Here is a 141266-nt window from a genome sequence, read left to right on the forward strand (position 1 = left end):
ATTTGACCAATTCAACGGGGGGCTGTAAACACATTACCGTTCACTAAATGTGCAAGCAAACACACACACACACACAGTTTCACAAAATGGCTGTAATACAACGCTTCCGCCCAGGAACAACTGCCTCACACACAAACACGTACAGTTCATGTGAACTCGCAGCCCTTCAGGGTTGTACAAACTGTTTACTGCCAGCTAGCCGCGCGCTGGAAGCTGTTGGCCGTTACCGGATTGGCCGGGCGCGGCCCGCTTGATTAATTAACGTGTCATCCGCATACAGAGGAGACTATTAGTGTTCATCTGCAAACATTTAGAAAGCTGGAGAGGGGAGAGATGAATGAAAGGGCAACGAAGGTCGATTTCGGGGATGAGCGGACAAATATACGAGTACGGCGACAGAGGAATGAAAGGGAAGAGGCGTGAACATTAGCAGAGAGGGGGAAAAAAAGTGAAAGAATCTTTTCAGAGTTTGCTCAGGTGATGATAGGATAGCTTCCCTCCCTCTGCAGACACAAAACAGTGGGAGAGGTCAAGAAGGGCGCGCCCGAGGGAGACAATAGGACAGGTTACTCTTTCTATAGTCCTGCGTAGGACTTTGTTGGAGCCACATGACAGACGGCGAGGATCTCGTTTCCATCCGTCACATGCAGGTTTGTGTGCATATGTAAGTGTGAGTGAATGCATGTGTTGTCTAAAGGTAGTACAAGGTGCTCCGCAGAGAGAAAGGGGTAACCAAATCTACGTAGGCTCAACAAAGACGTGGCTTTAAGGTCCCATGTGCAGGGCAGCAATGTGTCTCCAAGTCACATGTAGGACAGATACGATCTCGTAACAGTCGAGAGACGATGGAGGACACTTGTGCACGTCTCCGTGTCTGCGTGAGGACTTTGAAGTGTGGGACACTTGAGCCCCGGCCACTTCTGTATGCTAATGAGTGGGCCGACACACACACATCTGCACACACTCACACACACAATATGTTCCAGTACCACGACGCATGTTCATGTTCATGTTCATGTTCATGGGATCAATCAGTGGTCGGCTGGTGCTTGAGTCAAATGTCACTACAGTGTGCCGGCTGTACACTAACATGCCTACGAGTGAGGATGTGAAGGGAAAACTCACCAGGGAGTAATCCTCTCCCACACACACACACACACACACAAACACACACACACACACACTGGGACACAGCTGCAGCTCCACTGCCCCCTGCTGGTCACATGAATGCACTTTTTTCGCCTCCCCTGTGTTTTTTTCCTCACTTTTACCCCCTTCCTCTCTCCCAAAAACCTCCCCAACCTCTACAGGGACATCCATAATGCTTTAATAACGCGGTATGGAAACACTGACTGTTCCTCCGCAATTAAAACAATAAACACTTTCCAATCCGAGATCCCAGCACAGCAGCAACTCTGTCTTGGATTTTTTTTATTTTTTATTTTCCTCACATCGCACACTGTCTCGCTCATCTCACCTCTCCTCGCTGACATCATGGAATCACAACCACAGTCATCTGACCCAGTTTACTCCTGCTTCTTCTCTGTGCTGCTGCAGCGCTCTCAACAGCAAAATGTGCTCTGGGAGAAAAGTGGAATCCTCTCTGTCCTGTTGTGAGTCTCAAGACAGAGAACTGGACCCCCTGATAAAGATCTAATTTCAAGGAGGTGGAGAGCTCCAATTAAAGTACTTAGCTTTTTTTTAAGGACCACATCAAAAGCAGCTGTTAGTTTGTATCCACCTCTGCATGCTTGTACAGTAGATACCTGAGCAGACGTACACAGACACAAGACGAGCGTTTCCTCTTTAATCATAGCTTTTTTTTTAGCATTGCAAAGAACATAATTGCAGTATAGGAAGCAAACTGTTAGTAATCATGTCGAGGGTTTGGCTGCGGCGTCGGATAATTAGGTTTGGCTGCGCGCGCCTCGCTAATCACAGGGACATTTAATGGCAGCGTGGGGTGAAGGGACTAAAACAACTGCATTTAGTTTTAATAAATTCACTGATCACTCATTCAGCATGCACAATCCCTGTTGTCTCTCTGGCTCATTACCGAGTTTGAGGATATAGAGGATATCCTCCACGCTTTGCTGTGGATCGCTCCAGGATTCATTAGAACATATAAGCAGCATCCTTTGATGTGCATTTGTAACTCGTTGTTACTGTCCCCATATAAACTGCAGGAAACATTCATTTACTTCTCCGTTTACCTAAAAGGTATTTATTTATTTATTTCACGGCGGCCATTTTCCTCTGATGTCACACTCAGGGTGGGAGGGTCAATTTTTGGGGGGATGTTACGCTGTTGCTTCCAAATTGTTTAGCAATTGAAAAGATGATGGATAGAGAAAATCTGGAAGGGTGTATTTGATAGCCCATTAGCTTCAATAGCTAGCTAGCATTATCTTTCGCGTCCATCAAGGTATCCAAGTTGTGCATTGATATTTTAACCTGTTACGGATTACCGTTCCAACATAGGAACACCCTTCACTAAGAGGGGGCGCTCCAAAACTTCGTAAAAACTTTGCTAATAGTTTTAAGCATCAGATCTTAACAGTATATACTCATGCCGCACACTGTTTGATGTCTGCATTTTTGCTCTCTTTTATTCTTTGCACTATCTTGCACTGTTCTGTTTGTATTGCTAAGTTTTTCTACTTTCATAATATTTTTATAAAACATTTTTCAAGTTCACTTTGGCTTTTTCTTATCAAACTCCTGTAGGCGGAATGGTAAAAATGTTGTTTTCAATGGTTATGCCTCTGTCATTCTATCCCAGAATGAGCAGCATCAAATCAAGAAACAAGCAAGAAACCCCAGGGTCTTAGCTTTCATTTGAGACCAAGATTATGTTTCTAGGTAAAGAGGTTCTCAAGTTATAAGTCTTTGAATCTCAGTAGGCGCTCTTGGAAACCAAAAGGACCCAAGCAAAACGCACAGACATGCCTTTAGAAAAGAATTTGTGAAAAATCAATTTTTTAGTCTTTTGGCTTCAGATTTTGAGTGTAGCAAGCTGAGACCTGTGGCTATGTCCTAATTGTGTCTGCTGTGTCCATAGACATACCTGAGCCCTTATATCTTAGTCAGTTTATTGACATTTGAATTGGACGGAAACCAAAACCTGTTCCAACCTCTGTAACTCTGTGTCAGTATGTACAGATGTGTATAGAATCACACTTACACTTCTAGAAGAAACTTGAGGGTGTTACCTTTCCAATGGTACCAAGCACATCCCTGAGTCTCAAACTATGTGGGAGTTGTCATGCTTTTAATTTCGGTATGTCGTTTTGGAAAAAGAACCTTAAAATGGGGGCGTTCACTAACAGGTTAAAATAAATGTACACCTTTTTCTTCGTATTTTGTTTGTATACTATCAATTGGTGATGTTCGCTAGGAATTGGTTGACATAATCGTTGGTCTTAAAGAAGCTAATGGGTCGCTAAATATGTTGTTTTACCTTGAATTACGTCTCAGTGGCACTCCAGATTTTCACTGTCTTCCAGTCTTCAATAAAAGTGTCTTTTAGAATAAATGTGCACCTTTTTCTTTGTATTTTCTTCATATACTATCGATTAGTGATGTTAGCTAGCAATAGGTTGACGTTAGCTGCGGTCTTAAAGAAGCCTATGGGTCGCCAAATATGTTGTTTTACCTTAAATTACATCTCGATGGCACTCCAGATTTTCTCCGTCCGTTGACTTTGTGACAATAAAAATGATAACTAATTGTTACAATCCCTGTTTTGTTTTTTTTGCAACCTGTTACACAGCAGCGCCACATTTCCACCCTCAGCGTGATGTCAGAGAGAAATGTGAATACGGTCAGTTGCTTATATTTGTTGATTCCTGACCTGACAAACGGAAACAGACATTTTTGAAAAGCACTGACAACTTGCCGATACCCGTTTAGCCGCTATTAACAGCAGCTGTATGTGTGGCTGGTGAGATGTGACCTTTCCCTGTTAGTACCCTTGAAAATGACTCACACACACACACACACACACAGACACACACACTAAAGCAAGCTTTCCTCTCTACCCAATTCAAAATCTGCTTCTGGCAATGTCATCCACTTTAGCTATTAAAACCTCCCTGTGCGTGCTGCCAGCTTCATGATCTAATGGAAAGGAAAACATACGGTACGACGTGTATCGTGCATGAAGCCTGATTTCTTTTCCTTTCACTCCTCAACTTTTTATCATCTAAATCAATCATCTTCCTTGTATTAATTCCACAAATCTCTGTCCCATTTACTTGGCAGATACATACTAAAGAAACAGAGCCGTGTATAGAAGTCAGCATAAGGTGTAAACTCAGAAATGGATCTCCTCGCTTCACTTTAACGTGGGTGGTGGAGGAGTTACATCAGACGATATGAAAGGCCTCATTTGCAGATATCCAAGGTAATGTTCCTCGGGGACATTAAAGCTGTCTTGTAGTTGCTGAAAGGATAATAACGGCGAGATGCTTTCTCAGAGGGAGAGAAGAGATGAAGGCTGATTATGAGAGCCTCCGATGCCGCTCGGGGCTGCTCAGTATCTTGCCCAAGGACAGTTCGACATGCAGCCGGAGGGATCTGGGGATCGAGCCGCCAAACTTCCCATTAGTGGACGACCCTCTCTACCTCCTGAGCCACAGCCGGTGCACACACAGCCAGTGCATATGACGTGAATCCCGTGGTGTCAAAACTCAGGGCACAGTCTAAAGCGTTCCACCGAACCAGCTCTCATCAGAGCGACCAGAGATGTGATGATGTCCTCTGATGCGGGTGAGTGCACGGTCGTGGTGCTGCTGGATCTTAGTGCAGCTTTTGATACTGCTGATCAAAAGATCCAGCTAAGCTAGCGGAGGTTAGATGCCCCGGACTATGTGCTGAGACCCTATTTGTACTGTTGCTGAAGTTTGGTGCTGTTCTGAGCATTATTTGTGGCTTTTTGGTGGCGGTTTATATTTGGATCCATTTACTGCAGTGTATTGTTGTCGTGCGGTCGTTTCTGAGGTTGATAAAACTCCGTAAATTAGCGGTCTGCTAACTTGATCTCGCGAGAGGGAGTCTAACACAGTTTCACGGTGAGTTAGACCATGGATTAAATTTACACCGGAATATCCCTTTAAATGTCTCTGATTCACCAGCATCACCAGGAACAACTGTGGCTTTGCATCCCTGCATCAGCATCCAAACGTGACCAAACACATTTCTGCTGCTCATTATGTTTGCTATGTAGGCTGATTATGCTCAAGAAGAAAGTACCACCTACCACATTTTGATTCTTTCGTGCACTGAATGTAAGCTTATAATATTAGCCTTTATAAGCCTTTAGCTATCTAGCTTCGGCTATTAATTCATAGTGAAGATCTTTTCTTTATCCATCCGTGGATGAGTCAGACTACACGCTGCACTATCTCCGGCATAGTCATAAGGTTACAGTCAGTCCTTGGATGCGCTAAACGCGATAAAATTTAACATAAACAGACGTAAAGTTGAAGATAAAGAAACACTCAGTTTTAACTTATCTGTAAGGTACTTAGCAAACAGTTATCTTGGCGACTGGGCTGGCCAAGGCCTCATCACCTTTATGTTGCAGCAGCAGTAAAAGTTATGGGAGGAGGGAAGATTTACATGCCCTCCTCTACACCGCAAATGTTTCTATGCTCAATCTTCTCTGGCTTTAATAGCCTGCAGGTCAGGCTGCAGAGTTCAAGCGGGCCGCGGCTCTACAGAGAGCACTAAAACGCCATTAATCATCGGATAAACAGAGGCACCCTTTTATCAAATGACTGATGGCTTCTGGATGTCTGCTATTGTGCTGGCGAACGAAACAAAATGAGGATTTGTAGACGCCCTGACGGTCAGAGAGCGGAACATCATTTAAACACCTTTGTGTGCCAGAGAATATAGTAGAAACCTTTACTGTGTTTATGTCTTCACAACATGCGAGGGATCCCATTCAGAGTCCACAAATGAGCGGCTTAAATCACAAGAAGGTACAAAATATAAACTTAATGACTTCGCCTGGCATCAGTTAAGGTAAATGCATGATAGTTGTCACACGAGCAGCACCATGATGGCACAAAATGGCCTTTGCATGATGTGTTGGGAATCAGACTAGTTTTTCTTTGAACGATCCTCGAGCACCTGACAAAAACAGCGTCCTTGCTCCTTCAGGTGACGCGGTAAACAAGCTCCACTCCCGATAATAACCATTTGTAGGGAGGAATTTACGGAGCAGTTCAAAATTGAGAACCGCCCAAACCGCACAAACAGCAACACAAGCGTCACCTCGCTCCAAAGTCACACTGTAGGAACTTGCGGTGGCTTTTTTGTCTTTGTCTCAGCGGGGAGGGGGATGGAGTGCGGAGGGAGGGCCGAGGGTGGAGAACGGAGGCGGTGGGGATGAACACGGAGAGAGAGAGATGGATGGAGAATCGGGAGGAGGCGACAGACGTGGGCGATGCAGGGGTGGCTGAGGCTGTCGGGGACGAGCGACGGTGGCAGATGCATTACCAGCGACGTCTCCATCCCCGCTGACGCCGGACTCTCGCTCCGTCACGCACACACACGCACGCTTGCACGAACACACGCGTCTGAGTTGATTGAAGCCAGCGGTTTTGGCCCCACGCCGGGCACAGGGGGTAATGACTGTCACCCTTTTTTCTCCCCCCATCAGCCCCCCGCCTTAATCAGCGCACACACAAAGCCACACGTGTACACACAGATACATATACACATGTGCTATTTTCTCCCCTGCTCTCTGAAATGTCAGGTTGGCGAGGAGGGTGGGGGGGGGGTTGTGTGTGGGGTTCCTCCGGAGAGCAATAAAAGCTGATTGGAGTTAAAACAGTTGGTCAGGCCTCCCCGCCCCAGCATCTGTTGGATTACAGTCAGCCAACCTGTCATCTGTGAAATGAAGGCTAGTATGGGAGGAGAGGGGAAAGGCCACAGGAGGGGACGGACAGACAGGAGGAGACAGAGACGGATGCACGAGACAGGGAGTGGCACCGCAGATGGGTTTAGTAGAGGTTACCGCGTGAATTAAGAGGACGTGCTGCGAAAAAAAAACTGGTCGTTTGTGAGCATTTAGCTGCAGAAAACCACCAGCAGAGGAAGAGGAGATCAGAGAGGCGTTGGGAGCGAGAGGAAGGACGGACACACCTGACCTTTAGATGAATCATTTCATCTCTCCGTCCTCATGTATCACCGCCTCCGAGCACCCCGGGCCCGAGGAGCAATCCCTTTGACCCCCACCCATTCCCCTCGCCTTTACCTCACCATCTCATCCCTCGCTCTCTCCGTCACCCACCGCTGATCCCACCGACCTCCCGCCTCCACCTGCTACGTCTTCCCCCCCCCCCCCCCCCGAGGGAATCATTTTCACTCTAACAACTTCAATTAACCTTACCCCTTCATGCACGCAAACACGCACACACACCGCGGGCACAGCATGCCTGCACAGCCACATCATCCCCCCTCCCGTATCAATCACAGGTGTTAAGGTCACTGGACTGGGAGAAGGAAGCCTCCTCGCCGGCGACATGCAAAAGAATGTGCCGCAGCGTACAACACAGTGTATACACCGTCCTTAAACAAACACCAGCCACCGCTGTCATAAATCCTCTGAAATAATTAGAGCTGGGACGGCAAAAAAGGAAATTTATTTAATTTCATGCTCGAAGAAATGGTAAATGTCCGCCTCATTTTCCGGCTCCAGGATTAACTTTTGGAGGTCGTGGGGCTGAGTCACCTCAAGGTTGCAGCCGGAGAGGAGACGTACATGTTCAGTGACACTCCGGCAATAAGAAAATAAATAAATAAAAAAAAAGGAAGATCTGACAGCGTCTGGGAGTGTTTTCGGTGCCAATTTTCCCAGAATTACACTGTGCGCCTTTTTGACTCTGAAATTGCAAGAATTAATCGAGCTCCGCCGCGCTGTTCTCACGCCAACATGAAATAAGCAGAGCATAATTAGAGGTCCACTTTGATACGACAGTTGGATCATTGTTTCTGAAGCCGGTTTCGGGGGAGGGGGGGGACTAATCTGATGCACAGTTTGGCAGGTCCTCTGGTATAGAGCAAATCTGGAACTGAAAGATTGGTGGGCTTCCCAGTTGCACAGCAGTAAACAGCTTCCAGGGTCTTTGGTATACCATTAAAGAGTTGCCCCTGCTTGTTGGTTTCTATGTCCGTGCAAGCCTACACGCGTGTGCAGAAATGTGTTCTGTGTGTGTGTGTGCAAAAACTGGAAGGGGAGGGGGGGAGGTTAAATCCACACAGCTGTTCTTGAAATCAGACTTGGCTGGTGTGTGGATGCCCGCAGGCAGGAAACTCATATCTACCCTTCCACTCGTTTTCATCATCATTTAGCCGCTCTATAACAATGCCAGGCTGCTGTTCAGGCAGCAAAGTCCAAAAACTAACGAGAGAACCCACATTGTTAAGTGCTTTAATATGCTGTAATGAAGGGAGAAGTGGGATGTCTTCGACCGTACTGGTGCACTCGGAAGAGTAATGACACGGCATGTTGGCTCAAAACTTCCATTTGTTCGGCCGGTTTGCTGCACTCACGCTCACACTTTAAATCATAACTCGGAGACTGCAGCAGATGAGAGCAGAGCCTGCCTGATCATGGCTTCAATTAACACCTGATAAGAACCAGGGGAGCGGGACTGATTTCACATCTGATCATAATAATACGCCCTACGATGGGATTAGGACTGCAGGCACAAAACAAAGTACACTCAATTAAATATACTTGCGTAACGCGCGTATACGTATGCACAGACACACGACCTTTAATTCCGCACTAAAACACTCCACAACTGCTACATCCTTCCTCCTGCACCCAGCAGAGCTCTCCCTGGGCTTATCAGTGCATAATTGCTGTTGATTGGTGTATTATTGCTCTGGTTAATCTGCCCGTGGGTGGCTAATAAAGGAGCTCCATCAGGGATGTTATCAATCGTAGACAGAAGGTGTGCATGGAGCGAAAACTGGAAGCCAGGAAAAAAGGAAGGAGAGGGAAGGAGAGGGGAGGAGGGGGGGGGAGAGATATGAAGGAAAGGAAGGTGGGAAGTGACTGCGGGATGAAAGGGAAAGAGGTATAGGAGTGTTTGATTCATGTTGAAAGACAGAGAAGGACGTATTAGCGAAGGGGAGGAAAAAAAAGAAGGAACCCGACAGTGCCGTTGGGTTTAACGCGGACGTGGCTCGGGATGTGTCCGTTCGAGGTAAGGTAAGGTAACATCAGTGGGCTGGATGTTGTTCTGACAGAGTTGTGAGAGTGATCTCCCTCCCCGGAGAATCCGTTTTATGATTGATGTGGCCTTGTTCCTCAGCCTCAGTTCTATTTCTAAACAGAGGCTGGAGGAGGAGGAGGCTGTGGGGAGGTGATTAGATTTCTCTCTATTACGCGGCAGGCTGAGACAGGTGGGATATCACCCACAGCAGACACACCTCGGTTCCCAATGCCCTGTGCAATAACACAGTGTTGGCAACTGACCCTGGTGGTGTGAGAGGGCCGGCTAACATGACAAACTAGTGGTTCTTTATTCCACTGGGGGGGGGGAGGCGAGCGGTGATTGAATTGGCACACGCTCCAGAGACCACTGAGAGAGGCGCTGCTGGAGGAGGAGGATGGGAGACGGAGGCGATTGTCTCTGCGGCGAGGACAAGGAGAAGTTTTTTCGGGGGGGGGGAAAAAGAAGTTTGGAGCACATCGCCGCAGGCAAACCGAGGACATTAAACAACTGGAGATGAAGTATGATTTCACACACATCTAATGAAACTTCATGGGTCTCCAGCAGCGCTTTACACTGCCACACACACACACACACACACACACACACTGCAGCACCTAAACACATTTTAGGGAAGTCTTCATTATTTTTCACGTCAGGGTCCATGTGATAGATGTTGTTCAAACTGGAGAGCTGGGACTGCCATTTAAGGGAGAGGTGGCCTGGGGGATCTGAGTGGATAATTCTGCCGCCTTTGATTCAATACAAACATAAAGGATAGATTTTCTCAGTAAAACTTTAAAGTAAGCCGATTTTCTTCAGCTCTGATTCACTCGGAAAAAACCTGAAAGACTCCTGGGGAGCCAGTAAGCACCGCTGTGGACGAGGGGAGGTCAGGAGGTGAAGGTCTGAGTCTTACTTGTACATATATATTTAATTATATACTGAAGACATTAAAGTTTAAAACGTGATTAATATTCTATGAGCTCAAAAAAAAAAACACTTCCATTTAAATTGATCCTATAATCATGAATTACTATCTGAATCATTTCCTTTTGAGTCATGCTGGGTTTCGCCGAATGGGAAGATTTAGCGAGACAGATTCGTGTTTGAGGTGTGAGTGTGTGGCGTCGGGTGAGATATTCACTCTGCAGCAGGCTGATAACCTTCACCGTCAGGTAACCGAGGGGGAAACTGGAGCTCAGGTAAAATAATTAGAATTCAGGACCATGTGGAAGTGTTATCATGAGGCCTCAGGTTGTTCGACTGCCTGTGTGACAGCGCCCACTGCTGGTGAAACGCATGAAGTGAGCCAGCGGTTGATGATTAATAGAAATATAGAAGGAAATTCATAAAAACAAAGTGGCTTTTTAGGAAAACTGTAAATAAGAAATCAACACGGAAATGTTAGAAGAATGGAGGATGTGTGTTACGTCTCTGCATTAAAAATGTCTCAAATAAAATTCACCTTTGTTGCTTATTTTGTGCTGTTGTGTGCTTTTACGTTTTCCCAAATCTTTTCCAACAATATTGAAACCCAGGGAAATCTGTACATCTAAGAAACAGTGGATTACCTTTGTGATTAAAACTAATGTGAATAAAAATGTTATAGACTTCCTTGTCCGTGAACATAGACTTTTATCAGCAGTGGTGGTTGTTTACCAATAAGGACAGCAACTCCCATGATCCCCGCTGCAGAAATGACACACCTTCCGTTTAAAAAAATCAAACTAGGACAATATTTCCTTGAAATTGGAAAGTAAATATAACTATTAGTTCTACGTTTTGTTTGCTTTTATACCTACTTGCTAATTTGTTTAATAGTTAGCTGTGTGTAGTTGATTTTGTGAAGTTCAATCAACCTAAAAATGGCATCTGAAATTAAATTTTGGGCAGAAACGTATTCAAACTCACACTCTTCTATTTTTCAGACTGTTCTGTTTGTTTGTGGCAACATCCACCAGAATTCATTTATTTTGTAAACTATTCTTCTTATCATATTTTGTCTGAAGTCCTCTGCAGTGACCTTGTTTTCGAGTCCCACACCTGCACATTCTGGAGTTAATGTTTGGCATCTTGGCTCCGCGCTCGTCACTCCGTCAGGATACATCAAAGTCAGCACAGCAGGGATTAGGCAGCGGCAGCGAGTGTCAGCGCAGCAGCTTTCAGGTGACGTGGAGCAGGTGTGAAGGAGAAAAAGAGTTGTTGGAGCGCTGATCCCTTAAGCACACCGCCTGCCGCACCCCGAGGGCGGGATGGATATATCCTGTGACTGAGTGGCTGTGTGAGAGCAGTAATGGACTCTCACAAAGGCTCAGAACTGTAATGTAAAACTAGTTTATTATAATCTCAGTCGATCCATCTTCATCATAAAGACTTGCAGCAGCTCAGGAAGGCAAGAGGGCTCTTTTAATTTCATCTGGTCTGTTCAACATCAGCTCATTTACAGAAAGTCTTCGCTGTATTTTACCTTATTTTCTCGTCAATCGTGTTAGATTAAACCCTGAAGATTACTAGTATAATGCTCCAACAGGAGGCAGTTCAGACCACCACCACTGAACCTGGCCCCCCTCACCCAACAGCTCATCAGATGGACTATATTAGATTTGCTTATATTGCTAACACGAAAACAGGTCGTATGAAAGCAGACGACATCACGCGACGTGAGACGATCACATCATAATAAAACAGCGACGGCGGCCTGAGGGCTGAGAGCTAATAACATCATGACTGCAGACATCTTTGCCATTTTTGTACATCAGAGGAGCAGGCAGAGAAGAACGAGCTGTAACTGACGAGTGTTAGCTCACTCAAATATGTGATGCAGACATTGTTTTTGTATTTATTTGTTTATACATTTCGTTTTTTTAGATTAGCAATAGGAAACTGCACACTGCCAACTGATAATAGCCCAGGAAAGGTTTAATGTATTGGAATAGCATACATAATCTAGAGGACGTTGGTATAAACATCCATGTCAGGAGAGACTTGGCCTGCCGAAGTGTCCTTGAGCAAAGTGATGTTGTTCCAAAGCTGCAATCTGGCGTGTGTGAACATAACAAAAGAGATAAAATGTTGTTTTTTATGACAGTTACACCTGTTTAAAACCAAATGTTTCCACAGAAGTGTAAGTGGGAGTTATCTGTTGTGACTTGTTTTCAATTAAATGCAAAATAAATGATTTTGTCTCAGAGTCACGTCTGAAGGAGAGGCTGTTTTGTTCTCCACACCTCTGGTTCCCTTCTGACTGTGCACATCTAATTGCACGATGGAGCTGCTAATCTGCTCGAATCTCCTGCTCAAACAGCTCACAATCAAAAGCATCAGTAGTCAACACACAGCCAAGTGTTTCACTTTTGATTTCTGATTATTACAGCAGACTGGAATCTAATGCGATTTCACACTTCCCACCTGGAGTTTATCTTTGTGCCTCAGCCGGCGGCGGGCGGGGCCAGAGGCATCGTGCTCTCAGGTTGTCCGTCTGTCCGTACGTACGTACGTCCAGGCCATTCTTGTGCACGAGATATCTCAAGAACGCTTCAAGGAATGTTCTTCAAATTTTGCACAAACGTCGACTCTGACTGGAGGATGAACTGATGTGATTTTGGTGGTCGAAGGTCACTGCAACCTCGTGTTTTGTGAACGAAACGTCTGAATAATGCCTGAAGGGAATTACTTCAAAGTTGGTTCATGGGTCCACTTGGACTCAAGGATGAACTGATTACATTTTGAAGGTCGAGGGTCAAGGTCACCGTGGCGTTGCGTATTGTGAAAGCAGTATTTCAGGAACATCTTGAGGGAGTCTCTTCAAATTTGGCACATATGTCAACTTCGCCTCGATGATCATTGGATGTCAAACGTCAAGCTCAAAAACTCAAATCCTTGAGGACAATATTTCAAGAATGCACTGAGGGATTTTTGTCATATTTAGCACAAACCTACACTTGGACTCGAGGGTGAGCTGATTAGATTTTGGAGGTCAAAATCATATCATTTTGTACCATGTTGTAGCTTCTTAGGAGCTTTGCCTTCTTTAAAGCGGAGGCATATAACTATTGTGGGACGGCTTTAATTTGTTGTCCTTTTTTTGGATGCTATCTTGTAATTTATAGCAATGTATGAATTAAACTAACTCTCAGTACTTGATGTTGATGAAGGTTCTCAGTCCTCCAGGTCATGATGAATCTCGGTGCTGTCTCGTAGGCAACTGGACTGACGCGTGAAACAAGTCCAGTTGCCTAAAATATAGCATGGAGATTTTTTCAGTACTTGATGTTCCTCAGACACAAACAGTTCCAATCTGTAAAGAGTTTTTTCTTTTCCTCATGGTCAGTAACACAACAGGAACATTTTCACATAACCTCACGTAAGAAAAGTGGCCTTCAGCGTATCTGGAGACTGATAGTCTGACAGCATGAGTTCGATGACCAAAATCCAGAAAACAATGACACAAATGGAGAAGCTGTGTTGCAACTTATATGCAACTCCTGGTCTTTTGTCAGTCGACTCCGCTCTTACAGAATAAGGAAATTCCTCAGAGAGGTCACAAGAAGGCCTTGTTGCAACATTAAGTAACAGGGCTGGGTGTTGTAATGACTCCAAGCAGACAGGAGGGGGCAGTGATGTGCTGCTGCGAGTGACGACATAACAAGCAATGCTATCATCCCAGATACCTCCATCTCTCCTGGAGGGACCACGTGCTTCTAGTGTCCATCACATTATATTCTCCATAAAGCTGAAAACATAGAATGTGAGGGAGCGTTTTGTGGATGGCCGAGTCAGATTTGTATTTATTCAGCCCAGAATCACAATAACACTGTCTCACCGGGCGGTGAAAGGGATCTACTCGGTTACATCTTTCTCTCCTGTGGCTCCACTGTGTATTTCCTGTATTGTCGGATCTGTCTGTGTGTGTTTGAAAAGCATTATACAACTCCATATTAATGTTCCACTGAGCTAAATCACACTAAAGGGCACATTAGACACATTTTAACTCAGAGTTCTAGATGAGTCACAGGAAAACACCCATTAGGGTAATCATTACAGCCATCACACGACTACATCCTGTAATAACCTGAAGTATACAAAGTGTTAAATTATATCTTAAATTAAATATTTATCCATCATGTTGATAGTTGATGGTAAAACAGCCTCATTGGAACATCTTGTTCATTTCCTCCACCATCCTTCAGCTTCATCTTTGCTACGTCACACACAGTCCAGCCAATGAAGCTGTGGTTAACCCTCGCTGTCATTATTTTATTTTGTATAACGAAGCTGGCACGTGCGCTCTGATGACAGGATGATTGTCGGATGAAAGCGAAATTACATGTTTTTCGGTTCCGATCCCAGATCAGGTTGACTCCGGATGATTATTAAGAAGAAGCAGTGACACACACCGCTTACACACACTCTCCCACTGCCGCATCCTGCCCGGGACGTGACTGGAGACACGCGCGCCAGCCAACACACCGAACCCCAACGTCACGAACATGAAGCACGTCGCGTCTGCGCGCGGGGGCAGTCCTTAAATACCGGGCGGCTCCCCCTCCGCGGCACCACTTCTGCGGAAACGCTGCACTGAGGAGGAGCAGACACATTCCAGCTCGTAGTTCCTACATCTCGACTGAAACCTGAAAGGTAAGGCAACCCCGTCCGGCTTAAAAAGGGAACATCAGCGCGTTAGCACCCCCCCAAAACGTACCCGGAAGTCCTCGATCGGTTCGTGCGTAAAGAGTTTGGAGACAGTTCACCAACCTGATGCGCATTTTCAGGAGGATAGGCAGAGAGAGGCGTGTCCCGCTCAGTTCGATACTGGTGATTGGTTGTGATTGAGGCAGCTTCGGCTTCTGACTCTCACTGTACCCGTGGTCCATTAGTGCGATCAGGTTTTTATTTTTTATTATTGTGTGAAACAGAAGCAGAAGCAACAGGATGCGAGCGTGTAAGTGCGCTGCTCGTGTCTGCTCCCTGAATGAGTTTCAAATATGATGTTATCAATTATTCACGTGTACTTAATGCAAATTACTTACATCACAGAGCCCGCGCGATCAACAATATATAATAAGCTATAGGTCGTATCACACATCACCGGATGAAAAGGTCACCGTAGGCCTCTGTTACATCATGTGGATGCATTGGAGTAATATTACGCAGTGTTACACAAGCGCATGCCCCCTGCTGCCTGTGAGGAGCCATCGAACAGACCGGGCCACAGTGAACTTGGCACAGGAAATGAAGTGCGTTCACAGGCTGACCCATGGGAGGCAGATCCTAATGAGAGTGGAGCCGCAGCCATCACTGATGTCACCAGTGCAGGAAAATGTCACTTTTATGAGGCATTTGAAAGATGGATCGACCCTAAAAAAAACTTAGTGCAGCTTGCTTTTTCCCCCCTGATTGATTAAACTGATGCAGTTCTTGGCGCAGCAGTGGTGTGGATGAAGACTTGACTTGCATCATGTTGGCAGGTTCTGCCTGGATACACTCGGCTGACCAGTGCAGCGAAAACAAAATCTAGTTTTTCCTGCTGGTGAAACTTCATTCTCGGGAAAAAAAAAAAAAAAGCAAAGGAAACTGGGGGCAGGCTGAGCTTGTGGCTGATCGCATCGCCGGAAATAAGTGCGTGATGTATTCACACAGGTTGCCTGAAAAACTAGATTCTAAAAACTTTAGCCGTGGCACCTGAGACCCCATCAGGAGGAGCTCCGCAAAGCCTCTCTGAACCCACACGGATCATATCATGTAAATGTCATAATGTACTGGGAAATATGATTATGCATAAGTGTTAAACAGCTGCTTACTTTAAGTCCCAGGAGAGCTCGACACAAAACATCCATCTCCCTCTCTCCCTCTGACTATATCACATTAAGTTCTTTCAGCTGCTAATAATCCTTCTTGTAATCCTCATTCAGTCGTGCCTCAGTAGTTCTGTAGCTGATTTGTACAGCATATTTCCACAGTAAAGAAAAGGAACTCTGACCGGAATCAAACATCTACAGTAATCCTGTACCGTAAGGGGACAAAGGGCCCTCTTATAAAGCGCAAAAAACCCAGTTCAGGGTCAGCGCCTGGTGGGTAAGCCTTCAGCTCACCTCGGCTCGGAGTGAGAGATAATTGGATGAAGGGATATTAGGTATGACTGCCCCACTTATATGTACTGTTATTGTGTGCAAACTCGGCGTGGAGAGGGTCTTAAATATCCTCTCGAGGAAGGTATTACAGTGTATTAACGCTGAGGGGCCGATCCGCTACGTGCTCCTCTGCACATCAGCCGAGTCATGCTGGTGATGTAAAGCTGGAGCACTCAGACATGGCCGCCACAACCAGGAAACATAAATAGTAGTGTGTATGTGTGTGTGTGAGCGTGAGCGTGACGTCAGCCGGGGATGGTCTGTTCTGCACGGAGACAGCCTGCAGTGCTTTCCCAGGCAGTGGTTGCCACGGAGACGCAGAGAGGCGCTGTGAGTCGAGACTTTCTGTCGGTAAACCATTTAAGGGGGTAATGTGACAGCGAGTGTGAGAGTGTCTGCAAAAAAAATGGAACATGTGGTCGATGGCAGTCGTGTTTTTCAGGGTCAGAGGAAGGACACAGTTTCGATTCTGTAAACGAGGTGAAAAGGGAAACCCGAGTTTGAGGCAGTCATTGTCGGTTCAGAGCGAAGTCACGTACGCCTCCTGTGTTGATAGTAACCCATTCAAGCTGTCTCGTGCATTATGCAGCACTTCCCTCCTCTCTCTCTCTCTCTCTCTCTCTCCTGCTGACTTACTTTTTCCCAAAACCTCTTTCCCATCACATCCTCCAATTTTCCCCTCCGCTCCTCTCATCACACGACTTCTTCTTTCTTTCCGCAGATGTCCACCAAGGAGAAGCTGATCGGCCACGTGATGAAGGAGGAGCCTGTTGGCAGCAGGAACAAGGTGACGGTGGTGGGTGTCGGCATGGTGGGCATGGCCTCCGCCGTCAGCATCCTGCTCAAGGTGAGACTGTAAGAGGGAGAGGAGGTGTGAAGCGAAGTGAAGTGCGATAGAGTCTGCTGATGTGTGCGAGTGTGTGCATGAGGAAGTAGTGGTGAAACGAGGGTGAGGGTTAAAGGGGAAGTTACTTGGTATCTACAGTACAAGACACAAAAGTGTACACATGAGTGGGTGTAAGGGGCTTTATATGAACCCTTAAAAGCACAAAGTTACAAAACTTAAAGGTGCACTACGTGGTTTTAGTTGCAAACTTTTTATTGGAAGAGAAAGATCTTCACTGACTGATTTATCATCGCTTAACTCTCTTTATTTCACGACTGGATGAACAAACTGACCTTAGAGGACAACAGTTGGTAACTGTTCCTCTTTGTTTATATGTGGCGGACCCTGCCACCTTCCTACCTTCAAACAGTGTTATGAGGAACTTGTTTTCTTCCGAGAACTGCTTAGTCCATTCAGTCAGGGAAAAGATAAATGTTTCTGAGTTTGCATCGCGACCTGATTCGATTTGAATCTCAAGTATTTGAATCTCTTTCCCAAAACTACACAGCGCCAATTTACATGTACCTGAACGAATAAGCAAATCCACAACGTCACGAGTCCTGATATTATTGTAAAGACTTGCAAATTAGTCTCCGGGGCACGAGTGTGCTCTGAGTGAAAATCAGCTTCGGTGTAAAAACCCCACATGCGGCCTCGTTATCCAACACGTGAGAGGAAGTATTACGTTTCTTTTATATTGTCCTGCCCCCATTTCACAACAAGTTATCTGGATCTGTGCCAGCTCAGGAACAACAGAGAATAAAAACCAGAGAAACCAGGTCACAGGTCTCACAACCAACAATGCTGCTGAGTAGACAAGCCAGAGATGAACTGTGTTTTTCCTCCTTTTCATATCGGGGTTGTTTACTGAGATCAGACGCTTCGAGAGTGTCCCGCTGCAGCTTTATCCCCTCATTGTGTGTATGTTTATAACCAGGATTTGTGTGATGAGCTGGCCCTGGTTGATGTGATGGAGGACAAGCTGAAGGGTGAGGTCATGGACCTGCAGCACGGGTCCCTCTTCCTCAAGACACACAAGATTGTGGCCGACAAAGGTGAGAAGGCTCAAAGCTAACCGCAACCCGTGGCTGTTAGGAAGTTAGTTTTCAGTCCCTTGTTTTCATCTCAATCCAAACATTTCTCCTTTTTTCAGACTACAGTGTGACAGCCAATTCCAGAGTGGTGGTGGTGACCGCTGGTGCCCGCCAGCAGGAGGGCGAGAGCCGCCTGAACCTGGTGCAGCGCAACGTCAACATCTTCAAGTTCATCATCCCGAACATCGTCAAGTACAGCCCCCACTGCATCCTGATGGTGGTGTCTAACCCAGGTGAGACGGGCGGGGGAGGAGGTGTGGCGTGGCGTGGGGTAGTGTTGACGGGTGCTGGAGTAACGCCTGTAGGTCATCGTTTCTAAGAGTTGTCCCCTCGTCCTGTAACCCCCCTCCAGTGGACATCCTGACCTACGTGGCCTGGAAGCTGAGCGGCTTCCCGCGTCACCGCGTCATCGGCTCTGGCACCAACCTGGACTCCGCACGTTTCCGCCACCTCATGGGAGAGAAGCTCCACCTCCACCCTTCCAGCTGCCACGGCTGGATCGTCGGCGAGCACGGAGACTCCAGTGGTATGCAGCTCTGACTAAAAATAATATTTTTACCTGTTTGACGGTCCGTCGGAAATCTGTCAGTGCAGCTACACGGCTCAATGAAGCATCGGAGGAATGCTTTATCATTTAATTTATGGCTGTTACATGTCTGTTTCTTACAGTGCCCGTGTGGAGCGGTGTCAATGTTGCTGGAGTTTCTCTGCAGAGCCTCAACCCAAAGATGGGGGCTGAGGGCGACAGTGAGAACTGGAAGGAAGTTCATAAGCTGGTGGTTGACGGGTGAGAACAGATCATTTCACGACGAACCGCATCAGTTTAACCTGCATAACAAATAATTATCCACGTGCAGCACTGAGGTTAGAGCCTAAAGTCTTGAATTTTATCAGAACCCAGAGGAAAATTTTACTGCTCAAAGCTTGCTCCTTTATGGCCGTGGAGCCGTAAAGGAGCTCAATGAGAGTTCTCATTTCAGTCTCCGTGTCTTTTTTGGTCTCAAACATTTCTCATTTGTTTCTCCTAAAATTCCTTAGGAGCAACAGGTGAGACTTGAGACTTTACCGCCTAAACCTCGCTCCTTTCCAGCACTGGGGAGACATTCTGAAACTTCACTGAGAGCTTGATGAGATCTCCTTTTAAACTTACAGGGAGCCCAAGTTGAGATTTTCTGCACCCGTGTCTCAGGAGAAACAATTGAGAAACAGGAGAAATCCGCCACAGCCTCACTTTGGTCTCACATAGATCTCATAGTCGTCTAGGAGAAATGAATGAGACACTGCTGAGATCTCTTTTCCAATTTTCATTTCCTCTGGGAACAGATCTTTCAGGATTAATGCCTTCAGTCAGCATTTGATATTAACGTGAAGACTGAAAGTACCAACAGGCTCAATTCAATCCGGTGAAGCTGACTAACCCTGGAGAGGAATTTGACCTGGGCCCTGGTCCAAAAGGCAAGCCGAGGCAGATACACAGGAACACTACTGTGTCATGGGCTCACTCCTGCCTGGCAGGTGCCACATGTACTTTACTGTACAGTAGAGTCATGAATACACTTACACACCCAGGTCTGAATGAAGGAAATAGCCAGTTATATTACAACTAATAAGTCTACTGAAAAGACGGCTTCACCTGTCTATAAATAACTCGTCCATGTTGCCCAGTCAGTACTGCGCATTTGTTGGATTTTTTAGAATAATGAAGTTGTGTAATTTCTTTGGAAGTTAGATGATGCAACAGTTTTTTCCTGTAAACTTTGAGATTGCACCATTTCTTTCATTGTCAGACAGGCAACCTGACTTATCCTCAGCAAAGAGGGGTGTAAGAGGTCGACCACGTACGGAAGAATAGTTTTTATCATGTTTGCACAAGATTAGGTAGGAAATAAGATATTTCAAAAGTAGGACAAAGACGAGGGTTTTATGTACATAACGCATGTCGCAACAGGGAAAGAAATAAAAGAAAGAAAGAACATCAGCAAAGGTGCACTGTTCTTTATCTGCCCTGCCATCAGAGGAGAGGTCTTTATTTTAAAGGAGACATATTCTCTTGATCAAGTTTCTCTTTAGAGTAATTGAGGGTTAGGATTATTATTTAAAGGCATTCGTACAGTAGAAACTGTCGCGTATGTTTCCAGATTTAGTAACAGATGTGAGTTTATGCCACACTACCTTCATCACAGCTTTAGCTACCTTTAACAGACCAGATCTATTCTTTTTTTCTTTCTGTGTACATGCACGCATCAAGCTCAGCTCAGCAGCACATGCACATGCTAAACAAAGACACAGGCATCACTCAATCTAATGCTTCTCTCATGGTGACAAACAGCTGGATTCCCGGCTTGAGAACATCTGGCAAGAAGATTGATGAGGGATATTAGAGAGAAATGACAAAGTGGGAGCAAACGCAGTCTCGAATAACACAGCAGACGGACAGCTTGACTTTCTCTTCAGCCCATCAAGTCGACAAGCTGTTCTCACTTTCAATTTTTTGTTTCTTATCTTGTGTTTTCACTGCAGAGCCTACGAGGTTATCAAGCTGAAGGGCTACACCTCCTGGGCCATCGGTATGTCTGTGGCCGACCTGGTGGAAAGTATCACCAAGAACCTGCACAAAGTGCACCCTGTGTCCACACTGGTCAAGGTGAGGAGGGCCGTTCATTTCACAATTCAGCATGTCGATTCACTTAACCAACATATTTTACGTTCTTCAGATATTCTAAAATGACCGTCTCTGCGCTCCCTTTCGTCTCACAGGGCATGCACGGAGTGAAGGACGAGGTCTTCCTGAGCGTCCCTTGCGTCCTGGGCAACAGCGGTCTGACAGATGTGATCCACATGACCCTGAAGCCCGACGAGGAGAAGCAGCTGGTGAAGAGCGCCGAGACCCTGTGGGGAGTCCAGAAGGAGCTCACTCTGTGAGCCGCCCTCCTCTGAATCCTCACCCGAAACCACACCCAACACCTCGTGGTCGACCCCCTACTCCTGTGCTTCCTGTTGTCCAAACAGGCGAATGAAAACCTCCTGAATATCTAACAAGGCCAAGTGTTTGTAGCTAAACCAGTGGAGGCTAGATTTTACCCTCAGATGTTCACGCATGGGTGTCATTTTCCTTTTGCGGCCTCCCACCCGTCCTCCTTCCATCCTGACTGAATTCTCAGAAAACACAACTCGTACCTTTTGGCCTTTTGAGCTCAGCCTGTGTTGGTGAGAGGCGATATTATTTGTTGTCCCGTCTCCGCAAGAAAACAAGGCCACTGCAAGCAAAATTGAGCGTATACAACTCAACGTACTGTACGTTATTGTGCACTGTAGCTTCTGCTGTACACTCCTTGTCCGTAGTGTGTGTGTGTGTGTGTTTATTCAGTGTATTCTGTGATTGTTGCCAGTTGGGTTTTTATTTTCCCATTTGGCGATCTCTGTTGATTTTTTTATTTGGAGTATAATGGAGACATTCCATTCTCTATGAGGAGGGGCTTCCTGTCCACATACAGTCATAACAACACTGCTGCGAATATCACCGGGGCCATTATCCTGTGATACCAATGTACCTTATCATTTGAGAAAAAAAAAAAACAATGCTACATCTACCGGTTGGCATTGAAGCCTTTAAAACAAACCTAACCACAAGTGCACTGACAGAAAAAAACATTCAAGGTTAAGAGAAATGGCAAGAGGCGACAAAGACTTCACCCGAGATAATTAAAAAAGGCTTGCTAACGAGGTGACAAGCCGTAATTCTACTCAGCATAGAGATAACAGAGAGCCAATGGGAAAGACTCAGCTACAATCATGACGTAGGGTCAGGAAACGAATCCTCTCAGGAGGTTTCCATCCTGAAGGTGTTGTGTGTTGGCGCACCCTGAACACCCTCAAAGGGTTTTGTATTTATTTTACTCCACCTGACTCTGGAAAACAAAAAGGAACTCAAGAGAAACAATGATGGTATTATTTATAACTGTTAATACTGTTCAGATCTATTTATGTATTAGTGTTACAGCGTTAGATACGGTCTCTCAATCACCCGACTCAGTGAAGAACTGTACCTGCCACGGCAGCTGGTTTACTGATTTTTATTTGCCGTAACATCAAATAAATCTGCCAGGTTACTGATACGAGTGTGTCCTTTGTCCTTTCCTGTGTTTGTCATCCGACCGAGCAAAAAAGGCAGTTTGTGTGCTCAGAGCGCTGACTCAGCTGCCCTCAGTGTACGGCTGCGGGTCAGCAGAGTACAGGTTTTTATGCAGGAGATCCAAATGTGGTCATCAGCTGCTATATGTGGCTGTTACAAGGCGAGTATAGACACCAGATAACTAGTTTTTACAAAAAACTTTCATTATGTTTGTGAAGTACTTTCAGAGGTATGTGATATTGGAGTACAACTACTGGATTTTGCTTTTCTGTGCTTGGGAACCCAACACCTAAACCAGGGTTCCCACACCTGCTTAAACATTAAATTCAGAAGACGTTAAACTTTCAGTGACTTTCCAGGACCAGTTCCCTGAAATTTAACTACAGATCAATGCTAATTAACTAACAATAATCACAATTTTTATGTGAACTAGCAAGCTTTACAGTAGACCACAAACAATAATTAAAAAACATACATTTCTGTGTATTGATGACCCACATGTATTTTCAAAAACCAGAAAAAGCTTTTTTTTTTTTTTACAGTTAAACACAAACCTTTAGGGATTCCATTCAATTGTGGGAAACTTGTACAATAAAACCATAATACTGAAATGATCACATAAGAGATGAACATTTTTAAATCAGATTTCTTTTATTTGCACTGATTTACATAAATCTACAGATATAAAAGAACAGGTGGCCTATGGTTGAATTGGAAACAAGAGAACAAAAAAATAACAGTAGATATTCTATCATACAATTCAAAGTGCATTTAGTAAAAGGCTAATTTAAATGAGACCTGTCTGCAAACTTTACATAAGTTAACTTTTTTTTTTTTGATTAGTACAATAGTTCTTTCCTTTTTGTACCCCTGTACACTCAGGCTTCATTCACAACATCTTCCTTTGTGTTTACTGAAAAGCTAACGTCCTCAGGAGGACTGAGAATGAGTGTACAGCACAACGAAAAGCGAAGAAAAGAAATCACAGAACTTCCATTTGTAATACCTTAGAATAAAGTACGTCAAGACCGTCGCCCCACCTTAAACAGAGACGCTGTACAGAGTAAACCAACCAAAATGTACATGATTGACTGGTTAAATGCAGTCAGACTGGAGGGGAGGCCTGAGCTGCTGACATACAATGAATGAAACCTCACTCACACCAGTGGAAAGAGACACACACACACACACACACACACACACACACACACACACACAGACAGACAGAAAAGGGGGGGAAAACAAATAGTAGTGAGGACAGGTGGGCTCGAAATGAGGCTCGCTAATTAGACTCAAACAAGAAAACACAGTTCAGGCCCACATTCAGCATCACTTTGTCTCCACACTGAACACGACCCCATACCTCATACAGCATTTAATCCTGAGGCTGACCCCGGTCCTCCCTGAAAGGTTGCCCCGGGTATTTATATCAGAGCTTAACCTTTTCATTATGAACAGCGTGGATTCGTGGGGCTCGCTACAAAGCCCCTCTCTACTAGCCCCTAACAATTTGTGCTTACTCACCAAATGACTTTGTTTCTGGCGGAGAACCTGTGGGCCACCCTGCAGCGCAATACGTACAGGTCGACACGCTAACTCACTGTGTGCCCGATCCAGTTACGCCACACGCAGGGCCAACGCTCAGCAGACTCTCACCTCACTGTAATTTTTGCCTGGTTATCACAGAGGTCACAGTGATTTTTACTTACAATTAGGGGGGGGGGAAAGGTTAATGCTGTCATGTCTCGCAAATGTGTCGGGACCGTTAACACATGAGGACCTCAAAAGAGTATTTGGTCTGATCAAAATACGACGATGGCCACACAGTTGGAAACATCACTGTGCTAAACAAGAGAGGCCAGAATGTTTTGTGACTCACTGTTGCTGCCGCTCAGATTTCTGTCGCGCGAGAACAGATATTATAAAGATTAAAATGAAGGCAGCTGTCTATGAGAAGTTAAAAAAAGGGGATAAAAGAGAGGATGAAGAGAGTAAGAGGTGATGAAGATATGAATGATTTCCAGGTAGCTGGCGTCGGTCAGTAGAGGTCACTAAGGCCGGCAGTCTTGCGGGCTTTCTGCATGAGGGCACGGAGCTGGAACTGCTTCCTGGACAGAAGGCGTACATGCTGTAACAAAAGAGAGTACGAGTTAAAAAGGATGAAATCATCTACCGTATCTACACAGCAGCTGTCTCAAACACGTTTTTTCGCTCTAATCTGTTGTAACATCGCAGCGTAGGCATATTTTTACGCTTCAAGTCTACTGGAATCTGTGCCTGAACACATCCTGTGTAGACACAGGTGGAGGACTGAGTATGCAGGCTGTGTGGACATCATGTTGTGATTACTGGCAGCTGTGTTGACGTGTTCACCTTGAGAAAAACCTCCAGGTCTATGACGCCCCTGCGCAGGGCCTCTCCCAGGTAGAAGATGGTGTCCTCAATTGCATTTTCTTCAGCATAAAGGTTCAGGATCTGTTTGTACAGCGGAGCTGTAGGCACAATGACGTCGTCAATGTCATTGTTCTCTGATTGGTTCTCCATCTTCTCCAAGGCTTCGCTCAGCTCATCGTCCTTTCTCTTCAGCAGCTCGATATTTCTGTCGACCTCAGTCTAGTGGAAACACAATGATCACAACCACGTCATGTTTGGTATTCTGAAAAACAAAAACTGAAAACAGAAGAGGACAGAAATAGAATTGAAAAAGAGGAGAAACTCTCACCACTTCCTGGTCAAGCCTTGACACCATCTCCTCCAGTTTCTGATGTCCCTTCTTCAGATCCTCCTCCGTTCGCTTCAGGGCATCCAGCTCTGCCTGAGCTCTGTCCATCTCCTCCTTCATCCTCCAGCGAAGCTTGTCACTCACCGCTGAAATCAGAGATGCACGGATGGTGTCCTCGCCGATGGTGCCGTCTCTGCTCTGGCCTGAAGAGGAAGAAGTTTAGAAGAAATGTGAGACAGTGAACCGAAGAAACAGAGAACTCTTTTTGGTAGCTTTTTTTTTGTACTTTTTAAAACTTGGTGCCTACATTACCCACAATGCAGCTTAGACACTGAGTAACATCGTTTGAGGCAGTTAATCAGATTACATGCAGCTTCCTCTGGAGCCACACAAGGCTTTATCCTACATTTGTCATATATGCAGTAGTACTCATAAAGATCACTAAACACACTTTTATGTTTAAAATTGGTTTAAAAATTATATTCACTTACTGGAACAACTGTAACAATGCAGTCCAATACAATAACATGAGAATGACCATACTAATAAAATGTGATTTGACACATCAGTCAATAAAACAACATTACAAAGTAAAGCCTCAAAAAGTGGTTATTATGTAAGTGAGACAGAACTGATGGGTGTCTTCAGAGTCAAGACCAGTTCATGTACAGTCTGGAGTCAGCACCACAAATGTCAGAGTTGAGATTGCTAAATATAGGAGACAGCTAAAGCTTCTTCTGTATGCTGGTCCATGACCAGCATTTCCCTGGTGGTAACTGATGTTGGGGCAGCAGATGGATCCCCTGATCTTAGGTCCGTCTTTGTGAGGGGTTACTGTTCCCATCCTAAATATAGCGCTGCGTGCTTCTGAGGTGTAGGCTATAAGGGCTGAAGGGGGTACTGGTCCTTCCCCCTTCTAGTCCATCCCACTCTTTGGCCTTTCATGCTCCCTGTTTAAGTTACACTAATGACCTTTCACTGGCGGCTCAGCGCGCCATCGAAGTCACACAGTGGGTGAGAGAGTTTGAGTCAAAAGGTCACATGTATTAATTCAAGGTCAGCTAAAGACCAAGGAAAGGAGGGAATGGCTTTTTTTTTTTTTTAGGGGTGAATTTAAATAATGAGTTTTGGATCATTGTATTATAATATTAAGACACAAATGAGACGTGCAGCCAAAAATAATTACTAATAGTTCACATTCTTCTGTGTCTGTGCTCAATATTTGGGTAAAGGATTAAAAGGTACAGGTGGAAAAGAGAGAAAGGGGGAAGATAAACACATCCTGCATATCAGAGTAGGATACAGGATATAGTTCCTGGTGCGGAGGTGTCAAGCAACAAGCACCACCCATACGAATGAACTTTTGGTTTTAGGAAACCTTTTTTATTTTCATCTTGTGACTACATTTGAATGAGGAACGCAAGTAAAGAAGATAAAAGTCTTCATTCCTATTGCTGTATACATACTGTCATTACTACTTTGAACTATTCGATTAAACAGTAGTGTAATCAATAATAATGCGATCAGGGGCACCGTTTAGCTTTAAAACACAGCCAAGAGAAAGAAGGAATAAAGCACCTCAGATACTAAACGTGATACATACCCACTGTGGAAACTGGAGGCTGGGAGGGGTAGTGTGCCGGTCCAGCTGTGGCCGGATAAGAGTTGCCCCCTGGGTACTGATATGCTGGGTAGCCTCTGCAAATGGTTACATGATCAACAAAGAGCTAATTCTTGACATTTTCCATTTAAAAAAAAAGTTTTTTTTATTCTTAACTCTTAGCTATAAATGTACGTGAACCAGCTGAACTGTGTATCAAGAATAAATATGCTTCTATGTGATTTGCTGCTTCAGAATCTATGGAAACAAACAGGTCAGGACAGGTTTGTTTGGAAACACAGTGTATGTGTGTTTAGCTGGGTTGAGAAGCGCTCTGCAAACATCTTACCCTGGGTTGGGATTTGGGCCGTAGGATGATACTGCCGGCATGCCAGGCATGTAGGAAGCTGAGGGACAGAGAGGTGAGAGTGAAACAATCAGATCTGATGACATGCATGTGGAATTATTCTTTATCTCTTTGGTTCCCACATGGACATGGTCACTTTCATTTTTCTATGGTGTGCTGTAGTGGCATCTGAGCTCCATCTGGTGCTTGAGGGAATAAATGCATCCCTAACAGCACAATGAATAAATAAGGCCAGTGTACCAATATAAAACAGCAATAATGTTTAGTATTGCCAAAGCATAATTTGTAATTTTGTGACCGTTTAGCCAAAATTTGACAATACAATACAATAAAAAGTTAGTGAAGATATGACAACAAAACTGGAGAACATCACTTTGACAAAAAAAATCCTATCATCAGAAAAAGTTATCAATTTATTAGGATATACGACTCAGTTGCCAGTTTTTTTTAGGTACACTTGTCTAAAGCTAAAGAAAGTGAAGCCCTACAATTAATCCCACCTTTAATGAAAGTTGTAATTTTTCTGGATTTTAGACTTAGCCAGGAGAGCTACTGCACCATGTTGGAAGAGTACGGATGCTCCATCATTGAAAATGTGGATAAGGGAACTTTGGGACTGTACACAGTCTGTATCAGCCTGGAAAGACTAACTTACATTTCTATGGGCAAGTGGAAAGACTTTATTCAGCTCTGGGAAATATATATGAATGTCATAAAGGATGGATATGTAAGCTTTACCTAAAAAAGCTAATTGTAAACAATGCAAGGCAATATCTGGTTTTATTTGTAATCTATTTGATATTGGTGCAAGTTGAGTGTGTGTGTATGTGGGTGTGTATCTCTATGTAAAGTGCGTGTTTCTAGTCTCAAACTGTCGTATTGTTACTGTATGTTTCAGTGATGTAATGTTAGAAAACGAGAAAATTATAATAAACACATTGTTAAAAAAAGAAAGTTGTAATATGCATTTCAAACTATTTTTTAAAGTTTGTTTTTTTCATGGTTCTGTAAGCTGTATTCGTGGTGCTTATTTATTTATTTATTCATTCATTCATCATAGAGACGTATTTCTAGTATTTAGACTCATCACTGGTATAAATTGGCCTTTTAGACCTTTCGGTCTACTGTGTGTAAATACTTCTCTTAACACCACATCACCTTCTATGAAAATATTATGCAAATCATCATGTTTTTCTTACTCAACGACCAAATGGCCAGTGAGATTATCGTCTTATAACAAAAACGCATGTCACTCACGGTTAGGGGGTCCAGCTGCTTGGAAGGCCTGGTAGGGGGCTTGTGTGGTGGGGCGAGAAAACACAGGAGGCTCCTCTCCAAAGACCACAATCATCACCTGAATCAGACCGTACAGATCTGACTGAGGCTGTGAGACACACAGTGAAGGGCAAGATTTATTAACCAAGACATCAAATGCAACATGAAATTATAAATGATTAACAGGCAAGCCATCACTGAAATGTTATCTGACGCCACAGTTACATTTATTGCCTCAATGACTGCGCCATTTTGCGCTGACTGACAGGTACTCATGCCTTAAATATTTCATATGGCTACAGTTTAACTTCTATAGATTTCAAAAATGTCACTGCTGGAGTCAAATCTCAAATCTTCTATAACACAATACACAAAACTTTTAATTAATTGTCTTTTTAAATCTATGTTTGTATATATTTGACACATTCTACATATGTTCATGGCCCAAATAAACAAACAGTCTATAATTAAATGCATTGATTCATCATACTTACATGCTTCCACTCGTGCAGATAAGGCAGGTAGATCTTGCCGTTGGCGTCGATGTGCTTGCCAGTTTTGATCATCATGGCACTGGTAGGTTTGACAAAACATATGGGAGGGTTGTAGGGATACGTGTCCAGCAGCCACAGACACACCGGGATGTTGTAGATATTGCCTACAGGAAACATACACAGACGGCATGTTGTGAAATGATAACTCCACCGGTCATACTTGACAAACTTGGTTATTTTAAAAAAAGACATTTTATTGTTTGTATCCTGCTTTTAGGAGTACTGGGGACATCTACTTGAAGCATACCCCGATTTATGATATGCTGTACAGTAAATAAATACACATTTAACAGTCTAAAAATCTTGCCTCTTTTTGATTTCAAGCATGAAGTCAATATATGTTAGCAATCCAAATCCTTAAGATGAGAAACTCTGGGCTAGTGCAAGATGCAGCTTGTTTTGCAGGTAAAAGCTTGTTCTGAAACGGAGAGTGATTCTCTCTCTGGTTTGCCTCAGCTGGCACAAGAAGGACCATTTGCTGCTTGCTGTACTTGAACCAACAGATGACAAGTTTGAGAGTTTATCTTGCATTTTTTTTAAACCAAACTAGAATTAGGATACTACAGAGAAAGGGTGGCTGAGCAAATACGCAAAACTAAACAGAAACGTACTTCCTATGCCTCAGTCTTTCAGATTATATGAGAGAACAATACATTAATTTATAGACAAATTGCTTACCTCTGTAGCTCACTGGGACAGTGCCTGTCAAGCTCATCAGGTCTCTTGTGGAGCCATCGTTAAAAACTGAAATACAAGAAGCTCTCATGTCAAGCAAAACAAGTATACCATCATATAAGGATTAAAATAAATTGTGCAGACCAGACAGACAAACACAGGGGAACAGTTTCATTTGATTTACCATAAGCATCCATGAGTGGCTTCAAGTCCTTGTACTGGGAGATGACATTGGTTATCTCGCGAACAGTCAGATCTCTGTATTTGTATTGCTGGACAGAGGCAACAAAAGAAGAGAGGAGAAAAGGTCATTCATATTAATATACTGACAGTTGAGACACAATTGCCGACACTCAGAATGGAAACAAAAACCTCAGTTACTTGTTAAGGTAGTAACTTTTGCATAGCCCAAAGTTTATAGTTGTTTGCTAACTTTCTGCTAATATACAGCTGTGTTTCTTATCAGGTCCTTATTGCAGAGTTGGCAATTTGAATGTGAAAAACTGTAGGGAGGTAAGGACTGAAACCTATCGACCAAATCAGATTGGTTATTCTTAGTAAGCCTGTAGTTTGCATGATCTAAGATGTGGCTGAATGAACTCAAAAGAATTTTGCATTTTTGTATGAACGGGTGGCCTGTCTCTAACATGGGAAGCATACATAATTCGTATTTAATACAGTACAAACACTCAACAATTATGTATTTTCTTCTAAATATAGACAAGTAACATTCAAAAAGCTGTTCTATAGGCTGTGATACTTCTCATCGGCATGTGGCAGCACTGTTGTAAAAGCAAAATATGAAAAATGGTCTTATTCAATGCTAGAAAAGCTGGTTAAAAACATGTTTCTATGTAGCATATTGGTGATGTTAGCTAGCTAGGTGTCTGTGCTAGTAAGCAAAAACACGACACAAAGATCAATACGAGGGATCTTAACTATGAGCTTCATTCGTGATCATTCGAACGAAAACAAATGATTAACCTAGTTTAACTGAGGTGAAAACGGGCCGTTCATCAAGTATTACCTGAACCAGGAAATGCAAATGTGCCAACAGGCTAGTGGTATCATGTTTGCTAACGGTACATTTAGCTAACTAGCTACAGCTGGCTACAGCAACTGCCCCAACGGTTGAACATCGAGCTTACCTTCAACATTTTCTTCAGGGCTGGTTCGTTGACGACCGCCATGGCTTTCGAGTGTTTCAACCGCACCTATTAATTCGTTAATCGAGTGAACAGCTGACTTTTAAGACAGCTGGAGTGACAGCTAACGCTAGCTAGTCGGACTTCAGTGAATGCTAGGCTAAAGTTAGCCCAGCCTCGGGCCCGACTTAGACGGAGACACTGGTTCGTGTCTGTGTGAAACTCTCAAGTCCAACACGACCGAACTCTCTGTAGTCGACGCGCCAAGACTCAATGTGTTACATGAGAATGGAAAGTAGACAAGAAGAGCTATCCGGTAGTTCTAAAGAGAGGCCGAAAAACAAATAACCGACAGTCAACAAAAGGAATTTCCGGCATTCCACCTGACTGTTTCCGGTCCGCATGTGACGTCAGCAGGAGAGGAGTGGTTCCCAAGGTGTGGCCCGCGGGCCCGAGGTCCAGAACAAACCCAGAGCAAACCCAGAGGAAACTAAGTCATGATGATATAACATTTTGATTTTCACCCCAAAAAAGTCTGTCTGTTTGTTTCGTCTCTGTGTTGTTGGTCTATTTTTCCCTCTTTCCTAAAATGTACTAGCCTATATGTGATTTTTGTAGATGTTCTGGGATGTAGCCATTTGACCTTACATGATAAAATACCACAAAAGAAGGATACTAATAAAAAGAACAAGAACAAGAACAAGAACAAGAACAAGATGAACAAGAACAAGAACAAGAAGAGAAGAAAAAGAGAAAGAGAAAAAGAAGAAGATAATGTAGAAGAAGAAGAAAATGAAGGTAGAAGAAAAAAAAAAGAAGAATTAGAGGTAGAAGTAGTACATTTTGATTTTTTAATCTCTTAATGATTTATAGAAAGAAGGATACTACTACTACTACTAATAAGAAGAAGAAGAAAAAGAAGAGGAAGAAGGTGAACAGCAAGAAGACGAAAGAGAAAGAGAAGATGATAATGTAGAAGAAGAAAATGATGGTAGAGAAGAAGAAGAATTAGAAGTAGAAGTAGTACATTTTGATTTTTTAAAACAAATATCCTCATGATCTCTTCATAATTTATGCTGACATACTGCCCTATTTTAATGATTCTCCAGGTAAACTATAACTTTATATGATTCTTAATTATCATAGAAATCAAATAATAGCCGACATTAAAGGTGGATACAAAGTGCATACCACTTCTAGTACTGACAGCATATAAAAGTAGAAAAACAAAGAGAGTAGAGAAATTGTTTGAGGGAGCAATATTCATACAAAACACAATTTTTATTTCTTATTTTTTTGCAAGTCGACTGAAAATGGCACTTTATTTACAACAGCAGTCACTTTTTTTTTACAGGAGGTTGTATTATGATGGAAATTGACAGTCCTGTTTTCGTGAATCGTTTATGACTTTTCACTGTATCTCAACGACTTAACAAACAAGTCACAACAATTCGAAAACAATATCAAAACTTGCTAACTATTTTCAGTCAAAGTTTAATGAGGAGCACTCTTTCACAATAAACCGTTCTTTATTGAGCTCCACCTGGCTGTGTACGTGTTCTCCAATTTACTCACAGCTCACTTCACTGGTCCAAAAGTCCAAATTAAATGGTTTTGGGTTCAGGGACAGTTTAACGAGTCGCTTGTAAAACAATTCCAGTTTATCACCACACAGGCATTAAAATCCCAAAGAAGTTATGGTTCTCTTGACAAACATTAAAAACATCTTCATTCACGCCCAAGACTGTCAAGCGTTTTCATCAGATGCTGCTGGACTTTAATAGTCTTGATCAGTTTTAAAAAGTAGACTTACAGGATACATTATCAATCAAATTAAACATATGTAAACTATTCAATGGATACCATCGGACATCGTGCACAAAATAAAACACAGGCAACACACAAAAAGTCGTTTTTAAATTCAACCAAAGAAACTAACAGTTGGTTTCATTTTCTTGCAGGAAAGGTTGACCGTCCTCTCTGTTTAAGTACATGTACAAACTTTCATCTGTCATGGAAACCTCTGATTCTCTCTGGAACTGCAGCCAACCTAAGAAAAAAAATAGAACAGATATGTCTCATTCCAGAAGGTTGTTTATCTGTACAACAAAGTCATAAACATGTCGACAAGGGAACGATATATTCAGGTGTGGCCCAGATATGAATCCTGTATCTGTCTTATCAACACCAGCCTGTATCTAGGGCAAAGACGCCGCTTTGCAGCGTGTGAGTGTGTGTGTGTGTGTGTGTGTGTGTGTTGCTTACAGGAGGTCTGTTCTGTCGACTCTGGTTGAGGCTGCATGCACACAGGGGGGTAGTCTCCAAACATGGCAGCCATCACCTGCAGAAGGCTCACCAGATCACAATTGCCCTGATAGAAGGAAAAAAAACACGCTTTAAAACACACTATTCTGATGTCATTGTCTCTTTTTTTTTTTGCATCCAGTCTTGCCTAAGATTACAAGATAACGTCTCAATCCTCACATGTTTCCACTCCTCCAGGTAGGGCAGCATGACTTCACCGTTGCTGGAGATGTACTTTCCCCGGAGGACCATCATCTCACGTGTAGGCCTGACGTAGCAGATGGGGGCAGACTGGGGGTAGGTTTCTTCAAGCCACACGCACACTGGGATGTTGTAGGGGTTGTCTTGTGTAAACAACAGAAGGGGAAAAAGTGTTATGTCTCATACATTCTGAGCTTTATCTAGTCTTATTTTGGATAGCTTCAAGTGATGATTTAGCAATCAGAGGCGCACACAGCATAAAAAATGCAAAGTCATTCTTACCATCATACAGGACAGGGATGGTTCCAGTCAGACTCATCAGGTTCTTTTTGGTTCCATCATTGTAAACTGTAAATACAAAAATAAAAAAAGATGAAGAAAATACTGTTTCATTAACATCCACAAGTTCAGGAACAGATTGTGAGCTCTTTGTTTTGTTCCTACCATATAAATCCATCACAGGCTCAAGCTTTTTGAAGTGAGTCAACGCAGTGTATATTTCATGGGCCACATGGTTGCGAAGATATACCTTTAAAAAGACACAGATGATTAAAAAAAAGACTGTTACACATCCTCACATACAAGTTGTTGTTTTTTTTATGTTTGATGAAGACAGATTGATTATTTAGATTCTTACCTTAGGAAGCATTTTCTTAATCCTCTCTCCAGAGAACGACATGATCACAGTTTATCCAGAAGGAAGAAAGTCTCACGTTTTTCTGTCTATCTTTTCCGATCACCAACACTCAACAGTCCCTGCCTTCCCGTCTGTATGGAGGTTTATGGATAACCTGATGTCTTTTATGACCCCCTGACAGCCAGTCACAGACCGACCTTGAAAATTATGCAAATCATTTGCCCTGAAAAATCAGCGACTAGGATAAAGTTCTTAGACAAACAAGACAGGAACTGAACGTGACCTGAAAAAACAAGATACATATCTAGCCTATATTGGTATTATTGATAATGATAATTTATGACTGGTAGAGGAGCCTTACTTTGAGATGGTAAAACTGTCTGATCTCTTGGATTGAGATCATTTGTTTGTTTTCCCCCCTGCAAGTATATTGACTCACTCTCTTTTACATCTATTCAGCACGTGTAATCATATTTTCATGTCATATTTGATGCTGAATCATTGATTCCAGTGGTAGGATATGGGTGAGTGTACATAGTTCAGTCCAAATGCTGTGTTTTGATTTTTACCGACTGTACTTTAACACATCAGTAGAGATTTGTGTGCTCACCAATGTCTTTATTGCCTTAATCACAGTCAAATAGATTTGATCATGGATTTAGAATGTATTTGTATTACATTAGAGAATATAATAAACCACATTAGTTGGTAATATTCTCTTGCCATGCCTTGTTGAGCTGCTTCCCCTTACTCAGTATTTCCTGCATACTTCCTCCTTGCTTTTCAGATTTTCTGGAAGTGACCAAAATAAAAACCCCAATCGATCATGCGTCAGTTGTACGGAGAGGCAAATATATCTACCAAATATAAATCAGAATTGATATAAACCCAACAGTATACCACGACAAGATCAACTTATTGCCTTTGCAAAAACAAGAACCAAAAACTTCCTGTTGCACTGCTGATGATGTCAGTCCTGTGCAAACACAATATTTACGACTGTCCTTTGAGCTTTGATCAAAGCTGTACTCGCCCACATTGTGCAAACAACACATTAAAGTACTCATGAGTCTGAACATCCAAAAGTCGGAAAAAAGAAAATTGGTGAATGCCTTTCAAGATGGCCAACTTCCTGTTGGGGCAAAAAAAATCCTCAAAATTAATTCCTCGCTTAATTGATGAGACCTACAAGTCCTGCAAATTGAATGAAGATCAAAGAAGGTTTTTGGTCATATGACGAAGCGTTAGGGAGCGCTATGGAGTCTTTTGATAAAATATCAAAAACATTTTCTGATTTATGGCTGATCAGAATATTACGTCACTGACCTCCTCATGAAATTCCCATGGACCATGATTGAATCAGAATCAGAACTCCTTTATTGGTCCTGCAAATGGGGATCTTTTTGTGTCACAGCAGCCTTAGGACAATTCAATTTAACAATAAACAATAATAATAGTACAAAATAAACAATATAACATCACCCCCATGAAGTCATCATTCACATTTAATTTCATTAATTTCATGGTAAAAGTACAGAACAGAAATCAATAACACTTGAGCTGAGGTGTCCAAATTACCTGAATTCAACCAATTACAATATTAAAGTAATGTATTACATTCCGTTAGTATTGGATATAAAAACAAAGAAAGACCAGAGACCAGAGAAATGAAAGTGACCTTTTTTATCCTGTTGACAATTGCTTATCTAAGTTGGTACTCTTAATTTTTGTTAAATTTTTTTAGCCGCTTTTGACAAGACAGACAGATATACAGGGATTACAGGAAACAGGATGAAGTAAAGGATTCTGGAACAGGATTCGCACCCGGGGCAAAGGAAAAGTCTCCAATCAGACGCCTGAACTACCAACTGAGCTAAACACTACTTGCCCATACTTCGACTCTCTGGTTGCATCTGGGTAAATAAGTCCCACCCACAGATTTTCTGACGAATCCAGGTGGTGCGTGTCAAAAGGGGCGGTCTTGCTCGTTTCCCGCGCGAAGTTAGTGCATTTCCCTCCAAAACTATAGATGCTATATTAATGGCTGACTGATCTTCACTCTGATCTGAGGGGCTCTTCTCTGAGGACACGAACACGGTGAGTAAACAGCTCTGTACGAATCTGCTTTATGTGTACAGCTACCTGTTCAGTACAGGTGTATTAATGTCTGTGTGAGGGTTGTATAGATCTATTACTTGCCGATCTCAGGTAAGAAGCCCAGGTGATGATCCTTCATATATCAGCAAGGTCTACCTTCATGCGTTGTCTCAGCCAGTAAGTTATACTTGTGTGCAGGTTAAAATGGAGCCAGCCTCCCTCTCATGTCGGTGAGATTTGTTTTACCTCAAATGTTTCTGAAATAACTCTGAACAGGAAGCTGAAGACGTATCATTTGACTGTTAAATGTTGAGGTGAATTGGGCTTGAACTTAATCCTAATTAACCTAATTAAATCCGCGATGGACGTTGTGTTTTGTTCGGTGCACCAAACTCCATCGTGATTTTGGCCGTTTTTTCTCTGCCATGTTTATTACATGGATAATGCCCAGTTAATTAAATGTAGGTCACTTTCTCAAAACATGTCGGCAGTTTCGGTAAAATCGGCATGAAACGTTTTTGAAATGTATGTATTCTTTAAAACGGTATGAAATCTGGTTAGCTAACGTTTGCTGCTCAGTTTGACTGAGTGGTTATGTTATGTTATGCTAGCTAGCTGAGTTTAAAGTTGTTGGAGATGCACTGCACGGTTTGGGAAACACGTTAGCAGCGGCTCAGCTGCCTTTATTAACAATGGGTAAGGACACATGAACCGGGTACTGACACTATAACGAGCTTATAAAGACGTCTGAGTCATTTCATCGTCGTGTTTTTACAGACAGGTTTGCATGTTAGCTAACGTGTGTGTCTGTTGGAGAGCGTTAGCATGACGCCATTATCATGCTATGTAATGTTAACTTGTTAATGCTAGCGTCTTTACAGCCGAATATGTGAGTACAGCACTGTTAGCTAACAGGCTCCATGTGTTGTGTGTAATAATGTCTCAGTATGTAAGTATATCAGCATCTAGAAGGTCATTTTTAGCAGCTAAAGTAGTTTATACACACAATATGCAGCCTCATTGTAGCCTGCACAGAATGTATTCAGTGTGTTTGTCTCAGTCCTGGTTTAAAGAGTGATTTAAATCACTGCTCTGTCTCCCTGTCTTTCAAAAGATAGACTTCAAAATCACACTACTCGTGTATAAAGCACTAAATGATCTCAGGGCTTAATACATTTGGTTTACCTTTAAAAATCACATTTATTAAATCAGGTTATTGTAGATTTTACAGTGCAGAGTGATGTGATACTCCTGAAGTGATGTCATTCATGCACGTGGTTACAGACTGCTATATCATTCTTTATTATAAAATTATAATCCTGTAAGAAATCCACTTTTTGCCGGATGTGTCTGTACTCTTGTACTCTTCTTTTTTTCTGTTACAATCAGAATATATGTACAATCAGAATATATATATGTATATTCTGATTGTATATACATACATATATATATATATATATATATATATATTTCTCTCTCTCTCTATATATATATATATATATTTCTCTCTCTCTATATATATATATATTTATATATTTATAAATATATATATATATATATATATATATATATATATATATATATATATATATATATATATACACATACACACACACATGCATGTAGTCATCATGTTATACTAAAGTACTTCCTCCTCTCTCCAGGTGAACAGTGGGACTTGACTTCAGCTTCAAGTGGAACAGCTTTGACCTGTATGGTGATCAGACCCGGAGAGGAAAGACACCTGGTCCAACAAGGTCAGTGCAATGGAGGTGCAAAAATGAAAGGCAGAAAGTGTGAGATTTGTCAGTTGCTGTTCATTAATACTCTAGGATCAGTAAATGATTCTAGAGGATAGTCGAGTCTCATTCACAGGTCGTTGAATACCGACAGTATGGGTTGGCAGAAGCCACTACAGTGTCACTGTTGGGACACTAGTCTCTCTCCCTCTTTTTCTGGTTGTCTTTTTAAAAAAACTAATTAAAAAAGCAAACAAATTTGCAAACAAGCAATGTACAAGTTACTTCAATGGGAAATAAAAGAAAGAAGTAAAAGTAGTATTTAAATGGTATTTAAATTTCAAATTGCTATATCTTTGGTGTTAGCTGGTGTTATCATTGTAAGTTACAGATTAACTTGACCGGACTTCAACTATCTTCAATGGCAAATGCCAGAGTGCTGTTCATCAGAGCTGTAAGGTGTGTTTTCCATGAATGGCAGTAGTCAGGCCTTTGATCAGCTGCTGGTATTGGTAATAGCGTATCCTACGAGCCCTTGTGCGATCCCGCCAACTTACAGGCCCCTGTTGTTACACACCTATGGTTGGTAGAAGCGTGCACAAAGTGTGTGTGTTTAGTTGGGCCTCGTGCCTGGCTAGGGACATGCTCAGGGCCACGGTAAAAGCTAGCCTGACGCCATTAAAGCGGCTCAGGTCTCTGCCCTCATCTGTCCATGATGATCTCATTCGCAAGTTCAGTGCGCATGGACGCGATGCCTTTGCTTGAAGATAATGTACAAAATGAAAACAATTGCAGGAATTCATTTTCTTTGCAACTGTGTGCAACAGCATCCTGCTTGATAACACCAAGCAGAGATCATTACAAAGCTGTTACAGGGCCCTCGGCCTCACTGCCCAGCAGGCTACTAATAAGGATCTGATTGTGCTGTGGTGACCTTTTTCGTTTGGAAGCAGTTGTTGTGGTCATGTTTATGGTAGAAGTGCAGTGAACTGATAGCTACAAACAGCTTGAGCGGTTGTTATTTTGTTTGTGTCCTTCTGAGTGTATTGAAGGTTTGTTTTCAGTTCAAGTACATCTCCACTTGAGCGCACAAATGTGCATTCAGAGATTGCTTGATAAGCTTTACGAAGCCTTGGAAGTTGTTGTTTTGCTGGAGAAACATCGTGGTAAAAAGCTTTTCAGGCTAACGGTGTTAGCTAAACAATGTTGAGTGCAGTAAGCTACGACAACCAGTTCACCACTGTAGAGTTCTAGGCAAAAAAGTTCAGGAACAGCAGTCCAGTTGTTAGTGGTCTGCTAGGCAAACCTGGTTATCAGGTTTGTGTGAACCGACCAACCAGAGCAGACTTAGGCCCCGCCTCAAAACCCACAGGATTGAAGGAGTGCTTTTACAGCTACTTGATTAACACAAAAAAATATGAAAAAAATATATCTTGAAATAAAATGTAATGAATTACAAGTCTTCTCACTGTGAACAACTCAACTCTCTATGAGTCCTGTTAATAGCCCACAAAGTGCGTTATTTGACGACCAGAGAATGAGACTCAAAAATCAGCAGTCTTTCTACAGAATTAATAATTGTCCTCCATAATGCAGGACACGGGCTTGTCTAAGATATTCTCTCTAAGGTCTCAACTTTCTGCTTTTAATGATGGATAACTTAATCTATAATAATACATCATGTTTGATCAACAAATATTTAATATTGATTATATGAATCTGCAAAATAACTTAACTCAAGCTGTTTGACAAAGTGCAGTGAAATTATGAATAATATAGTTTAAAACTCAATTAATGCAAAATATGAAAAGTATTTAGCATGTACACTGTTCAGCTGAAACATTCAAACAACTGACAAGTGAAGTGAGCATTGATCATCTTGTTACAATCAAATGTTCTGCAGGGAAACTTTGAGTTCTGTCATTTCTGTGGAGCCTCTTTGACAAACACCACCCACCAAAACACCGTTCAGACCAACTACACTCCCCCATGGCAAAGAACCCAAGGTGTCAAACTGGCCTCCTCATTCTCCAGATCCCAATCCAGTTGAGCATCTATGGGATGCGTCAGAGCCAACTCCCATCCATGTTGGGGCCCCCATGGATCGTTCTTGGCTCAGACTGCATCCAGTGGAAGCTCAGTTGGATTGAGATCTGGAGAATGTGGAGACCGGGTTGACACCTTGAGCTCTTTCCCACGTTCCTCTGTGTTCCTGAGCAGTTTTTGCAGTGTTGCAGGTGCATTGTACTGCTGGGGGGGCACTGCCATCAAGGAGTGCTGCTGCCATGAGGGGGTGTACTCGGTCTGCAGCTGTGTTTGGGTGACTGGTGTTTGTCAAAGATACATCAACATGAATGCTGGGAGTCATGGTTTCACAACCGAACATGGCATTGGAACACAATGATGAATGTTTTTTATTTTACCTGTATGTTATTCTAATGTTGTGGCTCTCAGTGTATACACATGTTAAATGCTTTTTACAGATACGTACAAACCCTACAGAAATTCACACAAAACCTGCACAAATACATGCAAAATCTCCACAAATACACTCAAAATCTCTCAAAAAAGACTTAAATCATGTTAAATGCTTTTTACAGATACCCACACAACCACCACAAATACACCAAAAATCACCATAAAGACATTAAAAACCTCCACAAATACACAAAACCTCCATAAACAAACAAACATAAACCTCGACAAACAAACACAAAACTTCCACAAACAAACAGAAAACCTCCACAAACACAAAATCTTTATAAATACTCAAACACAAAACCTGCACAAACACAAAACCTGTACAAACAAACACAAAATTTCCACAAACATAAAACCTGCAACAACAACAACAAAAAACCCGCAAACACAAACACAAAACCTCGAACAAACCACACAAAAATGACAACAAACACAAAACGCCAAAAACACAAAACCTCACAAAAAACACAAACCCGACAAACACACAAAAAACCGACAAACAAACACAAAACCTCCAAAATACACAAAACCTACACGAACACACAAAACCTCTACAAACAAACATAAAACCTACACAAACACACAAAACCTACACAAACACAAAACATCAACATACACACAAAACCTTTATAAACACATAAAACCTACACAAACACACAAAACCTACACAAACACAAATCATCAACATACACACAAAAGCTCTATAAACACACAAAACCTATACGAACACACAAAACCTGCACAAACACACAAAACCTGCACAAACAAACACAAAACTTCTACAAACAAACAAACAAACAAAAAGACACAAAACCTGCACAAAGAGACATCAAACTACCACTGCTCCTCTTTATCTTCCTGCAGGTGACGGACAAGTTGAAAGGAAGAATCCCCAAGACAACAAGACGAGCAGTCAAGACCAACAAGACGAGCAGTCAAGACCAACAAGACGAGCCAAACCCTGCAGACGAGCTACAACAGGAGCCTGAATCAGCAGGAAAACTGTGAATCTGAGCATCCGCCTTTCAATGACAACTCCTTCTGGTCATCCAGTTGTTTGTTGTGAGTGCTGTTGTCTTTACTGGCTATTAACATAATAAACACTAATTTTTTAAATTACACTCTGTTGTGGTTTTAATCCTGCTCATCCCGGATTTTTAAGGTGTTGATTCTTTTGATAGAGTCCAGTGTCTCCTCTCGGTGGCATTGTCAGAGCTTTTACTATATTTGATATATCATTTTTTTCTGCAGTGGAGACCACAGCTTCCTTTACCTTCATTATCTGTTCCTATTTTGGGAATGATTGATTTAGAAACAGGGCCCATGTGTTGTTTAATAATGTCTGAGCAGGTTAGCCTCTCTCCATCTCTTATTACATTAATGAAGCTAACAGCAGCTCAGTGAGAGTTTATAACACACTGCCCATAGTATTTATTTTCTCCACATCATATATTACAACTGTATATCGCCGTGTCTCCTGATGACCCAGGCCCAATCGATGCCCCTTTTTAACTGTATTTTCGATATAATTTATTGGTTCTGAAGCTCAAAGACAGAGGATTAATATAAAATTGAACGCCCTTGCATTAAACCCAACTAAACAAGTAAAAAACCTCTGAGTTATTTTTCATTCAGACTTCAGTTTTAACCCACACAGAAATATGACTAAGACAGCTTTTTATCATCTAAAAAAACAGTGCCATGCTTTTATCACCTGCAGCATTGATTATCGCAACACTCTACTTTCTGGTCTCCCAAAAAAGAACATAGCTCAATTACAACTACTCCAAAACTCTGCAGCACGGGTGTTGACTATGACCAAGACTGGCTACCTGTCTGCTTCAGGATTGATTTTAAGATCCCTTTATTCTTTAAGCTCTTAATGGCCTTGGTCGAACTTATTTATCAGATTAGCTTTTATCCTATGAACTCTCCGGAGCCCTCAGGTCCTCTGGTCACAGCCTTTTAACTATTCCAAAAGTGAGAAAACAAAAACTCAGGACCACAGTCCACGTTCCCAGAGGACCTGAGGGCACTGGAGAGTGTTGATACTTTTAAGACCTTCCTTTTCAGGCTGGCTTTTTGCTGAATTCTATTTATTTATTGATTTTTATCCTGCTTAAATCTGGCTTTATTCTACTTATCTATTCACTGAGTATTTCATTTTTATTTATTGTAATTGTTTTGTTTTATCCTGTTTTACGTTATGATTTTATTTTATCGATTAAAAAGCAGTTTTATACTTTTAACTTAGAGTTTTATTATTTTATCTTTATTTTACTTCCTCTAGCTCCTCCTCAGTGAAATACATCAATGATAGTGTTTCCTCAGTGCCACAATGCCAGTTATTTATTTATTTACTCCCTTTTATTTTACTTATTGTGTTTTAAGTAGCTGGATACATGTTTGTATGTGTGTCTCATAGAATTTACACACAGCAGCCTGTAGGTGGCAGCAAATCTCAAATTTGAGAGGAAGCCCATAAGTGAAAGTTTGATGACGGAGAGAACACAGACAGACGAGGGTTCATCTTGACATCTTTATTCCTGTCCTGCAATACAATTTGCCACATTTTCAAAGAGTAAATACATCTTAAATAGCTAAACAGTTGACATTTTCACAAATTCCTTCCACGCCTCTGTTCCACAGTTTGCAAGGGGGGAAACAAGCCCTTGAGCCCACTGTATCCTTGTGCAAAACTCCCAATGGTCCGTACAGTCTTTGTCATGCTCGCCAGTTTTTGCTGACATGTATACTTGTGGTTTTGCTGGCTGGAGTATCACTGCGGCAACATGACGCTGATATTTTAATGCAATGGGAATTTGAATACATAGATTTTTGGAATTCTATGGTATTATTATTATTATTATCTTATCATGGGTGTACTGTTTAACCATCGACAGGGGGAGGGGACAAGCGTACTGTAAGGACTGTCATTACTTGTTACAAACGCCACACTCTTTTTCCATTAAAAAGTTTGAGTAAAATGGGTGAAAAATAAATGTTAGGAACAACACAGTCAAAAGTGGGAACAAGGATCAACTCCTCCGTTATTTCAACATTGTACTTATTTTCTTTTTTTAAACACGAGGCTTCTTTCAAACAATATCTAGAGACTCGGAACACATTCACAGTTCACATCCTTCCTCCGAAGCAGAGAAATGAACAGTAAACTGATTAAAAAAAACAAAACAGTTGACCACTACCATCCACACAGTAAATAGACTGAACGGTTTTTCTCTTATGAGTGAAAAAAAAGAGTCATTTAAACTGTACAAATTCAATTGGACCAGACATTAAAAAAAATTCTGAGACAATAGCAAAATAAGATTTGACATCTTTCATGGAAGAGATGTCTGTGAGGTTTGCATCTGAAGCCTGTTGCCAAAAACTTTGCCTGTAGTGTTTGGAAACTCTGTACATTATCATACACGATCAAATCATCTGAACGGTTAAAACATAAACCTGGACTCAAAAGCAACAATTTTGTTTCCAGTGTGATGGGAATGAAACTTCATATAAACACGGGAGTGAGACATCGTGGCTTTTTTCTCAAACTTTGTTGTTTTTCCAGTCTTGTTAAACAGAATCACATTCAGATGCAGGAAAAAAAAAAAAAAGAATCAGTGTAGTGTTTTAGGGGCTTCTCTCTGAAATTCTATACAGCGCACGTCTAAACTCAACATACTTCTATAGTTTTTTGTTTTTTTTTAGTTGCACACATAATCGGACATAAAACAAAAACACAACGCAGCCAAACAGAACACATACTCGTCTCAGGTAGAGCTCGCTGCATACATGAGGTACAAACTAGCTAACAGATAAGGCAAAGTAAACACAGAGCAGTCTTTCTCATTTTAGGCAGCAACTTAATGGAGTCATGGAGAGCGCAAGCTGGTCAGTATTAAGAAAACGAGCAATGCGCTCCCATAACCCAATATCCATCAGTTATTACACACAATAGTCCCACATATACAGCACATATGCTTCTGACATGAGTAGCACCTGATCTGTTATTGTTCCATTGTAGAGTTGAGGTGGCAGAGAAAGAGGAGCAGTTTGAGGATAGTATGGTGTGTGTGTGGAAATAAACGACGTTCGACTTCTGAGGCAGGGCTTGTGCGTTACACTCTGCAAAGCTAACCGGTGACATCCTTTAAACCCCGGTGTCCAGGAACTGTTCCTGGACCCCGATTCCTGAGCCTTATTATCCACAAGAAGCGACTCTTGCAAACTAAAATTAACTGTTTTATTTTTTTTTTTTTATCAACGTGTAGTAAATAAGAGTTGTACACCATACAGAAACTAAATGCTCCCAAAAAAATCAAGTGGTTTAAAAAACCCATCTCCTGTCATTCTATAACTGTACAAGTGTAGGGCTGTCCTATTCTACAGGCAACCTTCTCCAGCTGGAAAAATGACAACTACACTTTCATGCACGGTACCTCTCCTTCCTAAAAGTAAAAAACTGGAAAATGAGTAGCCATGAGAGGTGGTTTATTCCCAATACTTCGTGGACAGTAAAGAATCCTATTGCACCAGAACCTACGTACACTAGCCATCACTATTAATATTCCACAAAGACAACTCTGAGCAAAGAAACATCTGTAAGGAGAGAAGGTAGCCGCATTCTGGAAGTCCGTCTATCTTTATATTCTCAACATCTCGATCCCGAAGAGGAATTCCCACTATGTCAAACCAGGTGCTGTCTGAAATAATCACCCTTGCTCACATATTGCTCCTCAGTGAGTTTCAAATTCTGCAACCACAAAAAAAAAATCTTAATTTTTTTTTAAAAATTCATATCAAAAACAAAAGGTTTTCTTTCTTTTTTTTTTTACCGCTAGGCTAACTGTTAAACACCAACAACAACATCATAGTCATTCCTCAGCCTCCGCCTCCTGTATCCAGTATAATGAAGGGACTACACAGCCATTTGAGGGGTAGAGTAGGATGGGGGGGGTTATTTATGTGAGAGGTGTTTGGGTAACTAAATGTCCATTCCAGTCCTTTCCATTTCAGTCAGTCAGTCAGTCCTTCCAGTGGGCAGGCAGGGGGGAGTGGGATTAGGCTTTCAAGGTGGGAGGAGGTCACAGACGCCCCCTTTAAGACCAGTGTTGAGACTGAAAACAATAAGTTAGCAGGAAACTTGTAGAGCTACCCAGCGAGACCACACTGGAGTTGACGAAGAGTCATTAGTGGTGTTGCTCACAGGTCGACGTGTGGACCGAAAAAGGGGGCCGGACCGGGCCAGTTCAGGTAGCCACAGAGGCAACAGTCCAGTTCCTCCTTTCCGTAAAAGGTCTGTGGTTCAGTCAGCTCTGGTGGTTTCCTTGAGAGCTTCTGCTTCAATCGTCCTCTTTTTGAAAAAAGTTTATATTTCATCATTGACTTGTTTTTTATCGTTCTATCTTTAAGTCCATGCTGCCGCTACGCGCTGTAGCATTTCTCTTCGACGTGCAACCGTCAGCTGGGGAATGAAACGACACAAGAGGGGGGACACAGATGTTAGTGCCATTATATTGTTCGAAGGAAAAGTGAGACAGTGAAAATTTTAACGTGGGAGACGTGGTTTCACAATTGTTTTAACTTACAACTGGCAGTCATACACTATATAGTTAAAAGCTTTATTCATCCATTCTGTTTCAGGTACAGATTAGGCTACACTTATATTTATATTCATAAGTATTACACCATTTAGAGAATTAGATTCCAGTGGAGGCTTCCTGGCTTTTCCCAACACGTGCATTTGAAAAACACTTCCAACAGTAAGTGTTGTAAAGTCCGAAGGTCAAAATTGTCTAAACATTCACATGTTTTTATCTGACAAAATGTTCTGCTTCAATCCATATTTGTTGGTGTTTAACCTTTCAAAATCATTTTCACTGCGGCTTAAAAAACTGTTCATTCTCCCACACAAGAGGGAGGCAAGCACCTGTGTTATCAGGGCAGTCTAGCAGCGATGTGATAGCACCGTAAATTACATTTATATAACCATAATAAGACGAAATGTCTATTTCGGCTCCAACGCTGTTGAAGTATTATATTGCTGTGAGCCTAAAGGCAAGATTATTGTTTTAACATTATTTTTGGCTCTGCTGGATTAGCCTGCAGCCTACATGTATTTACGCTGGCGAAACCGACGAGTTATGTTCATTAAAGAAATCCGATTTAAAAAATAAAATAAAATAGACCACCTAATTTTCCCTAAAGAATCACTTTACTCAAATTGAGGATTGAGGACATTCGGTGCAGCCCTACAGATCAGTCTGGATATGTGTTGTATTAATGTGTAGCCGTCCAAGAAGAAAAAAAGACATTTCTGGAGAAAAAGTCTCACCTGCATCACGATACCACACAGCGACAGCTCATACAGTCCTGACCGCTCTCATCAGGTGGGTTCAGCTTCCTCAGCTTATGCTGTCTGATCTCCCTTACCAGTGTGTAGAAGGCGTCCTCGACTCCCTGTCAACGGACAAACGCAGAAATGTTACAGAACGGCACCTACAGCGCTCAATTAGAAGTGGAGTACACTGCGCGCACCTCTTGTAACTAACGGTAAACCTCTCAGGTGTACTACGCATTGGGAGGCTTGGTAACATCGCCATGGCAACCCTGATCATCGCAGACACTGTCAATAAAATTATAATATTGACTAAAAAGAAGTCGGCGCTTAGTTCATGCATACTCTTCGCCTTGAATGGCAGACTTGTTGCCGGTTCAGTGCTGAATGTGAGTTAGTGTATGCTGCTACATAATGTGTGACAGTGAGTCAGAGACAGTGGGAGCTGTGCAGCGACTTGTCCCTATGAAGGCCTTTCAAATACTGTAGCTCTGTTCTCAAGCCAAGGTAACCTGGCTATGACTCACTGCCTGCGGCATAATAAAATGTTCCCAGCTACACAAATCACATCGTACTGCAGCCCATTCGCTGCTCTTCATGTGCATGAATACACATGCAAAATGTTAGATTGCAGAGCCCATTGCTAAACACTGTCATCACTTGTTGGCTGCAGTACGATGCAGCACAGGGGAGACTTCGAATTTACATCAAATGCGAGTGTTGTAGCTTGCAAAGATGGGAGGAAAAATTAAGATGGCTTAAAAGACGGAAATGTAGAGAACAGGCGCACCAGAGTGAATAAATAATACAACTATAATTCTGTTTCCAGTGTTTTTTCTTCTTGTTCCTACAGCTGAATGTTTGATATTATCTGTGGAGAATGATGAATGTGCAGAGTTTGAAACTAGAAGGCATTTGTTGATGAAGGTGTACACTTTCTCTGCACCAATGAACATGATTTGTGACATGACAAACAGTTTGGTAGCAAATCCCGGTCCAAAATTCAGCATAGACAAATGTGCCGTGGGATTTTACTTTGAAGTAGAAGACATCTTGTGTCCAGCAGTTAACTTATTTTATCTTTTATTTTTTGTAATTTACAGAAACTCTCCATCGGCAAACGGTGAGTAGATAATGACTACATTTTAATTTTTGGGTCAAATTTCTTCCTTTAACACATGTGTGGATGGTAACTTTAAGATAATAACAGGGGTCTTGATGAAAGTGCATGTATGGAATGAGGCAGTGTGCTTCTTGTTCACCACCTACCTGTCGTGTCTTGGCAGAGGTCTCGATGTAAGGGATGCCGTAGGAGCGGGCGAGCTCCTGGGCTTGCCTTGTGTCCACTGTGCGTGCCGGGAGGTCACATTTGTTTCCCACAAGCACCATGGGAACGTCGTCCGAGTCCTTCACACGTTTGATCTGTTCTCTGCAAATTGGGAAAAAAAAAAAAAAATGCAACCGTTGACATTTTATTTGCAAAGCTTCACCGCTTCCTTAGCCCACCCCAGCTACGTGTTTAGTGACAGTGACACATCCCTTGTTTCACAAACAACAACAGCAGCACCACCACTGGAGAGCCAACCACCCAGGGAGCTCTAGGACCCTGAGGAAGAGCCGGGGCCCGCCGGTGGTGCTGGGCTGTGCTGCACTGCTGAAGGAGGGGAGGTGGAGAGGAAAGGAGGGAGAGAAGGGGGGGGATGGACAACAGGCAGGCGGTGAACAGCATTACCTCATCACTACAGCAGCCAGCGCCAAACGCCAGGCAGCCAGGGGGAACCGAGTGAGAGGAATGGGTCAGATCAATCTATCAGCTCAGCCCTTCTTCTTCTTCCCGAGCCACAATACAGCAGGATGCAACCACTACAGTCAGACCTGCCCTCCTGCAGTCAACACTGCTAATGGTGATCATGAACACAGTTGATCTGAGTCCTGATGTCATACCAGGCATGGTACTCTATTTAAATCGCTGACTTTATATGCTGGTGAGGCAGGTACATTAAGTCCCATAATATACGATCTCATCTTATGTACGTAATGCACTGCCAAGTTTTATGCAGGTGCAATGTTGCTATATACTACAAGGAGAGGAGAAGGTTTTGCAAAAATGTGATAGACGGTAAAAGTAACAACAGGTCTTTGAATACGTCAACAGCTCTAACCGGGCCACTGACTACTCCAGAACCAATGTTGCACAATGGCTTTACAATGACACCAGCAGTTAAAGCTGGGCTGCAATGGCAGCGAGCCAAACAAATCTGTGTGTAATAAACTCAAAAACCCTGCAAATCTGTAAGAGGAGGTGGCAAAGTTAACATGCAGCCTCTTCCACTTTCCATGTGCAAAACTGGCAAGTGCACTTCTAATGTGATGAGAAAGACAAAATGTGAGGGAGAGAGAGAGAGAGAGAGAGCACTGTCATCTCCAGCTGAATCTCTCCCCGCTCCCTCCCTTTCTCCTTCCCTGCCCTTGAAAGTGCTACCTCTCCCCGCTCCTCTAATTGAGTCAGGATCGATTTCATTGGCATCGTGCTGTAATCCTCCAGTTGGGGGCTAAGCTTTCTTTAGCCGTGTTAAACGCTACAGCATGACATCACCCAACTACTGCAGAGAGCTGGCACACGTACGTATACACACCCCTCTGCATCCAGACCCCGTGGGAGTCCCTGCAACACACACTGCATTCACAAATACACAGAACATCTGAAGGGAACTGACAGGAGTGATTTTGTGTCTGGGCTCCACCCTGACTAATCTGGCAAGTAAATACACATCTGCAGCAACAGATCCCATAATTCTCTTTGTCAATGTCATGATTTGTGAGGCCCCTGCATCCCTTAATCCTAACCCCTCTTTCTTTGCCTCATACACACCTGTACTGGTGAATGTCCTCGAAAGACTTGGTGTTATTGATGGCGAAGACACAGAGGAAACCCTCCCCTGTCCTCATGTACTGATCCCTCATGGCGCTGTACTCTTCCTGACCTGCAGTGTCCAGGATGTCCAGCAGGCAGGTCTCCCCGTCAATCACGACCTGTTTCCTGTACGAGTCCTGCAGAAAAAAGGTGGAAAACTCCAACATTTAGACAGCCAGTGAAGATATAGGTGGAATGTCTGATTCAGGGAGGGTTTGAGGCAATCAACACTGAAGTTGTCACATCTTTTGCATTTGTCACTAATCTGCATGTATACATATTCTGTGTATTAACTGGTATAAATTCCCCGTCCACTTCCAGGTCAAATTTACATCAAGAGATCAGAGGAGCAGGGTACTGGAGCCAATGTTTAGCCTTCCAACACGCAGCCACAAAAACATGGAGTGCCGTCCCTTTGTTTGTTAGAGCATAGGGGCCAGGAATGCAAACACACAAAAAGGACATTGTCCGGCCAGACGCAGGCGTGGTGAGAAAGAGAGGGAGAGAGCGGAGACAGAGAGGGAGAAAATGAGAGAGAAGAGACGAGAAAGCACTTCTCACTGGCTTCCCTCTAGTCTTCGCAATGTCTTATTTTCAGGAACATGTAAGAATTACAGAGGGGCGGGGTTAATATTTATTCTTAAAAGAACATTTTTAATTTCTTACACAGCCTGACTGTATGGAGTATTGGCACAGCATTCGATCAATTTAATAAAATAAACTTGATTTAGACTGAGCTGTCATCTCAGTCAGCAGTTCCTATGGGAGTGGGCAATTTACATAAATACATACATCAAAACTATTCAAAGAGGACCTTTTTTTTTATTTTTATTTACTGGATGATCAAGCCTTCTCTACCATCCCACTGCAAGCCCAAGAAGCACTGAGAACATGCTGAAGAGAGCCATACCTCTATGGTGGGGTCATATTCGTCCACAAAGTGGTTCTGGATGAGCTGGATGGTGAGTGCACTCTTGCCCACACCTCCAGCTCCCACCACCACCAGCTTATACTCCGTCATCCTTGCCGCTGCAGCTCACCGCACACACACTCACACACACGCCGCTGCTGGAGAGGAGAGAGGAGACAGGAAGAGGCAGGTTAGCATTCTGACAGACACACACACACATACACACAGCTGGACTGGAAATGATGCAGTCCACAAGTGGTGATACAGACAAAGCATACTGATATTACCATTAATGCCCAGTGGTGAGAAAACGTAAGTGGTTTGTGTGTGCGAGTGTGTGTAGTGGGGGCTGAGGTTGAGACCCTCAAAGGGGAATGTGAAAAATGTGCTGAAGGTACTCGATGTTCCAATCCTCTCCCACTCAGTGTGAGCAGCAGAGAGTGTGTATGAGGGGGAGAGTGAGGGAGGCAGTGAGGGAGAAAAAGGAGAGTCATGACACCGGCATACTGACCCTCATCACTCAGGATTCATTTACCGATGTCTACGTTTGAACCGTGAGCGACGGGCGCCGGGGCCAAAAAGATCAGATAAGAAAATAAAAATGGAGCAATTAAACACACACACTGAACAAAAAATGTAAAAAGGTGAAAAATGTTGTATGAGTTAAATCACTGCTGCCAACACAGCTAGCCTGCTGACGTGAACTGTTTCTTGTTGGTTTGCCTCGTTTCTTCCATAGGGATCAATCCATAGCAACAGAATGAAGGGCCTAAAAGGGGACTTTATGACTCCAGGTGTGCCTGCAGTTGTCCCCTATGGACCCACTGAACCTGCTTAATAGGTCTAGTCGATGCAGCAGGGCCACCATGAATATAAATCAAGGCATGTTATTAAAGAAACATGTCGGCCTCTTGAGAAAACATACGTGATATCCGTTTTCTGTTGTTACAGAAGGTTACAAAACACAGATACACAACATCCTTTAGAAAAAAATATGGACCTAGAGCAGTTTCAACATTGATGGGTGAGATTTTAAGTAGATTTCTGGCTTGGAGGGACACGGAAAATCTGCTTGATTATCAAAAAATAAATCAATAATGGGAGACTTGGCTGGCCTCAAAAGACATTTTTTTCGCCTGTGGATGTGCATTTGAAATTTGCAGGGCTCAACATCTCAGGAAATATTCATTAACTGCTTAAAAGCTTTTGAAATGATTTAGTTGTAACTCGAGGTCAAGATGTTGTAAATTGGTTGAGTTGCAACACCTTAATCAGCAACCGACAACAGCAGCAGATAGTTGCAGAACTGATGGTCAGAGCGGGTAAGCAGCTAATCTGATTTTCACCAGAAAGACCAGGCGTGCTCAAAAAAATGTGGAAAATGTGTAGAAAATTTCAATTTTACTATCACAGTGAAGACTATGTAGTCAGCTGGAACCACACACAGACAAATGTCCATGAATAGACAGCTGGTACAAAGACAGGCACACGCAGGAACGGCTCCCCTCACAACAACTGATGTCCGGTGAAATTCCAGGCATGGTGAGTCAACGTTTGGAGAAAGTAGTCATATGGGTGTTTCCACCAGATGAAGTGGCAAAGTGTGACTCAGCTTATTTCCGATTTACCACAAAGTTACCAAATCTATGGCCGGTGAATGACCTGATGCCAATCCTGCAGTAAAGATGACGGCACACGTTGAGTCAGCGCTAGAAACACATGAAGTGAACGTGGAGATTTTGCAAGATTAAATCAAAATGCAAGCTGGGGCAAGTGTGACCACAGCCTGCAGTAGTTATGGCCTGAGCCTGACAGTATACAGACAACAATGACTGGTCGTGTGAGGTCATCACAGCGACGTCATAGCTCAGAGGAAAATCACTGTGAAGGCCAGTTTTTTCCCAGGATGCAATGGCCCTCGAGCGGCAGTTTAGTTTCGCTTTCTGTTTGGCGGTAGTGACCAAAAACTCAACTCCAGCTGTTTTTATACACGCTTACTTTGAATTCCATTGAACACTGCCGATAACATCAGAATCACACCATGCCCTGTTAGACACTCTTATCTACGTCTACACCACCCTAACACCAGACGCAGCCTTGTTTCTCTTCCTCAAAATCAGTCTGTCTCATGTCCTGTGTGGTTCAGATGAAGCGGCTCACAGTAAAATAAGGTCAAACGGGGCTAAACATCTCTCCGCCTTCATCGACACGGTCTCACTCTGCAGAACGTTCCTTAAGTGAACTCAAGTAGAAAATCTCTAACCTTTACCACCTGCCGGCGTGTGTAATCAATCTGTCGGGATTTCACGAGTACCTCAGGTCACATATGCTGGTTTACCTTCTCCAGGGCACCAACTGTCATCCCCAACATAAAATGTACTCCACGTAGCTCTGTTACTCAAAGCCCTCGCTCACTGCAGGGCGGTTGAACATTAGGCGCTGTAGACAGCCTGAGAGGAACACGCACACACCCTCTCTCTTGTGCTTTATCTCCCAAAGGAGCAAACGCAGCTGGAGTGAATCTTAAACTCGTCTCTTAGAAATAAAAAAAAAGGAGTAACAGGTGGACGGTTTTATGAAAAGAATGCAAAGAAAAACTAAATTTACGACGCCAATTTCGGCCGTGGGGAGTCAAAAAGTAACAGGCACTATGCACCTATATCTGTCACCGGGGAGTGGTGTTTTATTAATAGAACCTGCATTCACCTCTGTCAAAACCTATTTGTGTCTCAGATGTGTGTGACTGTGTTGATGTGAACAGACTATGATTAGCCAAGACTAAGACTGGCTAACCAATGTTAATGATCGACAGAAAAGCAGACTTGCTAACTGACAACACAGCCATTTAGCGGCTCTTGTTCAATCACACACACTCATGTTCACGCAACACATCCATGATCATGTTGGCCTTTGCTCGCCTTAATGGAACAGGTAGCTCTGAACACCATCCACCAGTATCAACAATGGCCTCCTTGTAAAAACACTCTCGCCGCTGTAATTCTCAAGAACAACAGGAAGGGAATTATCCTGACCCCCTCAATCTTGTGGCCAAAACATTTAGCTTCCTTTTTCCCTCACTGTGTATAAATCAACCTGGTACACAGTGCAGCCCGCCCTGGCTGGAGTACAGAGGCCGTGGCAGCGCCGCAGAGCCAGCCCAGCTCCTCACAGCCTCCTTTAACCAAACAAACAGCAGCTGTGCGTTGAAGAGAGACTTGTTCAGGGCTTAGTGATGCTGGAACACCTCTGGTTACTGTCGGCTTTGAGCTACAACTAACTATTATCATCATTATAGATAAATCTGCAGATTATTTTATCCATTAATCTATCAAGTGAAAGAAAACGATCAATCACCGAATCGGTGCAGCCTCTTTGGGCTTCAAGCTCAAGGCAGGGCAAGGGTTCATATCATCTAATTGATGGGATCGAAACAGCGTGGATGCAAAGTAACATGTGAAAGTATAGACTGCTCAATGGGATTAGAGAAATTAGATTTTCTCTCTAATCCAATTCACTAAAACAGGGGTTAACGAGCGTGCTATCATGGATTAGGGGTACAACTAACATTTGTTGTCAGTATCGGTGAAATTTCCCAGTTTAAAACATTCAAAATTATCAACAGAACATGAACAAATGACAGTTTTAGTTTTATTTAACACCAACACTCTCCCTGTGGTCCGAGCTCCCTGCTCAGGTAGTCATATGGCTTCTAGCGGTGTGTTAGCTGTGTGTTAGCAGCAGTTAGCGGTGGGTTTTTCAGCAAGTTTATACTTAAACTGTAAAATGTCCCACTCAATTGATCTTTGTCACGACTTATCTAACCTCATCAAAAATGTTTTTTGTATGTTAAAAAAAAAATATTGGCCAATAAACTGTTACCAGATTTTTTAAAACTGTATAGTATTACAGGAACAGGAACAGACACATATGTGTCATACATATCCGTGTTGATGATTCATTTTCTTTTATTTGCTGAGTGATGAATGGAGTACAGACTGTATACAAATGTGAGACAAACCTGTGTAATGCTATTGTGGATGTCTAGTCTTGTGGATAAAGGTGACAGGACAAAGACAGGTGCTGACCAGAGACTAGCCAGCCAATTTCCCTGAGGGATACCTGTATCCTCCTTCCCTCCAATATTCCCCTTCTGTTCTGCCTTCTGGACTGTAACCTTCCACACCAGCAACATAACCCAATTCTTAACCTTAGTCAGAGCATCATTAGTCATAACTGGTCTGCTGTAAGTAATATCTACTGGTAAATCAGATCTTCCGATACTTCCAGATTACACAAAGCTACCCACAAACTTACTCATACGTTTCAGTTTAGCGCCTGGCAATGCTGAATGCTCACCATGACGCATTCATTCGTAAAAAGCATGTAAATAAATGATATGGATCAATATGCACCCAAACTGAAATCCTTAACAGAAGCTGATATGTAGAGAAGACAGAAAATGTAGGGCACACACACACCAAAAACAAAAAGATTGACACCTGCACTCTCTCCCACAACAACAGCTCTGCGGATTCTGCCACGGTCGGTTGCCACATTTCTTCTACAGAACCAGATCTCGAGTGTACACCTGCCAAACGTTTAAAATTTACGGTCTGAAATGCAAATCCAACGCGCCCGCGCCCGCTGCTGGGAGACTGGGGGAAGGAAGACAGACAGCCATGCCATCTCCTCTCTCAAACTAGGCCACATGACAGCGGCTGATTAATAATCCACACATACATATGGAGATGAATAGCAAAATTAATCATTGATAGAGATGCCGACTCTTTCTCAGAGCCACTTGTTGTCAGCGGGGGCTCATACAGAGCTGGTCTTTGTGCAGACAGAGACGAGGTTTGAGGACACACGGCTGGAGATCGCGATCATCCATGCATCATCGACCTTTTTATATATTTCACCCACATTTGTTTTTTATTCACTTCACGCAGATAGTTATCCTCCTGCCCCTATAGAATTGTTGTGCATTCCTCTGCTGTCCTGATTTTGAATCATATAGCATAGGTAACCTGTGAAGTCCTTATCTGCCCCAATGATGCAACAGTCAGCCCAATTGCACGTGCACATACATGCAAAAACACACCAGCAAAAACCATCAGTAGAACCATGATGAGGGCTCCAACTAATGCCTATTTTCATTCATGAAAAAACTGCCGATTCAAGCTAAAGACACTTATTCTGGGCGAGCCGCATGCGACATAACTTTTTCCTTTTCATTCCGGCGCCCATGTTACAGGTTAGAGCAGACACAGCTGACGTAAGCAGCGTGGCTCACACGCGTCTCATGCCGTGAGTCTCTGCAAATATTGACATCAAACCAGCTTTCAACTATGGTTTTATTGTCTGTATCAGTAACATATGTCACATTACATAAGCTGTAATATTGCACATTTCCCCGTTGTGGGACTAATAAAGGATTATCTTATCTCTTCTCTTATCTTAGACATGAAAAGACTACATGCAAGAGGTGAAGGGTGGTATTTTTCCTTTGTTTTTCCTTCTCCCTCATGTTCTTTCTCTCTTTCAATGAAGGTAAATTGCAAAGGAAAATCATGGCATCGTATTTATTGATAATTATCGTAGGTAAACTTCATGTAGAAAGTTAGGGCTGGCAATAGCTGAGCTACAGCAGCTACACTGCCTTTGTGGACAATCACTCGAACCACAGTATTGCAGCCATCATGCGCCACTCTAGCAGGTAATGTGTCTCAGATGTCATTTTTAATTAATTGTTTGGCCGGACAAAATGTAGCTTTAATTCGATAAACCACTTTGACAGATATTATGATTGTGAAAATGATTCATGATTAGTGTGAATAATCATTTTTGCATCACTGAAAATCATCAAAATCATGCAAAAACTGCTTTCTTTCATCTAGAGAACAAGATTTGTTGACCAAGGCGTCTCTGGAGCAATACAATTCTTCATTATAATGCTCTTCTGTCACACATTTCATACAAGGTGTATATAAACCAGCCAAGTTGTACTAACAAATCAGCACATCAAGGTGAATAGAGTAAAGATTCCTCCCACCAATGTCAACAGACATGACTCTGACATAGACTCTCGCTGCTGTGTCATCCACAAGTTGGTGACCTACTCCATTTAAAAAAAAACAACAACAAATCTTTGCATAGCTGCTGCCTTTTTGATCAAGGAGCATTATACAGTCTGTATGTCTGTGTTTAGAGTTATTTATAGCATGCCACCTCCAGCCTGGGAAATTAACAGTTCGTTTTGAAACCCTAGAGCCTCGCCTGGACCAAGAGGATAATCTTACATGACAGCTTACGGAGGGTGCGAGTACAGAGCAGCGAGAGAGAGGGGTGATGGGAGGAGAGCGGCTGAGGGCGAGGGAAGGGAGAGGGCTACTCTTACTATGTGCCAAGGGCATAGAAAACCACAGGAGGCAGGGAGGGGTCGACCTGGAAACTGAAAAATGTATAAGGGAATCAATAATGAAAACGCTCAACATTCTCCAGGATTTCTCCCACCGCTGCTTCAGCTGTACGATTAACATCTCTTTACTTTTCTACGATTCCTCATAAGCTTGAGGACACCTCAAAACACATGATGTAAGGAGGGAGGGATCATGGATGGTCATCTTCCTCAACATGCATTCTGATCCCCATTAAAGTGCTTAATTGGTTAAAGAATCCATACTGGCAGAGCCACAATCCCGCTGCAGAGATAATAGATTTTTAATGGAGAGATGATGGTAAGGAGACCCTCTCTGGGGAGGTATCACGGTCGAATACTGAGACTCTAAGACCCATCCTGGAGCCTCGATAGCCCACCGCACCCTCCCACTGCTCTCCAATGACATCATCCCCCTAAACGGCATCCAAACATAAGTACGGACCGGCAGCTGAGGAGTCACTGTTCTGCTATCCGAGGCCAATGAAACACAAGTAAGTGCAGCAATTCTTATAAAGTCTATTAATTCAGAGATAAATCTAGTTGTTAGACTTTAAAACAGGACCATCAATTTTATTCCCCCTCCAAGGCAAGAAGCGAGAGAATTTGCCAAAACATGAATGAAACCATCATTTCACTCAAAGAGAATCCTTTAATAAACAATCCCTCTTCTCGGCGTTTTCCCCTCACACAAACATTTACACAAAGAGTTTTCCGCGTGCATCTGTGTGTATGCCTGCATGCTTAAACAAGTCGCTCTTAAAGGCACGGGAGTACAAGTGACCTTTTCCCCACTGGGTCATCCTTTCAGCTCGTCGGGTAGGGTGAGACGGTGGAGGCAGCAGCAGAGATGAAAAGGCCAGCTGACCTCCACACAAAGGCCTGCCAGTTAGAGGAGCCATGAGGCTTATCATCGGACACCAAACACCCCGAAACTCATCAGTGCTCTCTCTTTTTTTCTTTTTTTTTTGCAATCAGAAGAATGAATGAACCTAAGACTCCAGTTTGTGAGTGCATGTGAAAATAATGCACAGAAAGCATATTGCGCGTCACTTAAAACGTAAACTAGGCTGACAGTCAACATGTAGAAGAACTCGTCCAATGTTTGGCGAGTTCTCCAAAGAGAAACACATTGTAACTGACTCTCCTTTAGAATTATAAATCTAAAGAAGTGGAAACTAAAACATCGGGTCAAGCGTACGGCTGAACATAAAAAAACACCACTAAAATCTGCTTATGCACAAACTAAACGAAATCAAACTAGAGCTGCAACGAACTGTCGGTTGGTTTTGTTACATCAAGTCAGCGAATCAGTTGATTGGTCAATAAAATCTCTGGAAAATGGTGGGAAAATGTTTCCACAAGCTCAAGATGACATCCTCAAATGTCTGGTTTTCTCCACAACTCGAAGATATTCAGTTTACTGTCACAGAGGAGTAAAGAAACCAGAAAATATTAGCGTCTCGATACATCGATCCGGATCAATATATTGATTCAATGATCAACAACCCAATAGCATTGATGCAAAGTGAAAACACTGATTCATATGACCACCATCATGAAGACACGCCTTTATTTTGAAATTCCGATCGCAGTCTGTGTCACTGTTTCCATCCATTCGCAGCTCCTTTCTCAACAGTGCTTTCTTTTTATGAAACAGAATAGATTGTTTTAAATTTAAACGTCTGGAACCACTGATAAAGTAAGATTTCCACTGAAGGGTTTAGTGTTTACTGTCAAATCATAAAAATAAAAATGATGTGTTAAATGGGCAGATGATATCATCTCATATCAATCGCAAGCCCCTGTATCGAATCGAACCGAAATCGTATTGTGACAGACTTTGTGATATCAGCAAACATCATATCGTTGTCCAAAGAATCGATATAAAAATAACAATAATAAATATAATATTATAATAAATTCATCTTCCTGTTCCTACACTGTTTTGGCTCTTTTTTTGGGGAAATAAGATTAAACTTTATATTTAAGTGTAGGACAGAGTTTTCCAAAAAAAGAATATAATGATAAAAGATTTATAACACTTAATGAATAGTGACAAGGCAACCAGGTGAAGTGTTAAACAAAAGATCTGCATGGCTAATATCACCAATATTAGTTATATTATTATCACTAAGTATTTCACACAATGTCCTTGTACGTGTTGTTAACAAAACATCAATACTTCACATTTTTGGTACATCCCCTAAATTAGATAACGTTGACTTAAAAAATACACACTCAAACTGATGATAGACAATTCGACAGATCATTGCAGCTCTAATCAAACATATGGAGGCTGCATCGAGCAGTGTGTCATTTATAAAAATCTTGGCATCCACAAAAAGTCACACTTATTTTGGCATGCAGCTGGGCACCACCCAGGCTACAGCTGCTCAGAGAAGGGGACAAGAGATTAACATCACACTTCTATCATTGGCTGCTGGACTACCTCCAGCTGTTTTCCAGCTGCCTGAATTCTTGCCTTCACTCTGAAGGCTTCCGACGCCGATGTCAAATTCACTCGACTTAAAGACTGTGGACCATCTTAACGGGAAGCCATGAAGTCCACGATGCACTACATGATCATGGACAAAGTATGCGGGTGACTCGTTGCATATTACTCATATGTGATGCAGCTGCAGAGATGTTTTGGTGGATGTATGAAGAGCAGTCAAGTTATAACTACATGACAAAAAAAAAAAAAGCTGAACAATTTATGCCACTTTTTCTGAGAGGACACCAACTTCATGGATGCTACTTGGATGAATTCTGACATGATCTCTGTCAGCTCTGGTTGTCTGAGCTGTTTTCTGAGGCCATGCACATATTTTATAAAACATTAAGGGGTTGTCTTTGCCATCCCGTCCTCTTAAAACTCACTTTAACTGTTTTAACAGGCAGCCTCGGGAGAAAGAAATAATCTACCCAGTCAGCTTTCTAAATGCCTTGTAATGGAATCTAACTTCCGCAGTGATACATTCAGTTTTTACTCAGTGTGACGGGGCGTCACCCTGCTCGTCTGTGTGGCCACTATCAGCAGCAGCAGCAGCAGCACCCTCAGACTCAACACTGTGTTAACATTACACCTAAATACAGCCCACACAAAGTCAGAATTCCCCACTTCAGCTATGTTCATTTAAAAAAATGCCTTCGGTTTCCTTTTCAACGTAAAATAAAAAGGGGGGGGGGAAACCCAACGGCTGTGTGATTTCATTCCTCCATAGCCAACTTACAACACCCGAACTACATGGAGACTGTTTATCAAAAATAAAATAAAAAAAACAGCTAATTGTTGATTTAAATAAAAGGACAAACACATAACGTATGTAATTCCCTCTTGGACTGTATAGCTAGCGTGAGTTGTTGAGCCCGATGGATAAAAGCTAAATGTATAAATGTTATGATAGCTAGCTAACATGTTTCAACTGTGGACCGCAGTCTCAACCAGCGGTGCCCCCCCAAAAAAACACACTGAGAAAAAAAAGCTGAACCGGTACAGACAAAAACAGCCGACATATTTCGGACACAGGAATGTGCCCTGCATACTTACAACAAGCAGAGGGTCTAATTAGCGACGAGAGCGACGTTTCGTCTACCGGAGGAGGAGAAGAGGAAAGAAAAAATAAAAAAAAAAATCTCTCAACTCTGTTGCCTCTCAGCAGGAAAATCAGGAGGAAACAAAATGTTCTTGGTCTGCTTCCTGTCGTCCTCAGATATCTGCACCTTGTTCTCTGCCGAGAAAGTGTTTAATTTTCAGTTAGCGCAAAATGCAGCAGGGCTTTCATTGGTTCTGGGTTAAAATGAGAGCCCGCGTTGAACAATGTGCTTCCACAGAGAGAAGAGGGGATGAGGAGTGTCGAGCCCACGCCCAGCTCTATCAAACATAGAACCGCCCCGGTTACCATGCATGTTACTGCTGCCTTCAAGCACCGTCGGAAATATAGCAACTCTGCCGGCTGACACCCACTATTTCATTCAGCTTTTCCAAAAATTAAGCGTGACTGATAAGTAATTGTAGCAAAAAAACAAAACAAAAAACACTTGAATGTAGTAATGAAGGCATGTGTTATAATTAGGCTATAAAACAGGCACAGTAGCCAAGATTAAAAAAATGAAAATAAATACTGTCCTAAATTTCCCAACAGCAACCCCACCCACTCAATCTTTACACCATCCAAACTCTAAACATTTCTAAGCATTTCAATAAAAACAATCCTGTTTTATCTAATCATTTAAATGTATTCAAATGAATAAATACATGTATTTATATTTTGTAAGTGTTTTTATCCATCTTCACTGATAAGTATGTACATCTGGTTGAGAATATAATACTTGCCTTGTTATTTATTTTCTTTATGATAGTCTCTATCAACAATCAAATTAGTACTAATGGTAGAGTACCAACGACAGGGCCTCAGTCTCCTCCACGATTGTAATATACTTCTTATTTGTTTCGCAGTATAGATAACCAACCAGATTCTATGGAGCTATTTAAAAACAAAAAAAAACAACAGTTTTCAGTTTCTTTCTTACAGAAGGCTTTGTTAGATTAAAAATAAAACTATTCTGCCTCCATGACTCCTATATTTATTTTGACACTGTCTCACAAAAGTAGCCCTATACAACATGGAAAGTTTAAATACTATAATCGCTAAATTGCGAATTGAAAGTACAGAATAGTAAAACCGGAGTTTACAGAGAGCATTTGAAGGCAACACCAGAGCAGCGCAGGGGTTATTGTTGCGCAAATGGAGGTTCAGTCTGATAATAGTAGCCATGTAGGACAACTATTAGCTAAATATAATCATACATTTGAATGTTATACATCCCTGGTTAGCCCCCAAGAGCCGAGCTAGCGAGCTAACCGCTACGTGTGCACTACATATCCCAGGGAGCCACGGGACTGTCAGTGCCGTATCCAGGAAGTCGTTTTTGGTTGTCAAGCAAACTTTTGCTTGAAAGCAAAGTGTCTTCAGTCTGTAAAATGTAGAGACATTTTATAGTCTACAGTTTCCCGCAACAGGTAAATATATGTTGTACGAAAACTACTATATAATATTCACGTCTGAATTACACGTCGTTGGTATTCGAGTAGAACATGAATTAATTAGACCTTTTCACGTTAACAATAAACGTTGAGCATACAATAGTAGCCTAGTTACTGCTAGCTTGTTTGCTAGCTAGCTAATTAAACGCTTTTTAGATAAGACAGATACAGGCAGATTTAATCAGCATTTTTTCTCCTTGTTGGAAAACCAGTAAACCAATGTTCTCACTCGTTGGTTATTTCAGGTAGAGGATGAGTTGCTGCCACGCATCTGTGCCCCAGGAGGTCCGGCCTGGCACAGCACGGGTCCTAGTGACTGAGCTGAGTGGATCAGGTCACATCAACCCAACTCCTGCCACAAAACCCTGCGACGACTCTGAAACAGCATTGGAGCCTTACCTGTCTCCAGAGAAGCTGGTAGGTTTACAGAAGTGGCCAAGGATACAGTCAGTGTTCAACCCACTGATGCACACTTTTCCTTTACTTGTTGTTGTTGTCTGTTCATGTGGTTGGTATATGTGCATAAAAAGCTGCCCTCAAGTAAACTTTTGTTATTTTATCCGTCATTTTAATTTACAAGTTGTCTGTGATGACTGGGGTTGAGGGATCACATTGCAAATGTCAACATAGAGATAATGTTTAACATATATAGCACCAATTTTTGATTTTATTAGTTTTATTATGTGTGTATTACAACATATTCTGCACCTTCCTGTTCCTGGCAAGCTGCTATATGAACAGAAACTAGGCAGCACACACTGTGCAGATTAGTGTTTCAAGATGAGGCGGGCAAACACATAATTTCACATCACAGGCTTCACAAAAGTTGTGACAGCGGAGTTGAATATGGAATCATGACGAGTAAAGACAGACGAAATCCAGCTCAGCATGCCAGTACAGGTCATCTGGTTTACTGTTAGTTTCCGTTCCTTACAGGAATCACTGTGCGGAACTGGGGACCTCTCTCATGTGACGTCGCTGGAGATCTGTGTAAACACACAAGAAAACACACTGGGTAACTTCGGTAAGCAATACAACATGGAATTTATGCATAAAATAACGGCACAATTTGGATTTTTTACCTCCCGATACATAACCGATATTTACCTGCTTCTCATAGCCAATAAAACAACCAATCATTTTTAGATTTTTGTATTTTGTAGGCAATTCATAACCTGTACTTGACGCACATCTGAGAGTAAGAAAGGCTAAGCTGTAGTGAGCAAAGATAGATCATTTAATATTCCACAGTTTGGACTCAACCAAATGTAGCTGACATCACTCTTAAAACAAAAGTAAAGAACAATGTTGAAGCTGGGACATCTACATCTACGCTGGCGATAAATTATTGGCTTGATAAATTTCGTACATCCCTACCACACAAACACAAAAGGGGAAGTCTGACAGCAGTTTTACACTGTGTGCAATGATGAATCATAACTTATGCCGGTTATAATGACCACAAAGACAATCAGAAACCAGACCTAGATAAGAGACATTTAAAGACATTGCTATGACGCACACACTGTACCTGTCCCAGACTTCCTGTCAGGTGTGCCAACCTCAGTGCAAGATGACTGAGCTGATAAAGGTGGATGAGCATGTTAATTATGCTCACCTTTGTCCTTAGAAAATCCTAGATTTTACAACGAGTGCAGACATGACAGAGCGCGTGTGAATCACGCCGAGCAATCTCGCGGTTGCTGTATGTTGTGCTCTTCCTTTTGATTAATTGAGCTGGAACACCTGATGAGGTGAATTTGGAACTGAGCCAAGAGGCTCGTTTAAAAGCCAATAAATAATCACCCCACTGTCACATCAAAGTGAGAGACATGGCTTTGTTTATCTGATCTTGTCTTTTAGGTGCCTACTTGCCCAGACTAGTGAAGCTCAGAATGAACAACAGCATGATCATGTCAGTAAGGTAAGCATGAAGTTACATAACATACAGACCATCTACTTGTTTTCTTTCTGGCTTGCAGCATGTTCCTCTGAGAACACACTCAATCACACTCATATTATGTCATCATTACTTCATGGAATACTACAGCCGCAAAGAAGCTGCAAATATCGAAACCCACAAAATTGCATTTGTGCAACTGTCGTAGGATTCCTGTCACCATATGACCCATCTCATATATAGCTTCCTTTGAAACAAAGTGAGTAAGACCTTACTGAAAAGAGAACTGTCATTTGGCGGACAGCAGTACAGGCACATTGGGTTTACCGTCATGCCCCACACTGGTCACACCTGCTTGCAGATACATTTTAGTGACAGGCAGTGGTTTGTAGCAGAATAGCAGCTCAGAAGGCACAGGGATGTGTACCTGTTGTGTTTAGCTTGGTTGCAGTGCAGGTGTGGGGCTCCGCTCTGCCAAGGTTTTCCAACAGGGACTTGTAATACAGTGTTTCTGTACGGATGATGCATGTCGCTGTTAGCAAACCAGACACCAACAGATGTGGTGTACTGTTCTCAGGACTGTTTTTAAGGATAGACACAGGTGGAGAACAGGTTCACCCACCTGTCTCACAATAGGACAAAGAGGGGTTTTTGGCATATCAGCTTTCAAATTTGTCCACTTGGACACTCGCTTTAAAAAAAGAAAGGAAATAAGCACAGTTTCTCGTGGATTGTCCTACCACTTCGAATGCAGCCGCAGCTGTGTCATCAAAGTTGGATAAAAAAAAGCAAAAAACCTCCAGGATGACACACAAATATTGTAAATTGTCCTTACAGGAAGACAGGTGGAGAATTGTTACCCTAGAGACTGCCGAAGGATCAGAGAGGACAAACAGAAAGATAGGGAGCTGTCCGCTCCACCCTGAGAGTTGCGGAGCAGAGCCAGCCGGACATGCGCTGCCTCTGATAGCATTTCCTGCTCTGGGCTGTGGGAGCTGTTGTGCAGAGGGTGTTACGGACTTGTAGATACTCTGACTGAGACTCTGCTTGAAGGGTCAGAGCAGGGGTGTGCTGTGGAGACAAGTGGGCGGCAGAGGAGAGGCCTGCATTTTGGGGAAGAGAGAAGAGCTTCTAGCTTGAGTGGCCAAGGGACTGGATAGCCTTTCCCATGGTTCACAGTGTTGTGCAACTCCCTTCCCTGCCTCCAAATCAAGTCTGTTCTATTTTGCCTCCACAGAGACCTGGGAACCACCCTTTCCCACCTGCAGGTGCTGTCGATGTCTTGCTGCTCCCTACAAGACTTAGATGGCATTTCTACTTTCTTCTCCCTCAAGGTAGAGTTTATAGGTTACAGATTGCTCTGTGGAGAGACACTTCAACAACAAATCGTCATGGGGTAAAAGTGCAATGCTTCCCTAAGTTTATTCTAAACATTTAAATGTGTATATTGAGCAACAGGGAAAAAAAACAATTATGACAGCCTTGAACAAATTTCTCAAGTTGGTTTTGAAATTTGTTCCTTAACTTGACATGAGTCACGAGTCTAACAGCACTGCAGGTCACTCCCATATATCAGTTTCTCTACTATTGACTCTGTGTTTAAAGGTCCCATATTCTGCTAATTTTTAGATTCATACTTTTAAATGCTTTAATGTTAAAGAGACACGTTATCTTTCTCGTACCATCCATTGTTGCAGCACCTCTATTCGCCCTCTGTCTGAATGCTGCTGTCTCTTTAAAGCCCCCCTCTGGTGTATTTACGCATTTTAATGATATTTCATATTTTCCAGAGCTGCCATTATTCATATATATATTTAAAAAAAAATTAAAACATTTGGCTTTAAAATGGAAAGACTATGTATGCCTATAGGTGAATCTAGGATACATTTGTCATATGTCAACATTATCCATGCTAGTGATGTTTATCTTGTTAAAACAGCAGTCCGGTTACCATGGTAACAACTACATATGACTATTAATCACACTCCCATTCAGTATTTGAGAGCGAATGTTGACCATTGAACAGGAAGAACAGGTCTGAGCATTTTGATTCTTTCACAGTATTCATAGTACCTAGACCTGCTTTATAATCAAAAAGACATGTAAATCTTCAATGGATCAATCTCCATGATACTTTAAGTACAGCCTCCGTCTGTTTCAGGAGTTGTACGTGGCCTATAACAATGTGTCAGACCTGAGTCAGGTTGGCATGCTGGAGAACCTGCAGCTGTTAGATCTGGAGAGGAACGATGTGGATGACCTGGTCCAGGTTCAGTATCTGGGGCTGTGTGGCAACCTCCAGACACTTATTCTCGAGGGAAACCCTGTGTGTTTGTGCCCTAACCCCACAGCCCCCCAGGTATGTTCTGCTATATTTGTTTATACCATGAATCTATATATTATACACTGGTCACCGCCTGCAAAAAGAGATGGCACTTGAATAAGGTCACACAGATCAGGTTGAGCTGTTTTCTTTTTTTTTTCCATCACCAGAACTTTCTGCCTGTCCTTGTCTGGCTTCTTGTTTGCCTTTGTGATTCAGCAGACACGGATATTCGACAAATAAGCATTTTTCCATAGGGAGTGTAGCGGAATTGGAGCCATCAGGGGAGAGCCAATATTAGCTACAAAAGTCATGCATCTGCCTGTGCTGTACTCAAGACATTAAAACACTTATTACTGATCAGCAGTCGTGACACCATCCAGACACAATAATGCACTGATGATGATGCGTGTAGTCTTTTTGATGGAGGTGTGAGTGTTATAGTGTTTTAGCTCATACACTTAAAACCATGGATTTATGTCACTTGATGTAACGGTTTCTGCAGGGCCTTAAATCCAATCATCTGAATTTTAAGACCTTAAATTGGCTTTAAATGTTATAGATTTGATTTTGACTTTTATGAAGTTGCCGTTTTTAAATAGGTTTTTGGAGAACACCCAGACAGTGTTGTGTGTTGTGTGAGTGTGGATTAATGCAGCATTGCCTGTCATCAAAAACATAGCTACATCTAGATGTGGAAGTTAAGTTGAAATAGTTTCTGTCAACATTACTTTAATCTGATATGGACCAGTGCAAGTGCAATGAGTTACGGCTCAAGCAGAGTGTGTGTATTGTTTCTTTAAGCCTGTTGAACAGAAAAAATTTGATCCCTGCTGCACCTTGTACAACAAAACTCTCTATCTCTGGGTATAAAGGCTTTAGAGTTGCAAGGGAAGTCAGAAAAAATGCCACCACCAAACACCTGCCATCGGACATAATCTTACTATCCACATCGAGAGCATTACCAAAGTCCAACCCCAGTACAACCCACTCTGCGCTAACAACATTAAGTCCTGCAAGTCCCTAAAGGCACCTCCAGATAGCAAGTATGGTTTTTTTGATGGTATGGGGCTGAAATAGGACATTTATAATGTTTTACAAAGGTCTTTAAAAGTCCTAAATTTAACTTGTTGAAAGCTGCAGAAACCCAGTAGCCAATACAAAATGGTGCGAAGATAAGAGTCACAAATGTGGCAAAAGGCAAAATGAAAGAACATTAAAAAAAGAAAAAGAGAATGGGTGGAGATGAATTAAAGCTTGTGCAAGCAGCCAGCCATAGTTCCTGAAAAGAAACTGGCTGGTTGATGTCGTAAATGCCAACTTACAAAAGCAACTTTTGATTTTGATTTAGGTATCATTTAGTTGATCTCCTCTGTGTTAGCAGGCTTTCAGCCCCTTTGTCGGATGATGACCAAAATGTAATTAGCATGTGCCGAGACATGAAAGTATCAATGTGACCTCACCGCTCTGTATCTGGGTCTTCGGCACAGCAGATACGACACAGGGAGAGCAGGAGGCATCAAAATAATCAAACATAACAGCCACGAAACTGGCACCGTCCTCTGCGGAGACAACATGACACAGACATAATGCTTTAATATTACATTACAGTGCTATTTGATCCCTTTGAAAACTGGCCAATACATTTTTATTTGGATGTAAATGGCTGGGGCATGAAAGGCGGCTCACCATGCACACATTCAGTTATATTGAGGGTAGAAGCTGCATTTCCACCTTCTGCTGATTGGAGACACAGTGTGCTGTGAGTTTTTTGGGCCACTGTGAATGTGTTTATTTACACCCACCAGCAGAGCATTAATTAGGAAACTGGGGCAATGAGGGGAGATGCTGAGCTGAATATGCATTAGGCCTGCGCTTTGTAGTGAGTGAGGGGTTCTTGGGTTTTGCTCCCTTGCCAAGCTATCACTCTTCTTGCTCTCTCTCTTCCCATCACACACACACATCCGTTCACTTCCTCTCACCCAGCCCTTATTCTCCTCCTCTTTTCTCTTTCGTTTCCTCCCGGCCAGGCTTTCACTCTCTTTTCCATTCATGCATCTGTGTGGTTTGGTGAAGGCCAGGAGTGCTGAGCTCTAATTTGATCGCTTAGTAGCTCAGTGATTCACTGGACTCCCTCTGCTCTCTCTTCCTCTCTGTCCGTCTTTTTCTCTGTGTGTGCTGACAAAAGACCAGAACTCAGCGCCTGCATAGTTTTATGTCGTTCCTCAGATTCATTAGCACAACATAATGGTCAAAACCGAGTTCCAAAAATATGTAATGATGCTAGCTCATATGTATTATCTTAATATGATCCTAGTATCTATTGATAGACTTAGAACCGTCTAACATTTGGACTGCTAGTGTATCACTGTTTTGGTTGGTGGATAAACTAAAACCTTTTTTAATAAACTTTATGCACACAATAGAACAACAGGTTACCAAGGCATTGTGTGCCCAAGGTAGTAATATATAGTTATATATATAAAAAAAAGCAAACATTAAACAAGATTATATTAATTACAGACATAAGGTCATAGTTTTCACAGCTTTAGAGTCTTTTAGTATTTCAGTGTCAAGACATGAAGACAGAGAGGTTTTGTGTCCGTTCTGCCACGTAAGGGGACTTTAAGTACAAATTAAGTAATGAAGTTATTAACATACATTTTCTTTATAGTATTATCAGCAAAAAAAAAGCCAAATCAAAAGACAACTCATTTCCAGTTTGAAAAAGGAATAAGGATGTTTTTGTTTTTATCTGTGAAGTGGCTGATGGAGCAAAGAGCGTATTTTTAGCCTTTACAAGAGTGGACAAAACCTGTATAATATTTTCAGTGACACATAAATTGTTGTCTTTTAAATGTCCAGTTTGTAAGATAGTTCATCATCGTGTCTCATTCCAAACTGACGATTTGCGGGAACAAAAAGCATCAGATATTCAATAATCAATTATCATACGAATTGGAATTTAAAATGTGGGTCAGAATAAGTGTCACCTGGCATCTCCTTTACGTTAATCCTGGTTCGTTAGCGCCTATCGGACCTCAAGTAGCCCATAATACACTATGTAGTTGAGTATTTTTCAGTATAACAAAAGTGTGCGGTGAATGAATGGAGCCTGTTTTGAACTCCGACCTGAGTAGGCTGTTCATTACATTAGCCCTTCATATCATTGTCACTGGCATAAATGATGAAGCCATTGCATGAACATGTGCATCAATGATGTTTTTGATAAAGACGGCACTGTTAAAAACACTGTTATATAATGCACTCATCGCTTGTAGTGTTTGAAAAGCTACATGGCATTAAACTGAAATAATTATCTCTGCACCAAACAAAGGGTCAGCTTGTTTGGCGTGCTGGTGCGAGTCACTGTAGTGAAACAGTGCGTGCAGCGTCTCACTTTTTAAACAGAATGAAATGAAAGGATATGAGTTCATATCAATATCAGATTTTAAAAATGTAATTTACTGTGAGATGTGTTATATTTCTGTAGGTATGACAGTTCACAGACCTCCCATGAGACACCTGAATCTTCCTCACAAAGTGCATGTCATTCAAAACAATTTCACTTCACCGTGGATACATTTAAGTCACACTTTCAAACTAATATCAAGCTCCATACACTCTTTCCTCCCTTCTACCCAGACGACAGACTATAGATATCGGGCTGCAGTGAGGGAGTTGGTCCCTCAGCTGTGTTACCTAGACGATTTAAGGGTTGAGGAGGACGGGCGTAGCTGCAGCACCACCATGGGAGAAGACTGGGCCATTCTCCGAAACTACATCAGAGACTCCACTCAGACAGCCACTGAAGACGGTGTGTGTTTGTATATGTTGTTCTGAGTCATACGATGCAGACCAGTTAATTACAGCTGTGTATTTAATGGGCCACTCACGTTTGTCTTTGCAGAGGAAACAGCAGACGATGCATGTTCGTACAGCAGACCCGCCTCAGCCAGGCGCCCTGCTTCCAGCCGCTCCTGTGTCTGGCCCCTCTCCAGACCCCACACTGCCTCCAGACCCGTGTCAGCGAACAGGCCTGGAGTTCTCTCCCCTCCTGGATCCAGACCTGGTTCTGCAGAATCAGAGCTGGCCACAGTGGCAGCAGAAACCAGCGCTTTGACACATGGTCAGGCTCTCCAGTGGCTGATCGTTCACATCCAGTTTTAACCTCATCAGTGTTATAAAGTGGTCTATTTTCCTGCTTTGGTGCCTTGATCAACTATACGTGGCAAGACCACTGACCCACGAGAACCATTTCCATCTTGTATTTGAGTAGTTTTAGTGCTGGGTCCTTTCTAGTCACCCTTCACAGATTGTCAACAGCAATCTTTGCTCCACAGTGCCACCAAGAGGACTTGGTTGTGTCAGAAGACGGTTTCATTTATATATTTTTCTTCTATCTGTTGATTCTCAAAGGAGCTGGCAAGATCCTGTTCTGTGGAAACCCGGTCCAGGCTATTCGAGCAAGGCGAGAAAAGTTGAGGGTAGGTGGCGTGCGTTGGAGGAAGGAAACAAAAAAATTCCTTCATCTCAGTGAAAAAAACAGCGTGTTCTTTGTCAATCAGATATCAGATTATTCCGCAGCAGTCTTTCATTTCTTGCTTGCTGAAGAATATTTAATGTCAACTGAGGGGAGCAACAAGCTTTATGGGAATGGAGAGGCCATATTGGCTGTCTGACACCACCAGCTCGTCTCTTCGTGTCATGTCAGTATAAACAGAAGGTAGTAAATTATTATCAGGAGTCACCGACACAGTGTCAGAGTGACTTGACAGACGGGGCTCTCACTGCCACAACCATGTGATCTGTCATACTGCCAAACACACATCGCTGCTGTCAATCTCCGTCTCCCTCTTACCTCCTGTTCTGTCTTTCCCTCTTATGTTTGCTCTCGCTCCCTATCTGACCGTTACTCTACCATCTATTCATAATTAATGCAATCAGCTCTCAGGCCTCTATTCTGTTTTGTCTCCATGCCTCCCTCCCTACCTCTCACGCTCATTTGCCCTCTCCTCCGTCTCATAGACAGCACCCACCAGGTCTACTTTCACACCCCGTGACCTGCCCATCCATGTGCCAGAACACACCTACGACCTTGAGGAGTCTGATGTTCGAGAACGCGTCGACGTGCTAGCAGAGCTGCGAGCTTGGAGAGAGCAGCACAGCAGGTACTAACTAGTTGCGCACTACAGGTGAATAGGATAAAGAATTTAATAGGTGTCACTATGAAATGTCCCCAGTTGATAGCTAACATTTAAGTTGCAGTACTTAAGAATTGGTCACCTTAATTTCATCGCAACAAAAAGGGCCAGCAGATCCACAATAAACTTACCCAGTTCATTGCTTACATTAAGGGATTTTTTGTTGGCTTACAAGCTTTCTGATAAGGTAAGAGGCTAATACAATTAAATGTGTGTTCAATTGCCTTAACTTCGTATTTTGGACATTTTCTACCACTTGTTGGAAGCGAAATAGCCCAAAATCTCAAAATGAATCAGGGCATTAAAAAGACAATGCTGACTGAATTAAAAATCTTTCTTCTCTGTTTTTTTAGGCGTCTCCAGTCCATAGAGAAAGAAAGAGCACCACAGGTTCTGGCTATCCGGTATAGTGATGAAGAAGAGGGGGATGATGATGACGAAGAAGAAGGCTTTGGTGGTGTGAGGAGTGAGGAGAGTAGTGATGAAGAAAGTGAAGAGGAGAGGCATGGCGACAGCCTCGATACTGCCTCACCGGACTCGTCTTTCCTGTCTCTTTCCCCAGGTGAACACTTGCTGACTGATCAAACTTGAGAGAATTTAAGATCACATATAAGTTGAACACAAAAACATAAATGATATCCCAGTAGATTAAAAAAAAAAAAAGGTAGCTACTAAATCTTCTGCAATGATTTTGTTTTGTTTTCAGACCTGCATCACAGAGAAGCCTTGTCACCTGAAGTAGCTCGACTGTCGCTCTCCCCAGACACTGGCCTGTCCCCTTCCCCCCCTCTCAGTGCCACAGCAGCCGCTGGAAATCACAAGCCACCAGGGATCCGTGCACGTAGGCTTCGACAGACCAGCTCACAACATTTACCTGATTTAAGCAGAGTAGGTTGCCTCCGTAGGACAACCGCAGAAGACACAGTACTGACATCCCAGAGGGCCCAGAAGGTGACCAGGGCAGATCTGCCTGTGTTGCCCCTGCCTGCACACCTACCCCGCCCTCCTCCAACAACTCCCCAGGGGAAAGGGCTCATGGATCCATGGTATGGTGTTATTCAAGATTACTTTTTATGCCAATATGTATGCGTTTATACAGTTCAAAAAGGATAGAGGGGATCTTTAATTGTTCATAACGTTCTCTGTCTCGCAGTTCAAAGATGGACAGTACAAGATCAGATGCACGGTCTCGCAGCAAGCATCTTCTAACTCCTCAGATGTCCAAACCCCTGGACAGACCGCCGATTAGTCGTCCTCACACAGCCAGGGCAGCCCTGCAGAAACATCACACGCACCACAAACCCCAGCCCTGCAGAGGGAGCTCACACCCAGACTGACTCCAGAATTGGCATAAATATTGTATTTGGTGATCAGTATTGTGGGACTGTTACATACATTTAAATAACAGAGTGGTAGCATGATGGCCATTGAGGAGGATACCACACTATTCAGAAAATAACATTCCCAGGCCAACATCCCGTGAACATATATTGCTTTCATACAATTAAGAGTGTAACTTGAGGCTATACCAAGATAATCCCTCTAAATCTACTGAGCTGCAGGTTTACTCCTGGCTGTTTTGGCTGGATGAAGATGTGACTAAAACCTCTCGTTTGCAATTCTCAGGTTGTAATATTGAATGATTATAACCCAAATGCTACCTTGTCTTTCACATGATTAAAAAAAGTCTTTATTTGATTTTGGATTCTCTACTTTCATTAAAACTGAGCCGAATGAAATCTAACTGTTCATTCCAGCTCAGGTTTCCTGCTGTGTCAGTTATCATGTGGAAATTCATGGTGCAATAGTCAAACGCCGCCACTTGAGGGCACTATCTGTAAACACTGAATCCAAAAAGCCACTGCTTCAATCACCTTGAGAGAACAATCCTTCAAATCCACCACCTTGAAACACAAGATTCATTCCTTCTGTTGTGTTTTTGTCCACGTCTAAAGCGGCATTTACATCAAAGAGTGTGAAGTCTTGAGCATGCAACCTTCAGCCCTGCTGACTGCCGACACAGGAGAAAATGTTTCATGATGCCCTGACCGGTGCACAATACAACTAATGGAGTGGAACAAATCAAGTCTATTTAGAGTTTTTATATTCCAGCTGTGACGTATCCAATTGTTCTCCAGGAGCTCAATGGGAAATTACTCATCTATTGCTCTGTGAAGAACAATCTCAGACTGATTTTCTCCCCCGAAGACAGAAGAGGCAGCCCGCATCACACCGTAGCAACTTCTAAGGGCAAATAAAGTTGAGAGTGACAGCTTGTTTTGAGGCTGTCACACCAGTCTTAACATGGAACCACGACAACCAGCATGTAGATGTTTCCAAACTTGCCTGGGCTTTTGTTCAAATACCTAAGCATACACACACACGTTAGAAGACACGCACATTAGAAAACCCATCCCATATTTCTGTCATCTGTGCTTCAGGTTTGTCCATAGAAACAGGATGTCAATAAAGAAGAAAAAGTACAGGCTTTCATTAAACCTCGTGAGTGCTGCTAACACTCCCGACCACACAGTTGGATTAGGAGATGTGCACATATGACAGACAGGAATGTCTGATGTTGTGTTTACATGTGCGGATGCACCTCCAATCATCCATGGGACCGCTGTTACGTAACATTTCACGTTTTCTAGCAACTCCTTCCATCAACTATCACCTTCCCTCGCTCCCTGTCAGGTGTTTTCAACCACACTCCCATCTCACTGGGCCTCTCAGGTCTCAAGACACAGATGGAGGAGAACAGAATGAAAGGGAAGAGGCCTTTTATGGTTGGGAAAGTGGCAAAGTGTCCACCTACTCTCTCTGAATAGACCTGTAATTTCTCTGAAAGGGATCATTCTCACAGCTGCTCGGGACAGGGGACCTAATCTGGCTTGTGAGCGGCTTTCTTTCACTCTCCGGTTGGTATTATCAGACGATGTGACAAACTGGAAGGGCCTGTTTTTTCTTGTGTGTTTCTTGTGGCTTTGGGATGACAGATACTGTGACACAGGCGGAAAATTAGATCGTGAAGACGAATCGTTTCCTTCAGCTTCATTACACCAGTGTCTCATTTACTTTATAGGATTTTGAGTTAGCAGTATTGTCAAAAAGAAAACGGCTTCTTATTAAAGACATGCCTCTATTCCTCTTTTATCTAATAACCACCACTGTTGGAAGCACCAGCGTGGATTGAGATGGTCCTTCCAACCCAAAATCAAATTTAAAAGTCAATTATAGCACTGCAGTGCCACAGCGTCGTAAATTGGCTTTGTAATACCCTTTCCCCAGAGCTGATTATACAAAACAAGGAGAGGACAATGTTATTTTGGCATATAGTAGCAGAATAACAAGCAGAAAAATACACACACGTTCAAGGCGATTCAAACAGTGCTTTCTTTTATGTCAGACTGTAATGGAGGAAACTGTGTCAACACATGCTGTGCTCACCACCAAAACAAATAACAGATGAGGTGGATGTGATCCGGTTACATTCACGATCATGTCAGGCAGACTGTCGTTACATTTCCCAGAAGACTCCATCAAAGCTATCAGAGACAGGAGGTTCATACAATCATGTATCTGCGGGCAACTGCGGCGAGCAAGATGGGTGTGAACAAATTACAGGGAAGCACGTTGTGGAAAAACACACACACACATCAACATCACTTCTTTTTTTTTTTTTTTTAACTGAAAGGAATGCACAGCTTAGTTCATAAAGCACACGCTTCCCTCCAGTTTTGACTTGGGCTGGGTCTTCACTGTAAGGCGCTGTCACTGTAAATACCTCCAGTATAAGTTGAGACAGGCCTGGAAGGAGAAGCTGTTTGTAGAGTACGTATAAGGACCACAGGATCCTGCCTGAAGGAACATACCAATCATGCAGACTGATATAACTCACTGTGTTGACGCCTTTACAACCAAATGCAGACATGCAGTCTATAATGGTATTCAAGTGGCATGAAATTTACCACAATTACTTGTAAACTGAATGCCAAGACAATCAGCGCGCACATGTAAAGTCAGTGTCTTTGTGTTTATATACATTACCTGTCTGCGTTCCACTATCAGTGGTGATTTACTTTGAGCATGGCCGAGCCCCTCAGCACGTCAGAGAATTATTTGTGTCATCTGAACTAAAATTACCATAAAATTGAGTAGACTTTTGTGCTTTTTTATGATGTTTTATATAACACAATCTGAGATAAAGGAGATTGGAGGCAACTCACCACCATATGGAGGGGTTATATCAGCAACAACAAAGTAAGGCTGACTCATTGTTTTGCGAAGGCTGAATTAATAACCGCAGCTAATACTGTATTTTCCGCTCATTCTATTCCAAGGTCATGTGTTCAGTAACTATGAGCAGCAGGAGGCACTGGGGATTACCTGCTGCTCAAGAGGAAGAAAAGAAATGCTGTGTTATGAGAAGAGAAACCTGTTTAATATAGAATACATCAATTTCAAATTAAAGTGTTTTGGCATGCTTTTAAATAAAATGTCGTTTAAATCTATTTTTTTTTTTACAGAACAAAGCCTCCAGCAGCTGTTGTTGTTTTCTGCTTTGTGAATACTTTTTGGTTGTGTTTTAGAGTCGTGATTATAATTTGTGGGATGAATACAACATTCCTTTTGGTCTTGCATGTGTTGGCATAGCCACCCGTCATCTGTTTACTATGATTCAGAAGTGCGGGGAATGTTTGACATAGAAAATAAAAGTAAAACTTTTAAAGGCAGCATTCATTTTCGCTTTTTCTGATCCCGTCTATGTAAAGTGAGACGAGATTGAAACTTTTAATGCAACAGAAGCGCTTTTTAGCACAAAAATGTTTTGACGAACACGTTTTTTTATTGGTCTATTTTATTGAATGGCAGTACAGATCGCAGTGACCTTTGCCAGTCTTGTTGACGTCAGTGATAGTTCCTCTTCCCTTTGTTCTGGTCAAAGCATACACACAAGTTAGGATAGGTTAGTTCAGAAACAATTACAACCTGTCACCTCCTACACTTCCTCCTGATCAGAGGTGAAACACATGCTCTGACATGTTTTGAAGTGAACGCTCTTTGCATCGGTGCCACATTTTGTCAGATATTATCTCCTCATGGCATCTATGAATGCTGTCAACCAGCCAAACCTCAGATAACATCAGTTTTAGACTGGAAACCTGAAAGGCATGTGAACTTCAGAGAGTAATGTTTTGAAATGGGTTGCATATCCTACAGCTTTTACAACAATGAAGCTATACAGTATAATGTATCTTGTCCCATCTCAGTGACTTGTGATATGAAAGCTTTATCGTTCTTAAAACTTGGAATCAACAAAAGCTACTGCTGCAAACATGCCGTGTGTCTGAGACTTTCCCAAGCAATGTGCTGACACCAGTTCACTATACCTGTATTGTTTTTTTAATCATTATATTGGCACAGAAAATCAAATGAAAACATTATTCTTGTAAAAGTGTATGCCTGGGTATTCCTTTGAAACTGACAATAATCATTTGTGTTAAGTTTTTAATATGTTTTTTTTTCATAATTGTATTTCTTTAATTTGATTTAATTTCTTCTCAGAATCATATATATATCAAATATATATATTTTATTCCAATTTATATATTTTACTTGAACTCCATTTTTTTTTTTTACATTATTCTACATTAATGCTTTTATTTTGAAGCTGCTCACCGGAAACCGCATCCTTTCTATTTCCGGGATGGCTTGACACTAACGGGCTTTTGACGACAGGGTCCAGAGGATGAAGCACTCGATTGTCCGTCGTATCAAGCTCGACTACTGACTCACTTGTAAGTTTTTTTCACTTTGTGTTTCACTCTCTGACAGAATATTATGACATTGAAGGTGTTATTGAACGTAAAGCACGCAATAAGTGCCGGTGAGTGAGCTCAGAGCGGTGCACCTGCGGGGTCATGGCAGGCTAACGACAAACTGGGAGACTAAACTTTCCTCACTGACTCTGTTGTGTAAAGTTAGTCTGAAGTTCGTCGACGAACTTTGCTGTTTGATCGTTTTCATAGCTTTGTTGCTATGTTAAATCCTATATTGTCAAAGAGTGGTTAACTCGTTGAACTTTGTCATGTAAACACCAAATTATGTTTAAAAATTGAATTAACCGTGTAGAGACGTTAGCTTCAATTAAGTTAAAGAGGTCATACGATGCAAATTTTAAAGTTCATGCTTTTATTTGGGGGTCCTAGTAGAAAAGGCTTACACAGTTTAATTTTCAAAAAACAATTTTCTCTCATATGGTGCATTGCTGCTCTTTTTAACACTGTGTCTTGAACGCTCTGTTTTAGCTACAGAGTGAGACACCTGCCTCTGTTAAATCTTTGGTGAGAGTTGCACATGCACATTACTTAGCTAACAGGCAGGATGTAGCCAATCAGAGGCAGAGTAGGGAAGGTAGTGTGATCGAAAATAACGAGCAACTGTATGTCTGCTGACTGGCTGGAGTTTATATATTTTATAATAAATAGGCTATATAAAAATGTGTATTTATATAATTGCTGTTACGTCGTGACGCACATAAGTTATAGAAGTAAAGACTCTAACCAGGCATTTCAGGCAGTGTAGAAATGTTTTCTGTGCGAGAAAGTGATTCCCTTTGGTGTAGACTTTGGGCTTTTTCACTTTGCAGACATTTTTACATGCACAAAAATGCTGCATAACAGGAAAGGAAAGGCAAAAAAAAAAACACAAAAAGCATAATATGACCTCAAATGACAGGATATCTGTTTGCTTTCGAAATTGCGCTGGGACATTTTACAGTGAATTAGCTCTCCATACACAAGCACAATAATTACAGTGTGCTTGTTGACATTTAAGAAAAGTAGGAGTGCATGCCCCTCTTAATTAGATTTTGAGAAAACCTTGGTAGTGCTAGAAAGTGCATGAATTGATTTATTGAGAAACTCATTTTAACTGACTGAATCAGAGGCTTGGGGCCCTTTTTTTACTTGCAAAAGTTTTGAAATGATGAATTAGCTAATTACAGATTATTCTTTTATGTCAATGGACAAATTGCTCAATCTTGTTGTTTGAGCTCTTCTCATATCTATTGACTTCCCTGAACAAAACCCTGACATCTACCATAAAAGGGCACTATGGAGTTCAAACTCAGAAATGTTTATTTAATTCCATAACTGAATAAACAAGCTGTTCTCAGAGGAAAATTAGGCCCTGAGAACACTGTTTGAAGCTACAGAGGTGGCAGGGTCCGCCAAATATAAACAAAGTAAAACACTCTGAAATTGTGTCGTTGATGCAGTTCAATTGCTAATAAATAAAAGAGAGCTTTATCTGTCTTTTCTGATTAAAATGTTGTTCCCCAAAACTACAAAGTGCTCCTTCAACACACCCAGACAGCATCCTAACAGCAGCATCCTTGGAGGTGCAGTCATATATCTTTACCGTGCAGGTTCTGAATGCACATTCAATAAGGCGTCATGTTTATACACGTGTTTACCGTATATCTGTCCTTGCCATTTTAGCTGTTGTGTTCAGCTTACAGTATCTATTTGTCGCTTCCTTTTCTTGATGGTCCTTGTGCGTGTATCATCTGTCTATTGCTTATACTTCCTCCATTCATCCACCGTTTTTTGTACCTTTTTACTCTTACTTCCTAGTTTTTTATTTGTATCGTGCAGTTTTCTTCCCTTTTCTTTAACTTTCCTACTTCGCAGATTGACCAGAAGCTTTCTAAATGGTTGTTATGGCTTCTTCGTGTCTATTTTTATCCTTTGGAAGCCACAGTGCTTCAACATTAGTGTGTCGTTGTTCCTGTCAACTGTGGAATAATACTTGATGGACTTTTATCAGATAACGTTCCCATGAGGTAACTGTTTGAGAACGAGGCTGAGATAGGATGTTGTTCTGACGCATTTTTGTTTTGGACATCTTTACACAATCCTTTTTAAATTGATCATCAATGCAAAAACTCTTAGTGGAATTGCGCCTGATGACACCCAGGGGAAATAATATTTGAATCGCCAAATATTTCTGTTTTGGGGATTTAAGCTTGTGGCTTTAGTGCTTCAGTCTTCCCGCTAGTGTTTTCCCATAATAAGATTTGCAGCGCGTAATGTGGGAATTAAATGACATGTTGTACAAAAAGTGACAGTAGGTGGTTTAGTTACTTGACCTCTATGTCCCCTCATGCTATGAAATCACTCCATGGTGACTCATCTGTCCAGCTGCCTAACACTGGAGAATATAAAGGCTTGTCTACCAGCTGAGAATCGCGCACACACATACACTCAATCTTTATGTCACTGAGACACTAAATTATTCCACCACCCCCTTACACTAATGTTTTCACTGTTAGAAACACTGGGGTGGTTGAGATCGTCTATATATCACGCTATTATGAGCAGGATTCTTGGTTTGTGCCCAGAATAACGACAGATCTGCCTTTTGAATTCTGATGATGGGTGTTGGAGCAAAAATACAGTATATCTACACCACCAGCTGTCCTGTAATATGTTACCAAGTATTGAATCACATATTCGACTTAGCCTCCTGTCAGGGTAAATATAGCCCCACAGGCTCCTTTTGATTTTTCTATTAAACTTAATAGCTATTATAGACAGTCTGAAGCAGAATGGGCAGGCAAGTACAGCTTGGTCAACAAAACCGAGCAGTTTGCATGCTGTGAGTTACTGTTCTAAAACCTCCGAAGTGGTCTGCTTTTGTTGTCATTTCATTATGAGGTCTAATCTTGAGCTTGCATGATCCATCCGCTGGAATATCCCAAGTATCTGCTTTAAACCCTGCCGCCTGAATGTGCCTATTATCTGTTGACAAGCTGAAACATGATTGTTAATCCTCAGGTAGTCATCTCTATTACCTTTTTTTTTTTAAAAAATCAATGGCCGAGGCTTATACTTGTCATTGCTGTCCATGTGTCGGCTTTGTCACCTTCCCTTGCTGTGGCTCATGAGCTGTCTTGTCACACTGATGCTGAGGAGAGGTAATTGGGCCCCTTTTCACTTGGTAAATGCTGTTCTGAGGACGAGACCTGCCTGCCACAGCTGAAGTAGGGTAATTTACTGTCGCTGAGGCGATATATTACACGGCGGATGATTGTGTTCAAGTGTACCGCACATTGCTGAGAAAGTGATAGATGTGTGATTTCAGCCTGAATAATAAACCCGCTACCTAACATTTGCAGACTGTATCGTCTCACTGTTCTGCTGGGATCGTATGTTAGAGAGCCTCGTTATAATTTAGTTTATTACCGTGGGCAGATGCCAGAGTGCACTGTAAAAAAAAACATGATTTGAACTCTCAGGAGTCGGGGTATAACAACTAATTACATTTAGGATGAGGAACTGTTGGTCATTTGTGCTTTCGCTAGATAACAATAACCTGCAAACTAGTTGTTATCAAACTGAGTAGGACCAGCTCGAGGGGGTCGCTGGTTGATTTAGAGACCTGATGCGCCAGATGGTTATCTGTAACTGGCTATCAAGGGCTAACTTCGACCAATCAGATCGACAGTAGGGGACCGCTACCAGTGGAGCAAGTTAGTAAATCAACCTCTTACCAAATCAAGTCAGAGGAGAGTAAAAAAAATACCCTTGAGTGCTGTTCTCATTTCTGACATTTCATAGGATGCTGATTGGTCCGAATAACTGTTGTTCTACCACAAGCCAGGCAAGATGGATTCTTGAGATGATGAGATCACTTGACGTTGCAAATCCATTTTTTTATCCATCAGCCTTGCAATGTAAGATTAATAGGGGGCAGGAAGAGAAAATAACTTGTACTAGCCTGTACGAATGCATATTTTTTTAGGTCTCTCTTCAGCCGTCTATTAATGCAGAATCAAATTAATCAACCTGAAAAGGGATTTCTGCATCACTGCGTTTTGGAAATGACTGGCTTCTTTGGGCTCTGACATCCGCTGTGCAAATTGAGTTGTTTGAAGACAGGTGTAAAGAGTTTGAAAGATGAGGGTCAGCACTTATGAATATAAAGCATAGTACTCTTTTGGAAAGAAATAGATTGGGCCCTATTGAGTTTATAAGCTAGGTGCTGCCCTTAATGAACAGTTGAAGAGTTCAACGCACTCTGCGCCCTGTCATGTGTGATTGGCACAGCTTGATTTGTCTCTCTTCCGTTTTACATTCCACTTCACTCATTTTGTGATTGCAAACATGAATAAATAAAGCCAGTGTGCTCGGGTATGTTCTCATTGGCCTGACATGACCGACTTGTTTGCATTGTTCTTTACCCCCGTGCCTTTAAAACAACCAAGTTATAGTTGAGATAGTTGATTGTGGCAGCAAGATTCAGGTGTTAATAACAGATACCGTGTACAAATGAGTAAATATAATAAAACAAAAGAACAAATGGACAGGTTAGGACAAAAAATAAGAAACGCCTGCACACTTGTGCCGAAAATAAATGTGATTCATTGAGTATAACATTTTTCTTTTTTTTTACATCTGACAAAACTGGCAATATAAAAATCCTGAATAGGTCTCCTCCCCAGCAATCATCTCTGAATGATTACAGGGCAGCATGAAGGACTCCATTGATAATATATGTGTCATTTTAACATCTCTGTCATACACCTCATAAAACTGCCAAACCTGAGACAGCGCTGCATTTGCCAGTGTCGCTACCAATCCATCTGGTTTTCCAACGGTAACGTAGCCCCACATTTGTGCCAACTACAGTCCCACCTTTGTTTGTTGCCATGAGATACCGTGTGTCAAGATGTAAATGGTCTTCAATATGACTTGCAAAACTTTGATTATCCCGAAACAGCAGGCCTTTTTCATTAAAGAAAAAAATCTGTTAGCTCTTTGAATAATAGCAGAGACCTCTAGCATTAGCCGACAAATAGCATCCCCAAGATGTGGCCTTTGTACTGGAAATAGCATAAAGTTTAAGACTGTTTTACGCTCGTGTTCGTGTTCGTGTCCGTGACTGTAGAATTGGAGAAACTGCTGGTTGAAGTACACGTTGTAAATACTGTCTGATTTCCATCAGTTCACAGGAGCATCCCTTTTGTAACTAGCCGCATGTTGACAGGTTAACAACCAACGCTGTAAAACTTGTTCGACCACATGAGCCAGCATTACCAGAGCAAATCATCAAACTCCCATCATCAAAGAAATTGTCTACACACTTGAAGAAAATGCTGCATTCAATGAAATATTTGGATTTCTCTTGTTTTTCCTGTTGATGCACTTATTTTGTGCAGCAGTGAACCAAATGCTCTCAAAATACACGACTTCTATTGCGCAACTCCTTTCTAAATAGTGCTTTATTTTTATGAAACAGAATAGATTGTTTTTCATTTAAAAGTCTGGAACCACTGAAAAATTATATTTCCACTGAAGAGTTCAGTAATAAAATTGTCAACTCATATTTTAGTTGCCTTTTGTGAGTTGATATAAATGTAGCTGATTGTCGATATTGATCGCAGGCCCCTGTATCAAATTGAAATGGTACCATGGCAGAAATGTGCAATTTTCCATCTCTAGTAACCTACGTCTGCTGACAACTTTGCGGTGAACTGATGATTTCTTTTTGATTTCCCCCAATAAATCTACCTAAGTGATTAAAGAGCGATTGTGACAAATGTGAGGACGCACCTTTTAAAAGTGACTGTATGACTGTATATTGATGGTCGACGTTAAATGGGTAGAACACAGTTTTGAAAGGAACTTTTAAGGCCTAATATGGAAGTAGATATGCTAATGTTTGAGTGTGCCAGCTGGAGATAGAGCTGTACCATTAGTGTCACATTGTGCAACTCAGCATTGTTCCCTTTAGCAAACGGAAATAGGCTACAGCCAACCTCTTAGGTAGAAAGCTGCTGTGAAGATGAAACAGTGAGGAAGATGAAGGGGAAATACAGACAGTTCTGGGATGGAGTCGGGCCTGGCGACCTGTTCCCTGCCTCTCCAACTCAAATTCTCTCTAATCTCTACCACTATCTACTTCACTTCACTTTATTTTTCCCCCTTCCTGTCCTTGCCTCTCTATTTTTCTCCTCTTTATCACCCTCCACCCCCACAACTTCTTTTTTTCCTCTTCTTCCCTTCTCACCCTGTGCATAGGGAGCGGTGTTTTGGCAGTCATGTGACTTTTTGTCCGGACACAATTGCCGGTGTTTGCCATTGGCCGATGTTTCTTTGAAAGAGCGTTGGTTTCCCGGGTGACAGGGAATGGCGGCACCACTTCACTTTTCTCTGCAGCTGCCTCCCCCCCCCCCCTCCCTTCTGCATTGCTCTGAGCTGGTCTCTCTCTGTCTCTCCCACAGGCTGTGGTAGATCAGGTAGCCCACGAGCACGACACACACAGACAGTGACGGTGGCTGTGCAGCTCTTCCTCTTCTCCCTCTTCTCCTTTTTCATCGGGCAGCAGGCAGTCACAGAGACCATTAGGCTGCAGGAGGTGAGTGAAACAAATGGGCTTGTTTGTTGAGATTTAGCTGTTTTTCTTCCACGGAGTTTACACTTTCTTTTTGTTTCTTTTCTAGTTGAACACATAGCTTCACTTGTTTCCAGTTGTACAGATAACATATAAAGTAAATGGAAAAGTCCAGGACAGATTACTCACTGATCAAACAATTACAGTTATAAAGTTAGTCTTTGTTTATCAGGTGTATTAGTCACCATGGTCAACATCATTTGACATGTAGCCTATTAATATGTAGCCCAAGATTAAGTGATGACATCATTCAGAAAGCTTTTTCAGCACAAGTATAATCATCTATTGTGATCACTATTAACTCAAGTGTGTGCATCTTCGACAAATTGTTTATGTTATGGCACTTAATGCCTGGCGTGGCTTTTCAAGCGTCCAACAGGACAGACCATGACTAAAAGCATGTGTAAATGATGGAGTCTCGATGGGCCGAAGTTATTTCTCTGCTGTAATGAGAGCTGTACAGTAGGCTTAGTTCCTTTTTTATGCTCCATGAAAGATTCAACAGCTGTGTGCTCTCTCCGCTCTGCTCCGCTCGTCATGGCACAACACACAATATGGGTTGTGTTTGGGAATCGGGCCACTCTGGGTGGATTTTCTGGCATGGTTACCATCCTGAAGTGGTGCCCTTTCTGCCTCCCTAGCCGGCAGCCGCCAACCAGGTGGTCGCGTCTGCGTTTGGTAACCGTGGTAACGCTCGCTGCCCCTCCCTCAGGTGCACTTTATCTGATGACCTGAAGGATCCTCCTGCACACACACACACACACACACACACACACACTGACACTCCCATACACAAACACACTATAGCATCTGTTTGCTGACACTTGACCCCTCACATAAAGAAGGGACACATGAAAGAAACGTTTGTTGCTGATTTTGAGAGTGTAGTCATGCATGTTGGGCTGGTTGGGTTCGCTGAATTTTCTGACAAGACTGCCTTAAAGGATGCCAAACTATGACACGATGATTAAATGTCTCACTTGGGCCGCTCACTTCTAATTATATTGAATATGAGGAATAAGACCTCAAGAATTTGCATCGTAAACTCATTAATCTGTACGAAAGATAAAGTAGAGTGTTTGCACTCCGGCACAGCTGATTCAAATGCTGAGCTTGTTATCGAGCTCTGCTGAAGCCTGATAACGACCCATTCATTTGAATCAGGTGTGTTGGGGCAGGGAATTGTCTGAAACGTGCAGGACTATCATAAACACTGGACTATCATAAACGATCAAAATCAATCAATAACAAATAACGTTTTTAATTTGCTTTCAAATCCACAACAGGGGACCGACCTTAAAAAAAAAAAGGAAAGTAATAAGAAAGTAATAGCCAATTAATGTCCATAATTCAGTCTCAATACTGGAGGCTGTTACTGAGTGTTAGGGTTACTAACCACTAAACCATACAAATTAAAGAATAAATGGGACAGACAATGAGTTAATGAGTGAGTCAGTGTACCAGATAAAGCAGTGAATGTCATCCTCATATATTTCGGTGTCCTTGAAATCAAGCAGCATGGACTCAAGTAGTCCCAATGAATACTCCACCAAGTTGTTCTGCCCCTCAGGTTATACTCTTGTCTCTTAGTAAACAATCAAGCTATTTATGTCTGGCTGTTGACCCTAGACCACCTCAAGCAGGTGAAGAGTCTAGATACTTGTTGAAGCCCGTGTTTTGGGTAAGGTCATTCGTCAGGGCTTGTTAAAATGATTGAGCCGACTCCTGTTTGAGGCCACAAATTGGAGCACTCACCATTTCAAGTCTCTTGTTACCTTGAGGGAAGCTGATTTGATCTGGAGCTGCAATGGGGAGATGATGTAGATCTCAGGCTTTTTTCTTTTTTTTTTTTTTTTTTTTTTAACATCAATTCTGTGTCTGTATTGAATGTTTGAAGGCTCATGAAGCGAGCAGGACTGGAGTGGGTGTCATTGATCCACAGCCTGGCATCGCATAGCTGATGCAACCAGGAGGAAACTGGTGCCGAGGCCTTGTTGTTGCGTCTGACAGCCTGCCATGATGTCACCACTGCTGACCCTACAATCCTCGCATTCCTGCTGATTGGGTTTTACGCGGACGTGAGGGGGAATATGTGGGAGATGTGTGGGAGAGATGCACAGACTGGCACGCATATGGTCTTTGTCTAAGCGCTGATTAGTAATCTGGCATATCCACCGACACACACACACACACACACACACATATACTTACACATACGGCATTAATTCAGTGTCATGCACATGCCCACTTCAGCCCACACTTGGACCCTCTACCATCCTGATGAAGACAGTGATGGCTGTCTCATCGGCCTTAGTTAAAATTCAACAGGTCTTGAAGTGTCTGTACTTGAAGCTCGGTTGAATCGGTTTTGCATATCTCCTCTGCTTCAAAACTGAAATGCCTGCTGTTAGAATGGTATGATTAGAGAGATCCAGCTCCATTATGCACTGCTGTCATCATGTCTTTGTGTGTACGCATGCGTGCATACATTTGTGTGTGTGTGTGTGTGTGTGGCTGTAGTTATAAAAGACTTTCTTACTATAACACAGCTACAGCCCTCCTTTGATCCGATAAAGCCACAGAAGGAGAGAGATGACAGGGCCGGTGCAGTGAAAGCTTTTAAATGCTGTTTGTGCTGTTTGAGCTGCAGGTGTTTGGATAGTCCTCCCCCCCCCCCCCCCCCCCTCCCCAGACACTCTGCGGAATAGACCAGTATCGTAAACAATGTGTTGAGTAAATGGACCGAAAAGTGATCTTGCCTTCTTTGTGTATATGGAGGACAAATTGAAAATCGTTTTAGGCCTGACAAAAAGATGTAAGGAGACGTTGTCAGACAAAACAAACCAAAGGTGGGGCCGTACAGAGAAAGGTGTAGACAGACAGACAGACTTGGCGTCAGCGAGTGTGTCCGGGGGGCCTCTCTCTCGCTCTGTGTGGGGCTTACAAAGCTTTTGTTCACCTTCGACCCCTGACCTGCTCCCACCTGATAGCTCCTGTGTCACTAACTCGCATTTCCTGTGCATCCAGTGCCCCCCTCTACTGGCCTCCTCTTGCCTCTTTTACCTTTTTCACACTGGTCAGAAAACCCACCATTACCCACTAACATCTGGCCTCTACTTGGAAAAGGGTGCAGTCAAGTCATTCCTGGGTCAAATGACTCAGCAAAAGTCACAGGTATTTCTCAGCTCCAGCTCTCATTGGCAGCGATGGAAACATGACACTCGGGTGGACACCCTAATTTCCGCAACTTTTCCAGCATGATGCTACGACACTTTGGAGTTGTGATGTCAGCGCGTAAATGCTTTTCCCTCTATCCGGCGTTATGTTTGAAAGAGAAACTGAAATAAAGGAAATGTTTTCAGCCACAGTTGTGAAGTTCTTCTTCCCCTTCTGTCCTGAGAAATCCACAGCTAAGCCAGGACCTAAAGCTTGTGTGGAGGGGGGTCACTGGCAGTAAGGTCTTGTTGACTTTGATGCGCTTTTGTCCACCGGCTCACTTGCACTTCTTGAATGATGACCCCGCGTCAGTCTAATAATAATCTTGTTCTATATACTTTATATGTGTTGCAGCAACTTTTTGACCTCGCTATTCTTTTTCCCTCCTCCATGCACCTTGGAAGTAGGTGAAGTTGTGCCAGTCACTTCTACTCTGCTTCTCACTTGCACTTCTTGTAATGGAGAGAGACAGCCCCCAGAATCACTGTCAGCTTCCCATCCAACTTTGTGCATGAGTGAAAAGTTTAGTCCTACAACGGTCACAGCTTTCTCTGCTATAGCCCATTTTATTTATTGACAGGAACAGCACCGAGCAGCACAGTGTGACACTAATGGTACAGCTATATCTCAAGAGACCGAGCATGGCTATACATCTCGATGTGGGATGAGCACAAACTGACTTATGTAGAGGGAACGAACAAGGAGATGAGACATTTTGAGGCACTAGTTCGTCTGGAGGACCACTTGAAAGCACTGAAGGACAATGCTCCTGCATTTGATTGAGGTCCCAATTATTTCACCTCTAGAAACACTTTCTCATGTAGCTCCTCGTAAAATGCAACACAAGGCCATATGAGAGTTAGGTGTGTTCATTTGAATGGCGGTCTCTTAGAACTGAGCCAGTCTGGACTGGTTCTGAGTCACAAGGGGGGAACAGAGACGATGGAGAAAGGGTGCCGGAGCGCAGCCAAAGTTCTGACAACTTGGAAGACGCTAAAAGCCAATCGAGACTCTCTCATGTGCTTTGTTAGTGTGATCTGAAGAGAAAAATAAGCCTGTGTTTTTTTTCAACGCCTTCGTTCCTATCCAGTGTTTGAAGCAACCCAACGTTTGTTTACCTGCAGCGTATATGTTAATCCACCTGACCCTCTCTTCCTGTCATTTTCAAGTTTCAAGTTGTACTCTTTCTTTGTCCTCAGGTTCACCTTGACATTGTATTTTCAATGTGGCCCTTGTTATTTGTACAGAGATGATATAGATGACGTGCATCTGCTTCCAAAACATGAATCATCTTCCGAGCCAGGTTTCTGGGAAGAAAACAAAAGTCTTTGTCTGTTCCCGGTGTGGGATGATCTATATTTACATCTCAACAGTGCAATTACCTTTGCTGGTGAAAGCCATCTCGCCTGTCATAATGATACCCGAGGCATAGCCACACTACTTTGGCAACAACATCGGCCTGACCATAATGAGACAGCAGTGCTATACTTAGGCATGTTTGGCAAAAAACAGAGCATTACTACCTTACGTCGCTTGCCATGAGTGCGAAAAACCGACGTCAACAAAAGTTCAGGATTTTGTAACTTGTTTGCGCTTCTGAAAATAGAGCTAACGTAGTCCGCTCCCATTCTATTCACTCCCCAGGCGTTAGTCTTGACCGATCTGTTGTCCACCTGTTGAGGGCTGTTTTTAGTGAAAGGCTGAATAAATAGAGAGAGAGAAGGGGTGGGGGATTTCAACAGGGAAGACTGGAAAGGGGTGAGCCGTAGCAGCAACTTAATGCTATTCATTCGCGGTGAATAATGGCCAACAAAGACACTACCAGCATGTATTCCCCTCACTCTTCTCCCTTCCACAGAACCTATTGAACTGCTGCCAGACCCAACCAGTCTATTTCTCAGCCCGAGAGCCATCTTCCCGTCTCCTCTGAGCTGAGTTATGGCTGGCTCACCACTCTTTGGACAAATGTAGTATCACTTGTTGAGGTATTGGCTCAGAAGTCGCTGGGGATTGAGAGCAGAGTATGATGTCGAGTGTATTTCAGCCTTTTTGAAATGGGGATGAATGATACTTAATGCGGGGGGATGGATGTCTTCTTCAAGCGCAGGTTTTAAAGATTATTAGGCCTCGTCTTTGTTTTCTATAGCGTCATTGCTGAATGCGGAGGGAGGGTCGGAGGAGGAGGAGGAAAAGGGGGTTGCAAGAATGCTTGAGTCACCCAGCAAAAGAGGGATGATATGTGGGGTTTGACAGGGGAGGGTGGGATGAGGGAGGCACAGCAGTGGGAGGTGCCCTTAGGAATGCCTGGAAGGTGTCAGAGAGGTCTGGGAGACTTTGGACTGATAATCCTCCACATCACATTACAATAGCCTCACCCACCACTCTGATTTCAGGCCTGTTGTCTTTCTGTCTTCAGCCTCTCAAAGCAACAAGCAGGACTCACTGCTTGTTAACCTTTGCTTAGTCGTGTCTTACAAAAGCCCTCAAATGAACTTGGTTCGGGTCTAACGATGGACAAGCATATGAACCACTGAAGGGGAATAGTCTGTCAGGATCTATAAAGTGTACTTAACTTCTCTGCTGCTTTTCAAACGTCACTCCTCCTTTGCACCTCAGCCTTTTCTCACTGTGGCCTTTAGTACCTAAGCAATGCCTCAGGAGGCTGCCCCCCCTATTTTTGTTTTTTTTTTGAGTGTGGTTTAAGTGATTTGTCAGACAACACAGCTCTTCGATGTGCCAAAAGCTTTGCTTTATAGACAGAACAGTGACACGGTTCACATCGATGTGAACGGACTCTCTGAGGGCCTCTGTGACTCAGCCCCTGCTTAAAGCGCCAGCATTCTTCACTGTGGTCTTTTGTTTGCATGATTTAATTCATCAAATTAATGCAATTAATCCAAGACATCTATTTTTGGAACGTCTGCTTTATACAATGTGCACACTGGTTGTTAAGCACCGTGACTGCATGTCCTCATTAGTCTGTTCAGATAACAATGTGACGTCAGGTAAAGTAAACACGGGGGAAGAAGTAGGTATTGTCGATGGCCTGCTGCTGCTGAATCAAAACATCTGAGGTCCATGACAGCAGGGATTATGCACAGTAGGTAGTTACATGTTGTTGTTGTTTTTTAAAATATTTTGTGACACTACAGTTGAAAGTGAAATTTCCTTTTTTACATTTTTAATTCCCAACCTGGACCTTTTTGTCACGTTTTTCCAATATATTTACTCAGCTATTCATTATCCAATGTCTCTGGCAAAATAAAGAAAAGTATGTGTTTGAATTCATTAAAAATATATAAAGATTTGTTAAAAAGCTAAAGTAGTCAACCATTCAGAGATCACTACTTCACAGTGGTTGTAGGAAGACAGAACACCCCAAATAAATACACCAAAAGTTATTAAAATAAGAATGGGACTGAAAGCTGACATTAGTGTATCAGAGATATATTGGTATTGGCATAAATATTTGCCCATAAGTTACAAGAACATAAGAAAATAAGCAGTACTGGAGTGCCAAAGATGTTTTTTGAGGTCATTTAGTGACATCATAGTTTATTCGTCAGAGAGCAGAGAGAGATTTCTTTTTTTTTCAGCTGAAAAATGTCTTGCTCAGAACAAATGTCACTGTGATCTTTAAAAAGGAAAAAAAACCAAAAACATTTAGGGCATCTCTATCAAAGCATATGTTGATGTTTTGTGTCAAAGTAAAAAAGAACTATATAAATGTTGTGACAAAAATGTTAAATCTCAAGTAAAGACGTCTGTATCATCTTTAAAAGTACAGTATTGGTAATTAACACATCCTGTAATAACTTTATTAAACATGCCCGGACCTTCTAAAAACATAATAAATGTGTGTTTTATCAACGAGCAGGCTCATTTATATCATTAACAGTCTTTGGATGTACTGTAATCCTACAGTAATGGCTCATAACTGCAGGCAATTACTTTACTGTGTGCTTATTCTTATGATTTGTATTATTCATCATCTTATGCAAATTGTCCGCAGGCAAACCTGTTTTAATATATACAGGTTTTTACTTTTTACTGTATCTAGGTCAGAATGAATCTGCTCTGAGGATATCGTGATGGACAGCACCAGACAGAGTTTCATCTCATTAAGGCAGCTTGCTTGGTATCAGGTCCATCTTCAGTGAAAGTGCTTTTAGTTTCAGGTGAAGTGTGAAGAAAAAGAGGCTGTTAATGGTTCAAATTGACGATTCAGGGAGATGTGATGATTAATGGAGGAGAGGTGTTAGTGGAAAGAAAGGGGGGGGTGGTCTCATGCTGAGGGGCTCCCACACATTCTGCCTGACCCATTGGTCACGCATGTCTTAACTCTGTGTTTGTCTGTGGGAAGAGGGGCTGTGGAGATGGAAGAAGTACAGTTCAGGATGGTGGCATTGTTTTAGAAATGAATGTCGAGTGGTTTCTATAGTCCACTGGGCTTTTTGTTTCGTACATGTGTTGCTCTCTGGGCTAGAGTGGTCAGATTTAGGTTGCTTCATTCCCTCATTTTCCCACAGGGCGTTGTTCAACTCAAACACACACACACACACACATGCGGTCTCTCCAATTGCACCTGGTCTATTGGACTATGACCTCATTCCAGGAAAAGGAAGAGAAAATCACCTGACAGCCTCATTTGTGTAATCAGCTGTTCTCGTGACCGGAGGCCAGAGGGAGGATGTCTCATGCCTCAGGTTATATATCGTACAAACAGTAGAGACTCGTATGTAAATACACACGCATACAAAGAGTGTATTCTGTGTGCTTATCTCTGTTAGTTTTCTTCAAGGCCGTCCTCTGTGTCATTTGGGAATGTAGCGCACAAAGAGAAATAACTTGAGAAAATTTGATACAGAGAGGGAGCGACAAAGCTGAACACTTTGCTTTCAACTACCTGAAAAGGGGGAGGTACCTGATCTGTCAGCACAGCGAGAAAGGGTGGGGAGGCAGAGAGAGAGAGAGAGAGAGAGGAGTGACTCGGAGGGTGTGTTTCTGTGTGGGTGAGAGACACAGGGAGGGAGAAGGAGGAGGGGTGTCGACAGAGAGAGGGAGAGAGAGAGAGAGAGAACTCCAGCAGTCAGATCTTAGCTGTGGTGAGGACACCCAGGAGAAGTGCATTCCTGAGGCAGCAAGCAAAGGAGAAGCCGGCAGAGATAGAGCGGAGAAGTCGCGGCATCCTTTAAATCTCTCCATGACCACGTCTGACTGCCTCTGACCTCCTCTGGACTCGCACGCTCCTCAATCACACACACACACACACACACACACACACACAAGCGCACACTCGCCGCCTCGCGCACACATTTTCACACACACACACCAGCGGCACAACCGGCTCTGCTGCTCGTCAGAAGTGAAGGATTTCAGAACCAGACGGAGGAAATCACAACAGCGAAGAGAAAGGATAAGATCCTGTCACTTGGTGAGTGTCAAGGTTTCAGAGGCTGTTTGAATGTGTCCTTGTCTGTGTAAATGTCAGCGTGAGGAAGTTTCTGTGAAGTCGGCTGATCCGTCTGTCGCTCTGCTGTGTGTTTCAACACGCATGTCGGGAGAGCCAATATTATTAGAAAGTGTGAGCTTGTGTGTGTGTGTTGTGAGTGGCAGAGAGACAATGAGAATCTTGTGTTATGTCCCTAGGGAAGCTGAGCTGTGTCTTCACATGTACCTGTTGACACTAGACCCTCCACACAAGTATTCATTAATGAAACAAAACAACTCAAACCTGTTTGGGTGAAACTTCACTCCTGGGTTTTTTTTTTCTTCACTTTTTGTGTGTTTTGTATGTGTTTTGTTTGGGTGTTTGGAGTAATCCTAGTGTGAGTCAGAGAGCCGGCTCCTGCTCCTGCAAGTAATTCACCATGTAGGATCTCTCAAACAAGTGCAGGCTATGAGTTCCCCTGTCACACAGGCCGCTGTTCCTTTTACCACTTCAGGATTAAAGATTAATTTATGGAGGGCACGGGCAGAGTTCAGTTCGCTCGCTACATGTTCCTTCTGCATTTAACTGTTAACGTGCTACACATCTCAAATGCCAACGCTGTGCAAGCCTGGTGCACCGAACCTCTCTAAGCCTATTTAAACACTGACTCATCATTATGCATGGCTAGCATCTTATTTAACAATTCCCAGCATGGTATGTGTCAGATAGTGGAACTTGGAGCTCATTAGCAGGCTGTATTTGTGATCCAATCAGGGCCATCGATTGGTCAACCCCCTCACACGCACCCCAACCAACCCCTCCGGGAGGTGATTATACTTTTTCTTGACTGACTGTGGGAGTTGCACAGTTATTCCTCGTGTGCTATCTCCGTTTGTGAGCTTAACGCAGTGAACTTGGTTCCAGAGATAATGTCATCATAACGGATGGTTGTAGGAGGAAACTAAAGAGCCAAATGAACAACTCTGACTCGAGCATACATCACTGCTTTAACTCGGCCAACGGTAATATATTCACTTTTTCTCTCGTTCTAGATATTCTGCCTAATTGTTGGCACCTCTTTCTCTGTCAGCCATGTGTACCTGCACTTGGTAACCGTTGTTCAAACACAATCGTCCCAGTTGACCTCATTTGACTGTGATAGGTGCCGATACTGAATCTGCATACCACAAGCTCCTTTGGAAACCAGTTGTGTTATGTATAGAATAATTATTTGGAAACAGTAAGACTAGGTCTGACCCGAATGCTTCGAAGCTTTTAAGCTTCTATCGTTGCCACGGTCATCAGCCTGCAGATTAGTATTCGAAGGAGGCTGCGTTGCGTCGGCTGAACCGAAAAGAGGCCAAAGACTGATAAAACGCGAAAAGTGGAGCTCGTCCATCGCGATCAAATCGTTTTTAAACCTGTGGACGTAAAAACCAGCGAGGCAGCATTTCTGCTCTGTGTGCAAAAAATGCAGCTCCGCAAGCGACGTGCTGTGAACGGGACAATACACAGGAACATTTCTGAAGATCATCTCCTGAAGGGGAAACTAAAAGTGCCGCCAAAAGTATTGTTATTCTAAATGTATATAAAGGAAACGCTGATAACTACTGTCAGACTATACTGGATAATTGAAAGGTAAACAACTTCAGGGTTGTACCAGCGTCTTCAGCTATGTGTGTGTGTGTGTGGAGGCCAAAACAGGTACTTTGGGCCCAAACACTCGTACCTGTACTTATGTACGTGCAGACTGGTAGGCAGTGGAACAAACCACTTTGGGGCATACGAAGGGGGGAGCCGGTCTTTAAAAACACATTGTGTTGCATCTTTTATTAGTACAACTGTCGATATTGGTTATTGAGGGGGACAAGTCTGTTCTTGTCCTGACCCCTCTGTCCTCACTGTTATTTCTGCCTATGCTTCAGAGGCCAGGGTGGGTGCTAATGTCTTCCCGTCTTTCCTCTCCTCTCATTAGACTCATATTTACAATCATACCAAAGTTTATAAAATAGCGACCGCAAGTTTGTTAGCTTGTGTTGCATTCCACCCAAGGTCAAAGCTGAAGCTACAGAAGCTTCAACGCCCCCAAAAAAGTAAAATGCAGAAAGTTCATCACATTTTACTGCAGTAATTTGACGAACTGCGCAGAGAAATGATAATGCAGTGCTCTGCTAAATGTCTCCTCTGTTTGAGCCACAGAAGATATCATACCTAAAGCATATCACAAAGCAGGCTAATGATGTGGTTGCCAGCAGTCTGAATGCATTATGAAACTTTCAACTTTTCTTCCCAGCCTTGTTTGGTTAGCACTCCTTTTCTCTCTCCTTCCCTTTGTATCTCCCTCGCTGCCTCGATATTTCGTATTTTCCATCACATGAATGAGCCTGTTCAGCATGGAGAGAGCAGAGAGAGTGTCCTCCGAGAGTCGCTGTGCCTTGTTCACCGCGATGTTATTTTTACTGCTCTTTCGCTGCTCGAATACACAGATGGACTCCCCTCTTCTTCTAGAATTGTCTGTCTGTTTGTCTGCCTGTCTGCGTCTGTGTCAGTTTGTCTGTCCGTCACTCAGCTCGCAGTCCACCCATGTACGCCGAGATATCTCTGGGGATTCTTGATGGGAATTGTCAAAGTCGTTCTTCATGCTGTGAAGTGACTTGAAGTGATTTCTCGCCGTCCTTATCAAGAGCGTCTCCCCAACTCCTGCAGATGCACTCAGGGCCAGCGGTAATTGGAAACGCTTTGACAGCATGACGGTGAAATAATATGTTTGCATGTTTCGGGGTTGTGATTATTTTTGGGTTGGTGGTTTGAACCACTCTCCGTCTCTCTCTCTCTCCCTCTCTCTGTCGCTGCCATTCTTTCTCATGTGTAGCTCAGTCTACCTCTCTCGCTCCCACTTCTCGCTCTGTCTTTCCGTGCGTCCTTCCCCCTGCCTGTGCAATGTGACGGAAGGTAGTGCTGTGCTCTGCTCATGTCGGATCCATTAGGGATGAAAGCACACTGCAGTGATAAAAGATTGATCCAGTCCTCCTTGCATCACATTCGCATCCCTCACACCCTGCTACCTCATTCCTCCCCTCACACCCCAATTCCAATCCAAAGTCAACCCAGTTTTCAATTTATCAAAATCATTTGTAGTTCTCTAAATAAATCATCCGCACCAAGTTTACTATGGCAAACTTTTCTCCAGGGATTTCATAAACGGGAACACTCTGTTTTTCTTGTGCAGGATGCTCGACTCTGCCTGTTGTACAGGGTTACAAGTTCTCAGTGGTGCAAAGATAATATCTTCCTTCTTGTGAAATTTTCTGGGCAGTACATTTAAAAAAAAAAAGAATAAATAAGACTGTTCCTCCTTTACTCCCAAAGTGTGTTTGTTGTACCAGGGTAAAATGTACTTGGCTAGCAGAACCAGTAAGAGACTGGCATCCAGCCCAGCACACACAGGCCGTACTTCACCTGTTGTATCGGAGGAGGCGAAGACAAACACCACAGACCTGTAGTTTGTCAGCTGGGAGGCTATAATTACTGGGAGGAAGGAGGGGATTTGAGGAAGGAATTTCACTGCGGTTCTGCTTTTGGATCTTTTGTGTTGTAAAAACTGCAGACATTTCTGGACTGATCAGAAACGAGCGTACAAGTCTTTGATCCCAGCTGGTGGTTGGAGAAACATTTCCCTCAGGGAACAGTTTGTTGCCAGCTGAAAGCCAGTGTATCTTTCTTTTCTTTTTTTTTATCTTCACTCAACTTTTTTACTGATTGTAGTTGAAATAGTTTCAGGTCATTGAGTGACATACATGTCTTTAGCCTGAATCACTCTTCATTCATCCAAGGTGCAGGTCAGAGGTTAGATTAAGCCACCCACAGAATTTGAGAAAGTCCCTCCTGAGATTCGTCTACCTGAGGACATGTTTCCGAGTGAGTCCAGCTGACTGTAAAGTTCACCTGAGTGAATGCTGTCATGTCCTGTCAGGATGAACTTCCCATGGCCTTCATGGGCGTTTGCTCTGTCACATCATCCAACCCAAAGCTTCGTATTTTCTGTTCTGTTCTGTTTGAGTTTGAAACCACGGGCAGTTTATCGTTGCCGGGGTTATGGATGTCTGTGTCTGTTTGTCTCTTCGTCCATGGCTTTCAATTCTACCGGGTGTAGTGATTGTAGCACGGTAAACATCTCTGCCAACCCCCTGGGATGGTCACAAGACTGTGTGTGTGCGTGCATCTGTGGATGCGTGTGTGAGAATGAGCAGCAGGTTGCTCCCTTGCTCAGCCAGCCATGCCGTGTTGACTCCCTGCACACAGAGCTCTCTGAGCAGTAAATAACATGGTGCCTCAGCCAAGGGCCCCGGACAGGGCCAGTAGGGGGGTCAAGACGCCAGCAAGGAACGGAAAATGTCTGCCCCAGAGCCCGGAGATACTAAATCAACAGACAGGACAGGAGAGAGGCAGGTGGATTTGACAGACTCGTCCCTCATGCCGAGAGGCTTAACGTTAGACCTGTCATTGAATGTAGATGTGATCGATCGTGCACATTAGATGCAAAACAAGCGAATGATGCTCATGGGAAGATTGCAGCTACCTGAACACAAACGCACACCGGTGAGCAGAAGTTGTCAGAATCAGAAAATTATAATGGTGCAAGACATAATGATGTAGCAGCATGAATGTTGGGTGTTATTAAGCAGAAAGGTTTCAAAAGCACTCGGGAACATCTCTAAACAAACAACCCAAGATAAGAAAAATTAGTTGAGCCAAGATCAATCTGTGTCAAAACACCCAGAGCGGACACTTTTTTTTTATCCATAGAGAGATGAAGCGACAAGCCATATTTTCAGTGTCAGATTACTGTCTTGTCTGTGGTTTAAGGTTCAGTGTTTGGCTCAGACCTGGGCTCTGCGCCAAGATGCAGGTTTACTGAGTTCCCTGGGTACCTTGGCGGAGCAAAACCTGGATCCCCCGTCAAGTGTGGAACACAGACAGATCCAGGATTTATCCAGATATTGAAACACGTCCTCTGCGAAAGGCTTCAGTCGTCATCTCTACAAAACCAACAACAGTTTCTGTTTGGTCAGTTTCTTGTTAACATATCTCAGACTTGGTTTCTGTGTCTATCAGCCTGCAGTTGAATATTCCCCCTTTTAACAAATAATTGTCTTTGTGCTGTCTTGTCCAGCCTTGCCTTCATAACTCCTCCCCCTCCTCTCTGTTTGTCGTTCCCTGGGGTAGCTGACTTATCTCTCATATATAAACTGAACAATAGCAGCTTTGTCGGTGTAAGCTGTGTGTATATGCATATGTGTGTCCATGCCAAAGATCTCCACGGGGATCTTGAGTCAGAGGGGTGAACAGCAGCTTTCTGGAAGTGAAGATGCAACTCAGGCAGATATACTGTCTTTGTCCCAAAGGTGGCTCCTAGGATACTGGGAATCAACCATAAATCTGCACCCTGCCCTCCTATCTTTTCCTTACTCATCTTGACTGTCCGCACATCCTCCCCCCACTGCCTTGATAGGCGTGATCGTTGCTTCTCCTCAGAGTAATGACAGGGAGAGAGTCGTGTGTGACACCTCCCCATCAGACTATAAATCAGGCTGACTGAGAGGCCCACCCTAAGCCTTGTGGTCCACATGCAACACAAACAGATTACCCCCTTGACTGTTTTAAATGGGCACATTTAGGGCCGGGTATAGACCCTCAAACTTGTGTGAGACAGACTAACCAACGCTCACCAAAATACATCTAGCTGCTAAATCTTGTGTCAAATGTCTGGTCTGGTGTTTTGGTGCAAATGTTAGTGTCTGCTAGTCACATAAGAGCGTAAGAGGACCTTAGAAATTGCAATCTTTACAATTATCCTGAAAAGTAGATACAAAAGATTAGGGGTGGGCAAAAATATCGATACGGCAATATATCGCGATACTTTGCCGCCCAATACAATATCGATTTTTCAACTCCTAATATCGATATATCGCCGAAGAGCAACTCTGCTGTGCGGCGGGTGTATTTATGTAGTAGAGAGAGCGGCTGAGGTCTTTGCAAAATGGATGGCAAGTTAACAACGCCTCCGCAATTTAAAGTTGACGTTTGGAAGATAGCAAGAACAACGAACTGGACAAAGAGAATATTACTGCCCGGTAATTTCATGGGAATTAATAAAATGGAGAGGCTGATTTGAATGAAATAGTTTTGACTCAATTTGTCCTCTGATCAATATCATCTGATGTACATATACAGGTACTTGTGTTTTCATCTTTATTTATATCGCAATATCGTGATATCGTGATACGTATCGTATCGTGACCAAAGTATCGCGACACCTATCGTATCGTGAGGTTCTTGCCAATACCCACCCCTACAAAAGATTGATCATTATCTAAAAATGTATAAGCAATATCCAGCCATAGTTGCATTAACACCACCCATGAACATCTTTCTAACACATAAACACCCCCAGCTGAAACCACAAGATCCAGTCCTTGGCACTGATGCTATAAATATATTCTATATTGGTGGACATCTACATAAGACATACAACAAAATATCCATCTCATCGAGGCCTGTGGGGAAAGATGCACTCTGTCTGACCGCCTTTGATAGAAGTCCCTTTGTTCCTTCTTCTAAATGTTGTTTTGTGATATCTTTTGTTTCTTTCATCCTTTTGTCTGAGAGTTGTTTCTAAACTTCTAGTTCAGCTCCAGTGATGAGTATCTCTTACGAAGTTGTTTATTTAGTTTTTGACTATGAAACCTTACCTACAGCAGTGTGGTTTGATGATTAGATGAGAAGTGTGTTCACAAAACAAAAGCTTCATAAGTAACCAAAGTCAAAACATTGTTTATAGTTTGTTGTACATTCCACAGTACTTGTGTCTTCGAGCAGCATTTTTGTGTAATGAATCACCTCCTTTACGATACTGGAAGACAATATGTTATCTGTCTGTAACAGGATTTCACACGGTCCTGCTGTGATAGGTTACCTGAAGGTCTACACACACACACACACACACACACACACACACACACACACACACACACACACACATATGGTGACTCCATGGCAGTGTTTACCTGTGTCCCTCTCTCCAAGGGGCAGGTATGTTGGAACTCCCAAGGTAAATATTGGGACAGTGCGAGAAAAGATGTTTTTGCGTAGCAGACTGTCCTTCATCGATGAAGTAACATGTTTATCCGTACAGCCTGTGGCTTTCCGTCAAACTTCCCTCAAACGTCCTGGCAGATGTTAAAAGAACGTCACAGTCGGGAACTCATGCTTTCAGTTTCAAAGTTGGATCTAATCGAAACCAGCGGCAAATGGATCGCATTAGTCATAGTAGTAGTTTGTGAACTGCCCGTGTAACGTCCGTGACCCCAGATTGATGTCTTGGGAGGAAACCAACTGGAATTCTTCACTTTCATCTGTGAAAACATTCATTCAGCAGACAGGTCCGTGTTTTCTTTATGTTGGAGTCGTATATTTCTGTTGTAATATTACCGTTTCAACCCTGCACAAGAATGTGCACCTGGTCTGTCTTGGATTGATAACTGCCTTCGCTTTGACTGAACTTAAATCTTGCACATCACTGCAGCTCATGATGTGAGAGACTGAGCGGTGAGATTACATAGGTCTGTGGCTTCGAGCTCTCTTGCATGTCGTTTTCTTTGCAGCATCACATTGATATTTGTTTCCTCAGGCATGTGAATGGCAATACTCCCTTCAGCTCAGATAAGGACTGGCAAGTGTATGTTGCATCACATTTTGCATGGAATTAAAGCGTGATGAAAAACCACCGCCAATCTTAGCGACTCACAAAATAGCCTTCCTTCAAAATAGCCTCCTCTGTTGAATGATTTTCAAGTCTATGAATTAAATTACCTACACTTGCTTCGATTTAACAATTGACGTTTTCTTATGTATAATTGAAGGTCTTATTTCGGATCGTGCTTCAAGAATGGCAGGTGGCAAAAAAAAAAGAAACAAAAAAGTAAAGTGAATAATTGATATGAGCAGACATGGAAGCGACCTTTAAATTACTAATGAGTTGAGCTTCAAACCTGTGACACTGAAGGCTGTGGCATTACTGACTCCTCAATGACGCGGCATGCACGCACGCGGGAAGTGAGAGCGGAGCGCCGGCATATGCACCTGCAAAATACTCACCTATAAATAGCGTGTTGTCGCAAATTTGAGACTACTAATTTTCCACTCATGCACTGTGTAAAATTGCATCCTTTTAAATTAGTGGGTTCACTTTTACAGTTGCATGCTGCGTTAAGTTTAGCATTATCATTTAGTTTGAGTCAGCCTGTCTGCCGTCTGTTTTTCAGCTATATGTAGCATATTATTTTGGCCATGTGATAACTGAATGCCTATACGACCGTATGTATGTATATGTACGTCTTATTGAGTTTGTGTGTGTGTGTGTGTGTGTGCTGTATATGAGTTTGGCTGGGAACAAAGCGTTGTCCTCCTTCCCTGGCAAGCTTTGCTGAGTCAGGTCGGCAGTATATAATTTCACATGGGTGCCCATCAGCAGTCTGAGAGCCTTTTTCCCTGGCTCAGCCAACAATACAAACCCCTGTGCTTGCAGGGCTCAGCCTACAAGCGGCCAAACCACTCATCCTGAGCCGAGCTCTCAGCTCTGCCTGCCTTCTCCAGGCTCGGTGTAAACCTGCATTATCATTCTCACCATTAGCTGCTGGCTCTGTGGGCGGATCCATGAGTCAGCGCAAACAAATTCCTGGTCGCTAATGTACTCGCCCTCCTCTCAGTTTCCGGGGTTGAAGAGAACAAGTGAGTGACTCCTGCCAAAGCAGGTATGAGTAAGTCTTTCACTCGCCGAGATGAATAATGTAGTAGTGTTTTATTGTGGCCAGGGTTGTGTAAACTGTTGCAGCCACATGCGTATGGGGCTGCACCTTATTGCCTTTCATTGAGATTCAAAAGTGTGTCAGAGTTTCTTTGTCTTTCAAAGTAGAAAAAACACAAAAAAGCTGCTGTCTAAGCATTTTCAAGAAATTTATTTTATTTATTTAAAATTAAATAATGATTCCTTCTCTCTCACCTTCTTTCCTCGCTCTCTTGTGGTTCAGACCGGGTTACCAGCTGTCTGTGTGAGTGCTGTTGGTAATTCATGATGACTGGGATTTCACACTAAGTGCTGTTTTACACAGTGTGACTGTAGTGGTAGTGACAGCCACAGGTGATGGGCAGACGCTGAATGTCCACGTCGAGGCCTGCTTCAGATCCACTGGAGTAATTGTCTATAACCTTTAAACCCTCCTCACTCATCAGTTGCACGCACAGCGGTTACACAGCTTGTATGTTTAGTGGCTATACATGTTGAATAACCCCATTTGTCCAGATGATCAGGGATGTGAGCTTGCGGCCTTTTTTTTTTTTTACTAACGAGTCTGCATATGTAAATACGAGACACCGCCGTCCATATTTGCCCTTGATTTAGAGGCAAAGGTGTCCCCTGTATAAATGAACCGCTAATCCACTCTCGCTGGTATTTCACACTCGGACAAGCCAATCATTATAATGGAGAAGGCTGAAGGCTGCAGCGTCAGATCCCCTGTATGCAAGTATGACGACTAAAGCTTATTAGTGCGGTTTCTGATTCCTTTTGCGCTGAGTCATTAGCATGTCAATAGAGGAGAGACACAGGCGGACGGGGGGACATTTTCAAAGAGTCGGTCGGGTCACAAGCGTTTGGATTTTGTTCCGAGAAATATTTGCCAAATTAATGTGCTGTGAAAAAATGCATTATTCATCAGGTGTGTCGAAGCGTCGGTGAAGCTCCGTTAGCGGGGGAACCAGGCAACCGTTCAGTCTAATTAACAAGCAGCGTGTCTGGAGAGCCTGCTGCAGCCCGGCCTTTTTACCGTGAGGGGAAGTAGCAGCAACACATTCACTGTCATAGTAAAACACACAGTTTTACACACATGGATACACAAATTCCTGCATGCAAATGAAATGTTACGTCGGCAAAAACACACATAACCCAGTTTTCACAAGCGGAGCTTCAGAAGAGGCACTCGTACCACCAGGAGAATAGACTGTTATTTGATGTTTTTCCCAGACAAAAAAAAGCAATCCAGCTGCGACTCTATTGTTTTTCCCTACATTTTACTGCCTTGTCACACACTATAAAAAGCCAATTATCTCCTGCGAGAGAGGTGTGTCTACATTGGAAAGTTATTATGTTTTAATTCGCCCAATAGAATTCGCCCTCAGATCTTGGAACTCATTCCTAACATGCCCACTAGACCACTCCCTGCTCTCTGACCGCAGGCACTGGAGCCCTGCATATCACGGCCTGTACATGAGTGTTATGGTGCTTTGGGAGTTATTGATGGCCCCTGGAGCATTAGGACAGCTTCACTTTCTTCATGACAGATGTAGAAGATGATTTGTTTATCAGGGATACAATCATGGCAGGTAAACGCATGAGGCCGGGCTAGGCCTGTCGGTGTTATTATGAAACGTAAACCGTCTCTCCAGATATCTGCAGTATTTGCCCGAGGACTAAGTTGGTCCTATCTCAGGCGCATGTTATTTTACAGGGATTAGCGAAGTTCAATCCTTGAAGCAACTTTTACTTTTAGAAAAAAACTTCTGATCTTTTGCAATGAGATGTTGAAGAGTTGAGCAATACTTTCTGGGTGAAAAAAAAAAACATGCAAATTGAAATAAAAAAAGAAATGAAAACAAAGGAAAAAAGAGAAAATGGGAAAAGGCAGCAAAGAGACAATTTTAAAAAGCCAGTTGTTCATGAAAGTGTTATGAAGGAAAGCTTTCCTAAGCCCAGGGGCTGTGACTGCAAAAGCTTGCTCATGCTTAATAATGATGATGTTGTTTTTTTCTTCACCCAGTTGGTTGCTTCCAGCACCACCTGGATACTTCTGTCCAAATCTAAGCCGTCACATAGGCAAGTATAGAACTCTGTTGTTTGTTTGTTTGTGTGCATTTTAGAATTATTCCCGACTGCACAGCAGACGTTAGACATTAGATTTTTTGGACCCACATGATTCATCATGAGAACTCCACAGAGAACCAGTTCTAATTACAGAAGCAAAAGGATAATTTTCTACCATCAGGAATAATTATCGTGCCTCTTCTCAACTACGGGCATGTTGTGGACTATTCTGTTTGCTTTTGCTCTCATCGGTCTTTAAGCACATAAACCGTGCTTACTCGGTCGACTGAAGCACTGTATGACGAAGATGGGGGAGGAGGAATGGAGAATGCAAAACAGGAGGCGAGAGGACGGACAACAGAAAGTATCTGTTCTCCCGTTTTTTATTAGTTTTATCAGTGGTAACATGTGGACGCAGCAGAATGGCGCTAAAAGCTGGCGAGGCGAGGCAGACGAGCCGAGCGATGCCAGGGGCCACAAAAGAGGCAACACTGTCTGCTGAGTGTGGAACCAGAACAACAATAGTGTCTCTGCAGTACAGATGAGACCGGGCTGCTCGGTGCCAGCGTGCTACTGGCTCTTTGAGTGTTTGTGTGTCGCTGCCAACCTGGACCGGAGTGGCACAGGAGGGCACAGCTTCTCCCAGCACTGTTCATTGTCCTCCAACATCGATGTCTGACCTATTATGTACACTTTCACCAGCGTGGGACAGGGTTCTGTTTTCTCTGTCGATGCTGATCGGGATAACTGTTTGTCCACACTTGTGTTGTATGTTTCTGTGTTTCCGTGGCCCAGATCTGAAGCAGTGTGTCGTGTACGCTCACTGCCCTTTACCCCTGCCATTGTTCCTTGGACTTCTGTTGCTACAGAGATAGCTCACCAATCACTCTGAGCGGGAGGAACCTCTCATAAAGATAGACCTAAATGGCACGTCAGCTTGCAAATACGCAGCAAGCTTGTACATGCAGGCGTACAACCAAACCCTTGACCATCGCAGTAGCACAGAGTGTTCTGCACTTCCGGCACGCGCACGCATGCCGAGGCATTACACACCCTGTAAGCTTCATGTAGCCTAAGGGCCCAGGTGTGGAGAAGCTGAAGTACATTAATAACCTTGTTTGGAATTTTTTTGATAAGCTCTCCTTCCACTGAATATTTCCCAATACTGCTCATGACTAACAGAAATACATTCTTCTAACCTTTTGCACAGGAAACTGAGGGGGTTAAGGGTGTGTCTGTCCATCTACACAAATACTTGTGTGTTTGCACTTGTGTGTGTTTTTGTCTGTAACGCATTAGTGTTTGTGCATGATTTGCACACATTTTTTGGACACGAATGAGTGGAGAGAGGGGGGGCGTCTCCCACTAGATTCCTGTCAGAGCCAGATGTTAGGGGTTTATTTCAGAATTATAAAGAAATTGAGTCATATCCCGCAGTTGGTGAAAGAAGGAAAAAAAAAGTCTAAACCTGCAGATGTTCATTCTCGAGCTGTCATTTGTTTCAAGTAAACAGCTGCGTTCTTGGTAAACGGACACTCCTCTGTGCCCAGCTCGTCCAGAAGGGCCCGTCAGTTCACAGCCTGACGCTGTTGCTCACACAGAGTGGCACACAGACGAGCCGAATCATGCCCCACCGTGTGTCTGCAGGGCTGTGATGCTAACCACTTCTGCCTTGAGCCAAAATCACAGAGGAGCCAGGAGGCTGTCACTGAAGAGAGACAGACAGAGGTACAGACAGGGTGATGAAAGACGCAAAGCGGGTGAGCTGGATCGGTGAGTGGTGATGATGAGCAGGGGAGAGAGGGAATGGCACACGGCTCCAATCTCTGCTTTTTTTTTTTTCCTCCACCACTCTTTCGCCCTCTTTTATCTGTCTACCTGTCAGATTTATTTTTTTTCCACATTTATTCTTTCTCTTTCTCATTTGTACACTGTCAGTTCTCCTCACTGTCTCTCTTTCTCTGCCTTTCATCATACAGTGTGACTCGTCTGTTTTTCTTTATTCAAGTTAGGATCATCAGGTGCCTCTTTTTTATTTTGTGGATGTGGGAAAATATTTGAGTGCGTCAGTTTGGTGATTACCTCCAAAGTAATGATACGTTTCCTTTAATTCCCCTCCTTTGAGAAAAACATGCGACATGCTAGAGCTGAGAGTAGAGCTGCAGCAATTATTTGATTGATCGATTGACAATCAGCAACTATTTGGATAATCACTGATTCATTTCAAGTCGGTTTTGAAGCAAAAATCTCAAAACATCACTGGTTCCAGCTTCTTAAATGAGAGGATTTGCTGCTTTTCTTTGTCATTTATGACGGTAAATGAAAAGTCTTTGGGTTTTCGTCAAAAAAAGGCATTTGAAGGCGTCACTTTGAGCTCGGCTGAGCATTTTTTAAAAACATTTTTTGACATTTTATTGACTAAATGATTTACGGTGAAGATAATCCTTAGTTGCAAGCTATACTCAGAGTTTCAGCTGAAACTGTGATGTTATGGGTCAGTGGGTGGGGTTGGGTGAAAGTAAAGGTGGGAGTTGGAATGTGTTTTTCTCTTTTCGGGGGGGGTGGGGGTGACCTGAGGTTTAAGGGTGTGGTTGAGAGGTGTGAGTGGCTGTCATGTGTAAAAGGTTTATGTGGTTTGGATCACCTCATCGCGTGTGTGTGCGGTGACTCTGAACACTTTCTCGGCATTCTTTGTCGACAGAATTTGCATGTCGATTCTCAAGTCACCCTCCATTTTGGATAGCAAAAATGTTCACTGACGGTTCGTCTTCTGCTCCGCTGTGAACATTAGACAGCCGACGCTGATCGTATGCGTACAGGTGCCTCTCCTCTATCTGTATTTCTGTGAGAACTGACACAGGACTCCTAAGCTGTGCTGTGAAAAGGAGCTGGGTCAGGCAGGCGGATGTCTGGTTCTCTGGTGTTGTTGTGCCTGTGACAAAGAGAATAGACAGCAACCTGAGACTTGCAGGCCTGTTTGTTTCCTGTTAGTGCAGATTATCACATTTCAGCAGCCAGGAGGGACAAGAACTAAGCATCATGGGAGAGTGACATTCTTAGCTGGGAGATGTTTGTGGGTTTTGTGTTCTCATTTAATGAGATTGTTACGGTACATAGAAATCCCAGACAGATATAGAAACATTTCCTTTAGGTACTGTCTGCTGTTTGTTTGCATGAAAACTGGGTTAACTCTATGCAGGTAGGGACTGATTTCCCTAAACATGCAAGCGTGTATTTGACGAAAATGTGAAGAGTTCAACCTCTGTTTGAGCTCTGTAAACACTGACTCCAAGTTATGACGTCGCTTTTGATTAGAGGAACGTTTGACCTGTACGGTGGCATTGCAGCACACGTGGCGTGAAGTTTTAAAAAATGTTTCTTCCACTAACCCCTAACTCCTAATTATGTATTGCAACACAGCACATTCTGTCCTCGTAGGAAAATATTGACATCTCCGCCGTGTTGAAATGTAGTGGTGTTTGATTTGGAAAGCACTCCCTTTTTTCATATCAAGTTTCTTTCAAGATGAAATCACCTCGCTGCTACGGCTCATAGGAATTTCTACCACATGTGATCATCCGTCTCTATCTCCCGCTTGCTTCCTGTGATCTCGTGCTGCAGAGTTCAATCCGGCAGGCCGTGCCGTCACTCCCTCTGTATGTGGTGCGTCATGTCGAGCTGTGCTGTGTGATGTTGTTGCCACATCAGATAGGCTGTTGCTCCCCAGCAGAGTTGGTGTTTGGTGTCCAAACAGCGGAGAAGTAATGGTGGTGCGGGGCAGTCAGGTCAGCGGCAGCGGAGGAGGAGGAGGAGGAGGAGGATGGTGGGGTGAGGGCTTTGTTAAGAAAGGCAGGAATTCTTCCGGCTGGCAGATGAAGTCAGTGCATTCCTCCAAAGCAGCTCCCTATAGGCAGCCAGTGGAGCAGAGCCAGGCACTGAATGAGGGGCGAGATAATGGTGGGGCTCAGTATTGAACACCTCCCATTGGGAACCAGAGAGACAGACAGAAAGAGAACACCATCTGTCTGACTCTGGGTGAGGAGTTGTCTTTTTTACCCACCTAGTCTACAAAGTTTCATTTACTGTGCCAAGTTCTATAGATAATCCTACCACTGCCCGAGGCGTTTCACTTTTTATGAGCACTGCGGTATTTTATTACCTTGTTTTGAAGCTTAGCTGTAAAAGTACAGACAGGCGGAGCGAGGACCGAACGAGAGCGATATTCATTTAGGTTAAACCCGCTGCCCAGGCGCGCGTTAGGCTACCTGCTGATCTGCTCTCTGAAGTCTGATGAGACCCAGTTCTGGTCCTGCTGAGGAGGATCAAAAGTTGTGCAAGCACACACACACACACACACACACACACAGGCACAAACACATACTTACACACTCACTTGTTCTGTCTCTCCTGCCATGTTTCTATGTATTTTCTACCCGCACAAACACCCTCTCCCAAACATAGACACACTTGAGTTGCTCCACTTTCCCTGTCCGTTCCTCTCGGCAGTAAGCTATCATAACGGCTTTGAAGGAGGGCAGCAGAGCGTTTAATTGGGTTACAGATTGGCATTTATGCTCCCAGGTCCGGGAGATACTGCCGGGGCTCTTAACTAACCACTAGGAACTTAACAAAATGTTACGCTGCTGTACCCCTCGGCTGCTGGTGTTGATATTTACAATTCAAAGATGCTCTCGCTCAACACAGCACATGTTTGACGTCAGTGCTGTTCGGTGTAGAAACTGGTATTTCAACAAAATGACTAACAAGTGAGGGCGCATTGTATTTAGCAGCTTCCACTGCGTTTTGTTTAGGCTAGCAACATGTTGTGTCATATGTTGTTTTAAGATTACATCATGGTGCACAACTCAGTGAAGCCTTTGTGTCATCAGTGTGTTTTGTGTTACCCCCCCCAAACAGCTCGCTGTGTGCTCTTACATCTGGAGGTGTGTAGTTCTCACACCTCTAATATGAGCTTCTCCTCTTGTCTTTCAGATTCAGTGCCATGCAGTTTTGAGTTGAGTCAACCGAAGCTGAACTGATCTGCCTGAAAAAAACCGCCTCGCTGTTCGCCGCGTCCCTCCTGGTGTCAGATGGAGCTCAAAGTGTGGGTGGACGGAGTGGTGCGCGTTGTGTGCGGGCTGTCCGAGGAGACGTCCTGCCAAGACGTCGTCATCGCTCTGGCTCAGGCCATCGGTGAGTATCGTGAACTCTCGAACGCTGTGAAATCATTGTGTCATCATGTTGCAATACAGGCCTCTAAGCTGTTGTTAGATGGCACCATGTTTGTGTGCTTGACAGCTAATCTAATGGCCTTAAGTGATTAGATAACAGCTCTGCAGAGAGTTTGTTGACGACAATACTATGCTTGGGTTGCAGCAGTTTGCTTCTGCGCTCACCTTTTTCATTCTTCGCTGACCCAAATCAAACACTTCACTGGATTTTCTGGGTATGAGACGGATTTGAGCCGTCTCTCGGTCCCCGTGTCCTCCGGCTTCATTCAAGCCATACGCTGGAACAGTGTCGAACAACATAACTCCAGATTTAGCACTCTCCTTCTTCCATGAGTGAGCTGCCTGCCAAGTCATTAGGGAGGGTTTGTCCTAATTTCAAGGTCCTTGTGGAAACTTCAGTTTATTTGAACATTTTTTAACATGATGTGCGAGTCTTATACAGCAGCCTTTTTATTCCAATCCTCAGAGGCAGAGATTTAGAGGTATCGGCGACATCACAGTGCGTTTGATGTCATTTGTTCACTTAGCGTTACTTGCGTAGAAGCAGTGGGAGGAGTCAGTCAAACTGCTTTAAGTACGCTGAAGGAGAAGAAAGGTCTTCCACAAGTAACTTATGAACACATTTACTGATTTATGTTGTGCTTTTTATTAAAAAAACAAGAGCTGTGCAGCTTCTTCAGTTTTATCCAGTGGCGTTTTAGGTGTTGTGTTTTAGTTTGTTGATACATTTCTCTGTCCTCACTCTCTGTCTCCGTCTGTCTCCAGGTCAGACAGGCCGGTATGTTCTGATCCAGCGTCTTAGGGACACAGAGAGGCAGCTGTTGGCCACAGAGAAGCCTCTGGAGTCTCTGGCTAAGTTAGGCCAACATGGCAGTGAAGTTCAGTTCTTCCTGCGCCGCACTGGCCCCAGCAGCAGCGACGGACCCAGCTCTAAACAAGACAGACCATCTCCCCTCCCACTACCCAAGCATCCCGAGCCTGAGCCTTCAAAACGCAGCCAGCCTAAGAAAGCACTTACCTTTAACCTGGGACCATCCACCTCTCCTAAAGCCAAAGCCAAACAGTTTAAGAGGTCTCCTCGGGACTCACCAGAGCAAAGAGCCTCCCCCTCCCCGTCTCCCAGCCCTGTATCCAGTCATGTGCCATCACCCTCTCCCTCACCACCAATAGGCCCATCCAAAGAGGAGGTCTTTAGGAAGGTTCTTCAGCAACAGGAGAGACTGAGGGCTTTCGAGGCCCAGCTAGAAACCCTAGAGAGGGAGTCACACACCTGGGAGCGATCCTACCCATCTCCGTGTCCTTCACCAGTCTCTGACGCTCGCTTGCAAGAAGAATTGGACGCTCTGGAGCAAGCGATGCGCAGGAACCAGGCCGAGCTTGCTCACGAGCAGTACTGGGAGGAGGAGCTTCAGGCAGAGGTGGAAAAGGAGCGAGGAATGAGGAGGAAGCTGGGGGAGCTCCACGCCAAGCTGGATGACTGTGGACGGCGGCTCCACGAGTTCTCTGTTCGCTCTGCTCAGCTGGAGCAAGAGATCCAGAGGGAAAGCCAGGCGGAGGGGAAAGCCAACAGACCCGAGGAGTCCCTCGACGTTGTGAAGTCAGAGCTTCATAGCCGGGAGAATCTCGCGAAAGATCTGGAGGAGCAGCTTTCTGAGACTGACAAGGCTCTGGGGAAGGCAGAGTCTCTGCTGCAGGTAAGGAGAGAGGTCAAGGTTCTGGAGAAAGGGCTGTAAATACAGCCTGTTTGTGTGGTCGTTTGAGGGTAGTAGCACAGACTCTCCTCTAGCAAAGCTGTAAAACTGTATCCCTCTCCTACCTGCACACTGCAGCAGACACAACAACAGTGCAGAGACACTCATAAAAAGCAAAGCAGTAATGAGTAAGAAGGAGACATGATTTATTGTGGTCTGTATACTCACATCCTATCTTCTATGAAGTGTTTTATTGTCTGAAGATCTATTTGCAGTCTAGCTGAACTGGTTCAGCAGGTGTCATCTTGTATGCATGCTCTGAACACATGGTTACTAATGGTGTTTATATTACATTGCCAGTATCTATATATTTTTGTACCCTGTGTATGATCAAAAAGAGATTAAAGATGATTGATTTGTAGAACAAAAGCTCCTTTCTTTGGACTGAATTAGCCTCAACTTATGGCAGTTTGTGCTGTCACTGCTTGTTTACTCTTGGTGGTTGTCATAGACACGGCTCTGTCAATAAAAGCCTAACCCAGCTTGAAGTGAAACTCGAGTTTCCTCACAATAATTCACATGAAACCCAGGACTCCGGTATCAGGTACATGTTTTCGTTGAGCTCATTCAAACTAGTTCCAGCCATTGAAGTGTAGGAAATGAAATTCCTCTTACACTGTAGTTTGTAAGATGGTGGTTTTTCTTTCTTTCTCAGGAAATAGAGCACCCAGAAAAGATTTGTAGTCTAGTGTTTCAGTGTTTTCTTCAGCAAAGACCATCCGGACTGAAAGAGTGTTGAATCCCGTTCCCAATCCACTGGGCCTCGAGCCAAGCAAACTTCAAGCTAACTGGCTGAAAAACTAATTAAAAACAGCTCATTTGAGTCATGGGCAGTCATCCTTGTGAGGATATGTGTGACTATGCGGGTGAACTCAACAGATTTAGTGCCCAATTAATGAAACCGAGTCATGATCAATTATATTATTTTCCTTTAGCATCCTGCTGCAAGACAGAGGTTGTATAATATGTTGGTTTATTATGAACCATCATGTTAAAACATGAACTGCAAGAGTTTATAATCCAAAAGTAACTGCAGAGGCATCGTGCCACTCAGGCATTTATCGCCTGGAAGAAACGAGATGCTTTTATTTGCCGTTAATGACATGTTAACATCGGTAACATGATACGGTATCGTAAAGCTAAATCAACAGTGATGTAAAGGTGTGTATGTCTGGCAGTGTCAGTCACCCGCGAGCTGATCAGCGCGGCTGCCAGCCGAGTGTTTAAGTGTTGGTGCTGATGAGCACAGCGCTCCTGTAATTAAGCTAATGGAGGCAGACCTGCAGGTGTGAACTGCCTCAGCAGGCTGCCTCAGCCCAACATCAATTACACGTATACACACACATGCTGGAGTTGGTGGACTATAGCATACCGCTGCTGCTTCCTGCGCTGTGTGCAGACACATTGATTAAGCACAAATGGAGAGTCGATTAAGACTAATTGACTGGCTTGTCTGTGCGCATCACCGTTTAATCTGTGGGCGCAAAGGTGATGCCGCTGTCTCGCTGGTGGATCTCTGAACTATAGGTCTTCCAATAATTACAGCTAATAAATATCTTTTCCCCCCACTGACATGTGGTCAGTTACGAAAGCCCTGGAGAAGTATGACTTAGGCTGCTGGCATCTGATGGAATTAGACAAATGCTTGTGATAGCTGTGATGATTCATGGTGGCTGAATGGTCTGACGATGGCTGATGTGTGATGGTGTCCATCAGTGACTTGAGACTGGACTTTTAGACTCTGCTGCCCCCTTATGGTGAAAAGATGCATGGCACTTACAGGAATAATAATACGACCTAAAAGCAAAATACAGCCGTCCTCCCTTTATAAATTCTGCTCCTGGTGTGTTACTGCAACCGTCATTGTAATCATGCAGAAAATAATTGTATCTTCCGATGAACAGTCTAGCTCATCCCGTTGTTTTGATTGGTTGACAGACAGATGAGGTGTCAGCGTTCAGTGAGTCAGCGGTGACAGGTCTCTGCTATAAATCGTCCTTTTGTTCACCTCGCTGATCCGTGTTTTTTTCTTTTTCCGTCTCAGGCCAAACAGGAGGAGCTGGAGGAGTTGAACAAGGAGCTGCGGCAGTGTAACCTGCAGCAGTTTATACAACAGACAGGTGTCCTGCCGGCGCACACCCACTCACGCACAGAGCTTCAGGAGCAACTGGAGCAGTTAGAGCTGGCACATCTCCTGCAGGAGGGATACAGTAATGGAGGTAATGGAGGCAAAAGTAAATATATATTGACACTCAAATTCAGCATTGTAGACGTGGAGGTTAGAGGGTCATTTGGTCCGAGGTGAAGAAAAATAACACATGGTCGCATTTTAGTTCTGGTCCAGTTCGTGTTCACACTGACTGTTTTTACAAAGGAACCTGGAGGACATAACGTAAAGTGATACAGGCTGACTGGGCAGTTTTGCTGATCGTCACCCTGTATCATCAGGACCCACATTAGGAAATCAAACCCGAGGGAATGACAGCAGTTTATGAAGCACTTTAATGCCTCTGATGTGGTTGTTTATGTTTTTGTGGTCACTAAGAGCTCAGGAAGAAATGACTAATTAGAATATTAGTATTATTGGACTGCAAATAAACCACATGTTACGACTAATGACCAACAAGTACAGACAGGATGAAAATGCTGCTTCTTTTAAAGTTATGATTCAGGGCTTCTTACTGTGGGATCAACATCACAACTCCACCAATTTTACACAACAGAGTGTGTTTAAAGGTCTTGGGGAGTACTGCTGCATATGTGAAGATCCAGAGAAATAATCAATAGCTCAGTGGCTAAGTTGCATTGTGGGTAATGTAGGTGTCAGCCTTTGAATAGGAGTGTGTTTAATCTTGTTGGACTGACTACGGACAGCTTCAAAACAAGTAATCCAAATCAATTAAGCAGAACCAAAGATATCGCCTTTTTTTACTCCACACACATCCTTTTTTCATTTCAAAAGCTGGTGCCCTACATTACCCACAATGCAATTTAACCACTGAGTGACATCGCTGGAGGCAGATTATATGCAGCTTCCTCCACAGCGCTACAATCAAATGTCTTCTTTGTGCTTTTTCTCTGTTAGGCCACAGCCTAACTTCACTGGAATCACCGCCTCGCCCCACCGCCAAACAGTTCCTGGGACATCCACGCAACCTGCAAAACCCTCTCGTGTCCAGTCTCAACCCTGAGGGTGTGTATGTGTGAGACCCTGCCTGCCGCTTCCCGAGTCCATCCTGCTCTGCTCCTCTCCTGCCCTGCCCGCCCCCCCCTGGTCCCCTGAGCCCCTTGCCCTCAAACTTTTTTTACCCCGGTGTGATTGGGTTTTAAAACCGCTGTTCTTAGTGTCGGGTAGTGAAACCATCTGTGTGGTGGAGGTCTTTCCTACTTCTCAGCAGCTCTTTCCTGCGCTCGACCTGGAAGACGTCTAACTCTCCGTCTCCTGCTGATACCTGTCCTTAACTTTCCACGGCTGACTTACATTCTCTCACGTTTCCCTGAACGCTCTTAATTCTCTGTCCTTTCATGTCGTCTCTACTCTACCCGCCCTCTTCCTCTCTCACTGTTTGCTTCTGGACTAACAGTAGCTGCTTTCATTATACTTTAATGCATCTGGGAACCTGCTCCTAATTTCCCCCTCTGTGATACGGAGTGGCCTTCCCACCCTCGAGTCAACAATTATAAACCGACGGCTGCTTTCTCAGCGTATCTCCATGTAACACGTCCATCGCACAAGGAATGACTGTAGCAGACATTCTGATTGTAGCGCTGTTTTTATACTGTGACATGGACAGATACGAGACCAATGTCATTTCAGTTTGCCTTTTATGTATGGATACTATTTATATGTGAAGTGGGAGGTGTATCTATACAATGCCTTGTACTTTGGTGACGCTTGACTTCCAAAGAGCAAGAGCCTTTCACAGAGGGCTCTGCAAAAAAAAAAAAAAAAAAAAAAAAATGTATTGCACTGTCCCATTCTCCTCCTGTGTGAAGCCTTGGCCCTTTGTTTTGCTACTGAGAAATGTATCTTTCTGTTCTCTTTCTGCTCCGCTTGAAGTCGGAGCGACTTATTTTTAGGAGCTTCCAGCTTTTGCCAGTCTATTTTTGTCGAGCTCCGTGCTAAAAGAAGGGATACATTTCAAAAGTAGTGCCACAGGGTTCATGGTTTTTTGAGGGGTTTTTTTTTCTTTGGCCTGGTCCTTTTTGCTGTCATCACATCTAACATTTGACCTGTCATAACTCGCAATGTGCCTCAGTGGACTTGTAGATTTCGATTCAGCTTTACGTACTAAAATCATCGTAAGAAACATCACGCAAACAAGGGAAGCTGTTGTTTTTTCCACAGATGACTATCCAGACCACATAAACCAATATTTACTTTGTCACAGCACTTAGCGTTTTATTACGTGTCTCTCTATAACCCTGACAGGTCAAAGTGTTTGAGTGTGCACTCTCTCCTTACCGTCTATACAGTGTGGTGTTTCCTTTGTGGGGTCATACAACCGCTTCTTGCTTTGGAAACTACAGACTATCTGAGTGCTTGTTATAGAAAAAAAACATGCTTGAAACTTCTCTGACTTTCAAGACTTAACTCACAACAGAGTTAACTGTTGTTGTGTCGGCTTCTCATAAGCATGTGTGAATATCCTGTTTGACGCAAGTCTTGGCTGAAAACTGTTTTCCAAACAAAGGGATCATCATCCCCACTTATTTTTGTGTGTCTTGCAGTCCTGACATCCAGAGAGTCGTCATGGAGATAAAACATGGACCGCATGGCCAAGGGAAACTTGTTCACTGTTCTGTCACCGTCACCTCATATTTAACCCCTTTTTCTTTGTAACTCTATTTAATCTACCATGATTATACATACTGTATATACATAAGACAAAAATATATTTACAGAGTTTTGCTACTGTAAACACTACAGATGATATGTATGAAATGTAAAAAATAATTTAGAAACCTTTTACCTAGAGCAATTATTACCATTACTGTGTATTTAAATATAATAAAAATGTGCATCGTGTTTTAGATAACCTTTTTGTGGTGAGATTGTGTTTTTCTTTAATACCCACATTTAATTTATTCATCCTTGTAATTTAGAGCTGCATGGATACGTTGATTAAAGGTGCAGTATGTAAGAATTTTGGTTGACGACATTCAAAAATTGATTAAAAACAGGGTTCGTACGGGTGCTTGAAATCCTTGAAAGTGCTTGAATTTCAATGTTGTGTTTTCAAGGTCTGAAAAGTGCTTGGATTTTAGTTTAAGTGCTTGAAAGTGCTTGACATTATAACTCTGTGTCTTTCACAAAATTGGGATCAGACTGGATAATTAATTTCTGAAGTTTTTGCTATTATAAAATATAATTTTAGATGTTTACAGCATGATACAATGTACATAACTGTGATAAAAAGTGAAGAAAAAAATCACAAGTATATATATTCCCTTAGATACGTATTTCACCCCAGCAATAAGGTGCTGGAAAATCTTGAAAATGACCCTTAAAAGTGCTTGAAAAGTGCTTGAATTTGACCTTGAAAAAAGTGTACGAACCCTGTAAAAATCATCAACAGAACGTGAAGAAATAAAAGTTTTGACACTATCATGTATTTGAATTATGTTAGGCGATAACTACGGAAGATAGCATGCTAACAGGCTAGCCGAAGCTCGTCCCAGTCCAAAGCTGTAAGCGCCGACACTTCCCTCCATCCTACGACCGCTAACTGCACTGCTAACTGAGCCAAATAGCTCACAGCAGCTACAGTTAGCAGCAGTTAGCAGTAACTCAGGTGGTATGCTGTCACCTATTTGTTTTAAGCAAGAAATGGACACGTGGCCAATGCTTACATGCTGCATTAATCTGTTTGAGTCAGTTTTCAAGCAAAAAATGAAAACATTTGCTTTTTCCAGCTAAAGATTTGCTTTCTTTTCTTTGACGTCCATGAAAGAAAATGAAGACGTTTTTTAGACAAAAGAAGCAATTCGCTTGGGCTCTGAGAAATTGTGAGTAGCTTTTCTCACATTTTTATTTCTTTACATTTCATAGACTAATTAGATTTATCAAAAGATGTGTGGGGGAAAAAAAAATCTGCAGATCAACTGATGATCAGACTTATTATTAGTTGCAGCCCTGTTGTTCTCTACAGTAACTAAGAGTGAAGGTGCAGCACATCTGTCATACCCTGCAGTTAATAATTAACACCTCACTGTACACGTTCTAAAAATGACACAGCCATGAAGCTCATATGTGAAATGCGTTATAAATATATTATAGCCACTGAAATATGCATGCTCTCCTCGCTCACTTGTGGAACAATGGGCCCTGTGATGTGATGCACGATCATATCAGGGCGTTTTTAAAAGGCGGTATTCACAGGTGGCCGATTCAGAGTTCGCAGAGTGCATCCGTGGCGAGAACGGGAAATGTGCCAAACATCCCGGCATCACAGCGGCTGCTGTTGTGGATGAGGTAACGCAGTGCATCTACAAGACATGTGACCATGAAGGCACAAGGGGCACGGCCGACTTCAGGAGCAATCCACCGAGTTATAAATGTACCTTGTTGATTTTTAAAGTTCCTTGCGATCAGGAAACAGATTTTTTTTTTTTTTTTTTACCATCAGAGAACAGCTGATCCCAGAAGATTGTGGTCTTCACCCCTGAGGCCATGATGTGTTTTCTGTCTGTCCTCAAAATGCTGACGACAACACAAGCGATTCTTTGTTATATTCTGTCATCTGTGATAAAAATCACCCCGGCCTGATTGGATAAACACAGATGCACCACTATGGGTTTAAGCACAACACTCCAGTCCTCCACCCCTTTCCTGTTTGTTTACCCTGTAGAGTAAATATGCCGTCTGTCGCACTGACTTGAGCTTCCCTTGTGCTCTGGCTAACCCCTGACTGAAACCCTGTGGATTTTCTATAAATACTCTCATCTGCCGTCACTTGGCAGGTACAATCGCAAGCATGCACATATTTTCTTTCCACGTCCACGTAGACGCACACGGGCATCGGAAACTTTCTCCAGAGCATTAAAAAAAAAAATACTTATCCTAATCAATAGTTGATCCCCTTTATGCTGATGTTGGCTTCCGACCATGTGTTTGGAAGTAAGGATATAGTTATTACGATTAATTATGTAGAATTGGATTTTGCTGAGAAGGTTTAGAGCTGTCTGGCTTGGCAGGGGTCAGATAAGCTGCAAATCCTTGTTTGGTTCCCAGTGACTGTCTGGATGAACCCGCGGCACGGCGCAACACTGACGCCTACCTGCGGATGCGAAGGAAACTGCACATACACATAAAGTCAAAACAAGGGCTTCACTCTATATTTCCCACCTATTTCATCCACATTAAAAATGCTGCAGTATTCAATGCAAAGTCATGTGATCCCTGTCACAATTAAAACATCTGAAATCCACTGTATTCCTTGTGGATTGTTTAGATCTAATGTTTTTATTTCTAGATGACCTCAGGTCAGTGTTTTACTGTCTGTTTTTCACATACAAAAGTGAATTATATCCAACCTCACCCACTTCATATCTCAACCGAGGCGGGTCCAATCTCATAAACAGCACATTAACAGATTATGATGATGTTCCCGGGCGAGGGAATTATTTCTACAATGGCACTCCACGTGAACCCCATCCCAAATCCACTTTGGAAGGTTTTGGATTGAAGGAAATAAAGCTGAATGTTCGACAGCTTTTTTTTTTTTTTGTGGTTAAAACTTGACCGACAGGCGAGCGGTCGTCTGGGAAAAAAAAAAAAATCCAGCCCCCTCTCCGTGGTCGAGAGTGAGAGTGAGCATCAGCACGTCCACATTACGGTGATGAATGCGGCCACAAGTTAATGAGTCTGACATGCTGCACTTATCTATTCCTCTGTGTCACAATGAGTCATTATGCACCGGTGGGAATAAAACAACCCTCAGTGATACCAGGAAATGCATTACACGCTCAAACAGAAAGTAAGATACATAATGCCACAACTGATTGGAGTAGAAACTTTACTTTGCACTTGAGGGATACTTTACACAAGCAGACACATTGTAGTACATAATGTGCGGACACAATCGATCTGGACGTACTTCTTGGAATTTGCTTCACAATTTAGGAAACGACTGGAAAACCTGCCTCCACTAGTGCGACACGTTATACAAGTTCAGTGTCTTTTTAAGTAATGCTCATTTTCGCTGAAGGGGCCGCCGGGAATCTCCTCGAAGAACCCCTGCGGGGCCCCTGACCTCAAATCTGGAAGCAGAGGCGATGATGATGATAATCCTAACACGGATGAAACAGAAACAGAAACAAAACACTCACCAACGGCTCTTGACAGTAGGTGGCACAAGGGAGGTCGGCTCCAAAAGAGGGAATGCAAAAACCTACGGGCCCTAAATAAAGGGGGACAGTACAGTCTGTGATCATGAGAGGAAGTAGGCTACAGTACACATGGAGACCACTGGGAGAGCAGTCATGTCGAACAGGCCTGTCCCAGCAGCAGCAATGTGCACACAGGGAAGGGATCAAGGAGGTGGACTGGTGTGCGTCCGCTCCGGATCGGTGCTGGTTTCTTCTTGGACGGGGGGCACAAAAGATGAGAAGCGCTCCCAAAACCAGGTTAGCCGCTGTCACACGCACAGTGGAACTGGCAACTGGCGCAATGTGCGTTAGTCAGTGGCTTACCTGCTTTTAGATCTCAGACATATTAAACTGACATGAGGACACATAATCTGTGGAGTCACACAGACAAAAGGCTGTTTGTCATCAGGGCAGTAATGAAACAGTCAACATGAGGAGTGGAGCTTTCTAGAAAATCCCTGAAAGTTGGTAAAAAAAAAAATATAATGAAATAAACATGAAAAATTAAATTCATCTACACACAAAACACGTATAAAAACGCAATCAAATCAATAAGGGTTAATATCTAGAATAACAACACTGTAACTCACAGAAATTTCAATTACAACTGGCCTTTGGTACACGATGTATGCATTTGGCCACCACAATATAATGAACGTCTTTCCATTTCAATTCTCAGGGAGAAAAAAAAAAAAAAGTTCCTAAATAATTAATAATTCCATCTGACAGCTGTAAAAAGAAACGTGTGAATAAATTCCTCGCAGTGATAGCAGTGGATGTGGCCTGATCCGTCCACACCATATAGACAGAATAAAGAATAGTGGCAGATAAAGGGAGCTACTTACCAGTCCCAAGTTTTTCTTTTTTGAGGTTAATTTTAAAGGAGGAAATCTTGCATTTCCGGCGACAGGAGCACGTCTACCATCCCTCCACACATCCGCATTGTTTTTTCTCTTAAAGAAATCACAGTGCATGACTTAAAGTTAGCTGTATTTTAGGACTATAGTACACCGACGCAGAAGTTCAGTACACTTGCACTACCCCAACCCTGCCCACTCCCCTGCATCTGCAACCCGACCTGGTTATGCAAATTGAAAAGAAACACGACGCCGTCTTCGACCAATGAGCGGCCGCGCTGGAGTTGCAAGCCCCGCCCTTTAGCGATAACAGACGAATAGAGCCATCTAGTGGGAGGGGCTTGTCCTAGCAGCATGTTCGGTTGAGATTTAGAGTTATAGTTGGGGTGCGGCGCGTTCAGTTCTGCACGTCGTACATTAGGAATGAACCATTATCGTGTTAACAGTTTCCCGCCCCGCGCCATTATTTATGACAAACATAGGTGCCACACAGGTGACTTTAGACTTAAATAGACGCAGTGTGACGCGACAGCTGCCACAGGAGGCGGGATACGGGTGTTATAAGCGGTTTGGTGAAAGGACGCCCCTACCCCTACAGTGTGAAGTGGTTGAACTCGGCTTACTTGTGTACAGTGTTGCCATGAGCGGAGTGTGGCTGTGCACGTACCAAGGATGCAGCACGACAGTCTGATCTGATGATGACGGCGGGGAGGAGGAGGAGGAGGAGGAGGAGGTGGAGGAGGAAGATGATGAACACTCAATTATTTAGGGAGCGAGAGTTTAGGACTCCCTGACGTCATTAACAAACTGTATATCACGTAATTTCGAATCTGAAATTAGAATTGTGTCTGTTTTTTTATTATTGTTTTATGATTTTGTTATCATTAACATTTACATGTATTTGAAAAATCACATTAAAAAGTTAACTTTTGGACTCTAACACATTGTAGTCATTTAATTAATTATAATAGCATATAAGTATACAATGCTATTATTTTTCCAAAGGTTAATTATAAGAAATTACCTCTTTTATTATATATGTATATATACACACACTTAATGTATGTGACCCCCTCCCCTCTTTCTTCTGGAACATGATGTTCTTTCTTTGTCACATGATGTTCTCTCTCTCTCTGGTGTAGGGGGTCCTTTACCTTTCAGGTTTTTTTCCTTCTCAACACTTTATGCATATCAAAGGCCTTTCGGATTATCCACAGCCAGGACACACATAACCCCATGACAGAAAGTAGTAAATCAGGATTAAATTGTATAGTATTACGTAACAGCTGATATTGACAATGTGAAGTTACCACTGGGGGGCGACAAGGGCACTGGATTACTGTATTGACTGATTGTTCAGTCCTGGCAGCACCATGAAGGGAGAAATTAGAGCTAATAAGAGTATTATAACACTTTAAAAAATGAACTGAGGGTTGGATTCTAAATGGGAAATAGGATCTTGTCATAGTTTATGATTAACTTTTTGATTTGTGATTAACTCGTGTCTAAGAACAGCTGACAGTGTGGTCAGTGTGTGCACTTTGAACCACATTACTAAGCTGAACCACCCTGTGTAATCAATTTGAGGCCATGTGTCAGTTTGTGTGAACATCATTTACATTGTGAGCGTGCAAACATTGCAGTGAATGCACTGAAAATTCAAACCATATTTTATATTTTTAATAATTTGGCCTATTTCTCTATTCTAAGAATGACCTCACAAAACTTTTCATTATTTTGTTATTGTGTATTGGTCCATGTAATTAGTAGTGATCACCTGTACTCTGCCTAGATTGCAGCATGTGTCTTTAATGTGACTGAACACACCAACATGCATAATATATACATAAATACTCAGTGTTGTAAAAAGTACCTTCAAGTCTTAAATCCATTGGCAAAAGTGAAAGTCACTCCATAAAATAGTACCTGAGTAAATAACAAAAAATATCTGATATTAAATGTACTTATGTATCAAAAGTACAAGTAAGAGTAGATTAACTACATGTTTACCGAGTGTCAGAAAACATTTTATTGTGTTGTTATTGTGTATTAGTCAATATATTAATTAACACCTGTTAAATTGTGATAAGTAGATATTTAGTAGTGATAGCGAGGTCAGCGCCTGCAGCATGTTTCTTTAATGTGACTGGACACACTACATGCACACTAACTGCCAAACTACAGAAATACTATATAATATATATAATAAGCTTAAAACATCTGATATTAAGGAAAGGCAAATGTATTTGTATAGCATAATGCACAAGGCAACTCAAAGTGCTTTAGAGTGGCATAAAAATGACATTCAAAACATTAAGAAATTGCATTTAAAAAACATTCAAAACAAGTAGGAAGACATCAAGACACAAAACATTCAAACAAGTTAAGAAATTAGGAAAGTAAGCGAAAAAAAAAGGTTTAAAAGAGACAAGACTAGAAAATAAAAGTCACAGTGCGGTTCAAAGCCTTGAGTGGCGAACAGAAAGGTCTTCAGCCGTGATTTAAAGTAGTTGAGTTGGAGCGACCTGCAGTTTTCTGGGAGTTTCTTCCAGATATGTGGAGCATAAAAACTAAACGCTGCTTCTCAATGATTAGTTTTGACTCTAGGGACTGAAAACAGACCCGTACCTGACGACCTCTGAGGTCTAGATGGTTCAGAACATAGCTGCAGGTCAGAAATGTGTTTTTGCCCAGAACCATTCAGTGCCTTATAAACCAAAAGCATGATTTTGAAATGTGTAGTTTGACGGAAGAACTGGAGTGATGGGATCAGCTTTTTTGGTTCTTGTTAGAACTCGAGCTGAAATGTACTTCTTTATGAAAAGTACAAGTAAATTACTCATATGTCAACATGTATGTATTTCAGGGTCGACCAATCATTGGCCTGGACGATTATCCGATCCGATATTCAGCATTAAAAAAAGAATCTTTATCAGAATCAGTATTTGTTTGTTTCTTTAAAGATGATTGCAAATAAAATACATTTACTCAAAAATGTGGTGCAGTGGCGGCGGTCACGCTACAGCAGGTCATTCATTCCAACTGCTGTCAGACTGTTCAACACCAATAACCCTTAATGTAGCACCATAAGCACCTACTTATCTTGCACTACTTACACTTCTACCTCTGCCATCTTGTGCAGTTATCCAGTGCAATTATACTACTCATATTTATTTATTTATTTTTCTCACATAATTATATTCCTACACTGAGTCTGTTTAATTAAAACACTATTTATTTATGCATCCAGCCTTCAACAGGGCAATACTTTTACACTTTATTCAAATGTATATAATGCACATTACCTCTTTTTCCTGTATATAATGCACATAGCATATAGTTCTTTCTATTTTGTATCTACTTTGTACCCTATCTAAATCTTTTTTAGTATTTTTTTAAGTCTTGTTCTTATTGTATGTCTGTCTAACTGCTACTGTAACAAGTGAATTTCCTCAATGTGGGATGAATATAAGTCTAAAGTCTAAGAATGCAATCAAAAAAAATAACTAACTAACTATAAAGTCATCAAATAAATGTATTTGAGCAAAAAATACAATATTTGCCTCTTAGTGTAAACACTGTACCGAGACTCACGTGTACTGTCAACTGTGACGTCAGATAAACGTGTACTGTCTCTTTAAGAGTCGCGCTCGTCAGAGTGCGCTCGGCCATTTCCGTCCGCAGCCAGCCGGCGGTGTCCATCAACAACCGAGACTTCAAATCACACATTACCTCCCACTTTTTGATAGGGTAGGTCTTAAATCACCTGTAAATGCAAAAATAAGACACTGTAGTTAAGAGGTTTGAATAGGGAACTCGTGTATATTGCTCCACACTTGGTGTATTTTTAATATAAAGTTCGAAGGAGCTTTTTAGTTGACGTTAGCTAAATTTAGCTGCAACGAGGCTAGCGAACACGCTACACTGGAGCTAATGTTACGAGCTAGCGTTGTTTGTTCACTAAGAACAGCGTTACGGGCCAGTCACACATTATTGACAGTGCATTCATCTAAAATATGTGTATCTACGTTTATGCAGTATGTATATTTTACGTGAGGCACAGAAGAAGAGCTCTGTTTGGTGCCCTGTTTTCTTCTTTGTTTACAAATGTAGCGTTAGCATAGTCTGCAGCCTGCTGCTGCTGGCTAGCTAGCAAATGTTACTTAGTCTTTACCCTTTGTCAGCTCACAGTGAAAGTCATTCACAGCATGTGGTTCATTAAAGCTGTGATATAGTTTCAAATGTCACTCGCAGGTTGTAAGACGATGTTGCTTGCTCGATTCCTCTCCTCTCTGAAGGCATTACTGCTGCACATAGACAAGAGCACATGCTTAAGATCATTTTCCTTTTCTGCTCAAGGACTCAGGAATAACACCAACTTGTCATTCCACAAAAGTTGACACAACATTTCTCCTTCATCACCTGCCCTTTAAGCAGTAAGTAGATTAGCTTGCATGTCAATGCACTTCATGACATACAGACATAACGTTACTGCACAGTGCAGAGTAGACCTCACACTGTACTCTGCACTGTGCAGTATGTCTGCACAAAGGTCACTTCTGGTCAATTTCCTTAACACCCATATTTATTATCTGTATTTAAAATCTACCTCTAACAAAAAATTGCTGTTAATTTTGCACTATATCATGTAAATATCTATATATGTCTATTTATTTCTTCCCTTTTTAATTTTATTGCTTATTTTTGCTATTGTTTCTGTTCTTGTAATATGTTTCTGTTTTTGTAATATTCTGTCGCTGCTGTGACAAACAAATGTCCCCGTCTGCAGGACATTAAAGGATTTCGGATTCAGATTAATAGCAAAATGTATACAGAAGTAAAATCTAGGTTCTGTTATCTAAATGATATCTGCAACTGTTGTCTTCTGAGGATCATTTCAGAGAAAAGCTGTCAGAGACTTTTGTTCTGCCGATCTTCTGATGGTCAGCCATGGATGACGAGGACAGCCAGGATGAGCTGATCAACCGCAACACAGCCCACAGCAAAGGGAAAAGGGCGGCACTGTGGGCCATCTCAGGTAGCTTTTTCAGCAAGTTGGTTATGTATCATGAGCTGATGATCAAGTACAATATCAGAAATACCTCAAAGCTTTAAAAACTTCATGCATTTATATCTATTTTCTTTTCTTTTGTGTGTTTTTTTAAAAGATGATTCCGATAATGCTGAAGAGGAGTCTGAGGAGGGAGAATCTGACAGTGGTCAGGAAGAAGAGGAGGAGCACGTAGATGGAGAGGATAATGAGGAGGAGGAGGATGAGGAGGAAGAAGAAGAGGAGGATGGTAGGAGGCCTGTCATGGTGTTCTGCTTTTTGTTTGTTTGTGTTTATTACTAGATTATCATATAATTATCTTTGCTCAAGTTGATTTTCTGATTAAGATTTATATAATAACAAAAAACACTAGTCCTACTTTATTATCTCCTGATTCATTCAGCCTACACACAACTTTTATAACTTGGCGAGCATTTGTTTTCTGTACAGTTGAAAGAGGAATAATAAGCTTCTGTGGTTCACTGTTGACTTATCAGATGAGGAAGAGGAGGAAGATGCTAAGGCCGAGGGTGGAGCTTTCGGGGGGACCTCTGCGGACTTTGAAGGGATGAGCTCGGATGAGGACGCAGACAAGTGTCCCATCTGCCTCAACTCATTCAACAGCCAGCCTGTCGCAACACCAGAGAGCTGTGAGCACTACTTCTGCCTCGACTGCATCCTTGAATGGGCCAAGGTGGGTTTAACATCATGTCGTCTCAGCCAAAGAAGAGAACACCTTATGTCCTGATTATTAGTAGACAGGTGAAACCCGACGAGATATTTCATAGTATATTTCATAGTTATAGTTTTGATGATTATTAGTATACAGGTGAAACCCGAAAAATTAGAATATCGTGCAAAAGTTCATGTATTTCACTAATTCAACTTACAAGATGAAACGTATATATCATATAGACTCATTACATACAAAGTGAGATATTTCATAGTATATTTCATAGTTATAGTTTTGATGATTATTAGAAAATTAGAATATTGTGAAAATGTTCAATATTGTAGGGTCAAAGTTTCACACTCTAATCAGCTAATTAATCCAAAACACCTGCAAAGGGTTCCTGAGCCTTTAGATGGTCTCTCAGTCTGGTTCGGTAGAGTTCACAATCATGGGGAAGGCTGCTGACCTGACAGTTGTGCAGAAAACCATCATTGAGCCTACCTCAAAAGGTAATTGCAAAAGAAGTTGGATGTTCTCAAATTGCTGTCTCAATGCACATTAATAGAAAGTTAAGTGGAAGGGAAAGTGTGGAAGAAAAAGGTGCACAAGCAGCAGCGATGACCGCAGCCTGAAGAGGATTGTCAGGAAAACGCCTTTCAAAAGTGAGGGAGCTTCACAAGGAGTGGACTGAGGCTGGAGTTACTGCATCAAGAGCCACCACACACAGAGGGATCCTGGACATGGGCTTCAAATGTCGTATTCCTCTTGTCAAGTTGCTCCTGAACAACAAACAATGTCAGAAGCGACTTACCTGGGCTAAAGGGAGAAAAATTAACTGGTCTGTTGCTCAGTGGTGCAAAGTCCTCTTTTCTGATGAGAGCAAATTTTGCATCTCATTTGGAAACCAAGGTCCCAGAGTCTGGAGGCACACAATCCAAGATGCTTGAAGTCCAGTGTGAAGTTTCCACAGTCTGTGTTGATTTGGGGAGCCATGTCATCTGCTGGTGTTGGTCCACTCTGCTTTATTAAGTCCAGAGTCTGTCTGAAGGCCGTTATTGAAGCATCCTGGTCTTCCATAACACCTCAGCAGTGCCACAGGCTGATAGCATCCATGCCACGCTGCGTTGAGGCAGTAATTCATGCATATACTTGTCAGAGGGCTGACATTTTTATATTTAAAATCCTTTTTTAATTGATTTCATGTAATATTTTAATTTTCTGAGATTTGGCTTGAAATATGTCAATTTGCATGTAATGAGTCTATATAATATGTTAGTTTCACCTTTTTAAGTTGAATTAATGAAATAAGTGAACTTTTGCGCGATATTCAAATTTTTCGAGTTTCACCTGTATGTGAGAAGCTGAATGGCTAACTTCCTATGTTTTTTTTGTTGTTTTTTTCTCCACTACTTAGAATGCGAACTCGTGTCCTGTAGACCGGATTGCCTTCAACAGCATATACCTAAGGAAATGTTTTGGAGGCAAAGTGAAGAAAATGGTGAGTGTTCTCAGTCTTTGGTAGCAAAACTTAATAACATAAATGTATCACTTTTTATATGTGATTGATTGATTAAGTAATCGCTCATGTGAGATTTATGTGATTGCCTCTTCATTTAGATCACAGTGCAAAAGCCTGTGAAGGAAGGTCAAGAGGAAAGAGTAGATTTGGACCTGGAGCAGACCAACTGTGAGGTGTGTGGTGGCAGTGACCGTGAGGACCGCCTCTTGCTCTGTGATGGCTGTGATGCTGGGTGAGATAGATATTATTCTACTACATGACACTTTCTTATGCCAGAGAAAAACAGGAGGCGGAAGAGCCACAAATGATCTATTTGCATGTCAACTGTAGCCTGGCTGTTCACAACATAAGCACAGTTTGTCCTCGCTGCTCATATAGAAAATAGAACAGATGCCAAACAGTCACGGCTGGTTGCGATGAACAACCTATTTGGTTAGCATGACTGCCAGAGGGCTTGGCAACGCTTCCGCCTCCAGTGTGTTCCTGCTATTAGTGCGCAGAATATCAGTTTTTGCTTTTTTACAGACTTCACACCTGATCCTGATTTCTTATCTTTACAGAAATGTGTTGTTATTTACTCCACAGGTATCACATGGAGTGTCTCACACCTCCTCTTGACGCTGTTCCTGTAGAGGAATGGTTCTGCCCTGAGTGTGAAGCCAGCAACCGTCACTTAAGTAAGCCGTCACCTTAATTTGCCTTGTTGAGTTCATACATGCTCAAACAACGTTTTGGACTTTGTAGTCCTCACTCTGCACTGTGCAATACAACTATACATAACTCATTTCTCATTTTTAGTTTGCACTATCTGGTCAATTTTATAATACCCATATTTATTATTTGTAAATAACAGTTCACTGCCACACTGTTTATAATCACATGTTAGATTTGTACAATATTATGTTCTGTGTATATATACGAGTCTATTCTATTTCTTACCTTTTTATTATATTTATTTTTTACCATTGTTATTTTTTATAACACTATACATATCCTTTGTCTGCTGTGGCAAACAAATTTCCCCATTTGTGGGACAATAGAGGAATTCTGACTAATTACAAAACATTTTGCTCTTTTGCAGACAACAGTGTATTTTCTATTCCATTCCTAATCTGAATAATTAATCTTTTATTATACAGTATTTTACATATTTAAGTGAACTGCTGACGATTGCTCTGGTTGACACTTTCTTCTATTTTCTTTCCTGAATGGCTCTGTATGCATGTAGCTCACCTATTATTTAAAGATAAACACATTCATAGAAAAACTTCTTATTCATGTGTAGCTTTGGTCATTATGGTGCTTAAGCATCTTCTATCAAGTCATACGCTTATATCTTCTTGACTCAGGGGGTTCAGCTGAAGAAATCAGTGACACAGAGAGCCTACCTTCTACTGCCCGTCCTGCCACCAGTCGCTCTCAGGCCCACGCTGCAGGTCCCACCAGAGCCATCGCCCGCACTCAGCAGAGCGAGAGGGTTCGGGCTAATGTCAACCGACATCGCATCACACAGGCACGCACATCGCAGGTTTGGCATGAGGCGTGATGCTTCAGTCTTGGCTTATTTTCTAACTCACTCCCACAGCTCATATGTGAGGCTGGATTTTACAGAACTGTCTTGATGTTGAACAATGTTTGTGGTTGTGCTGAAGAGATTAACTGACTCACTAAGTTGTGTATTTGGATGACGTACTGGAGTGCTACTGACAGCAGAAATGATGGCATGTTTTTTTGACTATTGTTGGATTTGATTGTTAATTGAAATGTGTGTTTTGAGGAGCGATGCATGTGTTTGAGATGTGTGCTCAGACAGTAAGGATTTGTGAAAGCGAACCAGTGGAGTGATGCAAACCTTTTCTCACTAGTTGGCTCCCACATATATGATTCAGTCCACTTGGCTTGATGAGACTATCAATGCTGTGGTGGCTGGGCTCAACACGTCTGTGTATATACGAGACTTCACACCTCGTGTCCCATCAACCCGCAGGCGAAGGTCTGGTAAGTAAACACAGACATCAAAACACATAACCGTTTTAAGATAGGGTTAACATAATCACTAGCACACATGAATGGATGTAGCTGAAGGAAAAGCATAGGACAGCAATAAAAAAAATGGGCCATATTTTAATGACAGATAACTCTTCTGATTGAACAGGGAAGCGCAGAAAGGTCAGAAGATCTGCTGGGGGTACAAAGGGAAAAGTAGCTAGTACAGGAGTCAGGAGGAGGAGACGGAAAGCGAGGAGGACTAAATCCAAAAGAAAGCTGGTGAGTGTCATCAACATCACTCTTGAGATTTAAGTGATTTGGTTTTAAATCTTTCACTAGACGATCTAACATTTTAATGTCAATACATGAATATTTAATTGCTTGTGTCGACATGAGAAGCTTTTCTCTCCTCATAAACCCCATACCTATGTTTTTACACCTCTAGTTGATGAAGAAGACCACTCCTCGAGGCCGTATTGCTAATAATCTCGGAATCGTAAAGGACAAGAAGAGCTCTTCACTTCCTACAGTGTACCGACCGTCGGAGCACACGCTAAGTGGCATGCGTGCTGACATAGGTGCTGCATCCTTGTCTATCTACGGAGATCCATTCGACCTGGATCCCTTCGATGATCAGTACGTAGAATAAAGTTCATACTTTTGTACAGACTTGAGATATTTGTTGTTTCTGATATCGTACAATGGACTGGATAGATATTGGGTCCTACTGGTCCCAACTCCTTGGCAGAATAACTTTGCGGCAAGCTATTTGTCTTGTTATCTGATGATATAAATGATTTGAAGCAGCTGATTTCTTTCACATATGTACACTGTGTGCTTTGCTTTGATGGTTCACAGCATGGCTGTATCATGAAAATGGTTTTTTGTAATCAAACAACAAGAGTCCGTTTAAAAATCCACTTTACAGACAAATGTATTGTTCTGGTGAGCATTAACATAATCATTAATATGTGGCATTTACTATAATCTAACTATACAGTACATGTGTGGCTAGTGTTAATGTTTCACTGTGTATACGTCTTTTCATATATCTGAACATATTGTGTTTTATGATTGATCTAATCAGGGAGGAGGAAGAGCAGCAGGCCCGCGTTACATCGCTGCTGGAGGCCAAGAGAAGAGGGATCTCTCGCTCTGCTCTTCGCTCTCACCAGCCTGTAGCTCGACCCTTCACTGCAAGCCTTTCAAGGTAATATCCGCTTTTCGTTGCTGGGTATGCGGTTGGTTCTCCAGAGTAGGTTATCATTTGGATCTCATCCATATTTATAGTTTACTTAGTGACATGCTTTTTGATTCTGCAAATCATTCTCTAAAATGAACTAGTGTTTACGACAGCAGAGTGTAAGAACACAGTTCTGAAACGTCATCGGTTGTAGTTGTAGATGTGTCAGCAATTGTGAATATTTAACTTTTTTACGATGTTGGAGAGAACCATTATTTGTGACAAATTAAATGCCTAAATCTGCTGAAAATAGAGGTGGTCTTTGAAACTGATGAGCAGTTTAAAAATACTGAATAGTTCAACAGCAGCTCCAAAATTTTCCTACATTTTTATTGTGAGATGTGTCTCAGTCTTTGCGATCAAGATGGTGACTATATGTTTGTTGTGCTTTACCAGGAGGGGGCTGGATGTCCCCCAGTCGGGGGGTGTTGTGGAGGCGGCTCCTGTGCCTGACCTGCTGGGCAGCATCTTATCGGGACAGAGCATGCTCCTGATGGACAGCTCTGATGTCGTTATCAATCGAGATGGTTCCCTCAAAGCTACAAAGCCAAGTAAGTGTGTGTGGTACAGACAAAAGAGCATGGACTCCTTTGTATTAAGTCCACCTGTTTAATATCAAATGACTTCAAATGAACTTCAACGTAATGTTAAACAAAGTGTGTGTCCAGCTGGTGAACATCAAACTGTAAACTGGCAGTGAGTCGTTCTTCACTCATTCTCGGCTGATTGTGACTAACCGAGGATGTTCCTGTCATGATTTTCCATTTCTTGTTTTTTTTCCCCAGCACTCTAGCAAAGTAAAACAAAAGAAGGAAGACAGCCTCATCCACTCTTTATGTGTTAATACTTTTCTTTTTTACGTTACAGTAATGCCGTCTGCATCAAAGCCTGGTTGCAGCAGTAGCAGTAGCTCAGTAGATGCCTGCACCCAGATCGACCCAATGATGTCACCCACCGAAAGAGACAACTCTCTGTCTCCACACTATCACGGAGACCTTCCAGGATCCTCCCATAGCTCCACGAACAGACCTTTATCCCAGAGCTCTTCTCGCCTGCCCCCCCACATGCCCTCCTCAGCCAGCCACATCCGACCATCTCCCCATTCGGATTTACCACCCAGAGGTCATCCTAGTTTGCATCCACATAGTTCAGTCAGACCCCCCCACCCTCCCAGTCACAGGGGGACCAATGGAGTTGGCGTCCTCAGCTCGCCCTCGTCCATCGACCTCACCACTCACTCCAGCTCCAAGAGCAAGGGAATATCCTCGTCACAATCTAAAAAAGCACCTTTAAAGCCCATGTGGGAAGGCGTGTCAGTTCTTCCAAGGATACCAAAAATAAAAAGGGACAGCAGTGGTAACACAAATGATGACAGTTATAGCAGCAGCAGGGGAAGTAGCAGTAATTCTACCACCAGTAGTAATGGTTATGGCATGCCAGAAACTGGCATGAACAGTCTTGCTGGAGACAAGGGAAGGCAGCAAAGTGTAGACCAGCAGAAAGGCAGGGCAGACGGTCGGGGCCAAAGGTCGAGGCCTGATGGAGCAAGCTCGTCATCAACCTTCTCCAACTCATTCTCCTCTTCTTCCTCCTCCGCTGGCTCACCTGGCAGCCACCCTCGTTATTCCTCATCTTCCTCATCCACATCGTCTGTGAGTTTTCGCATTAACTCCAGTGGGAACGCCTGGAATTCAAGGCGGCTGAGCGTCTCATCACCCTCTGCCAGTGGAGGCAGTGCGCGGGACCCCTGGAGAGAAAAGGAAGATGAAGCAAAAAAGAGACAGCTGTGCAGGGATAAACAGATGCTCCTGGCATCACGTACAATGGGCAGTAAGGAACAAGACAGTAATAATATTTACGATCCCTTTAATCCCACTTTGTCAGACTCGAGCAGCTCAGACGTTGAAGCTGAGAGCACGAGCCTGGATGCTAGACCCCAACACACCACACACGAGGGGAAGGCTTTAGTGCAAAGAAAGCAGGGCCTGGCTCGTGTTAAAACTGAAACACAGGTGACCGAGATCTCAGACGATGAACCAAGCAGTTCGAGTGCTCAGGAAACAATATCACAGGAGGTCAAGTGTTCAGAGAAATGTGTCAAGGTTGAAAAAGAATCACGACTGGGAGACACCGAGACCAAGAAACAAACAGAATTAAAAAGCACTAAAGTTAAGAAAGAGTCAGAGTTGGATGACGCAGGGGACGCTGAACGGTTTGATGACACTCCAGACGCTACACTACCTGTTCATCACCTTGTAAAGACCGAGAGAGAGACTCTAGAAGAGGAGAGTGATGGAGGCCCCAGCAGTGCTCCTTCAAACTGTAAGAACAATTCCTCCTCATCCAGCTCTGTCTCCGCCAAGAAGACCGTGAAGACAGAAACTAAATCGGATTCCAAATCCTGTTCCAAGTCCCCCTCAAGAGATTTAGGCCATAAGAAAAAAGTCTTCCAAACTTCGAAGGAGCGACGCTCTAGCAGTCCGGATACAGACAGAGGCAGAAAGGGAGACCATCATGCCTCAGGTCAGGGAGGCCGGCAGAAAGAAAAGAAAGTGGACAGAGAGAGGAGTTCAAGGCGGTCCAGGTCCAGAGAGAGGAGAAGGAGAGCACGCTCAACCTCAGAAAGCTCGAAGTCCAATTCACCTGACAGGAACCGCAGAAAGAAACGGCGGTCCAGATCACGATCCAAAGACAGGAGGCGATCAAGGTAAATGCAATTGTCTAATATTCCCGGTATCACTTATTTGGTAATCATCCGTTTTGACATTTTGACCTTTTTATTGAAGTTCTGTTCAGTTAAGATTCTTTTTTCTGTCATCACTGATTTCAGGTCTGGTTCCAGTTCGAGCAGCAGGGAGCATTCACAGAGGAACAAGGATAAACAAAGGAGCCACGAGAGAAGTGATGGCAGAGAGAGAGACTCTGACAGAAGGCGGGTCTCAAAGGACAAGAGACGTGGTCGATCTCGCTCAAAATCTCAGTCAAAGTCACGTTCCAGATCCAGATCTGGATCCCGATCCAGAGCTAGGTCAAAAGACCTCAAACGTGGTCGGTCTTGCTCAAAATCACAGTCGAAATCACGGTCCAGATCCAGGGATAGAAGAAAAGACCGCACACGACCGCAACAATCACCTCCCGCCGCCAGAGACAAGGTGAGGGATCGGTCAAAAGACAAGAGGAGGCACAGGTCAAGATCCAGCTCGAGAGAGAGACGGCAAGAGGAAGGATCATCATCCAGGAGTTCACAGAAAACCTCTGGCTCATCTGTTTCATCCTCGAAAGACACCAAACGGTTACAGGACAAGAAAAAAGAGAAGGACATCTCTCGAAGCTCCATCAAAGAGGAGAAAGTTGTTTCTGTGATTAAACAGGAGACTCCGTCCTTTCCCATCGCCTCTAAAATTGAAAAAGAATGCAAAGACAGCCAGGCCACAACAGCAGGAAAGGTGAAAGAGATCAAGGTTGAAAAAGAAATTAAGAAAGGAAAACAACCATCTTTTGATATGTTTGTAGATTCACCTATCACTAAACCAATTAAGAAAGAAGAAAGTGACGTCCCTGCTTCAGTGGTAGACAAAAGCGCAGATAAGGAAGGAATTAAAGATCATCCCATCAAGACGGAGCCTTGTATGAGTATCAAGACAGAGAATTGCAAATATATCAAGACTGAGACTTCTAAAAGTATCAAGACGGAGCCTTGTCAAATGCCCATAATTAAAACTGAGCCAAGTTCCCCAGAAGTGTCTCTGTCACCTTCTGTCACCTCATTTTCTACACTGACAACATCTGTTACAGAAAACAGCCTGGAGGACACAGAGTCTCAGGCTCAGCCAGTGTCAGTAGCCTCACCTGAACAACCAAACACTGTTGGGTTAACTGTCCCTGTGAAGCAGGAAGTTCACATACTCTCAGACTCTGATGATGATTTTAATGTTGATATGATGCTAGACAACCTGGACTATGTGAAGTCTGAGCACACAGAGGGAATCGCCACATCTGTCAAACAGGAGAAGGTTGTAGATGAGGAGAAAAATGAACCAACTGTAGCTGGAACAAAATCCAAGACCCCGGTGAAGAGAGTTACCTGGAATATCCAGGAGCCTGAGGGGCCTCAACCAGAGAAATCAGCAAGCAGTAAGTGTTTCTGCTAAATGGCTCTACACCAGTTTTAGCTGGCTGCTCACAAAACTTCAATAGATGGTGGTCACAGATGTTTTACTGTCAAATGTTTTCTGAATTCTTTCAGAGCTGGCTCTGTATAAGTTGAGGCTGAAGCAGGAAGGAGCTCGCCGACCGTCTTCAGCCGCCCAGACATCGAGTCAGGTACAACAGAGTCCTTCGTCACTGCAGAGATGACCTAACATTGCCAGCATCAAGTATTTGTAGAGGAGCATCAAATGTTCAATGTGATGAAACGGCCAGAGGGTGGCAGCGTTTATCTAAAAGAAGCTCTTGTTTTGCATTGATAAGTCACGTGACTGAAACAGAAACTGATTCTGAAGCATTTTCAGGCTAAATGAAAGTAAAGCTGTACCTGGGAAATGAAAGCTGTTGTCTGCATATCTAATGTCATCACATATTCCACTACATCCCTCATATTATAGACATGTAATATGCAAGTCTGTATAAGACACATAACACCCCTTTAATACTTAATAGGTGATGATGCTTTTTTACTTTTGATGTTAGTTTTTCCTGTAATGTTTTCGATTTAGTTTAATCTTTTAATTGTAATTAACAGGATGCCACTGGAGCTGTCTGCGACCCTTCCAAAAAAGGAGCTGGTGGCTCGCTCAGTCGCTCCTCCACATCTGATGGTGCACTTCCTGACGATTTATTAACCACTGGACAAGCAGAGGGAGAGGATGGGGATTTGTCAAGGAAAGACAAAGTAAGTCTGGCTTTTGGATGTTTAAGCTATGAACTAAATATCTCAAATAGTCTCACTCTTTTGTCATGAGTTTTTAATGATGTCTATCTTCTTTCAGCAGTACTTGAAGAAGCTCCACATGCAGGAGAGAGCTATAGAGGAGGTGAAGCTAGCCATCAAGCCTTTCTACCAGAAAAGAGACATCAACAAGGATGAATACAAAGAGATTCTACGCAAAGCCGTCCAGAAGGTGGGTTAAAACATTTGCTAAGATCAGGGTTTCTGCGGGCTCTTAAAGTCTTAAAAGTCTCAAATTTGACAAGCTCAATTTTAGACCTTAAAAAGGCTTAAATGCGTCCATATTTTGCATATAGGTCTTGAATTACATTTAGTAAGGTCTTAAATTTGTACGTTCATTTAGACTTCTGTTGTCGCCTTTTTTTGTTGTTTTTTTTGGAGGAAATGTGTTGGTTAGTTTTTCACAGTTAGTTCCGTGTTGTACTTCTTTCTGAAGTAACCAGGAACATAAGTGGCATTTTGCCAACAGCCTGCTTGGAATTTATCACCGCAGACTTCGCCAGTTCTGGAAAGACTTGGACAACGGAATCTGCTACAACTACGGGAAAGTGTAAATTTAGCAAGTGTTGGCTTTAACAACCAGCATTCAGTAGGTCAAAAGCCAAACCTCATAATGAGTAATTAATCAGTGTGGAAGCTCTGAAAGAGGACCCTCAACTTGAGCACACTCGGTGTGAAAGCGCTGGTGTCACACACAAAATTGGAAAAACACCAGTTAGCTTCTAAAAGTCACACGATCACACAGTTTTGTACGCCTTTGTCACCAGTTCCCAGTCCAAGTTCATCCAGTTCTGCTCGACCCGAACTCTGCACCGCCTCTACCGTCTCACATTCAAGCGACATTCAAACCATCTTCGGCTCAACTCTGACGTTGAAAGCGGAGGTGCTTTGGATTTTGAACACGGTTACTAAACATTTTGGCAACAGATTTGGATGTAAAAAGTTTTTAAAGTAATTCTGGGGCCGCACTTTTCCTTACTTTTTCGTATTTTGTGTAGGTCTTAAATTTAGTTCAAAATGGTCTTAAAAAGTCTTTTAATTTGATGTGTTCAAACCTGCAGAAACCCTGCAAGATACTGAAAGTTCACCCAAACTCGTACTGAAAGCATCTCTCACACTCTCCATAAATATGATTTTATTTCTTGTGTTCCTCATTGTCAGGTTTGCCACAGCAAGAGCGGAGAGATCAACCCAGTGAAGGTCGGCAATCTGGTCAAGGCATATGTGGACAAATACAAACATGCTCGGAAACACAAGAAAGGGGAGGACTCAGGAAAAGCACCGGACGCTCAGACGGAGGGCATGAGCACCTCCGACAGCCCATGAGGAGGCCAAAGGCAAGGACAGCCACTCCCGTTGCAAACACTTGTTCACATGTTAGGTTACAACATATTTAACTTAGCATCCTACTGCTGGATATGATCTCAAACTCTCTCGACATAATTGTTTGATTTGCTCACAGCTTCAAAGTGGAACATTTTTCTGATCCCGAGCTTTCTATCTTAACTTGAACAATGAGGATACACCTTTTTTTTGGTGATCACTCGAACATCGCCTTTTTGGTGTCTCGTGTTTGGACTGTCACTGCCAAGATCCGGTTGTTTTTCGCGTAGTGCAGCTCAGAAACTTAACAGGAGACGGCGAGGTTGTGCCTTAAGGAGGCAAATCTCAAAAGACCCTTCCATGGAGTGATAAATCAGGTAGGTTTCTCCACAGACATATCACTGGGAGGCTGCAGCATGGGCTTTGAGTTTTTGATGATTTTTGTTTTGTTATGTGGGAGGGAGGGGGTATTTATCAGTGGAAGGACTCATTATGTTTGCTGAGAGGTGGTGTCAAAGTATGCAGAGAATGCATATTAAACGCACTTGTCATGTTAAGGAAAGACACTGTTATGCAATTTTTGTAGAAGATTTATCAGTGAACACTTTTAGATTTGGTTGTAAATAATATAGATTTGATATATCCACTTATATGTTCCTTTCATCTGTGTTGCCTGTTCTGAATGACTGACTGATAAATGTTCTAGTTTGTAGAGTTGATTTTGTTTATGTTTTGTATTTGAAAAAAGCCCGTAATCTGTTAACCTGTCTTCCACACCTCTAATATCCGTGTCTAATGGGCTAAATGTAGACCAGTGTTCACTACATGTGAGGATCAGTAGTCTTGAAACGAACAAAGGAGTCACTCTTCTCAAAACACAGCCTCTTATATTTGGGCGTACTTGTTTTCTTCTGTTCACAGCGTTATCGATTTTTTTTTTTTTTTTCAACCACATGACTTAAATGTAGAACAAAAAAACAGGTTTTAGAGAACAAGGGAATATTTTGTTTTCGTGCCAAATGCGTAAAAATAATAATTACAATAAACAACAACAAAAGAAAAGCACCATTATCCTGAATAAGAGAGATTTGATTTGTTTTTGGGCATTCTGTTTTTTTTTAAGTATTAGAGACTATGATGCCACAGTTAAGAATTATATTTTGGAGTGAAAAGCATTAATACGGCCTGACTGGCCGAATTACAGCCTGTATTATCTTGAAAAAATGTCAATGTCTACGTGGTGTTGAACATTTTAACTTTTTGTTTTTGTATTCCATGTTTCTTCATATATATATATATATTAATGGTCCAGTGTGTAGGGTTTAGTGGCATCTTGCGTTGACTGTAACCATTAACCTCAAGCTAGCATCCAAGCATGTTAGAGAAACTTTGCGGCCATGAACAATTTTTAAAAAGATGCAAAAAGCCCTCTCCAGAGCCAGCGCTTGGTTTGTCCATTCTAGGCTACTGTAGAAACACGGCGCTCTCCGCTCATCCTAAAGTAATAAAAAACACGATGATTCTCAGTTTCAGGTGATGGTACACTAATGAAATCACAGTTATGAATATCTTTTCCCCATAGATTCCCATAAATCCCACACACACAGGACCTCTTTTTAAGATCATTTTATCATAATTTGATGGTTTTGTGAGATCAATTTATTATGGAAAAAGTAAAGGAACATCTCGAGTCGCAGCATTTCCGAGGTAGGTTTGATAGAATAAGCACATAACCTTTTAATCGGGAACATCGACAGAATTTCTTCAGTGATTTAGACTGAAACGACGTCTGCGGTACTTAATTGCATTGCTGTCTTTAACAGAAATGTCCGTGAGAGAAACTGGTTCAGCTTGTTCACCATTTTGTTCTCTATTAGTCGTATTTGTTTGCTCACTGTTAAAACTGATCAGCAGGGCAGGGTGGTTGGACTTGCCTCGTTCCTCGGCGTCACGTTTAATTCGGCTCTGGAGTGGCAGGATCTCGAACAAAAAAAACAGGTGCTCATGTTTTATCTGAATGTAATTTTTGCTTTTTTTTTCTGCATCTACTTGATCAAACACGACAGGGTGTTTCTGAGAGAAAACACTGATGACAATAAATCACTGATGATAAATGAGATTTGGTCATATTCTGTCCTATCTTCATGTTTCGGTTAGAAGATATAATAATGGCTGTTGCTACATGAATTTTGTCTGCCTGTGATCACCGTTGAGTCAATCTGCAAACAGCCTCTGTAGTCATTTGTTTTTCTTTTCAGGAACAATGTTTTAATAATAAAAAAAGAACTCTGTCTTTATTTCTTTGTGGGTTATCATGGTTGAACCTGAAGCTTCTGTGTAATGGCTCTGCTGCTCCTCCAGGAACTTAAGAGTCCAAAGTCTAATTTGCCTAAAAGCTTGAGCTTGATGCGGCTGCGAGAAAGCATCAGACTGTGTAACACTTCCCAGCATTCATGAGTCAAACATTAACGCACTCATTCGAGGCTGAACGATTTATTCGGAATTCAGTTGGGTTGAGTATGAAAAGTGCAAGACGAACAGCAAATAATTACAAAGGTTAACAAAAGTGAAGTGCAAAACGATCCTCCATGGCCGTTTATATACATATAAGTGCCTTCGTTAGCTGTGTGTCACAATTAAAAAAACTTAAACACATACAGTAGTCAACTTTATCTTTAGCTCTATTTAACATAAATGTGATCAAAAAAGCTTTTCAGGGTTGAATGGATTAACCATCATGTAAGGCATCATTTGTTTACACAAATCAGCAAAATCAAACACTTCATTAAGACAGAATTTAACGTTTACAGTACTCGTAGAAAAGTTTGTGCTAAGGCAAGTAAATACAGAAATGTAACAGTCCACAAGTGAAGTGAGTCGGCTCTGAATGTAGTGATAAAAATGTCAGTTTTTTTTTGCCTACGGTGTGTGATTTGTGTGATGATAAAGTGAAGCGGAGACGATGCAGAGCAGGAGGGTGAAGGTACAGTCGATCGTGGCACATTAGTGAGTTGTGTTTTTTTAACTAAGCTTTATCTAAGAGCAGGATGTGGTGTATCGTGTGGTCCCCCATAGGTAGTTTTAAAAAGTCGCAGTTGGGGGCGAGTGCAAGATCATATTTCAGCTCTGAGGTAGGAAAGGTGCAGCAGCCCGTGCCGGGTCGAGGTCCCCGGTTGGCAGACCCAAGACGGAGTTAATGAGATCAAACAGGCTGTTGTGCGACATCTGTAGGCTGACGTTGGAGCTGTGAAGAGATGAAGCTCCCTCCATTTGGGCCGCCTCGTGTAATTGTCGACAGATCAGAGGGACCACCTGCCGGGGAAAAGAGACGGACATTTTTTACAGCACTTGTAGCTGTAACTCAAACACTGCATGTGGTCTTTGAGGTGAAGCTCTGGAAAAAAAAAAGAAATGGGAAAGAGTGTTTTACCTTGACTACGATAAGCTTCTTCTCCAAAGCTTTCCCATCAGGAAATTTCTCCCCGAAGCACATGTTGATGGTGTATCTCGGAGAGCTGCCGTTGTTGTCTTTAAACTGTTTCAGTTCTGAACACAGATACGGGTGGAGACTTTAATCTCACAGTTCAAACGGGCTTCAAATAAAAGAAATGAGTGATTTAAAAGAAACAAAGAGATTCACACCTACCATTCACATACTTCTCAAAGTTGAGGAGCTCCACCATGGTGTTCTGGGGAAGCTTTCGCGGGTCTGGGTGAGCCACGGTTGGGTCGCTGGTGCTGGCGAACACATGGCACCTGTCCTGCCTGCAGGCGTAGATGCCAGTCTCCCGCACCTCCAGGAGAAGACCCTTCTGGATGCTGTTCAGGATGCGGTTGGTGAAATCGATCTGGTGTAAAGAAGGTTGAGATTAGAAAGACTTGGACATAAATCAGTGCCGCGCTGAGGATGTACAGCGGTATAATGACGGTACCTGTTTGTGGTCCAGCAGAGTTTCGGTGGAGGGGAAGCAGATGTGATGGGCCTCGGGCTCAGAAGCCTCTTGGAGGTAGTGGAGCTGCAGACGAGCGGTGTTGTACGTGACCTTCAGCATCTCCCTCTTCCTGTAGTGGATGGAGATCTCCAGGTCCAATGGCTGCAGAGGCGAACTGAGGACTGGTGGAAGATTTGCTGTGAAAAAAACAAAACAAAAACATATTAAATATGACGTATTTACATATAATTAATTAGAACATTTCCCATTTAATTTAGCTGAACATACCCTCATAGTAAGCCGGCTGTAATGGTATCAGCTGGGGGTGGATCTCAGCTGCTACAGGATAGCTCCCCAGGACATCTTGATTGTGTTGAACATAGCTCTCTGCCCAGGGTTGCTCCTCTATTAAGAGCAATTAAAAAAAGCAGATTAAAACTACATTCAACCTTCCTTATACGCCATGTTAACTCATAAACGGGTGGAGAGAATTTGATTAATTTATATGACTTCCTTTGCACAAGGCTACCTTACCTAACGGGTGGTTCCCGAGATCCAAGGCCATGAAATTGTTGAGCAGATTGTGCTGGTTGGAGGTAAAAAGACGGTGTCAACAACAAGGAAATAAAAGGAAGTGAAGTGAAGTGAAGAGAGAAGTGAAAGAGCGCTCTAGGCAATATTTTACCTCAGCTCCCGAGGGGATGCACTCTGTAGGAGAGCAGTAGATATCTTGAGTCATGTCGGACTCTTCCTGGGAATCTTGTGTCGGCACACTTTCGTAGTTGTCTGGAAGACAAAGAAAAACACACCCACTTACATTTGCATTCAAACTCTTAATTACACGGCGGAAGGCTCGGATGTTAGGCTACACTTACAGCCGGTGTTGATGATCTCATAGATTTTATGAGGGTCGTCGGAATTCCTGGAGTTATCCTGGACCATCTTGAAGCGCACGGAGAGGTTGTTGAGAGCGCACCGGAAGTTGGTTTTCCACCTGG

At 42.7% G+C, this 141266-nt stretch overlaps 8 protein-coding genes and 2 long non-coding RNA genes across 17 annotated transcripts in view; 5 read left to right on the top strand and 5 right to left on the bottom strand.

Annotated features, from left to right (window-relative positions):
• The first annotated feature begins 14718 nt into the window (after positions 1 to 14718).
• Positions 14719 to 22464, top strand: ldha (lactate dehydrogenase A4). The gene is made up of 8 exons (XM_030425767.1): positions 14719 to 14876; positions 17091 to 17216; positions 18193 to 18310; positions 18409 to 18582; positions 18702 to 18875; positions 19019 to 19136; positions 20870 to 20993; positions 21107 to 22464. The coding sequence occupies exons 2-8, from the start codon at positions 17091 to 17093 to the stop codon at positions 21269 to 21271; spliced, it is 999 nt and encodes a 332-aa protein (XP_030281627.1). The 5' UTR covers positions 14719 to 14876; the 3' UTR covers positions 21272 to 22464.
• A 649-nt stretch (positions 22465 to 23113) lies between these two features.
• On the bottom strand, positions 23114 to 31240 carry tsg101a (tumor susceptibility 101a). Its single transcript, XM_030425768.1, has 10 exons — positions 30823 to 31240; positions 29859 to 29946; positions 29678 to 29743; positions 28940 to 29103; positions 28428 to 28554; positions 27153 to 27210; positions 26807 to 26901; positions 25204 to 25406; positions 24855 to 25094; positions 23114 to 24609 (listed from the first exon to the last, which is right to left on the bottom strand). Exons 1-10 carry the CDS (start codon positions 30862 to 30864, stop codon positions 24520 to 24522), a joined length of 1173 nt encoding a protein of 390 aa, XP_030281628.1. The 5' UTR covers positions 30865 to 31240; the 3' UTR covers positions 23114 to 24519.
• An 841-nt stretch (positions 31241 to 32081) lies between these two features.
• On the bottom strand, positions 32082 to 34098 carry LOC115586611 (tumor susceptibility gene 101 protein). Its single transcript, XM_030425770.1, has 6 exons — positions 33962 to 34098; positions 33769 to 33853; positions 33607 to 33672; positions 33304 to 33467; positions 33085 to 33190; positions 32082 to 32869 (listed from the first exon to the last, which is right to left on the bottom strand). The coding sequence occupies exons 1-6, from the start codon at positions 34001 to 34003 to the stop codon at positions 32754 to 32756; spliced, it is 579 nt and encodes a 192-aa protein (XP_030281630.1). The 5' UTR covers positions 34004 to 34098; the 3' UTR covers positions 32082 to 32753.
• Positions 34099 to 35950: 1852 nt separating this feature from the next.
• On the top strand, positions 35951 to 41365 carry LOC115586613 (uncharacterized). Of its 2 annotated transcripts, none has more exons than XR_003984896.1 (3): positions 35951 to 36058; positions 37723 to 37815; positions 41143 to 41365. It is a non-coding gene; the product is annotated as an uncharacterized LOC115586613 (long non-coding RNA). The 2 variants fall into 2 exon arrangements; XR_003984897.1 differs by lacking the exon at positions 35951 to 36058 and adding an exon at positions 36693 to 36754.
• A 1438-nt stretch (positions 41366 to 42803) lies between these two features.
• LOC115586612 (GTPase HRas) lies at positions 42804 to 60764 on the bottom strand. Of its 2 annotated transcripts, none has more exons than XM_030425772.1 (6): positions 60435 to 60764; positions 50446 to 50600; positions 49494 to 49672; positions 47891 to 48050; positions 46619 to 46743; positions 42804 to 45748 (listed from the first exon to the last, which is right to left on the bottom strand). In XM_030425772.1, exons 2-5 carry the CDS (start codon positions 50554 to 50556, stop codon positions 46624 to 46626), a joined length of 570 nt encoding a protein of 189 aa, XP_030281632.1. In that variant the 5' UTR covers positions 50557 to 50600; positions 60435 to 60764; the 3' UTR covers positions 42804 to 45748; positions 46619 to 46623. The 2 variants fall into 2 exon arrangements, with proteins under 2 accessions (XP_030281632.1, XP_030281631.1); XM_030425771.1 differs by having other exon boundaries at positions 50446 to 50603; positions 60435 to 60763.
• Positions 60765 to 61619: 855 nt separating this feature from the next.
• lrrc56 (leucine rich repeat containing 56) lies at positions 61620 to 73056 on the top strand. The gene is made up of 13 exons (XM_030424816.1): positions 61620 to 61907; positions 62177 to 62348; positions 62868 to 62955; positions 63795 to 63855; positions 65069 to 65165; positions 65993 to 66190; positions 69800 to 69971; positions 70065 to 70283; positions 70574 to 70641; positions 71183 to 71325; positions 71712 to 71920; positions 72065 to 72404; positions 72512 to 73056. Exons 2-13 carry the CDS (start codon positions 62184 to 62186, stop codon positions 72693 to 72695), a joined length of 1944 nt encoding a protein of 647 aa, XP_030280676.1. The 5' UTR covers positions 61620 to 61907; positions 62177 to 62183; the 3' UTR covers positions 72696 to 73056.
• A 3986-nt stretch (positions 73057 to 77042) lies between these two features.
• Positions 77043 to 115405, top strand: rassf7a (Ras association domain family member 7a). Of its 4 annotated transcripts, XM_030426599.1 has the most exons (7): positions 77043 to 77156; positions 83648 to 83781; positions 108375 to 108575; positions 109379 to 110307; positions 112409 to 112583; positions 113450 to 113557; positions 115096 to 115405. In XM_030426599.1, exons 3-7 carry the CDS (start codon positions 108473 to 108475, stop codon positions 115125 to 115127), a joined length of 1347 nt encoding a protein of 448 aa, XP_030282459.1. In that variant the 5' UTR covers positions 77043 to 77156; positions 83648 to 83781; positions 108375 to 108472; the 3' UTR covers positions 115128 to 115405. The 4 variants fall into 4 exon arrangements, with proteins under 4 accessions (XP_030282459.1, XP_030282462.1, XP_030282460.1 ...); XM_030426602.1 differs by lacking the exon at positions 83648 to 83781 and having other exon boundaries at positions 77080 to 77156; XM_030426600.1 differs by lacking the exons at positions 77043 to 77156; positions 83648 to 83781 and adding an exon at positions 92068 to 92467.
• A 2960-nt stretch (positions 115406 to 118365) lies between these two features.
• Positions 118366 to 119802, bottom strand: LOC115586091 (uncharacterized). Its single transcript, XR_003984805.1, has 2 exons — positions 119580 to 119802; positions 118366 to 118656 (listed from the first exon to the last, which is right to left on the bottom strand). It is a non-coding gene; the product is annotated as an uncharacterized LOC115586091 (long non-coding RNA).
• A 3437-nt stretch (positions 119803 to 123239) lies between these two features.
• On the top strand, positions 123240 to 138455 carry phrf1 (PHD and ring finger domains 1). Of its 3 annotated transcripts, none has more exons than XM_030426161.1 (20): positions 123240 to 123341; positions 123951 to 124027; positions 124482 to 124629; positions 124760 to 124891; positions 125139 to 125335; positions 126729 to 126812; positions 126932 to 127065; positions 127419 to 127510; positions 128183 to 128361; positions 128699 to 128831; positions 128989 to 129101; positions 129268 to 129458; positions 129910 to 130032; positions 130462 to 130616; positions 130933 to 132772; positions 132896 to 134199; positions 134312 to 134388; positions 134807 to 134956; positions 135054 to 135185; positions 136175 to 138455. In XM_030426161.1, the coding sequence occupies exons 3-20, from the start codon at positions 124542 to 124544 to the stop codon at positions 136337 to 136339; spliced, it is 5289 nt and encodes a 1762-aa protein (XP_030282021.1). In that variant the 5' UTR covers positions 123240 to 123341; positions 123951 to 124027; positions 124482 to 124541; the 3' UTR covers positions 136340 to 138455. The 3 variants fall into 3 exon arrangements, with proteins under 3 accessions (XP_030282021.1, XP_030282023.1, XP_030282022.1); XM_030426163.1 differs by having other exon boundaries at positions 135057 to 135185; XM_030426162.1 differs by lacking the exon at positions 123240 to 123341 and having other exon boundaries at positions 123932 to 124027.
• A 358-nt stretch (positions 138456 to 138813) lies between these two features.
• irf7 (interferon regulatory factor 7) overlaps positions 138814 to 141266 on the bottom strand; it is a 4627-nt gene continuing 2174 nt past the window's right edge. The window contains exons 3-10 of the mRNA XM_030424699.1: positions 141144 to 141266; positions 140954 to 141054; positions 140803 to 140854; positions 140557 to 140673; positions 140269 to 140465; positions 139983 to 140184; positions 139767 to 139882; positions 138814 to 139648 (exon numbers count right to left, since the gene is read on the bottom strand). The exon at positions 141144 to 141266 is cut by the window's right edge and continues 49 nt beyond it. Of these exons, the coding sequence (XP_030280559.1) occupies positions 139457 to 139648; positions 139767 to 139882; positions 139983 to 140184; positions 140269 to 140465; positions 140557 to 140673; positions 140803 to 140854; positions 140954 to 141054; positions 141144 to 141266 (1100 nt within the window). The 3' untranslated portion in view covers positions 138814 to 139456. The remainder of the gene's footprint in view (positions 139649 to 139766; positions 139883 to 139982; positions 140185 to 140268; positions 140466 to 140556; positions 140674 to 140802; positions 140855 to 140953; positions 141055 to 141143) is intronic.

This window comes from Sparus aurata, chromosome 8 (assembly GCF_900880675.1).
Source record: "Sparus aurata chromosome 8, fSpaAur1.1, whole genome shotgun sequence".
NCBI classification, from domain to species: Eukaryota; Metazoa; Chordata; class Actinopteri; order Spariformes; family Sparidae; genus Sparus; species Sparus aurata.

What these genes read in the sequence shown, in the direction of transcription:
- ldha (XM_030425767.1), top strand. Translation starts at nt 17,091, where the DNA reads ATGTCCACCAAGGAGAAGCTGATCGGCCACGTGATGAAGGAGGAGCCT. An exon ending in GATGGTGGTGTCTAACCCAG is followed by an intron (nt 18,583 to 18,701) that starts GTGAGACGGGCG and finishes ACCCCCCTCCAG; the next exon opens with TGGACATCCTGACCTACGTG. An exon ending in CGAGCACGGAGACTCCAGTG is followed by an intron (nt 18,876 to 19,018) that starts GTATGCAGCTCT and finishes TGTTTCTTACAG; the next exon opens with TGCCCGTGTGGAGCGGTGTC.
- tsg101a (XM_030425768.1), bottom strand. Translation starts at nt 30,864, where the DNA reads ATGGCGGTCGTCAACGAACCAGCCCTGAAGAAAATGTTGAAG. An exon ending in ATCTGCACGAGTGGAAGCAT is followed by an intron (nt 28,555 to 28,939) that starts GTAAGTATGATG and finishes TGTGTCTCACAG; the next exon opens with CCTCAGTCAGATCTGTACGG. An exon ending in AGCAGCTGGACCCCCTAACC is followed by an intron (nt 27,211 to 28,427) that starts GTGAGTGACATG and finishes TCTGTCCCTCAG; the next exon opens with CTTCCTACATGCCTGGCATG.
- LOC115586611 (XM_030425770.1), bottom strand. Translation starts at nt 34,003, where the DNA reads ATGTCGTTCTCTGGAGAGAGGATTAAGAAAATGCTTCCTAAG. An exon ending in TTAAGAAAATGCTTCCTAAG is followed by an intron (nt 33,854 to 33,961) that starts GTAAGAATCTAA and finishes GTCTTTTTAAAG; the next exon opens with GTATATCTTCGCAACCATGT. An exon ending in CATCCCTGTCCTGTATGATG is followed by an intron (nt 33,468 to 33,606) that starts GTAAGAATGACT and finishes TGTTTACACAAG; the next exon opens with ACAACCCCTACAACATCCCA.
- LOC115586612 (XM_030425772.1), bottom strand. Translation starts at nt 50,556, where the DNA reads ATGACGGAGTATAAGCTGGTGGTGGTGGGAGCTGGAGGTGTGGGCAAG. An exon ending in AATATGACCCCACCATAGAG is followed by an intron (nt 49,673 to 50,445) that starts GTATGGCTCTCT and finishes TTTTTTCTGCAG; the next exon opens with GACTCGTACAGGAAACAGGT. An exon ending in CCTCTGCCAAGACACGACAG is followed by an intron (nt 46,744 to 47,890) that starts GTAGGTGGTGAA and finishes GTCCGTTGACAG; the next exon opens with GGAGTCGAGGACGCCTTCTA.
- lrrc56 (XM_030424816.1), top strand. Translation starts at nt 62,184, where the DNA reads ATGAGTTGCTGCCACGCATCTGTGCCCCAGGAGGTCCGGCCTGGCACA. An exon ending in CTAACCCCACAGCCCCCCAG is followed by an intron (nt 66,191 to 69,799) that starts GTATGTTCTGCT and finishes CCTTCTACCCAG; the next exon opens with ACGACAGACTATAGATATCG. An exon ending in CAAGGCGAGAAAAGTTGAGG is followed by an intron (nt 70,642 to 71,182) that starts GTAGGTGGCGTG and finishes TCCGTCTCATAG; the next exon opens with ACAGCACCCACCAGGTCTAC.
- rassf7a (XM_030426599.1), top strand. Translation starts at nt 108,473, where the DNA reads ATGGAGCTCAAAGTGTGGGTGGACGGAGTGGTGCGCGTTGTGTGCGGG. An exon ending in GGAGGGATACAGTAATGGAG is followed by an intron (nt 112,584 to 113,449) that starts GTAATGGAGGCA and finishes TTTCTCTGTTAG; the next exon opens with GCCACAGCCTAACTTCACTG. An exon ending in GTCCAGTCTCAACCCTGAGG is followed by an intron (nt 113,558 to 115,095) that starts GTGTGTATGTGT and finishes TGTGTCTTGCAG; the next exon opens with TCCTGACATCCAGAGAGTCG.
- phrf1 (XM_030426161.1), top strand. Translation starts at nt 124,542, where the DNA reads ATGGATGACGAGGACAGCCAGGATGAGCTGATCAACCGCAACACAGCC. An exon ending in CTAAATCCAAAAGAAAGCTG is followed by an intron (nt 129,102 to 129,267) that starts GTGAGTGTCATC and finishes TTACACCTCTAG; the next exon opens with TTGATGAAGAAGACCACTCC. An exon ending in AAAGACAGGAGGCGATCAAG is followed by an intron (nt 132,773 to 132,895) that starts GTAAATGCAATT and finishes CACTGATTTCAG; the next exon opens with GTCTGGTTCCAGTTCGAGCA.